General features: G+C 44.6%; 3 protein-coding genes across 3 annotated transcripts; 2 read left to right on the top strand and 1 right to left on the bottom strand.

Annotated features, from left to right (window-relative positions):
- The first annotated feature begins 27,451 nt into the window (after positions 1-27,451).
- LOC134466655 (uncharacterized) lies at positions 27,452-32,749 on the top strand. The gene is made up of 11 exons (XM_063220541.1): positions 27,452-27,611; positions 27,700-27,792; positions 28,494-28,839; positions 28,962-29,244; positions 29,802-30,035; positions 30,131-30,222; positions 30,428-30,532; positions 30,818-31,011; positions 31,396-31,560; positions 31,999-32,243; positions 32,572-32,749. The coding sequence occupies exons 1-11, from the start codon at positions 27,565-27,567 to the stop codon at positions 32,604-32,606; spliced, it is 1,839 nt and encodes a 612-aa protein (XP_063076611.1). The 5' UTR covers positions 27,452-27,564; the 3' UTR covers positions 32,607-32,749.
- Positions 32,750-32,863: 114 nt separating this feature from the next.
- Positions 32,864-35,238, bottom strand: LOC134466654 (P2X purinoceptor 7-like). Its single transcript, XM_063220540.1, has 3 exons — positions 35,101-35,238; positions 34,609-34,824; positions 32,864-33,462 (listed from the first exon to the last, which is right to left on the bottom strand). Exons 1-3 carry the CDS (start codon positions 35,146-35,148, stop codon positions 32,956-32,958), a joined length of 771 nt encoding a protein of 256 aa, XP_063076610.1. The 5' UTR covers positions 35,149-35,238; the 3' UTR covers positions 32,864-32,955.
- Positions 35,239-64,848: 29,610 nt separating this feature from the next.
- On the top strand, positions 64,849-127,128 carry vcpip1 (valosin containing protein (p97)/p47 complex interacting protein 1). The gene is made up of 25 exons (XM_063219826.1): positions 64,849-65,662; positions 73,562-73,756; positions 75,323-75,434; positions 76,861-76,961; positions 77,273-77,460; positions 79,579-79,789; positions 86,161-86,334; positions 87,528-87,649; positions 89,737-89,874; positions 91,756-91,877; positions 93,657-93,910; positions 99,377-99,574; positions 100,118-100,245; positions 101,010-101,161; positions 102,344-102,512; positions 105,365-105,488; positions 105,968-106,046; positions 108,360-108,483; positions 110,582-110,731; positions 111,772-111,952; positions 120,590-120,676; positions 120,902-121,044; positions 121,871-122,147; positions 125,804-125,966; positions 126,242-127,128. Exons 1-25 carry the CDS (start codon positions 65,191-65,193, stop codon positions 126,540-126,542), a joined length of 4,365 nt encoding a protein of 1,454 aa, XP_063075896.1. The 5' UTR covers positions 64,849-65,190; the 3' UTR covers positions 126,543-127,128.
- Positions 127,129-130,893: the final 3,765 nt, after the last annotated feature.

Here is a 130,893-nt window from a genome sequence, read left to right as displayed (position 1 = left end):
TGGAATTTTCTAATAGGAAAATTGCTCTGATATCAGCTTATGCCCCCAATAATTATGACAAAATATTTTACAATACACTCACACATCAAATGTTAGAACTGGAAGATTGCTACTTCATGGTAGGTGCAGATTTTAATGCTGTGTGGGACCCCTTGGTAGACAGGTCGGGTGCGAGGGCAACAGGGGACCAGGCGCAGGCCACAAATGCTTTGAGGTTTTGGGCCAATAATTTAGGGCTTATAGACATCTGGCGTGTAATAAACCCAACTCACAAAGACTTTTCTTTTTATTCTGGCAGGCATGAATCTTTTTCTAGAATTGATTTCCTCTTCGTGTCTCCCCATCTTTTCAACACTATAGAAAAATCAGAGCTACTTTGTATTGCACTTTCTGATCATAAAGGCGTTCTATCTTCTACTACCCTTGGGAATCTGTCCCAACGTGCTGTTAGATGGCGTTTCAACACTTCATTATTGAAAGATGAAACTTATATTTCTCAGTTTATTACTGAATTTGATATGTTTACAAGCTTCAATGTTGGGTCAGTAGGGGACCCCAGGATTTTGTGGGATGCATTAAAAGGCTTCATTAGGAGCAATGCTATTCTATACTGCTCTAGCAAACATAAAGCTAAGTCCCTTCATCTTAAAAATCTTGAGACTGAGCTCTCCAGGTTGGACTCCCTACTACAAACAAATTTCACAGATCAAACAGACCTAAAACGGTCTTTAGTCAAAAAGGAAATTAATAACATTCTAAAACAGAAGTCAGAATTTCTAATTCACAGGACAAGGCAACGCTATTATTTTCAAGGCGCTAGACCTAGTCATTTACTTGCCATGAGAATTAGGGCCAATGATCACTTTGCAGATATACCTATGATTAAATCTGAGGATGGCGTCATCAAGACTGACCCTGTCGAAGTCAATGCTACCTTTCAGAGTTTTTATACGAACTTATATGAATCTGACGTCACTCTAGACAAAGCCCAGTGTGTTTCATGGTTAGAAAACCTTAATTTGCCGCGGCTCACAGCAGAAGATTCGGCCGTCTTAGACAAACCAATCACGCTAGATGACCTGAAGGAGGCAGTACAGAGTATGCAGAAAGGAAAATCCCCGGGTTTGGACGGGATCCCCCCTGAGTTCTTGTTTTGGGAACAACTGGGGCCTTACCTACTTGACATGATTCTGTTCTCTCTTGATAAAGGGGAACTCTCAAGGGATGCTAACACTGCCTTGATCTCATTGCTCCTGAAAAAATATAAAGATCCTTCTGATTGCTCTAGTTATAGGCCGTTAAGCCTCTTGAACTGACCTTAAAATTTTTGCCAAGCTTTTAGCCCAACGCCTAGAGCCTTTCATGCCCAATTTAGTCGACCATGACCAAACTGGATTCATAAAAACAAGAATGGCTGCAGACAATGTTAGACGTCTTCTGCACATTATTGATGCGGCAGAGTCCTGCGATACACCAATGTCACTCCTATCTCTGGATGCCATGAAGGCGTTCGACAGATTGGAATGGCCCTTTCTATGGTCTGTGCTGGAGGTGATGGGCTTTGGCCAATCTTTCATTGGGATGATTAAAGTTATGTACTCTAATCCATCGGCACGAGTCTTAACCGGGCGTACATTTTCCTCTCTGTTTCCTGTCTCTAGATCCTCACGACAGGGTTGTCCCCTGAGCCCTGCACTGTTTGTTCTTTCATTAGAACCCCTTGCCCAAGCTGTTCGTCTGTCCCAGTTGGTATCTCCTATAACACTACACGACACACGTCATCATCTCTCTTTATTTGCAGATGATATCATGGTCTATCTAGAAAATCCATCTCAATCCATCCCCCATCTTCTGTCTATTTGTGAGAATTATGGCAAAATGTCAGGTTTTAAAATCAATTGGTCTAAATCTGCACTCCTTCACTTGAATGAGGCCGCCTGCAACTCCAACATTTCTTCTTGCATTCCGATTGTCAAGCAATTTAAATACCTTGGTGTTGAGATTTTCCCCTCCCTAAATAAAATTGTTAAAAACAATTACTTAGTAGCCCAAAATAATGCTTTGAAGGATATGGAAAAATGGGTGCTTCTCCCTATGTCTATCCAAGCCCGTGCCTCAATTGTAAAAATGAACATCCTGCCCAGGATCAATTTTGTCAGCTCCATGCTTCCTCTATCGCCTCCTACTGACTACTGGACTAAATTACATTCAGCCGTTTCTAAATTCATCTGGAAAGGCAAGCGGCCGAGACTTAAACTGGCCACCCTTCAGAGGAAAAAGGACAATGGTGGTTTGGCTGTTCCTGATTTTAAACTGTATTTTTGGTCTTTTGTTTTAAGACCTTTCCTTACTTGGCTTAATCCCGACATGCCTGCTTCTTGGCTTGCTTTAGAACGCGCCAAGACGAAACCATGGCCATTACAGGATGTTCTCTTTTCTAATATTACTAATAAGCAATGGCAACTAAGATTTGGGCCCATCATCTCTTACCTCATCAGGACCTGGCGGGTGGTAGAAAAGTTTTCTCGCATAAACTGTAACTGGCACTCACATTCCCCTGTATTCCACAATAAGTCGTTACTGATAGGTGGGAGTCCTGTAACAGCACCGCATTGGGAACAACGAGGGGTTCATTATTTAAAAGATATATTCAGTGACTCTGTCTTGTTACCATTCTCTGACTTACAAAATATATTCAATTTGCCACGTTCTACCTTTTTTTCTATTTACAATTAAGATCTGCGCTCAAAGCACAGGGTGTCCCCTGGCAAAGTTCCTTGCCTACTCATCTTATCCGTAAACTGTTTACTAGTCAGTCATCAACAAAAGGTATGGTATCTAGGCTTTACCACTTCTTGGCCATACCCAAACATATTGGCCTCCCTATAGAAAGGGTCTGGTTGCGGGACTGTCCTGATCTAAGCGAAGAATTTGATTGGGACGACGTTTGGTCCAGCATCTCAGAGGTGTCGCGTAATCCTGATCACCAACACATTCATTATAACTTCATCCATAGAACCTATCTGACCCCTGTAAGGATGCACCACATGAAAATAGTCAATAGCCCTTTATGCACGTTTTGCCCAACTCAATCACACGGCACCTTTCTCCACATGTTCTGGGACTGTGGCCCTGTCTCTCAGTTTTGGAATGATGTTGCATCTTGTCTGTCTCGTTTGTTCAATGTCAATGTGCCTGTTCACATGGGTGTTTTGATTTTGAATGACTTGTCGCCTCTCTGTGTTGCTGGAGTAACTCAGAGGGGAATCTATGCTGGACTAACCGCTGCCAAGAAGATGGTAGCTACACGGTGGAAGCCACCCCATGACCTCTCAATGCGCCATTGGAGCCTCACGTTTTTGGACGTTATATTCATGGAACTATCCACAGCTAGAGTCAATGCAGCTTCAGAAAAGACTTTGGACTTTTGGCGTAACCTAGCAGACTCTATCAAGGACTTGATGGGACACTAGAGCCTTTTTTGTTTTATTTTTTGTTTTGTTTAATTTTAGTTTAGTTTTTGTCTTGTGTTTTATCTTTATGTTTGTCTGTTTCCTGTCTTTGCAGTTGTTATGTGTCTGTGTCGTGTTTGTCGAGTCTTGTCTCCCCTGCCCCTCCCTCTTTTTCCTATTTTACGTGATTTGTAACTCTGTTATAACAAAAATCATAATAAAAATTTGATCCAAAAAAAAAAAAAAAAGACGTACACACATTGGTTTTAGCAGAACCTTATTGTTGGAGGCGATCTCTCTCTTTCTTGTGTTTGGGCTTCTGCTCTGCAGCAGTGTGGAGATCATTGTGCAGCCCCCTCTCGAACAGCTGGTCTCCAGACAGCTCTGTTCTTCACTGTAGTCTCCCAGGTCTTAAGGCAGTGTTTCTCAACAGGGGTGCCGCGGATATGTAGCTGACAATAAAATTGACCTAAATAAATGATGTAATATAATATGTATTTGTCTAAATTTATAAATGAACACTGTCTTAAGGGATATGTGGCACTTCCTCATGTTGACTTTGAAGTTGGCTATGTACATTTGTCCCCCCCCCCCTCTCTCTCTCTGTCTCTCACACACACACACACACACACACACACACACACACACACACACACACACACACACACACACACACACACACACACACACACACACACACACACACACACACACACACACACTCACGTTCAGCTCCTCATGACAGTCATATAACGACACATTGAGTTTAAACTGCAGCAAAATGAGAGATTTTGTGTTGAACGTTACAGGTGCCAGGAGCTGAAGTGAGTGTGAACAAATTTGGAGGTGTGTGTGTGTGTGTGTGTGTGTGTGTGTGTGTGTGTGTGTGTGTGTGTGTGTGTGTGTGTGTGTGTGTGTGTGTGTGTGTGTGTGTGTGTGTGTGTGTGTGTGTGTGCCATTGTAATGTCTTGTTGTGAGTCATTTCCTCACTGATAGGTGGTTCTACAGCAATTTCACCAAACATAAATAAAAGGCTTCTTGCTTTCCATCAATGTTGTCACAAATTTAACTATAAGCAAACATAGTCCTCAGTCAAAACAAAATAAAATATGAAACCAAATGTATTATAGTATTAAAATGCCTGCTAGCGTCTTCCACAGTTAAAACTTCCATGCCCATTCTTAATGAGTGTGTGAACTTCTAAACCACACGCTCTCTAATGAAGCATCAGTGCATCAATTACAGTTTTTTTTTCAATCCGCAGCCACATTTGCAAAACTCTTAATACAGTTAACACACCAAGAGCTTTCCATGGTCATACAGTTGACATATTACATGTTTTTTTCACACAATTAGCAGTCAATGAATGCATTGCACCGGGCTGCACTCAAGGCCACATCACATTCCAATACCACAATCTAGTAGCAATGCCATATTCCACCAGCAGGTGTCCTAAACCAAAAAGATACAAATGGCTCTCTCACACACACACACACACACACACACACACACACACACACACACACACACACACACACACACACACACACACACACACACACACACACACACACCCTGTCTCTCTCTGCCCCATCCCAGTGTTATCTGTGTATAATTGCTGTAATTGTTTATATAATTTGTTATAATGTGTTCAACAGCAGCCTGTCAGATGAGAGTGTGCAGCAGATCCTCACTGCCGTCTCCACATTACACACACACACACACACACACACACACACACACACACACACACACACACACACACACACACACACACACACACACACACACACACACACAGACACACAGCTTTGTCTTTTGTGGTGATATGTACACCTCTGTTTCAAACGTTCATGTCTCCTCTGTATCTCTGACTCACTGTGTCTCACACACACACACACACACACACACACACACAGGTTTGTCTTTTGTGGTCATATGTACACCTCTGTTTCAAACGTTCATGTCTCCTCTGTATCTCTGACTCACTGTGTCTCATTCACCTACACAAAGACAGAAACACACACACAGACACAGACACGCACACGCACACGCACACACACGCACACACACACACACACACACACACACACACACACTAGGCCGTACGGTTTGCATGTCACGGAACGGGGTAGTGGGCAACTGCACGGTGCCCACGGTTTAAAAAAAAAAAAAGCCACCAGCAGACGACGCAATTAAAATCCTACTACTTTTACAAGCATACAACACAAAGACTACGTAGGATATTGAGTGTGGAAAGACTGATTTGTATCAGCCAACTGAAATGCATAATGTAACATCATGCACTAGCTGACTAGGCTACAGTAGCCTGCGCAAGTGCAGGTCGGTCAGCAGCGTCTCCCTGTCCCCCTCTCTCTCCACGTTAACGCAAGCGACTGCCCCCAGCCTTTATTCTGACCAATTTAAATTAGCCTAAATGAACATGAATTTACAAAAAATGACAGATTAGCAGAACAAAGTAGACTATGACTTACGTTACAGTAGCCTAGTGTAGGCGATATCCACGTGACATTGAATGGGGATTCCAGACGGCAAAATGCGAGATAATTGAACATATCCACCAGATTCACTGCGCTGTCCTTAACTGGAATCAACTGTATTCCTGATATGTAGCCAGTTAAACTCTGATGGAATGAAGGGAACTTTGTGCTGTTGCCTAGTTAACATTGATTTTTAACACTATAACCAAAATACAATTTGACTGTTTTAACAGTCTCAGCTTCACAGGAGTTTTTTTAAACATTCTTGTGTATTGTATACACTTCTAAAAAAACGATCTTTTTAAATTATTTGTTATCTTAACTTTTACATTTTAACATAACTTAACCCTCTCACTTGTTCACTTAAAATTGAATTTGACTTCTGATTTTACTTCTATGCTTCTCACGGCCGGCAGTTTCATGATAGGAAGCAGCTGATTCATCCTAAGCGCAAAAGTCGCAGAAAGCGGTATCAAAATAAAAGTCCAATTCGTTCTCAATGTGTCATTAACCAAAATAGTCATACTGCACTGACCTAATGGTCCCATTGCCTACAGGAGTGTAGCTGATTTATTTTTACACGTCAAATGTGTTATAGTATGTAATATTTGCATATTTGTCAACTTAAAAAAAAACAGAACCGTACAAAACCGAAAACCGTGACCTTGAAACCGTGACATGGACCGAATCGTGTCTTTTGTGAACCGTACCACCCCTAACACACACACACACACACACACACTTCCCTTAGGTACTTAAGACCCTCTGCGGTGTCATAGCAACGTTGTTATGATGTAGTTGGGTTTTCAGCAAAGAGTGAATAGACCCGTCAATGGGCCCATCTGCAGTAAGAGGCTACTCATTCTTTAACTGGCATTGAATTCATTTGTTTGTGAGTTTTTATTGTGTCCTGTTATGATCATTCCTTTCTCTGTCCTTCAGGCTGTTCATTGCTAACTATGGAGATACATCCCCAGAGTCAGAAACGTCAGGCTTGGGACTAGCTGTTGATCTCCCAGAGATCACTGACATCCTACTGGAGGAAATCACCGACAGGTTTCATCAGCTGAGACCTCTGGCAGAAAAGTGAGAATCTTCAATCCTCTCTATTTCACTAAACTACACTGAAGCAGATTTTATACATAGGCAGTGTAAACTGCAGCAGTGTGTGTGTGTGTGTGTGTGTGTGTGTGTGTGTGTGTGTGTGTGTGTGTATGTGTGAATGGTTATTTTAGTGTGTTTGTGTTATTTGTAAAGTGTGTGTGTGTGTGTGTGTGTGTGTGCGTGTGTGTGTGTGTGTGTGTGTGTGTGTGTGTGTGTGTGTGTGTGTGTGTGTGTGTGTGTGTGTGTGTGTGTGTGTGTGTGTGTGTGTGTGTGTGTGTGTTTACACTACAGTATTCCAGAGTATGATGAGCATGTGGATGGTCTGATGGCGTACGTGTCCTCTCTGCCTGATCTGAAGAGAGTGTGGCTGTGGGCAGGCTGCCTGACTGAGGTGTGGGCCAGAAGGATCATCCAGTTCTCACAAAACTGCCCCAATTTAGATGGAGTACGGTAAGTACCATTAGCCCATGTCATGTAAATGTGTTATACTGTAAGTACCATAAAGCCATGTCATGTAAATGTGTAAATGTGTAAATGTGCTCCATAGTAACAGTATAGTCACGTGTTAGACAGCAGGCATCACAAGGTCATGTCATGTATTATACAATGAGCCCATGCAATATTCATGTCTTATACACCGTTAGCCCATGTCATGTAAATGTCTTATACACCGTTAGCCCATGTCATGTAAATGTCTTATACACAGTTAGCCCATGTCATGTAAATGTCTTATACACCATTAGCCCATGCAATAGTAATGTCTTATACACAGTTAGACCATGTCATGTAAATGTCTTATACACCATTAGCCCATGTCATGTAAATGTCTTATACACCATTAGCCCATGTCATGTAACATGACTCATGTAAATGTCTTAAGCTAGATTTATGCTTCGGACGCAGAGGCTATCTGGCTAGGCCTCTGCGTCCGTCCATCTTCTGTCTGTGCGAGTCCACGCACCCTCACAGAGGCTCTGCGCCCGTCCTCGAGTGCCTCGAAAAAATTCGAACTATCCGTCGGACGGACGCGGAGGACGCAGACAAAAAGGCGCTATGATTGGTCGTCTCGCAACTTCCTTGTTCTGTTCCTGTGGCAGCGCAATGCCAGTAGTTTGCGAGAGCAGAGCTGTATTCTGTTAAAAACTTTATCAATGCCTTGTGTGTAAATGTGTGTAAATACACAAAACTACAAGCTAAGTAACAAACAATGCATCAGTTGAACACTCGTGGCACAATGCCTGTGGTTTTACTACCTAGCTTCCTCCAACGAATGTTAACACACATCGGAAGAATCAACTGTCTTTACATGCTTGCATTTTCTGCTCGTGAAAACAGACTGCAATGTCAAATAATGATACCAGTGCATTGCCTTTGCAATTTGTGTGAAAATACCTAGCTAATCGGGTTAGAAAGCAACATTGCTTAATAATGACCGCAGTGCTTAGTTGCAATGTAGTAAAAGTAATCGCGCAATTTCAAATGTGGCTCGCGACGAGACCTCGGACCTCGCAGAACTTGCAGATGCATGAATACAATGTTGGTTCGTGGCTACTCCCACGCGACTTTTGACAAGCGCAGTTGCAGAAGTCTAATCTGTCCTTTATACACCATTAGCCCATGTCATGTAAATGTCTTATACACCATTAGTCCATGTCACTTAAATGTCTTATACACCATTAGACCATGTCATGTAAATGTGTTACACAGTAACAGTATAGTAAGTATTAGTACCATGGATGTTGTGATCATACACTTTCTTTGTGTTTGTTACAAAGACTGACAGAGAGAGAGGGATTGTGTGTGTGTGTGTGTGTGTGTGTGTGTGTGTGTGTGTGTGTGTGTGTGTGTGTGTGTGTGTGTGTGTGTGTGTGTGTGTGTGTGTGTGTGTGTGTGTGTGTGTGTGTTAGACACAGGGCATGTGATGCGTCAGTGCAGTAGTGTTGGAGTAGAACTAGTGCTTGCAGGTTAGTGCATGCTGGTTAGTGCAGGTTAGTGCATGTGGCATGTCGCTTCTGCTTGTTGCTCTCTGCTTTCAGCTACCGCCGTCGGCTAGCCACCTCCCTTGGGGGGAGGCGAAAAGAGGAGCCGAGTGCGTAAGTCTCCTCTGCCGGTACACAGCCTCCCCATTGCCAAGACCTATACACGCCTCCTCGTGGCCACGCACGGTAACTGGTACCCTGCGGTTCCAGGCAAAGTTGTATGGGATCTCGGAGTAGCAGGGGGCCCCAGAGACGCGGCATGCAGGCCCGCTCTAGTGTGGACATGCCCTGCTGCCCGTCAACCCCTGCCCCACCTATGGGTAAATAGCAAAGACCTCAACGGCGGACCAGGCGGAGGATGGCAACAGGGAGATGTACCACAACGGCTGGGAAGGCGGATGAAGGCTAGGGGAGTAAACCCTGAACAGAAATCTGCAGGTGGGGACAGGCAATAGGCAGAACCCAGCAGACCGGATTACTGGCAGTCCCCTGCAGCTCAAACCAGAGTGAAGGTCGTTGTGAGTTCCTCATGACACTGGAAGCTACTCTGTTTGAGTGAAGAATGGTGGTAGTGAGGACTGCGCACCCCTACCCTCACCCTAATCTCTTCCCTAGCGCAAGCTCCTTGTTCCATCCATTCCATTCCTGTCGACTCCACCCTTCAAGTCCCCCAACCAAAGCCCTGTGGCGATGTGGAATGGCGGCAGGCACAGGCCAAGAATGTGGCTGGAAGTGCCTAGTCAAACCATGCACACAGGCGGCAGTGGAGTGACGGTCGTTGTGTTGCGGGATGGGGCAGCGCATCACCTCGGCAGCTTTCACTGTGTCTGAGCAGCTCCACACTGCTCACCCCTGACGGGGAAGGACCTAGAAAAGGTGGTCTAAAAATTGTCTGTTCCTCAAATACTCTGGATGGCTAGCCGCAGTCATCAGAGCATCCCCTACTGCGGCCGAAAAACTAAAAAGAAGAATATTCATCTGAACATTGCCACCTGGAATGTTCGCACCCTATTGGACATGCCTGAACCATCCAACAGGCCTAAACGAAGGACAGCTCTTGTAGCCCTTGAGCTCGCAAGATATAACATCGATATTGCAGCCCTCAGTGAGACCAGACTACACAGCTAGGATTCCCTTACAGAAGTGGGTGCAGGCTACACCTTCTTCTGGAAAGGGCTTCCTGAAGGCACACGTCGTATCCACGGTGTGGGTTTTGCTGTGAAAACCAAGCTTCTGCAGCACATCCCAGAATCCCCTGTTGGCATCAGCGAGCGACTCATGACTTGGCGTATTCCTCTTGCCAAGAAACGCTTTGTCACCATTATCAGCGCCTATGCACCAACCTTGGATGCAGATATCGCAATCAAAGAAGACTTCTACAGGAGCCTTGATGCAGTAATCCAGAAAACCCCTGCTACAGACAAACTCCTCCTTATGGGTGACTTCAATGCTAGAGTAGGTACAGAACATCTAATCTGGGACAAGGTCATCGGACAGCATGGGGTAGGGAAAATGAACAGCAATGGACATCGGCTACTATCCCTCTGTGCAGAACACCAGCTGCTCATCACAAACACCATCTTCCAGATGAAGAAACATCTCAGAACCACCTGACAGCACCCCAGATCTAAGCACTGGCATCTCGTGGACTCCATCATTGTCCGCCAAAGGGTTAGAAAAGACGTGACCATTACCAGAGCCATGCGCGGGGCAGAGTGCTGAACTGACCACCGCATGGTCAGATCTAAACTACATCTTGAAATTCCTCATTGTCGCCCTAAGACGGCCCCAAAGAAAAGACTGAATGCTGCAGTTCTATCTAACCCAGACACCATTGTCAATCTCCGCCGTCACCTTGCCTGCAACCTTTCCCATATCCAGGAGGACACTGATGCCAATGGCTGGCCAGCTCTATCTGTAGCTATACAGTCTGCAGCATCAAAAGCCTTAGGCACCAAGGCCAAACAGCATCAAGACTGGTTTGACAACAACTCCTCCCTTATCCACACAGTTCTACAAGAAAAACAGCAGGCTCACAAAACTCTGCTTTCTAACCCACAATGCCCCACCTTGAAATCCAACTTCACTAAGGCCAGAGCCAAAGCACAACTGGCTCTGAGGAGCATGCAAGACACCTGGTGGTTAGAAAAAGCTAAAGAGATTCAACACCTTGCTGATTGCAATGACACTCATGGCTTCTACGATGCCATCAAAACCATATATGGTCCTAGGAAGCAGATTTTCACCCCTGTCCGAACTGCTGCTGGAGACAGTCTTCTCAAGGACCGCCAAGAGATCCTTGACCGCTGGGCCAATCACTTTGAAAGTCTACTAAACCACATCAACCCTGTAGACCTCAACATCCTCGACAAGGCACCAGTTATGCCTCAGATGCGACACCTAGACAGCCCTCCTGACTTCAGCGAAACATCCAAGGCCATCAGGAGCTTAAAAAACAACAAAAGCCCAGGACCTGATGGTATCCCACCAGAGGTGTTCAAACATGGAGGCTATCTTCTCATGCGCCGTTTACACCTTCTCATCACCCAAATCTGGATATCTGAGATAGTGCCCCAGGACTGGGAGGATGCTAACATCATTGTCCTCTACAAGCAGAAAGGTGACAGAGCAGACTGTGGAAACAGTCGTGGAATATCCCTCCTCTCCACAGCTGGTAAAGTCCTTGCAAAAATCATGCTGTCTCGACTGGCGAAGTACATCTCAGAATGCACTCTACCTGAAACGCAGTGCGGTTTTCGAAGGTCCAGATCAACAACTGATATGATCTTTGCTCTGCGGCAACTACAGGAAAAGAGCAGAGAGCAGCACAGAGACCTTTACATTGCATTTATTGATCTCAGCAAAGCATTTGACACCATACACCGTGACATGCTCTGGAAACAACTCCACAAACTCGGTGTACCACCCAAGTTCCTCTCCATCCTAAAGCAACTACATGATGGAATGCAAGCCAGAGTTGTCATGGGAGGATTGCAGTCTGAGCCCTTCACTGTCAATGTTGGGGTAAAGCAAGGCCTCCTCCTCTCAGCAGTCACAGACCTACTCCACCATGCCCTGCAGCACAAACATGGTGTGGACTTGGAATATCGCCTCTTCAACATCAGACGGCTTCAGGCTCACACAAAGACATCAACAGACCACATCCATGAACTCCAGTACGCAGATGACTGTGCTATCGTGGCACACACTCCTGAGTCTATGCAGCATGCCCTGGACACCATTTCAGCTCTTTACACATCCTTTGGTCTTCAGGTTAACACAAAGAAAACTGAGATCATGGCTCAACTCTGCACTGAATCTTCATCACCTGCTACGTTTCATATGAATGGAAATCCACTCAACATCGTTGACCAGTTCACTTACTTCGGCTCCACAGTTCCTGCTGACACCTGTCTTGACAGTGAAATACACAACCGCATAAATAAAGCCTCATCTGATAACAAAAATCTTAAAATCAGCACCAAAGTAGCAGTGTACAACGCAGTGTGTGTATCCACCCTACTGTATGGGGCAGAAACATGGACCCCATACAGACGCCACATAAAAAGCCTGGAGATGTTTCACATCAGATGTCTACAGAAAATACTCAGTCTGTCCTGGGAAGACCGGATCCCCCACACTGACATCCTGAGTACGACTGGCACCATCAGCATGGAGGCAGCTTTGGCCAACAGACATCTACGCTGGGTTGGCCACACCATCCGCATGCCTGGATACCGTCTCCCACATCAAGTCCTCTATGGGCAACTACCCGCATCAAAGCGGGCTCCTGGTGGCCAGAAGAGACGCTACAAGGACTACACAAAAGATCTCCTGAGGCATAGCAACATCAACCCTGGTCACCTTGAGGACCTAGCTGCCAACAGACCAGCCTGGAGAAAGACCTACAAGAAAGCAACTGAGCAAATAAACAACATCTTTATTGAAAGGAGGACTACAAGACGTACACAGCGACACCAGAAGGCAAAAGACAACTCCTCTCAAACATCAGGGCATGCCTGCTCCATCTGTGGAAGAGTGTGCGGATCCAAAATCGGTCTCCATAGCCACATGAGATGGCATCAACGCCAAACAACGTTGACCCTACCCCTCCCCCAACCCCCATCCTGATTGGAACAAGAGTCTTCATCGGACACGATGGACAGCTGAACGTGTGTGTGTGTGTGTGTGTGTGTGTGTGTGTGTGTGTGTGTGTGTGTGTGTGTGTGTGTGTGTGTGTGTGTGTGTGTGTGTGTGTGTGTGTGTGAGAGAGAGATATGTCTAGATTATAGTCAGATTTCATATCTGTCTTGGTTCTATGTTTTAGGTTTGATGCTGACATCCCAAATGCAAATTGGGCACCTGACCGTTGTTTGCTCCTGGAGGAGGGAATCCACTTACTGCAGGAGGCACAGCTGCCCCCAGGATGCACCATCACACTTAAAGGGTAATTCTACTGAGCTGTTCAATACTGAAGAATCCTTATCACTCTGAAATGTGTTGTCTGTGTGTTTCTACCACACGTGACTGGGGCACAGAAGCATCTTATTGGTCCCTGATATCGATCAAGTCAGTACTTATTACCAACTACAATATTGATTGAGTCATTTTTTTCTGGTATTGATCACTGATATTGATAAACTCAGTATTGAAGACCATGTCAGTATTGATGATCATGTCAGTATTGATGACCATGTCAGTATTGAGTAATCATGTCAGTATTGATGACCATGTCAGTATTGAGTAATCATGTCAGTATTGATGACCATGTCAGTATTGATGACCATGTCAGTATTGATGAGTAATCATGTCAGTATTGAGTAATCATGTCAGTATTGATGACCATGTCAGTATTGATGACCATGTCAGTATTGAGTAATCATGTCAGTATTGATGACCATGTCAGTATTGATGAGTAATCATGTCAGTATTGATGACCATGTCAGTATTGATGACCATGTCAGTATTGATGATGATGTCAGTATTGATGGGTCAGGATCAGGTTCAGTGTTGTTGACTGTAAAGGCCATTGGAAGCAAAGACATTACAGATGCATATGTGTTTATGTTTTTGTGTTTTCGTGTGTTCATGTTTTGTGTCTTACACAATTGTGTGTGCATGAGTGTGAGTGAGTGTGTGCGTGTGAGAGAAAGTGTGCGTATGCACATGCACATGCACATGCACATAGCCTACGTGTGAGGTCATCACATACGTGGGTGTGCACGCAATTGTGTACTCACAGGTTTACGACTCTCTGTGTGTGTGTGTGTGTGTGTGTGTGTGTGTGTGTGTGTGTGTGTGTCCATATCCATGTCCATGTTATGATGCTTCTGTTGATATTTCCCTGTAAGGTTGCGGTGCAGGAAGACTGAGGATCCGTGCAGGAGATTGAGGGACAGGAAGCTCAGCTGTAATGAAGAGGTGAAGATTGAGTTTAAGAAGAAATTCATTCTATCAGCGGTGGAAGAGAAGATGAAGGAGGAGGAGGAGAAGGAAGATGAGGAGGAGGAGGAAGAGACGAGTATTCCTTCAAAAAAGAGGAAATGTGTTATAGCATAGTTCAAAGTGTGTGCGTGCGTGCATGTGTCTGTGTTGAGTGTGCGTGTGTGCGTGCTTGCGTGTGCGTTTGTGTGTGTGGGGGCGGGGGGACAAAGCTGTCAGCATGTATAGTATAATTACACCATTTGATTCCTAATTGACTGCTGTGATCAGCTGTCAGCATGTAGGATATTATACCATTTTATTCCTAATTTACTGTTGTAATCAGCCGTCCTTATGCTGTCCTAGGGTATAAACATAATTAGTGTTTTGACGGGCTTGTGCGTGTCGGGTTTGTGGGCATTACAAAATGATGTATTGCTTTATCAATTTTATCCTTTCAAACATAACTTGAAAAAGAATGGTCGTCGCACACTCAGAACTTCATGCAGTTACATTCAATAAGACCAACGTTTCGGCTTACGCCTTACGGTCAGAATACCCTGATGAAGGCGTAAGCCGAAACGTTGGTCTTATGAAATGTAACTGCATGAAGTTCTGAGTGTGAGATGGCCATTCTTTTTCAAGTCGAGTCTAATTGTCTGCCGTGTGCACCTCAAACGGTGTGCGTTTACTGAAACCCGACGAAAATCCTTTCAAACATACCCATTGTTGTACACTGCATATCTATGGTTAAATAGTTTTGCTTGGTCTGGTATGAGGGTGTGTAAATGACATTTTAGTTTTCATTCTTTCTGGGCCAAAGATGCAATTTAAATTACTTTATGTTAAGAGCTGCTATGAGACATGAAACTTATCGGCAGGCCTATTTGGCAAGTATTTTTGTGCATATATTTGACAATCTGATTAAGAAAACGTCAGTGCCTCACTAGCGACAAACATGACCGCGCATCACTGGTGTGTACGTGTACACAAGCATAATCATTATTTGTTGGGGTTACGTGTATGTGTGTTGATCGTGTTATTGTTTTTATCATTTAGGCCATTCTTAATGTGTTGATGGCTTTGTCTGGAGGTGTGTATGTGTAAACAAACATAATTATGTTCTGTTGGGGTTAGATGTGTGTGTGTGTGTTGATTGTGTTATTTTTTTTGTTGGAATTAAATGTATGTGTGTTGTACTTGTGTGGATGGCAAAACTATGTATTGATTTGTCAAATTAAGGGATTAGACATTTTTACAGAATGATGTATTGTCAGTTCAGTCAATTAGACATTGTGTTAGTTGGATGTGTGGATGACACATTTATGTTTTGCTTTGCCAATTCAATAAGATTTTTATGCAAACATACTTAATGTTTTGGTGGGTCGAGTGAATGTCAAAAGGATGTATTGCTTCATTATTTCAATAAAACATTAATAAGACAAATAATACTTTTTGTTGGGGTTGTATGTGTTGGACCAAAATTGAAGTATGGCTTTTGTCACTCCAGCCAATATCACATTTATACAAACATGTGTGATGGTTGGTGGGTTTCTGTGTGCTGTGTAGTGATTGGTGGGTTTCTGTGTGCTGTGTAGTGATTGGTGGGTTTCTGTGTTGTGATTGGTGGGTTTCTGTGTGTAGTGATTGCTGGGTTTCTGTGTGCTGTGTAGTGATTGGTGGGTTTCTGTATGAGTGGTGTGTGAGTGTGTGTGGTGGGTTATAATGTGTGCTGTGTAGTGATTGGTGGGTTATAATGTGTGCTGTGTTGTGATTGGTGGGTTATTGTGTGTGATGGGTTTTGGGATGACATTATGATGTATGGCTTTTGCTTTTGCAATTCAGCAAATAAAATAAAGATAGTTATGCAAACAAGGTAGTTAATGGCTGATTGTGTTTTCACAGCTGTATATATCTATCTGTCTGTCTGTCTGTATGTCTGTTTGTCTCTCTGTATATCTAACAGGAACCATTCATCATTAAAGCGACAATGTTATTGGATGCTGACAGCACTAACAAGAGTTGTGCTATTTAACAAGAATCAACTCCAATACGCTTTGCATTGTTCAACTTGTGGCATTAATGCCGTGTCCAGACCAAGAGCGAACTACGCTGCCTGGTAGCGTGGGTAGTAGAAGAAGTTTTGCCTTGAATCGCTGTATTCGCTCCAGACGCAGCATTGACATGTTTGATTTAGCTAATCACATAACGGCTCTGGCTTGACAGCCTGGGACATTAATTGATATGAATTGGTTTTAGCCGAACCGCGTCATAGCGAATTTGCCTACGATTAACTTGAGTTTAATCGTTAAAATTCCCTCTGGTCGCTCAGGAAGCTTCGCCCCTGTCGAATTCGTAGCGCTTTGGTAGCGCTGGTCGCGTGCCCTCCGTAGAGAAATAATGACTTCCGTCGCTCCATTCGCCCAGTTCGCTCTCGGTCTGTACACGGCATAACTCTTTACGGCCTGAACTATGAAAGGGTTGACAGAAAACTTGTAATTTAACTCTTTATTGGTCCCTGAAACAAAATGTTTTTTTTTTTAAATCCCCTCCAAAATGGACACAGTTCTCATATTTATTCCATCAGGTACGAAGTATTAACAATTACGAACTATTAAAGCCATATTATGTAATATTTTTCGTTGTCCATAAACAAATGTGAGTCTTATCATTTACAAGTATCACATCATTACTTATTAATTACCTTCATCCCAAAAGTGAAGTGTTCCTATAGTCTTTATATTCAGCATGCGAATGTACATTGCCGTTCCTAACCCCAATGCAAGTTTCCATGTCGCTCCGCCATCTTTAAACTACAGGACTGTCGAAGGACATATCGTCAGCTTCGCGTTTTTCGTTTCCATATCCAACGAGAAAGTCGGAGGCCACAAGGTCCACACACACTCCAGTCCGCAGGTGGCGGTAATGCACCAAGGCTGGTTGCCATTATACCACAGGAAGAAGAATAATAATAAGCAGCAGCATCTGAGCATAGAGCGAGTTCGCAAAATATCGAGATGGAAGATCATACTTATAGTCGACCATATGATGAGCAGCTTCGCCCATCACCACGGAAGCGTAGAAGAGAGCAAGATAGGAGAAGAGGTCGGCGAATTTCGAAGACGAGGGTGAACATAGGAGCTGCTTTTCCGAAGTGGAGGGAGCTGATGGCCGAGAAAGGTTTTAAACTTGACGCTGAGGTTGCCAGCTTTCTTCTCGACAGGTAATTCAAAAAAGTTGTGTTGAACGTTTTTATGTTCTGAAAGTTGAATTTAGTATGTGTGTTACTATGATGCTGATTTTAGTGAGTATCTTAGCTAGAGTAGCATGCATTTCACATTGGTGACTGTTTGTTTGATAGCTCCCTGTTTACTGTCCATGGACAGATGCAGGCATACGACTCTGGTGCAGCCGTTCATACACCGCTGTTTACTACCTGTCCTGTACAAGGAACCGGAAAATACGCCAATAAAACTGATTTGAAGGTTGATCTGATATAACGTGGCTAATGCAGGTTTCAAATCAGACATATTCTGAATCTCAAACGGGGCATTTCTACATGTAGTGGGCGAGACCGTTACAGGAAGTAGTTCGACTACGCCACCCCCGGGGGTGGAGCCCCCGGAGGAAATGAATTAGGGGTAGTTACAGATACCCCGGACCAACACACAGTGTACCCGCACAATAGATTACCAGGCAAACACAGGTTCGTGCACAATGGAGGCAGAGACAGTGGTGACAATTAATAATTCAAATCTTTATTATTATTTTCAGTATAAAAATAGGTTGGTCACTCTTTGCAATAAATATAAAAAGTTACTCACAATTGATAAAGTGCAGGGGTGGGCGTGCTGCCACCACACCCGCGGATCTGTAAACACCTGCCCCAAAGTATGTTCGCTAGTTCACAATAAACAACACACCTGGTAGGCCCAAGGCCTTAGAACCCACACTCAGGTTGTCAGACTGTGCCACTAGGGGCTGGCACGGCTAACACAATAGGGCAAATGGCACACCTCAGGATTAACAAAAGAAAAAGTAAAGAAATAGTTCACAACAAACAGAAATAATTCACGGCAAACAGAAACCACAAGAAATCATAACAAACCATGCAAAATAAATCAAAATCCAATTAACACATGCAGTTAAATAAGAAATTAGATAATTGAATGAAATAATGAAAAAAAAGGAAATTAGGCACAGCAAACGAAAGAAAACGAAAATCAAAACATGAGGTAAACCAACCCCAGAGACTCAGCTCAGTGCAGTCCCCTAGGTATCCCCACACACACTCACGCGCACCAACGTACACACACGCACACACACTGTGGAATGGCTCACCACCAGCTCACACCGAGCCGAGCGCCCACACACACACACACACACAAACGTCCAATTTCCCGAGGCCGGAGCAGCAGCCGAGATACGGGTTCCCGGCTTCCAGAGGCACCACACAACCGGGGCTAAAAGTCGCCGCTCGTGCACCTAAACGCGTGGTGTGTCTGACCACGGCCACACGGATATAACCCGGAGATGAGGGTGCACCGATGCGCGATTCTCACAGTCGGAGTGCCAATACAGAGGTACACGGCCGAGGCGCCGGTAGCGACCACACGCGGCGTGCAGGAGACGGGAAATGCGCAAGGTAACCGTTGGTATTGTCCACCGAAGTCCTTGCCAGTGGAGAAGCAAGAGATCACTCTAGCCAAGTAAGAGACGCCAAGTTGGAATCACAACGAGGACAAGAAATGGTCCACATCTCCTAGATCTGAACTGGACACCGCACTCCTCTCGACGGCGAGGGGAGAAGCAACCACAGCATTCGCCGGTGGCGATGAAACGCGCAAAGGAGAACTTTGCAGGCTTACCGAATACTAGCCACTGGCAGTGTTTATGAAGAGACTTCCCATAAGCCTCTACGAGCGGCGTGGTGACGTGTGCCGCAGCGTCAGACCTCCCTTAAAGGAGCAGCGCTCCATTACAATCTACCCCCCACATGTTGAATCGTCGGCCCGACGATGCAGGTACGCTTTCCCCCCCCACTCCCAGATCCAAAATTCCATCAAGAGTTTGAAGTCGCCCCACCAGGCAGCCGATGGGGATTAGAGTGTTGTCCCGCGTTAGACCGGAAAGTCCGGCGTGGGGGCACCTCGCTGCTGCTAGTGCCACGACCGGGTGGCTGAACGGCCGAACTGCCGGGGGAAGCCTGCGAAGTCCGACGCTGCCCTTCGTTTCCTCCTGAGGTGCCACCCTGGGGTGCATGGGGCTCTGCTGGGACACCCAAGTCAGCATCGCCCACCTGCTCCCCAAGAAGGATATCTTCTTCGCTCGATAGCTCCCCTGAGTCGACAGGGGTAGGTTCGCCTGGCCGGCCCGACCCCGGGGGGGTGTCGGGGGCCAGGGGGCCCACCACTCCTTTCAGCATGCTACGGTGAACGTGCTTCAGCTTCGTTGGATCGTTGACGGGGGCGATCGTGTACACGGCTCCAGTCTCCGAAGGGGTACGCACCACCATGTGTACCTGGGAGTTCCACACATCTTGGATTTTATTTCGACCTCGCACGCCGAGGTTGCGTACATATACCCGTTGCCCTACTTCTAAAACAGCAGTCTTCACCCGTGCATCGTGTCTGTCCTTGCGATATTCCGCCGCTGCGGCCAAACGCTCCCGAGCCCCATCAAATGCCACTTGAAGCCGGGCCTGATGCTCCTGTATCCAGTCGCACACTCGACCATGGACCGGTGGCCGAACTCGGCCCAGGAGGAAGTCTACGGGTAGCTGTGGCTCTTGGCCGAACATAAGGAAGTGTGGCGATTCTCCTGTCGCTTGATGCGGGGTGGTATTATAACAGAAGGTTACGTGCGGCAGGCAAGTTGCCCAGTCGCGCTTCCGAGAGGCCGGTAGAGTACGCAGGAGGTTGTGTAGAGTGCGGTTAAAACGCTCACATTGGCCGTTCCCGGCCGGGTGGTACGGGGTGGTTCGGGACTTCTGGACCCCGTACAGCCCGCAAAGCTGCTGAATCAGGGTGCCCTCGAAACAGCGCCCCTGGTCGGAGTGGAGCCGACCAGGAATTCCGAACCGGTAGAACCATTCTACAAGCAAGACCTGGGCGACCGTCGAGGCCCGCTGATCCCGGGTGGGGACGGCGATGGAATACTTACTGAAGACGTCCGTGATGACTAAAACGTTCTCCACCCCCCCCGACGTGGGCTCCAAAAGCGTGAAATCCACAGCTACCACTTCGTTGGGCCGAGATGCCAGTAGGTGGCCCATATGCGCGGCGGCTAGAGGAGGCTCCCCTTTGGACTCTTGGCACCTAAGGCACTTTTCACACCATCGGCGCACCTCCGCAAACATGCGGGGCCAGTAACACCGTTGCCCAACCAACTCCAGTGTTCGATTAATCCCCTGGTGGCCATGGTGCTCGTGGAGCTGGTTTAGGACCTCTGATTGCAGGGCAGCCGGCAAAACCAGCTGGAGGCACTCATCACGGCCACTGGGGTGTAGCACTCTCCGGTAAAGGACTCCATCGTTCTCCACAAACCGTTTCCACTGCCGCAACAGGATCAAGGCCAAGGGTGACAGAGCTTCCCGTTCCTCACGAGTAGGCCGCCGACGCGCCTTCCAGAAGGCCAGAATCGGCTGGATAACAGGGTCTCCTTCTTGCAGAGCGCACAGGTCCGGCAAAGGGTAGGAGGGCAGCACCGAAACAACCAACTGAGAGGCGGTGATGCTACCCCCCGGGACAGCGGCCGGTTGCAGCTGACCACCGGGGTCGCTTGCTTGCAGAGTGCGCAGAACCGGCAAAGCGTGGGGGAACAACCCCGAGACACTGGACTGAGAGGCGGTGCCGCCATCCCCCTGAGCCGCTACCTGTTGCAGCAATCTAGGGACCGCTGTACCCGGAACCAGGTCACTCACGTCTTCTTGGTCTGGCTGATTCTGCCGCGACAGGCCGTCCGCATTACCGTTAGATTTACCCGAGCGGTACTTTAATTCAAAATCAAATGATGCAAGCTGTGCGGCCCACCGGTGTTCGACCGCCCCGAGTTTGGAAGTGGTGAGGTGACTCAGGGGGTTATTATCAGTGTACACGACACACTTCTGGCCCAAGAGATATTCGCGAAACTTCTCGGTGACGGCCCATTTTAGGGCGAGGAACTCGAGCTTCATAGAACTGTAATTGTTCATATTCCTCTCTGTAGGTCTTAACGTTCTACTGGCGTATGCCACCGGTCGGACTTTGCCGTCCACCTCCTGCGAGAGGACCGCGCCCAGTCCGCAATGGCTGGCGTCGACCTCAAGAATAAATGGGCGGCTAAAGTCCGCGTACGCCAGTACCGGCGCCGACACGAGCCTCCCCTTGAGTTCCTCAAAACTTCTTTCGCAATCCTCTGACCATGCATCAAGAAACTGCTGCCCCGAGGGCTGACGGGAACGGCTCCCGTTCAAGGTGGCCACCAATCGATGCAACGGCGCGGCCAGCTTTGCGAATCCTTCGACGAATCGTCGATAATAGCTGGCGAAGCCTAGGAAGGATCGGAGCTCCGACACATTGGCAGGTCGCCGCCATGTGGCCACTGCCTCCACCTTGCCAGGGTCGGTAGAGACCCCGTGCTGGGAGATCACATGTCCCAAGTACTGAACCTCCGGCTTAAAGAACGCGCACTTCCCTAATTTAGCCTTCAGCCCCTCCGACTGCAACCGGGTCAAGACCATCTCCAGGCGCTGTAGATGTTGCGCCACGGTGGACGAGAAGATCACGATGTCGTCAAGATACAGTAGAACGGAATGACACTGTTGGTCGCCGAACATACGTTGCATTAATCGTTGAAATGTACCCGGTGCATTGCACAGGCCAAAAGGCATTCTGTTCCATTCGAACAACCCGAAGGGGGTACAGAATGCCGTTTTGGCCCGATCACCTTCTGTCACGGGGACTTGGTTGTACCCACTGGCTAAGTCCATCGTAGAAAACCAGCGGGCACCTGCCAACATGTCCAATGTCTCCTCGATCCGAGGAAGCGGAAAGGCGTCCTTCCGAGTTCGGGCATTTAACAGGCGATAGTCGACACAGAGTCGCAAGCTCCCATCCTTCTTCCGGACTAGAACAATGGGAGACGCGAATGGACTACTGCTTTCTCTGATGACCTTCGCCTGGAGGAGCTGGTTGATATGGGTTTTTACGGCCTCGTAGTCGGAGGGGGCAATGCGCCGGTAACGCTGCCGGACCGGTGTCGGATCCAACAGCGGGATGTCGTGCGAGATTAGGGAAGTGCAACCCAAGTCGCCCTCATGGGCGGAGAAGACCGAAGAGTACCTCAGAAGCAGGGCCCGGACCTCAGCCTGTTCCTCGGCAGGCAGGGGTAACAAGTCCACTGCGCGGATTTGTGTCTCCAAAGGCGACGGGGCAGGCGCCTGAGGGTCAGTAATGGCGGCCACGGAACGGACTTCCACCACGTCCCGTGGCAAGCTGATGATCGACACAGCATTCACCTGTCCGAGTCTAGTACGAGGGTACAGCAGGACGTCCGTACAACCGACGTTAACTACAGGGATCTGCACCAAGCCACGGGTCACCTGCACCAAGGCAGGGGACACCAGCAACCCCCCGGGCAACCCCCGGTCCGTCGGCTCAAAGAGGGTTCCAAGCCCTGAATGTTGCTCAGGGCAGGTGGCAGGAATCAACTTCATGGTCCCCCCCGGAACCCGCCATGGCGCACGGCCCCGGACATTCACCACGCCGCTGGTCTCGGGGGTGGGCCGGATTTCAGCCTGATGACAGTGTTGCAGCGCTTTCAGCACCGGTCGAGGGGCAGTTGACACTGATGGGAGATCGAAAAGCGTGGGACCGTGCCGCCCAAAAAGTTCCTTATAACACTTGCCGATAACATTCATACCAAGAACCCCAGGGACCACGGAAGCCGTGCCCCCTGGGGGGTCGCGAACGACCAGAACACCGCAATCAGGCATACTCTTCCCGCAAAGCTCAATATTCAGCTCCAAGTAGCCCAAGTAAGGAATCTCTAGGCCGTTGGCCGCTCGGAGCTGCAGCCAGTGACATGAGCGTAAACGCTCCTGCCCCAAAGATTCGAAGTTGGCAGCGAAGAAACTTTCAGTGACGGTGGACACCATAGACCCAGTGTCAATGAGACAGGGGACCTGAACCCCGCCTATCCGGACGAGCAGATGTGGACAGTTAGAAAGTAACGCCTCGGCGGCATTGGGAGGGTGAAGGGCATTACGTGAGCCAAGAGAGGCCCCCCCCGGACTGTGACTCCTCAGTCCGGTGGGCGTCAGTTTCCCGAGGGCTGGTTCGGTTGGAGGGGCCCATTCTCCGAAAACCCGGAGCCTCTACGGGAGGGTGCTTGTGGGGGCCCCACCACTCGTTCTCCGTCACAATCCGCAGCAATATGGCCTGTCGCACGACAGCGCCAGCAGACAAGGGGTCCCTCCCGAGGAGACCGACCTCGCCTCCGTGGCTCCCCCTGTGTGGCCGCACCCCGAGAAAAATGCTGCAACTGAGCCTGTTGATTTTGCACCATTTCCATGAGCTTCGCCATGTCGGCCTGCAACTTCTCCATATCAGATCTGGTCGGCGCCCCACCACGGGGATCCATGCTTACGGCGCAAGAGGTACCAGGGACCCCAAGGGAGCGATCGAGTGAAGACAAGGAAAAGCTACGCGGCCGCTGCGGTTCGGCGGCGCCCTCCCGTTCCCAACGCATGGCTTCCTTACGCACCGCGATCAAAGTGGCTAACGGCGTGGTCCGAATGAAACTCTTCAAGTGACGACGCAAGGCGCCCTCGTTAACATGCTCCACAAACTGATCACGCAGAAGAACGTCAGCGTTAAGAATTCCCTCAGGCGCATTTCGTCTAACCTTATCAATAAGGGTCATTAATGCGATTGAAAACTCTAGCAGTGTCTCTCCCTCTTGCTGTTTTCTCGAAAAGAACGCCTCCTGCAAGGCCACGTATGACTGTGGGCAACCGTAAAGCTCCTGTAAAATTTCTAAGATTTTCTCTGGGTTTTCTTTTTCTTCTCTCGGCCTATAGCGGATCTCATCCCGTGCCTCGCCATCCAAGTGATCGTAAAGAAAATAGGCTCTCTCGGCAGCAGAAAAATGGCGCGCCCGCATACATGCCTCCGCCTCCTCCTCCCCCTCCTCGATACTTATGCCCCCATTTCCCCTAAACAATGGGCACTTCTTTTCCCTTGGGACAAAGACCAAACGTTCTGTAGCGGGCCCTGCCGGGGCGCTACCATTTACTGTGCTCGTACTTGTGGCCCGCTGGGCGAGGGAGGCCTTTAAGCGCTCATTCTCGGCTCTTACCTCAGCCAACTCATCCCTAACCTCTTGTGCGTCCCGCGACATGCTGCGGAAACCGATCAAGACAAATTTGGAAAATGCAAAAACTCACAGGGATGGCTGGTCCAAATCCCGAGAGAGGGGCGGTCTCCCAACCTCGGCTGCTGCTCCGCTTCTACAGGAAAAACACAAACTCACAGCGCTTATTCAGTGGTGCTCTCACTTTCAACCAACCACATACATACACTCATTCAACCATTGACCATATGACAAATTTCTATTACAAAGAGTGACAAAACAAAAAACCTAAAAAAATGAAACCAGTGTCTCTGCTCCTATGCCAATCCTGCCCGACTATAAGCCAAAATGTAGTGGGCGAGACCGTTACAGGAAGTAGTTCGACTACGCCAACCCCGGGGGTGGAGCCCCCGGAGGAAATGAATTAGGGGTAGTTACAGATACCCCGGACCAACACACAGTGTACCCGCACAATAGATTACCAGGCAAACACAGGTTCGTGCACAATGGAGGCAGAGACAGTGGTGACAATTAATAATTCAAATCTTTATTATTATTTTCAGTATAAAAATAGGTTGGTCACTCTTTGCAATAAATATAAAAAGTTACTCACAATTGATAAAGTGCAGGGGTGGGCGTGCTGCCACCACACCCGCGGATCTGTAAACACCTGCCCCAAAGTATGTTCGCTAGTTCACAATAAACAACACACCTGGTAGGCCCAAGGCCTTAGAACCCACACTCAGGTTGTCAGACTGTGCCACTAGGGGCTGGCACGGCTAACACAATAGGGCAAATGGCACACCTCAGGATTAACAAAAGAAAAAGTAAAGAAATAGTTCACAACAAACAGAAATAATTCACGGCAAACAGAAACCACAAGAAATCATAACAAACCATGCAAAATAAATCAAAATCCAATTAACACATGCAGTTAAATAAGAAATTAGATAATTGAATGAAATAATGAAAAAAAAGGAAATTAGGCACAGCAAACGAAAGAAAACGAAAATCAAAACATGAGGTAAACCAACCCCAGAGACTCAGCTCAGTGCAGTCCCCTAGGTATCCCCACACACACTCACACGCACCAACGTACACACACGCACACACACTGTGGAATGGCTCACCACCAGCTCACACCGAGCCGAGCGCCCACACACACACACACACACAAACGTCCAATTTCCCGAGGCCGGAGCAGCAGCCGAGATACGGGTTCCCGGCTTCCAGAGGCACCACACAACCGGGGCTAAAAGTCGCCGCTCGTGCACCTAAACGCGTGGTGTGTCTGACCACGGCCACACGGATACAACCCGGAGATGAGGGTGCACCGATGCGCGATTCTCACAGTCGGAGTGCCAATACAGAGGTACACGGCCGAGGCGCCGGTAGCGACCACACGCGGCGTGCAGGAGACGGGAAATGCGCAAGGTAACCGTTGGTATTGTCCACCGAAGTCCTTGCCAGTGGAGAAGCAAGAGATCACTCTAGCCAAGTAAGAGACGCCAAGTTGGAATCACAACGAGGACAAGAAATGGTCCACATCTCCTAGATCTGAACTGGACACCGCACTCCTCTCGACGGCGAGGGGAGAAGCAACCACAGCATTCGCCGGTGGCGATGAAACGCGCAAAGGAGAACTTTGCAGGCTTACCGAATACTAGCCACTGGCAGTGTTTATGAAGAGACTTCCCATAAGCCTCTACGAGCGGCGTGGTGACGTGTGCCGCAGCGTCAGACCTCCCTTAAAGGAGCAGCGCTCCATTACATACACTTCAGTGTTCATGTTTCTCCCACTGAAACGCAGTGCTCGAAGGGTAGCCTACAAGACCACCGTTTGAGACAGAAATAATGTTCTGCAAATGGAAAGGCTTTTGTTTATCGTTGCTTTTTTAATGCCCCTCTCAAATGAAAAGGGCCTAATGAAATGCATAATGAAAACAATGGCGAGTTTGCTCAAAAACGCACAGCAGTTACAGCTGGCATTTGGACTGTACATGTTGCGATGTTTGATGGGGGGAGGGGAAGCCTGCACGAATTTTCACCCCCTCTGAAGTAGCCCTACGTGTTTCTGAAATAGTATACTGATTGTTCTAAACGGTATTGGAGATATGTGCAGCATGTGACTACTTTTGATATTGATTAGTGATAAAATACTTCACATTTAGTTCCAATAGCTAGAGTACTTGAATCTTGGTTTTGTAGCTTTATCTAACAAAGTACATCTATTGCCTTAGTTATGAAAGCAGGCTTGACCCTTCTTCCACACCCATGAGGCCCATGAGACCCATGAGACCCATGATGCCCATGATGGAGAAACCCAGGGTACCAACATTGATGCCAGCCCCACCATTGTCGAGTATAGGTGAAACAGACAGGTAGGTCATGGACCTTATGCTTTTACCCATCCGTCTATTTTTGTAATGGTTAAATAATTCGTTTGGTCTATTTGACCTGGCACAGGGTGTGTGTGTGTGTGTGTGTGTGTGTGTGTGTGTGTGTGTGCGTGCGTGCGTGCGTGCGTGCGTGCGCGCCTGTCTGTCTGTCTGTTTGTCTGATTGTCTGTCTCTCACACTGTGTTTTTCCTCTCTCCTTCTTGTTTATTTTTAGTGATGATGAAGCTCTACACACCATCCTTCAAGGACGGGAACCAGAGAGACTGCATCAGAGGTAATTCATTAACAATTACAGTAACTACTGTGTAGATGGTTGCCGTTGTTTGGTGTAATTTCTTCCTCTTATTTACAAAGCTTGCAGGACATAAGCACTGAGATGGAGGACCTGGATGAAAATGTCTTCAACGACCCCATGAACAGTGTGTAAGTAATCAGGCTTCCGGAATGTGTTACTACTTGTGCATTTCCAAGTGATGTGCGAGTTATAATTTTCTGTCTGTATTTACCACAGCATTGACTGGTCAGACGAAGGCCTTGCCCATCATGGTGGGGAGCATGATGATGAGAGCTCGGATGATGAGTATCGGCCTCCAATTGCTTTACGGTGTGTTCGCATTTGCTATAACTAGGCTATAATGTTTCATTAGTAGTATACTGACTTGAAGCACAATTACTGCCAATTTCAATATGCACTTTTTATTCCTCATGCTGTCTTCGACTTTTAAGTCCCTCATGACATGTAGTTTTGTGTAGCTATTTCTGAGATCCCATTCAAGTAGGGCCAGGGCTTTTTGTGTTAAATTTTTTCTCAATACAGAAATATCATGCATAAAAGTTAGCATCATCAGCAGATGGCTTATCATACAACACTTACTTTGGGGTTGACATTCGGAGCATGAACACTCTTAAAAATGTGTGTAAACAAACCCATTACAATGATCAGGAGCTTGGAAAAGAGCGAACAAAGAAATGCTGCATCACAAGATACTGACAAGTCAAGGGTGATTAATATGCATGGTGGAATTGGCAGATATTATGGACCTTGATGGACCCACTACCTAAAACACTTATTTCTTTGCATATTTGTGTAGAACTAGCTGCAAAAATTGAGTAGATTCTGCTGACTAAAATTGAGTAGATTAATTTGAAACGACGTAAAGTTCCTTGACTGTTACTTTCTTTGCAATGGTCCTAGGCGGTGCTACATAATTTTAGAATTAGCCTCCCAAAGCATCAGTCTGTGCGCCATAGCTACTCCGGCATTGATTGTTCATGCACTCACACATTTTTTCTCTTTTTGTACAGAATGGGTGGGGCATTGAAGACACCACAGACCATTGAAGGTGTTCCTGTTGTTGGGATTGGTGAGACAGTGCATGACCTGCCCACTGTGGAAGACCAGGAAGAGCCTCTTCAACCAAGTCTCGAGATACAGGATTTGCCAGATTCTCAGAAAGTTATAGAAAAAGAAGACATTATTGGTGTCAAAGCTGCAATCATCTATGAGAACTGCTTGAGACAGCTTGTGACGTCGCTGATCCTTCCGGTGAAAAGATGTACGGGTGATCTCAGGACTGGCGTCCCGTGTAACAGTGCTGGCCCCTTTCATGTGAACATCATGTGTAAAGCCACCGCAATGATTGTAGAATGGGTAAGTGTTTTGATGGGCACATCCTATTTTCTTTATATTATTGTGATTAAGAACACTGCATATGTCAGTAAAGAATCTAAAGATATGTTAACCCTATTTCTCAATCTCTTCTGGATATTCAGGTATGTCCGGATGGTCACAGAGTATGGCGATGGACTTCACAGCCTGTTTTAAAATTTGGTATGCAGGCAGGGGACTTTCTCCTTTCAACAAACATTTTGCTTTCTGGAAGCAATTACGCCAAAGTTGCGCTGATGTTCAAGTTCATGAACATGGGAATGGTGAACCCAAACACCTTCTTCAATATCCAAGACACCTACTGTGTTGACGCAATAAGAGAATTCTGGGAAGAGAAGAGGTCTGAGGCCATCAACCGCCTTCAAGGAAAAGACATTGCAGTCTGTGGTATGTGTAGCATTTTACCTCATCATATTTAGGCTCGTTTTCATACAGCCTGATTTCACCATACTCTTGTATCATATGCACCAATAAATATCACTAATAAATTCGGCACAGGGGCAGATTCTAGGTCTTCACACAAATGGGCAAATTTGATCAGTAATATTTATGGCAGTCATGGGTGAGTGGTTATGGTGTCAGACTTGTAGCCCAAAGGTTACCGGTTCACCTCATGTCCCGCCAGGTTAGTGGGGGGAGTAATTAACCAGTGCTCTCCCCCATCCTCCTCCATGATTGAGGTACCCTGAGCATGGTACTGTCCCGCCACACTGCTCCCTTGGGGCGCCATTGAGGGCTGCCCCCTTGCACGAGTGAGGCATGAATGCAATTTCGTAGTGTGCAGTGTTCACTTGTGTGCTGTGGAGTGCTGTGTCACAATGACAATGGGAGTTGGAGTTTCCCAGTTAGCTTTAAAAAAAAAAAATACACACCATGTCTCTCACACAGGGTATGCCTGTTTAATTTCCCTTTTTTACACTACTTGTTTTGTTGTTTATTTATAGGGGACGGCAGGAATGACTCACCTGGCCATAGTGCGCAGTACTGCAGCTACACTACAATGGAGCTTGAATCGAGGGAAGTCATTTATGTGGCCACCATTGATAAGCGAGAGACATCGTGGAATTCGACAGTAATGGAGAGGGAGGCCTTTATCAAGACTGTAGACACACTCTCCAAAGAGATCAAGCTGGTGGAATTCTGCACAGATGCCCATGTGCAGATTGGAGCCTTGTTGAGTAAGTGGGCCTGCTACAGTAATTATACCTCAACTTTTTATCATTTTTATTTTTATTTTATTGTTTGAATAATGGTATTATTCTCCACATCACAGATCCAGACAAGGGCAAGTACAAGGACCTTGGCATCCACCACAGCCTCGACATGTGGCACGGCGCTAAGAATCTGGCCAAAAAAATCGCTGCGGTAAGATCTGCAAGAAACCTTGTTGTTGATAAGTTCACTGTAGCATGCAATTGACCATATAACATGAATTGTTATGCTCCTAGGGAAGAGACTCTGTTCATAAGAAAATATAATGTTGAATGTTTTGTATCGTTGTTCATAATGTCATTTTCATTAATGAATGATGGCATTCATTGTAGTGTGTGTCTTTGTGTTCATTTCCTAGGCATCAAAGGTGAAAGGACAGTCTATTTTGCTTAACTGGCTGAAGGACATCACCAACCACTTTTGGTGGTGTTGCAAGACCGCAGACACGTATGCGGAATTTCTTGTAAGTGAAGTTGACATTTCTGTGCAGCTACAATCCCACTTTAGGCTGTTCTCCATGACCAGTTTTCTGGTAGGCCTACAGCTTGACACAGCACAACTCAGCCATCACTTCCTGCTTTACAATAAAGCTGTGTTATTCCCAATCAAAATGCAATAAGTGGCGGCCAAGTCATGCTGTCTTGAGCTTTAGGCCTACAAGAAAACAGGCAGTGGAAAATAGCCTATTATATACTTGTCTAACACATTGTTCTACTGTATCTCGTGTATTTTGTGGTTTTCTTCACAGAACCTTTGGATTGGCATAACCCATCATGTGTGCAACGTACACTCGTGGAGAATGGGAGGCTGCCAACACGGGCCAATTGAAGATGAGCCTGACAGACAGTGGATTGAGAGAGACTCCGTTAGCCACAAAGCTCTGGTCGACATTGTGCTCAACAAACGTTTTCGAAAGGATGTCCACAAATATCTGCGCTTCAGGTACTTTTTCACATGGTTTTACTGTATATGTAATAAATACAAATTCAAACCACTAACATGTATGCTGAGGTGTCAAAAGTAAGTAAAGTTCATTACTAGCACATGATATTACATTTCGGTTGCACGATTGATCCCATTGCCCCTAATGTGGTAGACGGTGTTGTTACTGAAAAATACCACAAACACCTCAAGAACCCACCACAAACTTCATCCAAACAGTTAAGAGTTAGCTGTTGGTACAACACGTACACAGGTCTACTGGTTTCTCAGATTATTTACCGGTGTTGGATAGAAACAGTTTATTGTTTATTTATTTATTTTTTTACTAATGCTTTAACTTTTGACACCTTTTGGATATTTGTGCATCCTTTTCTACTTATTCAGATCAACATCGCACCTGGAGTCTTTTCAGAATCATATCCTCATGTACGCCAGCAAGCGCCACTCCTTCAGCCCACCAGTTTATGAAGCACGAGTTTTGCTTGCAGCTCTTGATTACAACCATCACCGTGACAGACCGACGCTCACAACATCAGAGGGCAAACAAATGTAAGTTCTTTATGAACAATTAAAATTTGCAAATGCCGCTTTGGACGGTTTTCTGTCAGATGTGCTTTTTACTGTGAAATGTGTGGATTTTGGTGTGACCTTTTTTTTTACATGTTTTTTTTTTATCTTGATAATGTATGCTGATGCAGTGGTCCCAACCAGCCTATAGTAACAGCTTCCAAATGTTCAGTTGGCAAATGGGCATGAATCAAATATAGTACCTCTATCTAAGTACCTGCATGTTGCCGTTGAACAAGCAAATATTCATACATTAGCCCTTTGTCATAATTTGAAACGTTAAATTGAAAACACAACACTGTGCGTCTACTGAAAAAATATCTTCTGGCAAAGATGAACCCTGACGCACCATTTTTTCAACAGTCTGCAATTTGTCTTAATATTCAATGTAGAATATTATTGTTGGCCTTTTTGCTTTAGTTTCAGACGCACATTTAATAAAAATGCCAGGAGGTACAGTCTGTATGCCGCGAAGGCCCAGAAGAGCTATGATTACATAGCAAACCTACAAGGGAGAGTTCTTGAGCGAAGACTCTGCAGCGGAGTGGGAATGCCAAGGACCAGGACACTTCGGCCAGACGACCCACGGAGACTTGGCGTTGTGCCCCCAGTCCCTCCACCAACAATGTCGGAGCTTGTGCGGACGCAAGTCAGCCGAGGTCTAAGTATGTGAGAGGCTTTTGCTTATATTGACATTCTCAATTTTGCACTCTTGTCACCTACCATAACAGTATGTGCACACATAATTGTTGACTATAACCAGAGATTCTTTATATAGAGATATGCCAATGTAATAGGTTGCTATGGGCACCTGACATGACCAGGTTCCGGTCTGCCTAAAGGCGCGTGTCATTATACTCATAGAATTGAATCGAACAGTCCTTATTCCCCCCCCTCCCCCTTGCAATAATAGAACCCGGAAACAATGGGCCCACGGAACCTCTCTCTCTACTATAACACTGCATATATCTAAATGGTGCTTTCTCTCCACAGGTTCGGCTTTCCAAGCCGCTGCTGATGATCAATGATGGATCTCATGACCACCTCCAGCCTGATGTCAAGTAGCAAACATGATCATTTTTGGATTTTTACTTGTATATATTTGTTTTTGCGTAATGGGTGTGAGAATCTTACTATTTTTGACTGTATGTATGTATATATTTTTGTATATAAACACAGAACAAACAAAGTGTTATCTTTGATTTTTTTATTATTACTATTTAAATTACTAAAACAAATGAAGATATTGCACTGAAGACATTCAAATGTGTACAAAAAATCCAACTATTTACAATAAAAATGAAAATAACGTACAAGGAAAAAAATCTAGTTACTTATCTATTTACTGTACAAGTACAAATGATGATACAAAATAAATTAAATCGTTAGTTGAAATCCGGCATATTGCCCATGAGGATCAGGGAACTTGTCCCTGATTTTGCATACGCAACAACTCGGAATAACCCTCCTGTTGCCCTGCCCCAAGGACCCGTGCTGCCAAAAAATGAAATGCCGGTAGGCAGCATACCTGAATTCCCGGTTATCATCCCCCGGCTCTCTTGTATTGCCCAGCCCTGTCACATCAGCCCGGTACTGCCTGTGTACCCTCAGGTAGGCCTCATCCAGGCAAAACTGCAAAAAGTGCCCAAGTCCACTTGAGCAATGCTGAGGGTCATGTCCACAGCACACCTTCTCCCTGTCAGTGGGCATGTCTCGACAATTACCACAGCTGCACCAAGGTACCCCTGGTGTTCCGGCAGGAGGTGGGTCACCATGCCTGTTTCGCCACTCCAGCAGGACGTCAAACACCAGGCCTGGTTGACGCTGGATGAGGCGAGAGGTGAAACTGCGGAAATCCTCCAGTGTCATCTCCAGCAGTTCTCCCTGCAGAAATTACAAGAATTCTATTTTGATGCATAGCCTAAGCATTGGTGTTGAAAAAATGAAATTGTGAAGTAGAACATGTATGGAGTCTGTAAACAAACATGGGTTATTTGGGGTAAGGAAGGAAATGCACTTTGTGGTAGTGCAACAACAGGTAGGATAGGCTGTATTAGTAGCATCATAGATGCATAGATCCTATTGGGACCTTGCTTAGTTATGCTATGTTTTCCTGTCAAGGTTGACACTTGGAATAGGTTAATTTCCCACAGGCCTATTAGCCTATAATAGCTATACATGAGCAACATTTTTCATACATATCCCCCATCATCAAGACTAGGTGAGCATGGGGGACAGTTGGTAGTTGTGATTTCCTACACTCTTGTGTTAGTTGTTCTAAAGCAAAGCATTTAGTAATGGGCGGAGGTGTCAACAGTAAAAGTAAAAGTACTTTTGTGGTGTAACTAACTTACAACACTGGCACATGGCATTACATAGCTGTTACACCATTTACTCCATTGTAACTAATGGGATAGATAGACTGTGTTATAACTTGACTGAAAAACATTGGAAACCTAAGGACCCTCCACAAATTTGATCCAACCAGTGCACATTTAGTTAGACTAGTACACAGGTATATTGTTTCCTCAGATAAGTTACTTTGGTGGGAGGGAAACTTTCCTTTTTTACTTGTGCTTTTGACACCTCTGGTAGTTACCTTCAGTGTCATGTTCATTCAGACTACACTACTGATGCAGTTTATGTTGAAAGCCTTGAACAAATAGACTGAAAAACAAATCGTAGGCCTAGGTGTTGTTATGAGAAACAAGACAGCTTGAGCATCACTGACGCTTGTCAATCTAAACTGTCTCTGCGCTTGTCATATTGACGACAGTTCTCACACGACTTATTTTCGTAAACCAATAACGGTACTTTCGAAGTACTTCTAAATGTCATTTGTTCCGCTTTCCCTAAACTCCCCTCTGTATCTTCATAACGGATATCGGGAGAGCCAAAAGCAAGAAGTACAGCCGTAAAATTTCAGACTAGCCTGCTTTCACAGAAAGAAGGTGGGGACCGGGGATTGAGCGGTCACTAATAATTTTGGCGTAGCCTACGATGATCAGATATCATTTTTGCTATACAAACCTCTGTGTCTTGGAGACGTTGTCTTTTCAATGCCTCCACTCTCTCTCTCTCGTCTTCTGCTGGGGCTCTGCGGCGACGTCCACGACTGGGCCCGGGACGACCACCATCCCCTTGCGGTGGCTGTCGCCTCCCTCGCCCTCGCCCTCTCCCTCTCTTCCCTCTCCTTCTTCTCCCCCTGCCTCTGCCGATGTCCTCAGAATTCGGTGTTGACAAGCTCTAAACACAAAGGGAAAGTTCCATCAATGGCTGCCAAACAGCGCTGTAAAATATTTCTGCATATTTCGTTTGGTTAGCTTGTAATAGTACACTAAATCAAGCCGTACGCTACATGCGGCAAATATCAACATGGCATAGCTTACAGCTAACTAATGTCCGGATTGCAACTAGAATACCAAAACGGTAAAATGTAACATTATTTGATGTATTACAATATGTAATACTTCGAACTGTAATACAAAATAACAGTAGGTCTACAGCAATTGACACACTTACCTGGTCAACGGAGATAACGCTGCTCGAGGTGTTTGTTGTTGAAGCCATATTTTCGATTCAGACCTGTCCTTACGACGTAGCTTGTACGCTTTCGGCTACCGTAGGGGCGCACCAAAGGATGGCGTTCACTGCTGGCAGTGCACCAACCCACCGATAGATGGGAGTATATGCCAGGTTCATATTTTACATAATATGGCTTTAACAATTTTATGAAATCCAACCACCAAAAGTAACCCTACTTAGCACTTGTTGTTCTGTGTGGTTCCTGTGCACTTTGTATCTGCTAGTCATTTTTGCTATGGTTATGTCCTCAATTGTAAGTCGCTTTGGTTAAAAAGCGTCATTGCCAAATGCAAAGTAATGTAATGCAATATAATGTAATTAAGCGGGCTTGCGGAGTAAGGCCCTTGCAGAGCAAGGCCCGATTCTAGTAATCTCTAAGTCCTGTTTATTTTATTAAGCAGGCTTGCGGAGCAAGGCCCTTGCAGAGCAAGGCCCGATTCTAGTAATCTCTAAGTCCTGTTTCTTTTATTATTAAGCGGGCTTGCGGAGCAAGGCCCTTGCAGAGCAAGGCCCGATTCTAGTAATCTCTAAGTCCTGTTTATTTATTATTATTAAGCGGGCTTGCGGAGCAAGGCCCTTGCAGAGCAAGGCCCGATTATAGTAATCTCTAAGTCCTGTTTCTTTATTAAGCGGGCTTGCGGAGCAAGGCCCGTTTATAGTAATCTCTAAGTCCTGTTTCTTTATTCATTATCGTTCTTGTGCAGGGCAGTAAAAATAAAAAATGGATCTCCTCCTAGACCTTTTGAGATAGAGACACCGTTCAAACACTAAAACGACCGGCTCGGCTTGGAGATCATGTATATTAATAGGCTTGTCCGTGTCTCTTGTCGTTTTCCCGTTTTTGGCGATTTTGTGCAAGTTTGGGCCCCCATTGAAAACAATGGTAGAACCATCATGAACCAAGGTTCCGCCACTCTTTCGGTCATAAAACATCAACACCTTCACCTAGAAGTTTAGTTGACGCGTTTTTAGCGAGCTCTATGGGATGTCTACTAATTGTCAAAGTTTCATCTCCCAACTCACATTACTTTTTAAATGGCAGGTGTTTTATTAACGACAGGTCTGGGTCTATGGAGATTTCCAGTCTTCCCAAAAGTGCCTTTTTCAAGAGATCAGCGCATGTCCCACAAGAGGTCCATTTGTGCCTGAACCGTTTAACCTATAAACTTCATTCAAAGACTGTTAGAGAGATCACATGCATGACTCCGATCTGTGCGAAGGACACGTGCCAACTCCTTTTAGTTTTTTTTACAACGACTGTGTAAAGACAAAACACTGGGTCTGATTCTGTCCCCTGCTTAGAGCACATTGAGATTATCATTCAGTCAATCAGAACAGGTGCTGCCAATACAGGGTTCCATTTCAACTGTCACTGTCTCTCAAGATTCTATTCTTAACGAGCAGGTGCGAGCAACCATTCTAGAAGTATATTGTTCAGCTCTTCAATGCAATGTGATATAGTCTTGCTGGACTGTGTATGACAGCCGGAATGTGTATGACAACCAGCTGCTTGGCGCAATGGGATTGCTGCTGGATTAGGGATATGGAGGTTGAGGGTTCGAACCCCACACGAAGCTATGTTGATTTTCAAAATTATATCATATGCAGTGTTCCTTAGCCAACTTCAAATATCATGTATTGTATGTCATTTAATATCAATGGCAAAGGGGCTGGATTACACATATGGAGGTTGTGAGTTCGAATCCCGCTCAAAGCCATGTTGATTTTCAAAATGATATCATATGCAGTGTTCCTTAGCCAACTTAAAATACCATGTATGTCATTTAGTATCAATGGCAAATGTGCTGGATTACAGATATGGAGGTTGAGAGTTCGAACCCCACCCGAAGCCATGTTGATTTTCAAAATTATATCATATGCAGTGTTCCTTAGCCAACTTCAAATATCATGTATTGTATGTCATTTAATATCAATGGCAAAGGGGCTGGATTACAGATATGGAGGTTGTGAGTTTGAATCCCGCTCGAAGCAATGTTGATTTTCAAAATTATATCATATGCAGTGTTCCTTAGCCAACTTAAAATACCATGTATGTCATTTAGTATCAATGGCAAATGTGCTGGATTACAGATATGGAGTATTGCGGCTACCAGATCCAATTGTGGTTCAGCGCCGCTGTAGGCTAAGCAGGGGGAATTCAGGTTGACTTACGCGCACTCAAAGATGGAATGTCCACACACTCAACTCCGTTTCTTGAGGTTTATTTTGCTCACCATATCAGCGACTCCAATAGTCTTAAGACCCCAATAGTCTTTCCAGCAAGGTAAAGCAATTATTCCACAATTCACAGTTTGAGTTGGTCATGCGATAGGCGAGAGTGCAGAGCGAAGTGCGAAGTGCGAAGTGCGGTACGAAAAGGATAGCCTTCCCCAAGCTCACCCCACGCCAAACTGAACTGAAGCGCAGGTGTCAGGTGGGCACTAATTAAAGGGCTTCCAATTGCGCACCACACGCCTAGCGCCACACCCATGTCGACGACAACCAATAAACAAAAACACAAATTAGAAGTGAACCAATAACCCATAAAGTGTACCATAACGAAAACAAAAAATAAATAAAGTAATTATGGCTCCTACATGGAGGTTGAGAGTTCGAATCCCACTTGAAGCGATGCTGATTTTCAAAATTATATCATATGCAGTGTTCCTTAGCCAGGTTAAAATACCATGTATGTCATTTATTATCAATGGCAAATGTGCTGAATTACAGATATGGAGGTTGAGAGTTCGAAGCCCACTTGAAGCCGTGTTGATTTTCAAAATTATATCATATGCAGTGTTCCTTGGCCAACTTAAAATGCCATGTATGTCATTTATGATCAATGGCAAATGTGCTGAATTACAGATATGGAGTTTGGGGGTTCGAACCCCAGTCGAAGCCATGTTGATTTTCAAAATTATATCATATGCAGTGTTCCTTAGCCAACTTCAAATATCATGTATTGTATGTCATTTAATATCAATGGCAAAGTGGCTGGATTACAGATATGGAGGTTGTGAGTTCGAATCCCGCTCGAAGCCATGTTGATTTTCAAAATTGTGCCGGGCTCTGGATTCCAGCACCTCATGTCGGCATAGGCGAAACGGAGGAAATCGCGAACAAAGATCTATTTTTAGATCCTGTCGATTTCCGTTTTTTTGCAGAATGTGCATGTTAATGTCCCAAAGAAGCATCTTAACACTTCAGAAAAGACCATTAGTTTGTTTAAAAGCATATATTTTGGTCTTACTTTTTAAAAAGTCTGCAGGGATTTGCTAGGGGCGTGTTTCGCTGCCTACCTGAGAAGCAGGTAAAAAAAAGAAAAGTGACAGAGGCGCAATTTCATTATTGGGCCACCAATCAGGTGTTGGCCTGGTATGCCAGCATGGCTACTTCAATTGACAATCACATGGCGGTTTCACCATGCTACAATGGACCAAGCGACACGGATCGCAGAGGAGTTGAATCACGGATCTGCTACGCCAGCTGTGTGGCAGGAATTCTTAGACGGCGATCTCACATCTGACGATGAACACAATGATGACAAAGACTGCATCACAGTCAGAATGTCCCTAGTCTACAGATGGGGGTAGCAGGCGACGATGAGGAGGAGGAATGCGTTGGCTTAGCAGCAGAGGAATTGAATAATAAGGTAGCCGAAGCCATAGCTGCAGTGACATTGGGGGATAAAGACAGTGAAATGGAGAAAATCCGAAACTTCGATTGTAAGTGCCACACTAGACGCAAAGATAATTCAGTGCTCGGGACACAATCCTGCAGCCAGAAGCTGCCTCCAGACCTCATGTACAAGATGCGCCTGGATTCTGTCTCTTCTGAGAGACAGTTATAGGACATGAGAGTTATTGGGCACCTTGAGGCAAACCGAGATGCCTACCTCAACTTAAAGAATCCCATCAAAGAGGAAGTGTCCGAGAACGTTGTACACCATTGGAGGCATCGAAGTGTGCAAGAATACATTCCTCTTTGGCGTGAGTATCTTATATGACAAACATTGACAATGTCGCCTATAGGTCAGGACATGATTAAGTACTGATTTGTCTTGTTGTTCTCGCATGAAAGGGAAATGAATTGGATAAAACACCTGCCAAAATGTAACGGTAGTCAAGTCGAAGGCTTGTTGACATTAGTTAGCATCAATCTAGTTATTAGCAGTAGGCAAAATGCTTCTCTTGTTGGCACAGTAAATTAACCCTGAGTGACATAACACTGTCCAAACATTAATTCCATTTTGTATGAAGTACACTATTAAGCTGAGAGGAGTGACAACAGATTGTTGACATGCAGTCGTTATCATTATTGGTACTTAAAACCTCCCAAGTATCATGCTGGGGACACACGTAGCCTAAGATGAAGGCTTGTTGACGTTAGCATCTAGTTCAATGGGTAGGGACTCTTCTACGTTTATGGTATAAACGGATTTTTAACTGTGTAGTTATTATATAATTCATCCGGTGGTCACAATATGTTTGTATGGAACCAACGTACTAAGCTTAAGAAAGGGACAAGATATTATTGACATCAATTCGTTATTATCACTATTGTTAGTGAAACCTCTCTAGTGATGTCTCCAATGGTCCAATGGAACTGTACTCTTTGTTGACATGCATTCACCTGGTGGTGGTGGGGGTAGTCATAACATTACAGCAAGATATTAAGGTCATCTACAATCCCTGGCAGCATTGTTGGCACCTACAGCTAATTTTGGTAGGCACCTTGAGTATAACAGCCAACCCATTTCCAAACCAAACAAGTATAGGCCTAATGCAACCTAGTCTGAACTAATCATCTGTAGGCCTAACTAGTCTTCCCAGGGTTGAATTGTTCTGAAAGGGAAATGGTGTACTCTATGTAGAAAAATAGCTGCCTTAATGTTAAAATACTCTTTCGCTTTTTATTTTCCAGAATTGGCAGTAAGACCCTGTGTGACATTGTGAAACATTACGATGAGTATGGGGCAATTCCTCGGTTCAAAAAGAGTAGACCACGGCAACAGTTACCAGCTCGATTGATCAGTTCGGAGGTCATCAATAACTTTGCCGAAAACAATGCCATGATGCTGCCGGGCCGACATCAAGGCCACAAAGACTGGCATGTGAAATTGTTGCCAACACGTGTTTCCAAGGCATCAGTGTGGCGTCTGTATGTGAAGGCTGCTAAGGAGCTTGGTATGTGTGAAACCTGATTTGGAATTCAGTGATTGAAGATGATGTGATATAAATTGTCAATAGCAATTAAAAATACTTCGAAATTAATCTTAAGCAATTTCTGCTTTTCAGATGAGTGCGCACTGTGTAAATCAAGTTTCCGGAAACTGTGGACACAGCTACTCCTGCACCTTAAAACACGTAGGCCCCGCACAGACCTGTGTTGGCAGTGCCAGAATAACAACGACCAGCTGCAAAGAATTGCAAACCTGCCTGAACACCACAAGTCTGAATCCGCCAAGAAACAGCTCGATCATCTTGTCCTTGTGCAGGTAACCTATACCCTGTCAGCTACTGATAATAACTGTAAGTCGCTTTGGACGCCTCCACTAAATGTAATGTACTGTAATCTAATGTGCAGAAGGAGAGGGATCTGTACAACAGCATGATCAGTGACTGCAGAATGACCTGCACTGACACCAAAGTCATGCTTGGACCCTCCCTGCCAGCAAGCAAGCAGATCAGGATGCACTACAGTTTTGATTTTGCACAGCAGGTATTACTTAATACAGACATTTATTTCAGTTTCCTTTGGCGTGATGTACTCTGTCGCAAATGCACTGTGCAACAAAGTGCATGTACCATACATCTTTATTATGAGACCGTTATGAATAAATGAATACCTACTTCACATCATCTAATTCCCTCTCTGTATCACCCTTTGTCTTTTTCAGTTACACTTTCCCTCAAATCCACTTCAGCCTGGGCCAATGTACTTTCTGACCCCAAGGAAATGTGGCCTGTTTGGTGTGTCTTGTGAAGGTCTGCGGAAGCAAGTGAATTTCTTAATCGACGAAGGCATGACATCAGGTAAGGGGAGCAATACAGTTATCGGCTACATGTTTTCCACTGCCTAATTGCCATGTTAATTTCATTATGGCAAAGGAGATGTTCCAATGCCTATGGTGTCTCAGTGGGTACGACAGAGCTGGTGACAGTTGCTCACGCACTCAGTCGCACTCAAAGACAAACCGCTCTGACTATCACATTCTGTCATACAATGTTCGCTTTCTTTCACTCGCATACAAGCACAAGCAAGCAAACCCTTACTTAACACTCTCTCTCGCGCTCTCTCTCTCTCTCTCTCTCTCTCTCTCTCTCTCTCTCTCTCTCTCTCTCTCTCTCTCTCTCTCTCTCTCAGGTAAGGGAAGCAATGAAGTCATCAGCTACATGCATGCACCACTTCTTCAGCAACTATGGAGTTGGTGAAACAGCTGTTGCTCTTCATTGTGACAACTGCAGTGGGCAGAATAAGAACAACTACATGCTTTGGTATGCTGCCTAGCATGTTGGACACCACCTCCACCACACAGTCGACATCCACTTTCTTATTGCGGGGCACACCAAATTCTCTCCTGACTCTGGATTTGGATTAATCAAGCAGGCCTACATGAAGACCAGAGTGGACTCATTAGCAGACATTGCAAAGGTATTTTCATCTCTTCTACAACATTCTCTGTTCCACCTTAGTTTTTTTTAGCTTCTTTCCTCAGTTGTTTGTGTCTTTCCTTAAGCCACTGCCTTTAACATCTCTTATGTACCCAACATATGTTATGCACCTAAATTGCTTTTAACATCCTTTTGAAACATCTTTAACAGTTTTCCTACATCTTTTACCGCGTGTTGGACATGGCTGTCAGTGTTGCAACTCTACACTGTGCCTAGATGTCTTTGTTTATTATCTAAAAATGCCTTGTTACCCTTCATGTTACTTCTCCTGTTACCTATTACAACTGTACACTGCGTCATACCCTAACATTTTCTCTTTGTTAGTCGCTTTGGTCAAAGGCGTCTGCTAAATGCTATGTAATGTAATGTAATTTCAGTGACTCATTCAACTTTTTTCTTCTCCATTTTTTTCTGTCCTTGTATATTTCAGGTCGTGGAAAACAGTTCTCCCGAGAGCCACTTTAATATCGCCCGGCTTGTTGGAAAAGCAGACGGCACAGTGTTGGTGAACACATTTGACTGGCAGCAACATCTGAGCCCCTACTTCCGTAGACTTCCACAAATCAAGAGTTATCAGTACTTCAGGTATATACAAACATTCAGATTTTGTAAATAAAGCATAATTCGATTAACATGACTGTTTTCCACACAATGGTACGCCACATTTAGCATGTCTCTTTATGTGCTCATTCTGCCACAGCTTTGATGCCGGGAGACCAGGTGTGGTGCTCGCAAATTACCCATCGTGATGCTGAACCTGTGAGCCATCAGCTACTTCGAGACCCCGCCCTTCTTTCGCCAATGGACAGTCTTCCTCTGATGGCTCCACCTGGACTTAACAATGACCACCAGAAATATCTTTATGAAAATCTGCACTGATGAGGCAAAAGACATCACATGCCCACTCCCAAGACTAAGAGAAAAGAAGAATCCTCACAAGAGGATGCGGAGGTGATGCAGAGATGCACTAAACCCTGGCACTTCACTGTCTTTATCCCCCAATGCCACTGTAGCTCTGGCATCTGCCATCTCGTGATTTAACTCTTCTGCTGCTAGGCCGATTGATTCCTCTTCTTTGGTGTCAACTGCTATACCTATCTGTAGGCTAGAGGTATTCTCTAGTGATACTGTTTTGGTCGACATATGTGTACTCATTATCAGAAGTGAGATTGCCGTCCAAGAATTCCTGACATACAGCTGGGATCCGCGATGAAACTCCTCTCTCAAACCCCAACTCCCATGGGGCACCTAAGTCTCCACCCCTTCCGGGGGGCTTGTGGGGCTGGCGACGGAATAACTTTTGACTGGGTTGTAATGGACTGATCAAAGCTATTTTCCGACCCACCTCGCATTTCCCCGTCGATCACACATATGCTGTGCCTCAGAATTAATAACAACCAATGGTGTGCTTGTTGACTTCACTTGGCAAGCGATTTTTCAGTTGTGTGTGTGCAAAAATATGTAATTATTTGGACTACACAACAGACGTCGCATGTCCGACGTGCAGCCACTTAAGCCACGGTGCAGCGGTAGGGTTGGCTGTGCCTCGGTTCACGTCAGATATGCGAGGCGCACGTGTAGTCTCCAACACAGTTTTGCACAAAAGCTAAAATAACGTTTCTTGCGTGCCGAAAATTAGTGGTCTTACGACGTTAATCCAAACCTTTCAAATTCACTGTCATCATATGTGAAATCTGGAGCACATGGCAAACGGGATGAGGATTTAGCTTGACTCGCTCCATTAACTCGCATTCAAAATTTTGCGAGCTCCAGCCCCATGGATCGGAAGTAGAAGGGCGTGACTTAGGTGCCCCATTGTCATTGTGAAACAGCACTCCACAGCATAAAAGTGAACACTGCACATTGCACACAACAAAATTGTCATTGCATTTTTTTAAATTAAAATGACTGTTTTGTGATGGATAAAAACTTGTTTCACCGCCTGTTCTTGTTTCAAAACAGTTTTTGATGTGAAAAAAAAAGAAGATTCCATCCTAACAAAATAAAAGCACTCATTTTCTAGTTCTGACCTGTCAATACCTGTCAATCTGACAGCTGGGACAGTGGGAGGGCTTAGCACAATGTCATGTTAGGTAGGAAAGCTTAGCATGATGTCATGAAGGTGGGGGGACTTAGCAAGGGGGGGGCTTTTACGCAGGTGTGAGACGAACAGAAACTTTCAGAGCTGAATGCTCTGTTTTTTACCTTCAGGACTGAGCACATTCAAATGGCCACAACTTCTTTAACTATTACCAGATTCCCATGTGTGAAGTATTATTCTAAAGCTTAGAATCTCTACTCTCTACTCCCTATGTATAACTAACTCAATATGCCCCAGGCCCTACATGTGGGTGGTTTTTCCACGGCCGGACACAATTATATAATATGCAGTGTTCCTTAGCCAACTTCATATACAATATATGTCATTTAGTATCAATGGCAAATGTGCTGAATTACAGATATGGAGGTTGAGAGTTAGAACCCCACCCGAAGCCATGTTGATTTTCAAAATTATATCATATGCAGTGTTCCTTGGCCAACTTAAAATGCCATGTATGTCAGTTAATATCAATGGCAAAGGGTGTGATGCATTGAGACGTGATTGGGGTTTGGGTAATTGGGAAGTCTAATTAAGGAACAGCTGGATCTGAATACGGACTGTACACCTGCTGACCTTGCCGACCAGCCCAGTGAGAAGCAGGCTTGTAAGAAATTCAGAATTTCTGAATTTAATTCAATTCAGGAGGTGGAATTGAATTTGAATTGAATTGACTCCACCCCTACAGGATGTTGAATTGAACTGAATTTGAATGACAAGAAATGGAATTCAAAATGGAATTGAAATTCACTGCAATTCAGGAAGTGGATGAACACACAACGTTGTGTTTTCAAAACAATAAAATACAACAATAACAGTGTAATTAAGTACAATAGTGTTAACACAAATATTGCTAATAAATTTAACTACAAATGTATTCAGCATTCAAAATGATATAACAATGACAAGTAAATGTTATAAACCACACAGCCCCCCATTGTGATTTTCAGTAGTTGCATGTTCAGTAGTTGTTGTTGTAATGTTATGCAGGGCCTACAGATGACTTTCACACTTATTTTTTATGTACCAAAATGTATGTAAATATTACCACCTAAGGTAGGGTCTACAGCAACTAGAAAACTAACTCAAAATGGAAGTTTAAAAAAGCTGAAAGTCAAATAATGGCATATCTAAATCCTAAAGCACTGCTAGGAAGCAGCCCAACGGGTAACCTAAGGGGGCTATAATTCACTCTTCCCACCTTGCAGTGCCGGGAATAGAGACATGCTGATAAATATACAGCACCATCTAGTGTTTCTATTTTGTCATTACTTTGAGATTTTTTTTAATTTAATCTACACCACTACCCCGCGATGTGCAAAGACACAACTTAATGCATTTACAAATACAATTCAAAATACCCAGCTCTAAAATGTTACAAATATGTTACAAAATACATAACAGTGACTGCATCAATTATCAAAATACTGTATTTTGCATTCTCAAATGCACAAAATACAATAGAAACTGTGACCATCACTAGGTATGTCAGTGCTGACATTCATACAAAGAATCTGGTTATTTGGTGTAGCGGTTAGAGTCCCAGTTTTGCATGCCAAAAGATCCAGGTTCGAGTCACGGCAGGGAAACTCAATTTCCCTTCGCTGCACAAACAATGGCTTGTATGGCATGACCAAAAACAACAATTCAATTCACTTACATAATAAAAGGTAGGCCTACTTTAAACCACACAAACTCCTGTGTAACCATCATTTCCAGTCATTGAACAAACAATAATGTTCAGTTCTTGTAATTATAAAGAAGGCTATATAAACAATGGGCTACTTGACACAACTAACATTTAAAAAAATGGCACTGATACGTCAAGGTCTGTATGCGAGTTCAATAAACAAGAAAGTATCTTGTAAATGATGTCCATGTATCTCGCAAAGCGTCACTAATGCACCATTTGTGGTCTTAGAGTGCCATCTTGTGGGTGATGCATGTTGCAGCATTAGTAACCCTACTAACAATTTTTAGTTCTACGAAGGTTCCTGGAACACAAGCCCTTGGTTCCAGTTTAGTTCTGGGTACGTCCCCAGAGAGTCATGTTTGGTTATTTTTCCGTTCTCACTTGGTTGGCAGGAAAGTTTAATTTTCGTTCCTAGAATGTTATATGTGTAGTTCCCATTCCGTTCCCTTATTGTTCTCTCACCGTCACTTTATTCCTGTTCATGTCATGTTTGTTCCCTTGCCGTTCCCATATGGTTTCCTTAACCTTGTTGGTTGCAGATTTGGTTCCTTAAGGGCTCTGCATACTTCACGTGCGCACTTTGGCGCGTTTGGCGCGAGAACCATTAATGACGTCATCACTTGCGCCAGACTATTCATACTTCAAAAGCGCCCTTACACAGGCTTTTGCTCGCATTGTCGGAAGTGCCCTCTGCTGTTCATGAGAGAAACGGCAGTATCTTTCGCAACTCGCAGCGTGAGTTCTACGGATGTATAAAATAGAAAGCCAAACACGGCTGCTGTAGGGCTACTGAACGTCTGACTTGTGACTTACCACATTGAAACATATATTTTTTGTTGTAGCCTACATTGCCAGATCATTCCAAGACCATGTGAGAGCATTGTTCTGGCGGCAGAATTTATAAATAGATCGCAGAACACAACGTGCTTCTGAACAAAGTAAACAATTGTTTCACTGAACAACATTTAAGAGAGAAGATAAAATAACCCTCTAGGACATTTTATTATCCTCAAAATGATGCAGGATCCATTCTGTAGTAGCCTACAGTAGTTGTAGCCTCTCTTCGCAACTCCTGCTTTGTCTGCCTACCTGCATGGTCGCTGGTGGCGCACGACAAGTTACAAAAAATGTGGGGTGCACGACGTCGCGCCACGGCGTGTGACGTCATTTTGGGTCATGTGAGTGAGGTCGCGAGTGAGGTCGCGAGTGAAGTATGAAGGAGGCTAGCGCCAGTCACGCCAAGTTTGAATCCCCCTTTAGACATGCTCCTGATGTTCCCCCAACCTTGTTTATTATTGTGAATGTGTTTTGGTCCTGCCCCACTATCTCTCACCATAGTTGAGGTACCCTGATCATGGTACTTAAGCACCTCCCATCCTCCACCATGACTGAAACACCCTGCGCCTGGCATCAGTTTGGCACACTGCTCTCTTAAAATAATGTTTAAAGTTGCTGAAAACATGTATGATGTCTATATTTTATATATCAGTCTATGCCGTACTGTACCACAATGTGAGAGAAATATCAGCTGAGCATGTATGAACACAATCTAGTGGGGATTAATACCAAATGTTTTCCTTAATGAAGTTTAAAGATAACCATACCATCTACATCAAGTGCACAATGGAGCAAGCAATGTAACATGTGCTGTTACTGACTAGCTCACAAAGCAAGGCACAAGATGTAGCTAACAAATGCCAAAAGCCAAAAGCGCTGTTAGCTTGCAAAGCAGGTAAACAAGCGCTATGCTGTGCCATGCTGACCAGCCAGCAGGCAGGCAGGCAAATAACTAAAGCACTCTGACAGTCCAGGTTTATATACAGGCTCAAGAGTACCATGTGACCAGATTGATTAGGAGTTTTTCAGGTGCAAGCAATTGAATCATGATATACCAGCCCTAAGTAATTAGGTTTGGCCAGGCACTGATGGACAGATTGGTTGTGAGGGGCCTGCTTGTTACCGGCAAAGGTGTAACAAGTTCTCAAGTTATTTCTTTCACTCACCACATCTTTTGTGTGCACAGCCAAACCTTAGATCAACCCAACCAAGTTGAGTTAAATGAATGAAATGGAATAAAAAAATATTGTTACTATTATGTAGATGTACATGATTTAATCGGGTGGACAGTCATCATTGCTTATGCTCTGAACAACACAGTATAAACAAAGTTGGGGGAACATCAGGAGCACGTCTAGGGAACCAGACGTGACCAGACCTATAATGTAACCATCAAGGTTATGGGAACCATATGGGAACGATGAGGGAACAAACATGAAAAGCAATTAAGGAGCGGTGAGAGAACGGCGAGGGAATGGAATGGGAACCACACATATATCGTTCTAGAACTTAAATTAAACTTTCCTGGCAACCCAGTGAGAACCGAAACAGAACCAAAATGACGTATCCGAAATGTATCCAGAACCGAACCGGAACCAATGGCTGCTTGGTTTTTACTGTAACCAAAGGGAACGTTTCTAAGCGGTAGATTTTGGTTTGGTAATAACCCCAACCTTTAGAGAACCAAAAGTCAAACGTTCTCTTTACGTTCTCTGTTACTAGGGAATGATCTCGGTTGCACCTTTGGTGCTTAGAATGGCAATTTCAATTATCGGTGATATTTTATCAAGAGTCCCGTTTTTCGATCCAACAACATTTATTCAATAATTCTGAATTTGAGGCTGTTAATTAGTTAATAACTCGTAGTCAGGTAGTAATCTGTCAATGTCACCTGGGAATTGAACTAACAATCTGGTTTGCCAGATTGAGTCCTTCACCTTTCCCAGACAAGCAACACACAGTAAAAAATATTCCCGTGATGTCACAGGGAATTACTGGCTACTAATTGCATTCATTTCACAGTAGTTTACTGTGGCCATCCTCACAGTTTACTGTGATCTTCTCACAGTAGTTTACTGTGGCCACACCACAGTAAGTTACTGTCACCCTACCCACACTACCATGATCCCGCCCCTCCATTCATCACCACAAAAGAGGTAGCTACCATGTTATTGTGGCACCTCCCATTCCCCACCATGACTGAGACAACTGTGGCATGGAACCAGTCCATCACACTGCTCTACTGAATTGATAGACCGAACTATCCATAACCACAGAGAAACTCAAGCATCTGCAATATGTGCAATATTATCATCATTTGATAATTATAGTCTCCTGGATGATAGTACTTTAACCAGTGTGCATAGAATACTCTGGTTGAGCATAATTAGACAAACCTGAAATTTCTTGATCAAGTAAGCAACACTCCAAAAAGGATACCTGCTACCATAATCCTCACTACCAACTAAATAGCTAGCCAGCCAACAAACCAGTCCACCGGCCAACCAAAAGAGTCAGTTGTCAGCTAGCCAGCCAAAGAGCCGGCTAACCAACTAACACTCATTTAGTCAGCCAACTAACCAACAAACAAGTCAGCTGTATGGCTAGCCAGCTAACAAACCAGCCATCCAGTCAACCAAAAGAGTCAGTTAGCCAGCCAACCAGCTGGCCAACAAACAGTCAGTTGGTCGGTCAGTTAGCTCACTAACCAACAAGCCGGACAGAGAGCCAGCGAACCAGTCATTTAGGCAAGCAACTCAAGCATTGTGACAGTCTGAGTTTATATAGAGGTGAAAGTTAACCATGTGACCAGAGTAATCAGGCATGTGGCAGCTGCAGGTAGTAATTCAATGAACTTGTAACAGTCCTATGTACTCAAGTGAGGTCAGGTACTAATTGACAGATTGATTGGGCACTACCATTGTTCCTGGTTGATGGTAGGCAATGTCAATCATTTGACTTTCAATTGTGCAATGGCACTTCACAAGATAGCCTTTTTTTGTTTACTAGGTGGCAATATTCTGATTTAAAATTGGATGCTGGAGTTTTGGCGTGCACATCCAAGACAAAGGCATTAGCAGGTGCCAACTTAAGAAAGTGTTTGTGTAGCACATTGGTTGCAACTTAATTTATTGGAAGCAGAACCAGCAACATTTCCAATCATAGACCTTCTTCTAATTAGGCCTGGCAATTAGTAATTACAATCAATCATGACCAGGAGCAACCCAAAGTGACATATGCAACATTGGTTACTGTCCCTAGGGTAATGTCGGGTTAGGAGGGATTAGAACCTGCAACTCTCTGATCTTAAGTCCACCTCCCTAACCATTAGGCCAAGGCAGCCACATAGTGCACCCAATCATGGCCTAGAGCCAGTAAACACCTGTTATAACAGCACAGTAGTTAACTGTGATATGACGAAAAGTCTCTCTGGATTTCACAGTAACAAATTATGGCAGAATATCACAGTATGTTACTGTGAAATGAATGGGGAGGCATGTCAGTTGGGTTGAAGGTTGACGCCTTTACAGTAGTTACCTGTGATACGACGAATTCACAGTATGTTACTGTGAAATGAATGCAATTAGTAGCCAGTAACTCCCTGTGAGTTCACAATAAGATATTGTTACACACTTGAAGTGGGCGAAAGTTCAATGGGAAGGCATGTCAGTTGGGTTGAGGGCTGACGCCTTTACTCAAAGTGATACACAAATATACAATGTTGGTTGCTGCCCCTAGGGCAATGTAGGGTTTGGAGAGATTTGAACTTGCATCTCACTGAACTTAAGTCCACCTCCCTAACCATTAGGCCAAGGCTGCCACATAGCACAACCTGGGCCTTCAGAGATTTCATCGACATTTACAGCTAACTATTTAGTCATCAACTTCTGGTTTGCTACATGTCTTCCCATGCTTGGTCATCTCCTTTTTTCTCACTTCCTCATGGCAATATGTACAACCTGAGGGGGAGGGGCTTAGGACATATGGGCTTCAGATCGTGTCCCATCATGCAATGCACTTATGGAGAGCCATTTATCTGGATGGAATATCTTAAGTGTGCTTCAAAATATTACTCCTTGTTATATTCTGTGTTTATTGTAGGGGTTGTACTATTTAAAGTGGTACACAAGAAAAATGACCATATTCCCACTGTCATGAAGATGGTCATGTATATCTCCCAATATATATAAGCTCATTCTTCTGAAAATGTCAATGAAAGGTGTGATTGTAATGAAGAGCCTAACCTGTCTATGACTGAAGTTGTGCCCCAATGCACTAATAATTCAATAGATACTCCGCCCACACAGTAGTTTACTGTGATGTTTCCTAGTTTATCACTTTGGCATGCTGGTTATCCTTGAAGATCACAGTAAAATACTGTGATGTGCAAGTTAAGTGAGAAATGGCAAGTGATACAATGATTTCAGAGTAATTTGCTGTGTGCCGTGTGAACATCACAGTAGCATAGTGTACTAGAACATCAGAGTAATTAACTGTGAGATTTCACAGTAAATTACTCTGAAATCACAGTAATTTTTTACTGTGCACTTGTACATTCCAATATAGCTACTAGCTCCACTTAGGCCTACATACTATTTGATCCATCTAGTGTTCCTACTATGTAATTGCATAGTTCAGGAGAAAGTAGGCTATTGTATTTTCTTTTATTTTGAAAATTCAAAATACAGGGGGCAAAGTAGCCTACTTTGATACAAACATGAAATGCAAAATAGAGATATGAAATAAAAAATGCAAAATACTACTTTCTATTTCGAAATGTATTTTAATTAGAAGTATTCGAGATACTGACCATCCCTGCCACCACCTAGTGTCCGTATTATGTCATTGCTTTGAATTTCTTAGAATTTAAATTCTGTGAAATTCAGTTTCCTGCAATTCCAATTCGAATTGCAATTCCATTTCCTGTTTGGAATTTCAATTCAATTCATTTTGAAATTCAAGAATTGAATTGGAATTTTGGGGTCATTCTCAATTCAATTCGGAATTTCGTACAAGCCTGGTGAGAAGCTGGACATGCCAGCAGATGATGGTCCCCTGTACATGAACAGCGAGGTGACCGCTGCCTCTCCAGACTTGCGTCGCTCGGGCAGAGAACGGAAGCCACCTGAGCGTTATGTTCCTTAACCAGCAGTTACTTTGGCAAGAATGGATTCCACATTTGACTGCTTTTGTATAGCAAAAATACTGGATAAGAGAAAGATAACGCAAACCACGCCCACTCAATGCAAAAGCGTGGGCTCAAGTTGGGTCTCCTAAGGGGGCGTTGTCCCCTCCTTCTTCTATTTTTGAGGTGTTTGCTCAAGACGTGCGCTACCGCCATCTACAGCGCTAAGGGGGCTTGATTTATTTTCAACCTCAGGACTACGAAGGTCTCCTAACCGAAGGTCTCCTAAGGGGGCGTTCACCCGACAAAGTGGATACCGGAAAAGAAACAAAATGATGCTTCTTCTTAGATCCACTTTCTTTGTGTATAGAGTGCTACTAGTTTAAAAAAAGAAAAAAAGATGCAAAAAGAAAAAAGAAAAAAAAAGACATTTGGGTTTTGGGGGTGTTGGGTACACTGATGTATTAAAGTTCATTACTGCTGTGGTAACAAAGTTCTTTTATTTTAAAAGGGGGGTGATGTGATGTATTAAAACGTGATTGGGGTTTGGATAATTTGGAAGTCTATTTAAGGAACACCTGCCACCTGTATGTCTCTTCCTGTTTAAACCGAAGTAAAGACACAACTCACAGCAAAAGGGCTGACCGTCTCTGTGTGCGTTATTCTGTGTGAAAATACACCACAAAGGGGCTGGATTACAGATATGGAGGTTGTGAGTTCGAATCCCGCTCGAAGCCATGCTGATTTTCAAAATTATATCATATGCAGTGTTCCTTAGCCAACTTAAAATACCATGTATGTCATTTAGTATATCCCCAAAACGCAGAGCTACAACACTTTCAAGATGGCTGAATCCAAGATGGCTGAATTGTTTGGCCCATAACTTTTGACTGGGTGGATGGATTTTTTCCAAGATTTTTTCCAAGATTTTAGCTTTGTTTTCTCAATAGTACTTTGTTTCATCTCTGCCCCAAAAGGCAAGCCCGCTTCCAGCACTTTCTGTGAGAATGCAATATAATGTAATATTGACATTGCTATTGGAATCTGACTGAACAAACAACTATTGTCCACCAGGTGGTGCTATTTGACAAGAATAAACTCAAATACGCTTCACGTTGTCCAAGTTCAAGTGGCATGCTGTGGTTACAGTATTTCTCAATTGGTTTTGTACATTTCTCACAACAGAATAATCATTCTCAAAACTTCTTGTTCAATTGTGACTTCCTGCTGTTATCTGTGCACATGGTAAAATACGTTTCTCATAGTTTTCAGCATTTAGCAAATGCTTTCATCACCATGCAGATGGTTGTGTACAATTCTCAGCTTTTTCGTACATTATCAATTGCTTTTGTCATATCACTCAAAAAGCATTGTCACTGAATGCACAAAACTCTCTTAAACCCCAAAACATTTAGGCCCTATATCATAGTTTAAGTCTTGACATGCAAAATGACTTACCAAGCTGTCATAATGTGATAAGCACTGTATAATTTCCATTGGATTTTTATCTATAAATGTGATCTGAATTGGTAAATTGCTCACAGGTAAATATTGACTCTCTCTAATCAAAGGCAATAGAAGGGATAGAGAAAACAGGTATGCAATACAACAATAGGCACTGTACTGCATTATATTACTCTATGCCTCATGTGCCCTTTATAATTACGCTCCACGCAAAATTACAATATTTCCCTAAAATTTCACAAGAAAGTAAGTGCATTTTATACACTATCAGTGTATTGTTTCAAATTTATTTTGCTTTACAGTTCTAGATTTCTTTTCACATGGGCTTGCAAGACAAGTAAAAAGGGATGGTAGAGGGCGCATTTTGACACCTCGACCAGAGTTTGCTATTTTTACTATTTTGCAATGAGAAAACCTGTCAATAAATAGTCATAGTCTAAATGTATATCTAGGACAATCTTATCTGATCAATGTAATATAAAGTCGAATTTACAACATTTTCCATCCAATCTAAACAACATTTTGCTTCAGAAAAGATCCTCAAGAGTGTACTATTCAATTGACAACATGAGAAATTGATTTGAATAGCTTGTCCATACACGGACCACACTATGACACAATGACTAACCATTCTGCTGGCGCTGATACGTTCATTGACACAAAAACTTGGGTTTTGAGCAAGAGACTTGGTTTTTCAGGTCATCCATGGTGTTTTGCCATTTGTTAAAGCTGTTTTGAGAATGAATATTATGTTTCGCAAATTGCGAGAGAGATTCGAGAAATGTACAAAACCAATTGAGAAATACACAGCACTGTATATACAGTATATGGGAAATTCACCTTGGGTTGTGAAACAGCAACACCAACAAGAATAATGCTTAAACTGTAAAAAGTTACAGTTCTCCTCTTTTTATTTAAATAATAGCGAGTTGGAAATTGTAAATAAAGCATAAAGGTCATATACTTACAGTTTGTAGAAATGACTTATGTGATGATGACATCCAGTGTCAGTGTTGTAAGCTATACGCTCAAGCGAATGTGCTGGCATATTTGTTCCAAAGACGTAACAACACTTTACAACACGTAAAAATTACAAAAAGTGTTAAAAATTAAAAAATTAAAGTAGTTTCAGTTCACAGTGTTGTTACTTTTCATGACCACCAGATGGCAGCAGAAAGTCCAGATACGGCCAAATTGCTGCACAGGCCTCGATTACAGTATGGAAACACACATGAGGCCTCGATTACAGTATGGAAACACACATGAGGCCTCGATTACAGTATGGATGAAAAAGTACATGAGATCATCAGGTGTGCCCCTGACCCTCCTGTTCACCTGTTCTCTATTTAGTCCTGGACCAGCCCTGTAGACCCGTTCGCAATTTGGAGTTGAGGGCGTTTCTCACTGGAATTGAGTTAGTGGGTTCCTAGACATTAAAAATCACGGAGGTGCTCTTCAAAATAATGGCTGCTGACATTGAAACCCTTAGGACCTCAGCACACCGGCTCCGACAGCACTGCTGAGCTAGCCAGGCCGTGCCCTCCTAGTGACGCAACAGCTTCAGCGTTGCTACCAGTCAGGGGGTGCATCCCAATATGTGACCTTGCCTCCTCCACTTGCCTCCTCCACTTGCTTCTCGTCATGATGACATCACTGACAACAGCATTATATTTCAATATCTTGCAAAAGCTCAATTGTAAAGTCTTTTTCTCATTTGCAATTGGGATGGTGAATGAAAAACAGTCCCTCAAAAGTTGTTGTGGCGAGGCTGACAGCTGGGAAACTTTATAGTTTTCTCCACGGAGGAGGGGCCAGGAGGCGGGACGAGGAGACAAGCACAAGTGGAGGAGGCAAGGACACATATTGGGATGCACCCAGGGCCTCGTTTCTGAAAGGGCCTTACTACTTATTATATGATGTGACGTCATCGGTCGAATGCTCCATTCATTTCAACGGGGCTCCCCAACGTTCGCACGTCTGTTATTTTTCGATAACGGACGGGTTGGTCTATAACAGACCGCTGTCAATGGCAACAAGACTTTTCACTGCTAAAGCGACTTTTCAACAAGACTCTAATCAGCTGCTGTGATAGACAACACCTGTTGTCCTGGCTACCTAGCTGTTGCCTAGCGGTGTTCCACAACGGCACTGCTTTGTTTTGCGCAGCAACAATCTTTTAGTTTTGACATTAAAAACTATAATAGACTTAACTCATTGGCTGCCAGCCATTTTCATAAAAGAGTACCTCGGAGTGCCAGAGATTTTTCAGCATTTTGGGCGTTTTTTGGAGGCTCACAGAAAATTGAGTTCTGTGTCTATGTCAACACCATACCCATCAAAACACAGATTAGACGCTCATAGGAAAAAAACGGTGTCTCTCTACCCCTTTCCGTTCTTTCATAATTATCTGTTGAAATTAAGTGGAATTCGCCAAAATGCTGCTTTCTAGCCAAAAAGCTGAGAAAACGCCATTTGAAGTAGAACTATAACTGCAAACGTTTTTGCCCATAATGGCATCGTCCTAACAACTCCAAACCTATCAGATGCTATTACAGAGTCTTCTGTCATCTGTAGCCTGAACAAAAGATCGTTTGTATGACCTTTTCAACCTAATATACTGAAATATAACGGGGGTGGACTCGAAAACAAGGGTGTTTTGGTTTAGTTGCTGGCGCGCAGAATGGATCATGACAGCAGGTGCCCCTTACTCCGGGAACTCCCTCCCTCTCCCTCTGATTGTGCTCTCTCTCTCCCCTCGTTGGAGAACGAATCACAGCTGGTTTATTTCCTCCATAGTACCGTGTTGTGTCTTGTGGGGGAGGGAGGCAGGTAGGCAGGCAGCTCCGCTTAGCGTAGCTTACTGCAGCTTCTTTGGCAGAGCGGACAATTTGCAGATTGATGATTACTGTCATCATGGTTCTGCTATAGTGATCTTGTCATATATTGTTCAATGAATTTTCTTTTGATAAAGTACTGATCACATATCCAACATTTCACAAGCCGATTGGAGTGGTGAAGGCTAGCTGGTCTGAGGCTAAGTGCAATGCTTTCTCATGTGAGCTGAAAGCATCTGACCAGACACAAAGGCTACTCTGTTCCAAGAATCTGCAACCCCCCCTGTCTTTTTTGATGATACAGTAAGCTGATCATACTATACAGATCCATAAAAAATAACTGTAGAATGAGTAAAAATAGTTGACTTACCAAGGCTCCTTTATTTAGGCTTAGTTGTAAGTTGTTAGCGATTTCGTGCTAGCTAGCTAGCGTAGCAAACTTTATAGCCAAACATTCCCAACTGAGGTGACACATCACCGTGCATTCTCCTGTTAGATGATATTTTGTAAGCATCATCCTGAGGTTGTGTAGGCTGATCACATTATCCAAAATGAAAGGTTGCCACACAGATCATGTCATGGTGTATTTTGGGCAAGCTAGGTACAATGCCTTCTAGCTAGATAGCAACAGGGGGTTGGTTGTATTTTGGTCATGAGAGGAAGGTTTTTTTTTGTCAGGCTCTGACACTAAAAATCAGTAGCCTACCTGTGTTAAAATCAGAGGGCAAGAAGGTAGACTACTGTCACAGGTGCTTCACTTTCAAAAATGATTTTGCTATGCTACTTTTGAGATTATATTATAATAGTAAAAACGGGGTGTTTTTGTCTTGACATGTCCTCTTGTTCTGAACTAAAGCCCTGCCTTGACTGTTCCGAAGGACACTTCTGCCACCTAGAGGAACAGTTAGAAAATGCCTAGAGGCTTGAAATATATCTATACAGAAGATAGGTCAGACCGTCCTCGAGGCCTGGCTGTAAAAAAAGGCAATTATCGGCGAACGACGTCGAAGGCAGGGGGCGTCACTATTCGAAAAGACGTCATAGCGACGTCGAAGGCAGCCAATGAGTTAACATTGAATAGGCCTAAAGAAATGTCCAAGCCATGTGTGAATAATTTAAGTATATCCATATAATAAGTGGGTTATTATCCGCTCCGCGTCGGGGTCTAAAGATTCTCTCTGTCGTGCTGCTATTCCACGGTAGCGACCTTCTCGCCGAACATTAACCCTTACTTAACGCTACGTGCTACTTAAGTTCACACGTAACACCATCGTAGAGCTCACGGAGCGTTTCCCAAAGCCAACTTAGCAAAGAACCATCGCAGGTTGACACGTAACTCTAAGAGAAATCCACAGGGATCTGGAGTAGTCTTAACGCGCTAAGATTGATCGTAACGGCATGGCACAGTGGAGACACCCACAGGATATGAAGGGAAAAGAAGAAACTTGCGCATAAGATTGATGTTTTAAGTCGCGAGTGGCATGGCACAGTGGAGACACCCACAGGAAAAGAGGAAACTTGCGCTTCAAGTTGATGTTTTAAGACGGGAGTGTAAATATCATGGCACCACAGTTGACACTGTAACGAAAATAAGAATAAGAACATTAATTGTGTAAGTGTATAAAATAAAAGCAATGTGTTTGGAAAATATTTTACAGGCAGTAAAATAGTTCAGCTGTGTTTGATAAATCAGGGCATTATTAAACTGTGATCAATCATAATTTGTGTGGGTGCTTCGTGAACAAGAACAAGGCATCCACACCAGAGTGGTGATGTCGGAAGGCCACTACCGAAACATTTAAAAAAAGGAAAAACGGTCAGCGAGTCGTTGCGCCCTCTTTCATTTTCAAGTACCCTAAGAAAGGGAAGGCGACGCAGAAAAGACACGATAGTTGTAGGCTAAGGGTAAACTATGACATTAAAAAGGCAGCGATGGGGATTCGTGAAGATTTTTTGTTTTAATAACAGCAGACTGCCGTTCAAAATGTTCCTCACAGTTAAAGCCTTGAGGGCGCGGTACTTTGCGCGCCGCTCCCCAAATGTGCATTCCAATTTGGAACTACTAGGCTTGTCTTCTTAAATATTATAGCGATTTGGGTAGCCAGAGAGAACACAGTGTTGACAGTAGAGTCACGTTTAATGGAAACTGTTGTTGGCCACAGCCACGCCACATAAAATAACGGAACAAGTACACAGCTTAACACATTGAATACCGGCGGTGCTCACGGAATTATGCCGTAGAATACCAGCGTTCTAAGCCCTTTTTTGACGTTTTTTGTAGACTCACAGCTTATTATGTGATAGGGCCACTGAAATATGTTATGACTCGTTCGAAAGTGGAGACGCTGCCCTCTTAGTAGGTGAAAACTGTGTGTCTCTACGAGCTTTTATTGCCGAGTAAACCCACGCTAAACCGAAGTGGGTATCCATGGAATTCAGCTACAATCGGAGATATTGAGGTTTTTGTGAAGGGTGCGCTTCTTCAGAATGTGACGAGTTTGAAAGGGGATGAGTTGGTTTTAATCACAATTTGGTGCAAGGTTAGCTCTGACACACATCTTCCTGCACGTCAAGACACGCCTCCTGCTCTAAACCACTACGACACCGGCAATCAATGCCCTTCGAAATCCACGTTTCTCACACAGACTGAACACAAGCTCTTTGCACACATGCAGAAGGTCGGACATTTGCTAAAATAGTTCCCGATGACTCCCGAAATAATAGCCCAACATTGACAACAAATCCCAATGATATGATGCTTAGATGTAGCCCATCCGATCCATATGTACCATCTATGCTAGCTTCTGGCTTTTCACATACAGGAAGACAGTTCAACATAGGGGTGAATAATCAAATAAACTTATCTGGTTGGCGATCAAACTTCTAAATCGGAGCGCATTACTCCAATTACAATTCGGGTGCCATTTTGATCCAAGGAGCTGGTAAAGGTCTAGGTAGCAAGCCCAGAAAGTTCAAGATACTCCTGGCACGATATACGGTCTCTGTGTTTACCTATTGCGTGAAGTCAGACACAATACACGCTGCCGATCGTGGGCTACTAGGGAAACAACAACATAGCACGATTCACGAATACGGCAGCACACCTCCTGCTCTGTCACACTACGACACCAGCAATCGATGCCCTTTGAAATCCCCGTTTTTCACGTGGACTGAACACAAACTCTTTGCACACATGCAGAGGGTGAGACATTTGCTAAAATAGCTCCCGATGACTCCCGAAATAATAGCCCAACATTGACAACAAATCCAAATGATATGATGCTTAGATGTAGCCTAGCCCATCCGATCCGAATCATATGCGGTGGCAGATGGACACTCCCAACTGAGATCGCTCCCGGACGTGTAGTCCCAGGTGTTTCTATCACTCCCGGACGTGTAGTCCCACCCGGATCGATAGTCTGGCTAGTGGGAGCGAGCCGACAGGGGAGCGTCCTGCGTTGGGAGCGACAATCAGGGAATCATGATATGTAGCCATGCTAGCTTCTGGCTTCTCACATACAGGAAGACACAGAAACTTATCTTTTTGGCGATCAAACGTCCAAATCGGAGCGCATTACTGCAATCACATATCGGGTGCCATTTGGATCCAAGGATCTGGTAAAGGTCTAGCAAGTCCAGAAAGTTCAAGATACTCCAGGCACTATACAATGGTGTTTACCTATTGCGTGAAGTCAGAGACAACACATGCTACAGTGACCGTACTAGGGAAATCAATGCAGGCAGCGCGATAGGCGACATGGGTTGGCATCCAGACATCTTGGTAAGTTAAATTAAAATATCCAAATCATAACACTCAAACATCATAACAATCAAACAACTTTGGACTGCAAATGTTGTCATTTATGTCCATCACAGAGCTACCAAAATCACATATATTGTCCATTGAAGGGTGTAGATTCAAAATATGATATTTAAATGCAAAAACGTATTTTTGCGTTTTGGTATACAACGCATGGGCGTGAAAGACGCATTATTACGTCGTCGGTACTCAATGTGTTAACACAACTGTAGCACAGCTGGTTCGGTCTCGCAGTAAACACAGAACTTCCCGCTCCCCTTATTGGAACTCCAACAGTGCCTCGCACACACAAAACCCTAGAACAGAATCAATAGAATATGACATACAGAACACAGGTAACCCCAGACTCGTTACAATATTAAGCACGGTAGCCAACTGCACGCGCTTTGTCTGGTTTAACGGCGTAGCTCATGGTTTTGCATGATTTCATTGTGTGTGTGCATTTTATTTCATTTGCCAACAATAACTCCTGTCGACTGCTACAAATGTAGTCCCACCCTTATAGAAAATAACTTTTGATACTGACACACGTCTTACATTTTGTAAATGGTTTAGTAGCATGACGGCACAGTTCACTCCGAGGACACTTCAGCACCACATATGTGGACAGCGATCCTTATGAGCGACGCTACGAATGATCTTAGAGGCTGTGCACGCGCGTTCATGTACGAGTGTCTTTGGGAAACAGTCGTAGGAAATCTAAGAACATTCGTAGTGTGGCCTGCGTTATCTCTTTACCGTAATATTTTTAAGATTTTTAGATGTTTTTAAGATGTTTAGTGACTACGCCACTCTCATTTGTTAGGGTGAGAGAACCCAACCATCAAACACTTGATTTGACTTTCCCCGCAACAGGTTAGTGAATAACAAGAGATACAACTGTCATACAATTCAGAGTTCTTTTTATTTTCTTTCTTTTCGTAATGAATCTCTTCTTTCTTATCGTAATGAGTCTCTGTATATCAAAATATGCCTCACGGGCTCCGTCAAATATAAAAATCAGAATATGAACGTTTACAGTATTTATAGGCACGTCATCTCAAGATCCAAAATTGTGCAAATGTGCTAGTTATGCAAAAGTGCTAATTGCACGAGGGGTAGACCAAATAACAAAAATTGCACGGCAAACAAAGTTAGTAAATCAAATTATACAAAAGAAAACAAACTGCCAAAAGGGCAAAATTGGTAATGGCCACCACACACACACACAAGCCTGTTAGACACACGTCTTTGGTCTCCCCCTACAGCAAGTATAGGTTCCAAAAGGAGTCTGGGATTTAAGATACGTCTCCCAGTAATACTTCAGTGTTCATACCCTAATCATATACACAAACTCCGTCTTGGCGGTTACTAAGTAGAAACTTACACGAGCCCCTTCGTCTCGGATGTTAGAGTGAAACTTACACAAGCCCCTTCGTCTCGGACGTCAAAGTGAAAAGGTTGCACAGGATGAATCACTCACACAATAGGACAAAACAAAACAAAAGGTTGGGAAAAGAACAGTGATGCCCCCCTTCTCTAGTGACACTGCATCAGTGTAGTCGAAGGCACCATCTCCTCCTCTGGTTCTCTCGAAGCGGCACGCAAGCAGTCAACCCCAAAGGACACAGTGGAGACACGCCACCACGACACTTGAGTTTGCCCAGCTCGACACACCATCCCAGAACAGCAGCCGACCCCACGCCAGCCGCCTTTCCTGTACGGTGGCTCAACCACAAACGGAGGGACAGAGAGAGCGGTGTGCCCACGCTACACTCGACAGCATCAAAAACACAGCGTCTTTGCTAGCTAGCTACCACCGCAATGATTTATGCTACACACCTGAAGGAAAGGGGAGTGTCGTTACCCCGTCAGAATAAAGGTTCAGGATAACCACCGGTTACAGTAGGATCACTGGTTAACGACACACGTAAGGCTAAGAACCATCGTTATCGGGAAACGAGGCCCAGGTCAAGAGTCAATTCAAGTACTTTCTGAGTTCCCGCAAATATGGGAAATCCTCCCACTTTGTTGGGAAGCAAACAATCATTAGCAAACCAAGGGAGGCCATTTGGGAAATTGTTAAGCTCTTAGTCAGACCAAGTCTAGAAGAGATTTGAAAGCCGATGATAATCAGGCTACCGCTTCCGACACAATTCCGACCCCCGCACACACAAAAAATCTGGAAATTCAAAAAGGCGGAACAATGGAAAAGATCCTCCTTTTCATGTATGAAAAGTGCAATTTTTCCAGTCATAATGAATACTTAGAATTTGATGGTGGTGGTAAGTATTCATGAAAAATGTAACATTAGTGAATGGGCAGCATGAATTCTGGAAATAAACAACTAAATATCTCACACAGTGTTGTGCAGTTCATGTACGCAGCCAGGGGTGGATTCATGCACGGGCCTACCGGGCCAAGGCTCAGGGGGCCAGGGGGGCCCCAAGGGGACAGGCCAACTTGGCCTCGCGGCCACAACCCACACTGGCCTTCAAAATCACCTTCGCAACAATAATCCTTCCAAGGTGCTACATGTGCCAGCCAATACAGAGTACAATGAACTGCTATAGTCCTATAGGCCAAGTCAGGTCTGATGGTGGGGGGCCCAAGGGGGCCAAATAAGTGTCAGAGGCCCCAAGGGCCCATGCCGACTCGGCCCCATGGCCACAACCCAAACCGGACTTCAAAAACCACCTTTGCAATAATCATCTTTCCAATTATTTGAGTTCATGAGTTGCTACCATTGATTGCGGTTGCTACTAAAATGACTGTGTTGTGTGTAGGCCTACCTACTGTTTAGGTGGATTCGGCTACTCCTGTTCGGACAGAGTTCCCCTGAACTCTGAAGACTGTTTTTATCAGCAGGACAATGCTCCAAGCCACACGGTCTGGTCCAGTAGTTCAGTGGTTCAAGAATTGGTTCAAGAAGTGGTTCAAGTTCGAGGTCAAGAATTGTATCTCAGCGGCCTGCTCTCCTCCAGCTGGCATCTCTTTTATTGAGGTGGCACTCATGCGAAATCGAACCCGCATTTGATTCATGCCAACCACCTCAAAATGGCCCGTAGCCTACGTGAAGAGGAACATGAAAAAAGAAACCCAAATAATGATAATAATAATAACAATAATAATAATACGAAGAAGAAATATTAGGGGAAAAAAACAATACGGTCCTATGCACCTTCGGTGCTCGGGCTCTAATTAAATAACATTTTTAAAATCAATACAATAAACACATTACTCACAAGGACAGTCTCCTGCCCTACACTAGACAAAGGCTTGGAAACTCTGAAATGTTCAAACCTAAATTGTAGTGATTGTAAACATTAGAGATGTACAGGATCCAAGATCCGGTTCCGGATCCGGCAGGATAATAGGGTTTTTCAGGCGATCCGGATCCGGCAGGATCTTAAGCAGTGGATCCGGTATCCGGCAGTTACCTAAAAATCAGGATCTGGGGCATCTCTACTTTTTACGTATTCTAGGCTTTTCAGTCAGTCTCTCACAACCCCAATCGAGTGAAAGCCCTTTGGAAGCGGCCGTTTAAGGCAGTGTGGCAGTAAGGCAATGAGTCTTAAAAATAGTTTGCGTCAACGTAATAAAAAGGGTCTTCGTGTGCGAGTTGGCTATGTGTTTCAACCCTTTCCTAGGATCCGGTATCCTGTTCCGGATCCGGCAGGATCTAAAGCACTGGATCCGGTATCCGGCAGGATCCTAAAAATCAGGATCCAGTGCATCTCTAGTAAACATACAGTATACAGAATATTACACAGAACAGTAAGAGATGTAAATGTATTATTTTTAAATATGTGTTCCCGTTCCAGAACATAAAAAATAATAAAGTGTCTGGTTTCTTTTCTCAGAGGTCAAGACTGAGCACTGTCACCTTGAACATTTTCTTCTTTTTTCTCGGTAGGTAGAATGGGCAAAAATTCCTGCAACGCCTAGGCCTATTCACAAAAACTTCTACAAGGAGTAGTAAAGTTTGAAAGCATTTTAGACAGGTCATCAGCTGGGAAAATTAGGCCTTTCGTCCTACCGCACTTTTCTCTGTGGATTACTGACCAGAAGGACTATTGGAAGAAATTAAAACATGGGGCCACGTCAATTTTTGCTCAGAATTTAATATGGCCGCCATTTTCCAAAATGACTTGTTTTAATGCATTATTACATTGTACTATAAGGTGATATTCATGAAGGATTAATTACTTTCAGCACTATTCTGTCCTATTTCCTTACATACATGTTTAGAAAGGTTGACTGAACTAAAACAAATGAAAATTAAGTTGTCCACCTTGCAATATCCAAAGGAAAGTGCTGAAAATAATGATTGAAATGCACATAGAGAGTCTGTGGCTGGGAAAATTAGGCCTATTGTCCTGTCAGGGTTTTCACCGTGGTTTACAGACCAGAAGGCCTATTGAAAAAGATTCACCAGCTGGTAGCCATCTCAAATGTGCTCCAAAATTCAAAATGTTCTGTAAACCACTGTGAAAACCCTGACAGGACAATAGGCCTAATTTTCCCAGCCATAGACTCTCTATTTGCGTTTCAATGGTAAGAATTAGTTTTAACAGATACATTAGATACATCTAATGATAAATAAAGTAAAAAATAAAACATATAATTTGTTAATTACATTTTAAAACTGATTTAAAGTTTGCCACCAGGAAGCCGATTAAAAACTCATTTTAAGGGTTTCTACTCTGCATTTTACTCCTCTATAGGAACCACTGTTCTATGAAAATTGTTGTATTTTATTTTAGGTCATATTAATTTGCAAGTTATGTGTCTTTTTTTCTTATTTTGGTCACAAATATTTGTAATATTAGATGGGGGGGGCAGTACTAATTCTGTAATGTCCCTGTTGGAGCGCTCATGTATAACTGCGCAAGTAAGTTGCAGCATTGACATTGGAAAACACAACAGCCCTAGTCTTCCGGTATGCTACGGTGACGTCGCAACCATGCGTCAGGAACTTCAGCTTGTTGCCATGGCTCGTGTAATCGCGGGTTGGAGTTCTTCTTGCGCACAAAGCGAGTGTTTTGGCACCGCTAAGAAACTACAACAACCAAGCGACGAACACAGCGGGTGCGCGGTCACGTTGTAGTGAGTGACGTCATCGCGTCACGTCTTTTCAGGAAAAAAACAAACCACCGCTTCCGTGTTGTGTAGGTGCTGTCTCGACTGCAGCTGCAAAACAACAGAAAGACAGAAGACGTTTGAGAAGCTACGCGAGTAGAACCTTTGTGGCAACTAGCTGCACTGTTAACAGAATGCTAACACGTTTTACTGATCCTTAAACTGGGGGAGAGAGACGCAGAAACTCACAAACAGGAGAAACAAGGAGACAAACAAACAACGCGCTAGCTGTCTGGTTGACAGGTAACGCTGCGATTTCAGCGGCCAAGACACACAAGAGAACTGTTTAAAAACAGCAATGATTGTAATGCCTCAGTGAGTTTTCAAAACACACGCAAACACACTCGCTTTACACAACGCAATGTCGGGCCCGCCCGGAGAACGCAAGAAGGATCCCACCACTAAACGCTTGGTGTTGCTGTGCGGTTCATGCCCTGAGCCCGCATGCCAGGCGCGTCTGTTCTTCCCCGCGGGCGTCAACGCGGGCGTCGAGTGCACCGAGTGCGGCCAGCGGAACGACGCGAGCGCGCTTCTGCGCGTCGAAGAGGTGACGTCCAGCGCGGACGCCGTGGACTCGCATGCGGTGCTGCTGCACAACTTGCTGCGACACGCGTTGCTGGGCGTCACCGCGTCTGCGTCACCCGGCGCGTCTGCTGCTGCTGCGTCTACGGCCGCGGGCGTCAAGAAGGGCGTCGGCGTAGGCAACGCGGAGCAGTGCGTCAAAGTCGGAGGGCTGTCGAATTATCACTGCAAACTGCTGGCGCCCATCCTGACGCGCTATGGAATGGACAAGAGGACAGGGAGGGCCAAACTACTCAGCGAGATGAACAGAGGTGAGAAGTCAAGTCAAGTCAGCTTTTATTGTCACTTTCTTCATAGGCACAAGTCATTCAAGGAAAATGAAATTACGTTTTCTCTCTTTACCATGCCAGGACGTAGACACACAAGACTGACATTTTACAGACTGACATAAAGTGCAGGACAGGACAGGTAACAGTGATAGACTGGTAACAATAAGTGGTCAATGATAAATACAGTACAAATGAACATTTAACATTCAACATTTAACATTGAACATGTAAACAGAAGATAGGATAAAGATAAAATAATGTAGACATTACAATAACAGTGACAGTAGCAAGTAGACAGTAGACATTGTGTGCAGCATGTTGTATTGCCTTATGTTCCAGGACTGATGTAGTGCAGCCAGGTAAGGTGCAGTCCCATGGTACAGTACCGTGTGTGTGTGTGTATGTGTGTTTGTGTGTGTGTGTGTGTTATTGTGAGGTAGTGCAGGTCCAATCCACTAGTGGAAAGATGAATAATGAGAATAATAAAGAGAATAATGGAGTGATGGAAGCGAGAGAGAGAAGGCTCATTAAGGCCTTTATCTCTGCTGCCTGTGAACATGACACTTAACAAAGTTCTTCCAAGCTTGAATGTTTGATACAGTGCTACTGTACATGGGGTTAAAAGGGCGTTCCAGTCATCAAGTGCCCACATGGTTAATTTGAGGCCTGAAGTATAGGGTACCATAAGGTCATTTTGTCCAAAAGCTGTTTTTGAGTCCCTCCTATTCCATCATCAAAAGTCCGAGTGCCCTAATTTTTTTTGAATACACTGTACAGTTCCCAAATATGATGGAATATCAATTATAACTCCCAAAGCATACATAGTTTTCAAGATCTGAAACCCCAAAATGGCAAGACACTTTATCACGGTTTTCACAAATTAAATTTTTAAGGCTTAATATAGTCAAAAATAATCAAGGCATGCAATTTGTAAGTACATCATCTGGTAGACAGGGTCATATTGAGGGGCCATGGTGATTTTTAGGCCTGTATCTTCCTTGAAACTAAAACCAGAGGTGTCAAAATCTGCTTGTGAATTGTGTATCCAATTCACAGACTTGAAAGTTGGGCATGACACCCCAACTTTGGAGGACTTTATCTCCGCAACCGTTAGACGTTTAGGGTGCTAATACTTGGTATTCTTTCAATTGACATCAAAAGGCACCTGTATGTGAGATAAATCGCAGAGGGTCATGTGGGGAAGGCGTGTGAATTGACATGGAACGCCCCTTTAAGTGAACTCAGATCTGTGACTCAGCATTTTCTGTGCATATGTGAACGCTTCAAACTGTACCCAGACCCCTTGGAAGTGAACCATACTGAGACCTTCATTGACATGGTCTTGGTACGGTTCTCTTATGAGTTCTGACAAGTTACACTGTTGACTAGGCATAATCACTTAAACTAGGGACTCTGTGTGAGATTTTTAGTTGTTTATTTCCAGATTTCATGCAGCCCATTCACTAATGTTACCTTTTTCATGAATACTTACCACCACCATCAAATTCTAAGTATTCATTATGACTGGAAAAATTGCACTTTTCATACATGAAAAGGGGGATCTTCTCCGTGGTCCGCCACTTTGAATTTCCAAAAAATTGGCGATAACCAACCCAGTTTCAATGAGCAGCATAGTTGCAGTACCTTTTTTGACCTTTTCCTGCACAGTGTCCCTTTAAGGAGGGCGCTAGAGGAGCAGGAAACAGGACTGACGCATCGTAAAAGCCTAATGGGACCAGGAAGAGTAGACGGTTCTTTTTGTGATACACACACTCACAACAAAAACAGAGCTGACTCCTTTTGCCGTCGGTTCACTTTTTGGTTCACTTAAAGAGAGAACTGAGTTCGGTTTGTGAACTTTAAGAGGACTAGGTGTGAAAAATGCCCTTAAACGAGAGAGCGAGAGAGAGACAGCGAGACCGACCAGTGACCACAACTGTCTTGGGGTAATTTATATTTATTTGGTGTGGAGAGAGAGAGAGAGAGAGAGAGAGAGAGAGAGAGAGAGAGAGAGAGAGAGAGAGAGAGAGAGAGAGAGAGAGAGAGAGAGAGAGAGAGAGAGAGAGAGAGAGAGAGAGAGTAATTTCATTATGCCTTGCACATTGGCAATGTTTCATCTCCTTCAAAGTTGGGTGCCACGCCCACTTTTCAATCCTGTGAATGGGGCACTTAGGTCACGCCCTTGAAGTAGCTCTCAAAATGGAGCAAGCTAAATCGCCAGTCATCCTGTTTGGCATGTGCTCTGGATTTCACATATGTCCCTAAAGTCGAATATGGCAGAGTTTCCCCGATGTTTTGAGGTTGCTTTGCTGCCTCTGGCACTGGACTGCTTGACCGTGTGCATGGAATTATGAAGTCTGAAGACTATCAACAAATTTTGCAGCATAATGTAGGAGTCCACCCCTGAATCCCATAGAAAACCTATGGAGAGATCTCAAAACGGCAATGTGGAGAACGCACCCTTCAAATCACCTCAGGGATGGGCGAAAATTCCATTGGAGCATTGTAGGAAACTCATTGATAGTTATCAGAAGTGGTTGTTAGCAGTTATTTTGTCTAAAGGTTGTGCTACCAAGTATAAGGCTGAGGGTGTCAATACTTCTGTCCGGCCCATTTTTGAGTTTTGTGTAAAATGGTCATTCATTTGACTTTTTTTCATTCTTTTTTTGTGTTTTTTCATTGCAAGACAAACAAATGAAGATATTAATAACAAAGCATTTGTGATTGCAATCATTTTCTGGAAGAAATTGAGTATTATCTGACAGAACTGAAGGGGTGCCAATACTTTAGGCCAGCACTGCTTTGGGAGTTGTAATTAATCTTCCATCATATTTTGGGAACTGTACAGTGTATTCCAAAGGTTTTAGGGGCGCTCTTTAAATGAGAAAACTTTAAATGACAGAATAGTAGGAGAGACTCAAAAACAGCTTTGGGACTAAATGACTCTACGGTACCCCTTTCTCTAGGCCTCAAATTAACCATGTGGGCACTTGATGACTGGAACGCCCTCTTAACCCTTTGCACAAATTTTGTTTTTCAGAGTTCTTCATATTAATCGAGGTCTCAAAATATAAGTATTCGTCCATAGCTTATCACAGTGTCCATTTCTTCTGCTGCCATCTGCTGGTCAAAAAAAGTATGTCGTTGTTACTTATTTGTTGTCTTGTCCACAGAGACGGGTAGGGCTGGTCTGGCCATCTGGAAAAAATAAATCTACATTTCTAAAATAGGGGCCCACGAGGGTGAGGGGCCCACCGGTGGGTCAGTTCTTCACCACTAATTATTAGGGGCCCCTTTAAGTCAAAAGTGCCTGGGCCTTATTTCTCCCCCAGTCCAGCTCTGGAGACGGGTGGCACCTAGCGTACTCGTAGCTGATTAGCTAGCTAGTTACGGGTGGCACCTAGCCAAATTCTGACAGTCAACGGGATGACTAGATGGATCGGACGGTGCGTTCTACTCTGCTTTTCACAACAGCGCACGTGCAAAGACAGTTGCTGTCTAAAATCCCTCACGTCCCTACAGCGTGGAGAAACAATACAATGAAAACAAAGCAATGAAATGAGCGCAATGAGTTTCTTCTTGTTTTTTTGTCGCACAAGTTGTCTGTTCGTGCAAAACTTTGTGCTGGTACAGGTTGTGATTAGGTTAATCGCATGATTCGCTGTTCCGAGGCTGTTTTATGCGTTGCATGAACTGACGGTTTCTGAGGAAAAGAGTGGGCGCACAAGCGCTACAGAGCTCGAGGGTGACAGCTTGTATTTTCAAGGAACTTCAATTCTTGGTGGCATCTGGCATACAATCTTCTGGCAGGTAGCTTGATAAGCTTGATGACCCTCTGTCTCTGGCTCAATTCGAAACGGGAGACAGTGACTCTCCTCCTACATAAACAGGTCACTGATCAGTTAGATGAAGTTAGCTGATGAGGCAGCCGTTACGAACGGCACTAACGAGTGCGCTGCCTTGCGCATTTGATGTTACGGCGATTCTATGGCGGGAGTTACGTTCATCATGTTAGCGCTTATGCTATTTGAACGGTGAATGATCGTCAGACGGCGGAATCGTAAAATAGGCTATTTAGTAGGGGTGGGCATAGATTAATTTTTTTAATCTAGATTAATCTCACTGTAATTATCTAGATTAATCTATATCAAAATGGCTCATTCAGAATAGGCACGCTAGCAAAATAATGCCGAAAAAAACCTTGGGGTTTCTTAAGACAGATGGCGCATTAGACCAGAGCTCATCTTTTTTTTCCAAAATGCATCTCATCTTCAAAAAATGGTTATGTTGATACTTGGTGATGAAAAAAATCACTGCAATATGTGTAAAGTGTGTCCAATATATTAGGAAGCATTTACAGTTATAAGATGCTGAAATTTCAAAATTCAGCGCTATACATTGTAGAGGCAAATACAGATAAATCTATCAAACATTTAGGCTATTTAAACAAAATTACCTCAACAATTCAACATTTCTAATGGAGAGAGAGCGAGAGAGAGAGAGAGAGAGAGAGAGAGAGAGAGAGAGAGAGAGAGAGAGAGAGAGAGAATCTGCCACTGACTGTTAAAAAGAGCAGCGGCTCCTTTAAGAGAGGGAGGAGCTCTGCGCGCAGTAGGCACAGCAGCCCTCAGCAGAGCCAGGCTACTGGATATCTAGAACCTACAGCACTGGCACACAGCGATTTGGCCTAAACCTGACAATTGTTTTCAGAGTCAGAACGCCAGAGGAGTTACAACTCGAAATGAATTTAGTTTGCAAAAAAAAATCAAGCGCGACAACCGCGAGGATTATTACCGTTTGACATGAGAATATCTCACTGACTCGCAAATTGTAGCACAAACATTTAAGAGTAGATATTGACAGTTTCAGTTTGACAATCTTCAAAATGCATATCACACGGAATGTTTTGCAATTATGGCACAGGCAAGATTTCTGGAAGTTGTTTAGGCTATAGGCCTATGTGTTCCATGCAATGCGTGAGGAAATGTAGGCTATGTCGGGCTGGTAGCCTACTCACACACAATAATGTCTCTCTATGCTTCACCTCAAACTAGAGGTGCTCCGATCACCATTTTTTGGGTCCGATCACCGATACCGATCACCAAAAATCTTTATCTGCCGATTACCGATCATTGCCGATCACAAAAATGATTTCCTATTTTTTTAATAGCCTATTAATTATCCTTATTGAATACCATTTCTGCCCATAAACCAATCAATCTTAATTTGCACATGTCTATTATTAGGCTATTATTATTATTATTATTATTATTATTATTATTATTATTATTATTATTATTATTATTATTATTATTATCTTTCAGACTAGTGTTGGTAATACAGTCTACAGTATTAATCAATGTATAAGTTATTGCATAGAATAACTAAACTATTTAAGATTGAATTGAAACTGAAACATTACATCAAATAGTCTTCCACATACGAGAAAAAAAACAACCTGTCGCTTTAAATGAGCAGCCTCGTGAGGAGAGCCCCTCCCCTCTCTGTCACCTTCAACAGTTGCAGTGCTCCACTACCGTTCTGAATCTCTCTCAAGTTTTAACCACATCTGTCGCCGTTTGGTGTTTCAGCGACTATCAAACTAATCGACTGACTGCCAATTACAACTTTGAAAACAATAATTGACATGTTTGTGCTGACAACGTTAAGTTGTCGCGTGCTGACCAAGGCAACTACACAGGTTATAACGTAACATGGCTCACTGGCGAGTACTCAATCGCAAATTACATTGTCAGGTAAACGGCGCATGGATCGGAAAATCAGATCATTGTTGATGCAGATATGGTTATGAATGGTGGAAATGAAGGGGGGAATGGCGAAAAGTTATAGACAAGCAAAGATGCCTTCTTTTGGTGCAGTTGCAGCTGTGCAGAGCCAGCGCCTACATGCAGCGCCAGGTGTAAAGGCAAATGGTTGCGTGAGGAATTTAATATCTCTCGATCGGTTTTTTGATCGGCATGTTTTTCCGATCACCGATCAGGCTATTTTTGGCCATTATCGGCCGGTCATGATCGGCAGCCGAGCAATCGGAGCACCTTTATTAAACGTCTCTTTAGTCTATCACTTATGAAAAAGCCCTCAAACAACACCTACCACGGCAGAGGGATTAATGTTTTCAGCATGCAAACACTTCATGTTTGGTAGGTCTGCTGAAGCAACAGGTGGAGAGGAGAAGCGACTGGAGCGCAGTCTGAACACGTCTGTCAATTAAACGCTATGGTGACGTGCATACCCAAATGCCAAACCTATATTTTGAGAATAGATTAACGTGCGATATTTTCTTTATCGCGCGACAAGAGTCTCACATTATCGCAGCACGTTAACGCCGATAACGGCCCACCACTACTATTTAGATACTACAATGTTGATTTATCCATTCGATTTTCAATATCTACATAAGTGTCAGAATAAAGAGTATGATAAGGTAGTAGCTTGGGTAGTAGCCATGTTTGTTTTTGGACCTCAAATATCCCCGTTACGCCCACAAATGCAGTCAACTGCCGAGGGAGGAAATAAAGCAATTTTTCGTTTCGATCCACACTTCATGACTCGATGTCCAGTTAGCTCACTGGAAGGACAGCTGCCTTCCCTGTTTCGAATTGAGCCTCTCTCTCTTTAAGAGGGGGTGTGGCTCGTCGGACAGGGCCGTGGGTAGGCCTATAATTAGGCTACTGGACCGACGGTGGTTTTTGATAATGTAAAAAATCCGGGATATTTCTGGGAAGAAATGTCAAATCGGGGAGTAATCGGGAAATGAGTCTAAATTAGGGAGTTTCCCATTAAATTAGGGATGGCTGTATGCACCTAGCACAATTGAATTCCACCGAATTGGGAGTCGTTGGTTGAGTGTATTGCGTGATCGTATCGTATCTTGTTTTTCTTTTCCACAGAGACGGGTAGCACCACCTAGCATAATTGAATTCTGCCGAATTGGGAGTCGTTGGTTGAGTGTATTGCGTGATCGTATCGTATCTTGTTTTTCTTTTCCACAGAGACGGGTAGCACCACCTAGCATAATTGAATTCTGCCGAATTGGGAGTCGTTGGTTGAGTGTATTGCGTGATCGTATCGTATCTTGTTTTTCTTGTCCACAGAGACGGGTAGCACCACCTAGCATAATTGAATTCTGCCGAATTGGGAGTCGTTGGTTGAGCTACATATTGCTACATCTAGGGCTCTACACCAGTGTTTCTCAAACTTTTTCAGGCCGAGGACCATTTTGTCCCCCGTAAAAATGTTCAGGGACCACCTTTCAACTGAATTGGCAGCTGAGGGGTGCTTATTTAACACTAATGTTGATGCAGATCGCTCACTTTTTATTCACATTACAAGCCTGCCTTATTGTGGTGAAAATAATAATACTTCAGCTATGTTTAGCTTTGTAATTATGTTACTAATTCAGCCAACTGCTAGCTCGTCTTGGAAAAGTAGAATACTCTCGCGGACCACCTGAGCACGGTCGCGGACCACCAGTGGTCCCCGGACCACACTTTGAGAATCACTGCTCTAAATTAACCTTTTTCATCTCCAGCCAAATGGCTAGTACTTTGTAGATGTTAATCTTACCAGCCAAACGCACACTCACTAATGGGTTAAAGTTGTTATTTTCTAAATAGGTATTTCACCAGCATTTGGTTCATTCATGTAAGCCGTTGTCTTGCTTTAAGACAAGTTAAAAGAGGGAGCATGTCGCTAAACTGGTGAAAGTGCTACATGCTACAGTGATCCACTGACTTTCACTAGCTTAGCTACATACTAGAAATTTCACCAGCATGTGGCTGGTTGGCTGGTGTTAAATTAGAGTGCTGGCTACATCCTTGGCGTGATCGTATCGTATCTTGTTTTTTTTCCTGTCCACAGAGACAGGTGGCGCCGGTGACACGTTTGACTGTGCGCTGCTGGCTGACCGGGCCTTCCTCATCTCCACGGAGCACCTGTCCACCCCCGGCTACGGCCTGGACCGCTCGGGGAGCCTGGCGTACCTGCGAGACACCCTGGAGGAGATCCGCGCCGCCAACCACGGCAAGGACCGCCTCGTGCCCCTCTTCGTCCAAGGCAAGTCTGTTTGTAGTCTTTTCTTCCGTTGAAACATTACACTACATTACATTACACTGCATTACATTACATTACATCACATTACACTACATCACATTACATTACACTACATTATACTGCACTTAGCTGAAGTTTTCATTTATTCAAAGCGGCTTACAACTATTATTTTTCAGGGTGTTGGTTACAGTCCCTGGAGCAATGTGGGGTTAGGTACCTTGCTCAAGGGCACTTCAGCCATGGATGGAGATGTAGGGAGAGGTCAGGGGGAATTAGAACCTGCAACCCCTAGATTGACAGACCAACTCTCTAACCACATCGTTGTGATGTCATATGTGTTTTGCGTTCCTGTACCTTGTGATTTACAAATTAAGCACTGGTTACAGTCCCTGGAGCAATGTGGGGTTAAGTGCCTTGCTCAAGGGCACTTCAGCCATGGATGGAGTTGTAGGGAGAGGTCAGGGTCAGGTCAGGTCATGGAAACCCATTATTGTGTAGGACACGTCTATTTGAACCGCACAAAATGGCCTCCTCAGGTAGCCTAAATGGCGTGTTATCTTTTCTCCCATTGAGATCTATTATAAGGCGTAGAGATGCACGATGTATCGGCCAGATGTATCGGTATCGGACGATATTTGACATTTCTCAACACATCGGACTTCGGTCCGATGGGTTAGACCGGGCCGATGTTAACGCTGATGTTTTTTTTATATGTTACGGTTCTAAAAGATTGGACTTGACGATGACCTTCATTGTTTGTCTTCTAGTTTGTCTCTATTTTTTATCTAATTTTATCGCAGGAATTTAAAAGGTGTTTTTGGAAATAAGAGGACATTGAAAAATTCAGTTTGTTTGCATCATTGTCAGTCTGTATTAAATGTTATCTCTTTTTAAAAAAAACGAAAAAAAAACATCGGTATCAGGTAATATCGGTTATCGGTCAAAACCGCAATATCGATATCGGATATCGGTATCGGCCAAATGTTTTCACGTCGTGCATCACTAATAAGGCGTACTGTAGCTATTGAACTGCAAAAATAGCTTAGTGCAGGGTTATCCAACCCTTTCTGGGTTTGAGGGCTACCGAGGTCTACCGAGGGCTACTTCTTGTATTTTCTTATATTTAAATGATGGAAATCATGAACTGTGACTAAAATATTGTACCCGTCATTATTTCTTAACAATCTTGATGCTCCTGGAGGCCGTTGGTGATGCAGAGAAATCCTGGAAATTGAAATAACATTTTTTGTATATCACTGGAAATGAACAGGGTGATCTGATATGCCTACTGATCTGCAGCTGCACTGTCATTGATCCAATCATCTCTCAAGAAAATGTTGCTCATGTGCAGTTGAGAAATAGCAAGATGGTTGGCAAGTGGAGGCACAGACAGACTTTGGTATCATTGTGCTTTATGAAGCGTATTGATTGCGAAGTTGGACGATTGATTGATTGATTGATTGATTGATTGATTGATTGATTGATTGATTGATTGATTGATTATTTGTCATTGATATGTTTTATGAAGACTTTTTGATTGGTTGATGGATTTGATTGATTTGATTGCAGGGGATGGCCACTGCTTAGTGCACGCCATCTCGCGCGCCCTGGTCGGCCGAGAACTCTTCTGGCACGCGCTCCGAGAAAACCTCAAGCGCCACTTTGTAGAGTTCCTGCCAAGGTATGTACATACATTATTTACACTTTATAGATATATAATACTATATAAATATATTACCACAATTCTGCGGACCAAGGTACGTACATAGATTATATACACTATACACATACTCAAGTGTGTGTGTGTGTGTGTGTGTGTGTGTGTGTGTGTGTGTGTGTGTGTGTGTGTGTGTGTGTGCGCGTGTGCGTGCGTGCGCGAGCAAGCAAGCGGGAAAGAGAGACAGAGCGAGAGTGTTCGTTTTTAAGATGGTGTTAGTTATCTCACATTTGTGGATCAACTTGAATGGTGAATTGTTACGAGACAAAATTTTCTGTGCTTGTTGTTTGACCCTGCTAATATGATATGTGTATGAATCTCAATAAAAACAATTTAGATATATATACATTTTATACACATTCTGCGAGAACCTCAAGCCCCTTAGAAGTGGTCTCAATACGATTCACTTATGAGTCCTGACAAGTTAAGTTACCATTGTTCGTTTCGATATCGTTACACCCCTACTTATGAGTCCTGACAAGTTACCATTGTGACGAGAGGTAATCACTTGAGGATTGCTCTCGAGCAGTGGGTCTAAACATGGGGTGGGTGACTAAAATTCTGCTTGCAAACATTATAATTAGCCCAAATCAAAACCAAATTAAATCATGTTTTGGTCACAATTTAAAGTCATAAAGGCTCAATGTCTAATGTCTCAATGTTTTAGTGTGTATAAACGTGTAGAAGGTTAGGTTGCGGATGCGCTGCTTGTCTTCGACAAAGTTTAGGGGGTACTTCAAGAAAAAAGGTTAAGAACCACTGCTCTAGAGCAGCGTTTCCCAACCTTTTTATGTCTTGCGTACCCCCTAAGCTTCTTAGTTGTGGCGCAAGTACCCCCTAATTCATTTTCTATATTGCTTTATCTGTCCTGATGTGACTGTTCCATACATTTGTTATAATAAAAGCATTTTTCCAAGTACCCCCAGCAGTGTGCTCGCGTACACCTAGTGGTACACGTACCCCTGGTTGAGACCCAAAGTTTAGGGGGTACTTCAAGAAAAAAAAAGGTTGAGAACCACTGCTCTAGAGGACCGGTGTGGTCGAAAAGAGGACTGACACATCATTAAAGAAGTCCAGAAAGAGTTGTGGTATCCTTTTGTAAACCAGTCAGAATGTGAACAAGACCAGAACAGAGTCATTTTGCTGTCGGTTCACGTTTTGGTCCACATGAAGGTGCACTTTGTAGGATGGTGGCCAGCTGTGCTGCTCACTGGAACTGTGCTGTCTACTTTTCATGAATATGTATTAAATAATGAACTAATATGTACGAGGGGAAATTGCTTGAATTTCCAGAAGTAGACATTTCAGCTGCAAAACTTACTGTATTTTAGTTATACCAGTCATAATGAATACTTGCAGTTTGATGTTAATTTGGTGTCTATGTACTTAGGTACCGAGCGCTGTTTAGCGACTTCATAGCGGCTAACGAGTGGGAGGACATCATCAACGAATGTGACCCAGAGTTCACACCACCGGAAGGTGTACCGCTAGGTAAGCTAGCTAGCTGTCTGTCTGTCTGTCTGTCTGTCTGTCTGTCTGTCTATCTATCTATCTATCTATCTATCTATCTATCTATCTATCTATCTCTCTCTCTCTCTCTCTCTCTCTCTCTCCATCCATCCATCCATCCATCCATCCATCCATCCATCCATCCATCCATCCATCTATCTATCTATCTATCTATCTATCTATCTATCTATCTATCTATCTATCTATCTATCTAATGTTTGTCATCTATATCTCTCCATCTTGTAGGTCTGCGTAACGTGCATGTGTTGGCTAACGTGTTGTCATCTATATAGGTCTGCGTAACGTGCATGTGTTCGGGTTGGCTAACGTGTTGCGTCGCCCCATCCTGCTGCTGGACTCCCTGAGTGGCATGAGGAGCTCCGGGGACTACAGCGCCACCTTCCTGCCAGGCCTGGTAGCGCCCGAGAACTGCAGATCACGCGGCGCCACCGACAAGTCCCGGAGCGGAGGTGGAGGAGGAGTAAGTCTTTCTGTTTGTCTGTCTGTCTGTCTTTCTAGTTGTAGTGTAAGGTGTTTGCAGCTGCCTTTCTCACAATTTTGTCACTGGTCCTGCTTACAGGGTTAAGGTGAAAAGGTAAGTGTGCCTCCTCAATACTCAGCCAAGTTGGCCATATGGCGAACCCGAAAAAAAAAAATCTTGGGGAGGGGACAACAGACCCCGTGGAAGTTTTAAAGGGGATGGTGGGGTGTAGGGTCAAGGTGGAGTTCGCATATTACAAATTTGTGAATGATGTAGATTCTTTTTTTTTGAGGAATTTGGGGATTGGGAGGACTGTATGAGGTGAATGAGGAGGAGAGGTTGGTGTTGAGGCTGTAAGGAGAGAACTGGTTTGGTTTTGTTTTTGGTTTTGTTTTTTCTTTGCTTTACTTAAAAAATTATGATGTTCTGACGGCTTTGTAAAAATTTGAATCTTTGGTCCAATAAAGGACTTTTTAAACCTTTCTAGTTGTAGTCTTCTCTCCTATTGAAAGCCATCACAAGACATGGCTATTGAACTGCAAAAATGGTAGCGCCCGAGAACTGCTGCTGCTCTGCTTTTGTTTGTTTTTTAACAGACACCCCCTTGACCTCATCATTAGCCTCCCAACACCCCCTTGACCTCATCATAAGCCTCCCAACACCCCCTTGACCACATCATAAGCCTCCCAACGCCCCCGTATCATAAGCCTCCCAACGCCCCCTTGACCTCATCATAGGCCTCATGGCTGCCAACGCCCCCTTGACCTCATCATAAGCCTCCCAACACCCCCTTGACCTCATCATAAGCCTCCCAACGCCCCCTTGACCTCATCATAAGCCTCCCAACGCCCCCTTGACCTCATCATAAGCCTCCCAACGCCCCCCTGACCTCATCATAAGCCTCCCAACGCCCCCTTGACCTCATCATAAGCCTCCCAACACCCCCTTGACCTCATCATAAGCCTCCCAACACCCCCTTGACCTCATCATAAGCCTCCCAACGCCCCCTTGACCTCATCATAAGCCTGATAACGGCCCCTTGAACTACAAATGGCCTAAAATGGCCGCTCACCAACAGTCCCTTCAGTTGGCGATTTGTTATCTTTTCTCCCATTTAAACCAATTGTATCTAGAGATTCCAGTGTCTAGAGCAGGGGCAATTACAGTATCTAGAGGATTCTAAACGATTATTTTTCTCTCGATTAATCTATCATCTATTTTTTTCGAATAGTCGATTAGTCAAACCATTAATTTTTCAAGTACTCTAGCACTTTAATCTTCAAGGAAATTGGGGAAAAAAAGAAAGAAACCGTTAGAATTAGGTCCCTGAGCTCGCAATGATCTTTAAATCGTGATGGTAGCTTATTTACTCTGAGATACAATGTCCAATTCATACGTGCTGGGCAATTTTAGGTTTCAATAAACTAATGAAGCATTAGTAAAGTAAGTAAAAACGCATTTAATTAAATGAAACGATTAGTCGACTATGAAAATTCTTATCGACTAATTTTTATGGTCAATTAGTCACAATTAGTTGATTAATCATCCCAGCCCTAGAGGATTCGTAATCGTGTTTTATGGGAATCGGTCTGTAGGGGTTGTAGTTTAGCTCTCTCCCATTGACTTCTATACAAACGGGTGAAGACTCCGCCCACTTTTGCAACTTCCCATTCACTTATCATGGTACTATTCTAAAATCAATTTAAAATTCTGTAGCAAACTTCACAACAGAAACATGCTTGATTTGGTATAAACCACAGTCACTGAAGAGATTCCCGTTGTTTCAGAAATATATTTCTTTGTAATTTACGTGGAAATTGAGTAAATGTCACTCATTCATCTCTATTTATTTCGAGCGATTCCCGGCGATTTTCACCATAGCCGTCATTTTTTTTCGGAGCAACCGATTCCCGGAAGTTAACATGGTTATGAATACTCTAGATACTGGAATCTCTATGGTTGAACTGCATACATGTCTTATTTATCTATTCCATCTGTTTCAGGGCCCAGGGGTGTTGAACATACTGCATAAATGTCTTCTCTATTCTATTCCATCTGTTTCAGGGGGTGTTGAACATACTGCATAAATGTCTTCTCTATTCTATTCATCTGTTTCAGGGCCCAGGGCTGTTGAACAAGCCCATCTGCCTGGCCTGGAGTAGCTCGGCCCACAACCACTACCTGCCATTGGTCGGTGTGAAAGAGGAGGGGCCGGACCAGGCCCCGCCCCCACGTCTCCCCGCCCACCTGATCCCCAAGGCCTGGGGTGTTCCGCAGGAGCTCATTGGCCAATACCTGGACCTGGACCTGGCAGGAGGCGGGGCCAAAGGTGCGTACATGATATTCATGAAGTCGTGAGCCTATTGGGCCATTTTCACTGCTGGCATGTAGTGAGGTTCCTTGTGTAATGTTGTTCAATTTTTAATTACTGTGTAACAACTTTTCCACAAAAATATTTAACTCAGACTGTTTTCAACTCAACAAGATATAAGCAAATTAGCCTAGTCGTTTCACTGTAAAAGCACACTATTTTCAAGACACAAAATTACCAAAGTAATCTATTAAACTAGACTGCCTGTGCAGTCGCCTTCGACTGCTTAAGGTATATCCCCGAAACGCAACGCTTCCAGTCCCCCATCATTCCTACCACTCCCGTCCAGCTTTTCATAAACGTATATGATAAATACAAAATATTAAAGAAATATATTTAATATCTATACATAGATCAATGACGTGCATAGGCTTAAAACCAAATGACTATTGTGAAAATGAAGCAAAAAATGGGGCAAATGGTTCACTTTTACAGTGAATATACCACATTAGGTACAGTGTAATAACCATTGTAACAATATTTAATACCATGTAATACCAGTGTAACACCATGTACCAATTTTGTACTACATCATGTATTTTTGTGTAAGTGGTATTATATGGTATTGCATATTGTTACACTGGTATTACACTAGTATTACATGGTATTAAATATTGTTACACTGTACCTAATATGGTAGATTCACTGAAATGGTGAACTGTTAAAATAAGGTAGTACCGGGCAAATCAATCCAACTAGTCAGAGGTTAAGGGCCAAATAAAAATTCCGCCATTTTGAAACTGTTGACCTCCAAACTCAAATCAGTTCATGAACCTACCCTAGAGCATTAACACACCAAATCTGGGACAAATCCATCCGACTGGTCAGAAGTTATGAGCCAAACAAAAATTCGGCCATCTTGAATTCAGCCATCTTGAAAGTGTTGGCCTCCAAACTCGAATAAGTTCATGAACCTACCCTAGAGCATTAACACACCAAATCTGGGAGAAATCCATCCGACTGGTCAGAAGTTATGAGCCAAACAAAAATTCGGCCATCTTGAATTCAGCCATCTTGAAAGTGTTGGCCTCCAAACTCGAATAAGTTCATGAACCTACCCTAGAGCATTAACACACCAAATCTGGGAGAAATCCATCCGACTGGTCAGAAGTTATGGGCCAGACAAAAATTCGGCCATCTTCAATTCAGCCATCTTGAAAGTGTCAAAAATCGAATAACTTCATGAACCTGCCCTAGAGCATTAACACACCGAATCTGGGAGAAATCCATCCGACTGGTCAGAAGTTATGGGCCAGACAAAAATTCGGCCATCTTGAATTCAGCCATCTTGAAAGTGTTGACCTCCAAACTCGAATCAGTTCATGAACCTGCCCTAGAGCATTCACCCCAAAAAATCTGGGACAAATCCAAACATCCGTTCAAAAGTTATCGCGTTAACACGAAAGACCTTACGCGGGGGCGGATGCGGTGGACGCGGCGGCGGCGCACGCAAAACCATTACATCCCCGATGCTCCGCGTTTCTGGGATATAATTACTTCGCCAATCGTTACATTTACCAACACCCCTTTACTGCGCATTCCTGAAAAAGTTGCTTCATAAACAGATGAGACTGCGTTGTGCCACGCTGTCCTAGAGGGGCTTTCAGCCGACATCAAGGGCAGGGTTCCCACGGGTCATGGAATTTCTGGAATATCATGGAATTTCATAAAAGTTTTTCCAGTCATGGAAAGTCATGGAGTTTTACCATTTTTCATGAACAGTCATGGAATATCATGGAATTTTCTTACCAGTTGTGTAGAAGCAAAAACTTTTTTGTTTGGTGTATAATATTGTTTCTCACTGGTTATACTACAACGCTTCTAGAGACGGTTTGGTTTCGCGCTGTTATGTGCAACATTCTAGAATGCAATGTGCCCGGCATTGGCTCTAGGGGTGAAGATAATGTTCAGTTTTCACACTTAAAAACATTTTAACATCATTTCTGGAAATTCTGTTTTTTGGGTCTGGTAAGTCATGGCATTTTAAATCTGGATTAAAGTGGGAACCCTGAAAGGGTTCTGAGGTGCACTTGCAGACTTCGACCGAAAGACGGGGGGAAAGCGCTGTTGACTGTTGACTAGATGAAGATGAGAAAGAGTCTATTTTCTTTTATTTTTATGTAACGTCTGAAGAAGGGTGTTCACAGCTCTACCAGAGAATCGTATATGAGGGGGAGGGAGAGGAGGAGGAGGAGGAGGAGGGGGCTGTGTGATTGGGGGAAAGCGCTGTTGACTGTTGACTACATTGCTGGGGTGCATTTCTCAAAAGAGACTTCGATAGTTGCCAATGGGAAAATGCATTGAAAAAAACAAAGTAGCTAATGTCGTAAGCAACTTTGGTTTTGAGAAATGCACCCCAGATGAAGACGAGAAAGAGTCCGATTTTTTTTTGCTCCTATTTTCTTTTATTTTTGTGTTACGTCTGAAGAAGGGTGTTCACAGCTAGGGCTGGGTATCGCAGCCATGTTCGTGTATCGATTCGATTACGATTCTTAGGGCTTTGAATCTATTAATCATGGTTCAATTCGATTCGATTCATTCCGAATCGATTCAATCCGTTCCCTTCTTGGTGCCAGGATTTCCCCCAAAAGATGCTGTTGCCTATTTTTATATACAAATGTGAAAGAGCGTGGCTTGACAGTGTTAACAGATTNCTAAATTGGGTCATTTCACGTGAAATCAGACACTTTGGGACCCGACCGATCCGGATTTCAATCATACTTGGTGTGCCTTTCTAGTAGCAAGGTAGCACCCCAGAACTGCATTGGTTTGAATCTGACACTAATATTAAGGGAGAAACAGACTAGGAAAGGTTCACATGTGAGGGTAGGACACTATACATTCAGCCTTGAATATGGGTCATTTCACGTGAAATCAGACACTTTGGGACCCGACCGACCCGGATTTCGATCATACTTGGTGTGCCTTTTCAGTAGCAAGGTAGCACCCCAGAACTGCATTGGTTTGAATCTGACACTAATATTAAGGGAGAAACAGACTAGAAAAGGTTCACATGTGAGGGTAGGACACTATACATTCAGCCTTGAATATATCAGTCAGTGTTAGTCACAAAAAGATGCCTGTGGTGTTGTTTGAAAGCTCTTTTCTGGCTCTACATATTACACAATCACCTTGGAATACAACTACTCTCAGAATATGAATTATGATAAATTGAAAAATTAAAAATTGAATATCTAAAAAACTCATATTTTAAAATGGCCAGTTCCTTGTCCAAAGGTAGCCGGCAATGTCATGAGCAGCACCTAAAATGCTGGTGTTCGGTTTGTTATTCATTTCAGAGAGAATTTGACTCACAAATATGGCGTCATGCAGACCACTTACTAATAATATGGTAATACCATAGTAGCATCACATGACAAAACAAAAACAAAACAAAAATGGTCAGTGTCCATGGTCCCAGGTTTCAGAAAGGTTTCAGATGTCCATTTATACACACCAAATGATGATATGTGAATGTTTGAACATTCCTTCTCTGTGTACCTGTGCCATCTTCCCTTTACCGTACTTTAAAGAGATAATCAATGGCTACACTCTCATTTTGTACTCTACTAGTGCATTTGAAGCAACAGCTGTGTCTTTTGTAGATAATGTATAAGTACGTCCCGTTGCAGTTACAGGTTCCACTACCAGAAGCACATCCTGATGATCCATGACAAGTCTATCTGGTCTGAAGGGAAAAGTGAAGGATGGAGATGGCCCATGCCATGAGGATGCAGGAAGTTCAGTTTCACCTCTCCAGTGCTCGGCATACATTCCTCAGCACATGCTAGCCACCAGTTGCCATCATATACAGCTACAACATACCCTTTGATGCTTGAAAATGTAACACATTCCTTTACTGAGCTCACTCTTTCAACTCTGCCTTCTCTGAATGCTCAAAATGGCCTAACTTCCACTGTGTCCATTGACAATGGGCAGAAGCTGTGTAGTTTTTGAGTACCTGGAATAGTTCTTGCAGATTCAAAGCTTTTCAACAGGTTCTCAGCTTCATGATGGTACATATCTGTTGTGGCAAACTGGCAATGGATGTTCTTGACATTATCCTTGACAAATTCAAACAGTTGGTATGGCGTTACAATTTAATTGTCAATAGGACGTTGCAGACTTCCTGCACAATATAAGAACCTTAAAAACACAACAAATTTGTGCCACCACGAGGCAGATTTTCACATACCTGCAGAGTGGTACTTTTTTGCCACATCACATGGCAAAGGTAACGCCATGTGTAACGCCATACCAACTGTTTGAATTTGTCAAGGATAATGTCAAGAACATCCATTGCCAGTTTGCCACAACAGAGATGTACCATCATGAAGCTGAGAACCTGTTGAAAAGGTTTGAATCTGCAAGAACTATTCCAGGTACTCAAAGACTACACAGCTTCTGCCCATTGTCAATGGACACAGTGGAAGTTAGGCCATTTTGAGCATTCAGAGAAGGCAGAGTTGAAAGAGTGAGCTCAGTAAAGGAATGTGTTACATTTTCAAGCATCAAAGGGTATGTTGTAGCTGTATATGATGGCAACTGGTGGCTAGCATGTGCTGAGGAATGTATGCCAAGCACTGGAGAGGTGAAACTGAACTTCCTGCATCCTCATGGGCCATCTCCATCCTTCACTTTTCCCTTCAGACCAGATAGACTTGTCATGGATCATCAGGATGTGCTTCTGGTAGTGGAACCTGTAACTGCAACGGGACGTACTTATACATTATCTACAAAAGACACAGCTGCTGCTTCAAATGCACTGGTAGAGTACAAAATGAGAGTGTAGCCATTGATTATCTCTTTAAAGTACGGTAAAGGGAAGATGGCACAGGTACACAGAGAAGGAATGTTCAAACATTCACATATCATCATTTGGTGTGTATAAAAAGTCACAAAAAGATGCCTGTGGTATTGTTTGAAAGCTCTTTTCTGGCTCTACATATTACACAATCAGCTTGGAATACAACAACTCTCAGAATATGAATTATGATAAATTGAAAAATTAAAAATTGAATATCTAAAAAACCTATATTTTAAAATGGCCAGTTCCTTGTCCAAACGTAGCCGGCAATGTCATTAGCAACACCTCAAATGCTGGTGTTCGGTTCTTTATTCATTTCAGAGAGAATTTGACTCACAAATATGGCATCATACAGACCACTTACTAATAATATGGTAATACCATAGTAGCATCACATGACAAAACAAAAACAAAACAAAAATGGTCAGTTTCCATGGTCCCAGGTTTCAGAAACTAAGGCAGATGTCCATTTATACACACCAAATGATGATATGTGAATGTTTGAACATTCCTTCTCTGTGTACCTGTGTCATCTTCCCTTTACCGTACTTTAAAGAGATAATCAATGGCTACACTCTCATTTTGTACTCTACCAGTGCATTTGAAGCAGCAGCTGTGTCTTTTGTAGATAATGTATAAGTACGTCCCGTTGCAAATAGGTTCCACTACCAGAAGCACATCCCGATGATCCATGACAAGTCTATCTGGTCTGAAGGGAAAAGTGAAGGATGGAGATGGTCCATGAGGATGCAGGAAGTTCAGTTTCACCTCTCCAGTGCTCAGCATACATTCCTCAACACATGCTAGCCACCAGTTGCCATCATATACAGCTACAACATACCCTTTGATGCTTGAAAATGTAACACATTCCTTTACTGAGCTCACTCTTTCAACTCCTTCTCTGAATGCGGAAAATGAACAATAAGAACAAATTCATAGTTTTTTTAGATATTCAATTTTTAATTTTTCAATTTATCATAATTCATATTCTGAGAGTTGTTGTATTCCAAGCTGATTGTGTAATATGTAGAGCCAGAAAAGAGCTTTCAAATAACACCACAGGCATCTTTTTGTGACCAACACTGACTGATATATTCAAGGCTGAATGTATAGTGTCCTACCCTCACATGTGAACCTTTCCTAGTCTGTTTCTCCCTTAATATTAGTGTCAGATTCAAACCAATGCAGTTCTAGGGTGCTACCTTGCTACTAAAAAGGCACACCAAGTATGATTGAAATCCGGGTCGGTCGGGTCCCAAAGTGTCTGATTTCACGTGAAATGACCCATTTGTAATAAGTAGGCCTAGGCCTAATTGACAAATACCTACTGGGTATTTTCCATAGACCTAAATTAAACAAAAAGAACAAAAAGAAAAAGAACCAAAAAATCAATTTTGTGCCCTGTGAATCGATTATGTGAATTTCAATTCGATTCGATCGATTATCGATTAACTCGATTATTTTACCCAGCCATTTTCACAGCTCTTCTTACAATGCTTGTTGTCTTCCTGTGTCCATCAAGGGGGCGGGAGAGGAGAAGGAGGAGGAGGAGGGGGCTGTGTGATTGGTGGAGAGAGGTCGTTGGGCGACGCCTACCTGAGGCGATTGGCCACAGCCATGGACGAGGTGTTTGAGGAGAAGCACGGCATCCCAGCATCCCTAGTGGCCGACGTGCATCACTACATCTTCCTACGAGGTATCAGTATTCTTATTGTTATTGTTATTATTGTTATTATTATTATTGTTATTATTATTATTGTTATCATAGATAGATAGAGCACAGCATCCCCTAGTGGCACATGTCCACATCTTCCTACGAGGTGAGTAGATGGATAGATAAAGATTTACGTGGATAGAGAGATAGATAGATGGATGGATGGATGGATGGATGGATGGATGGATAGATGTGGAGAAGTTGTAGGATTGTCCTCGAAAAAAGACAAGATTCTTTGGTATCTACGATTTGGCGACTCTTTGAACTGGCACGCGATGAGGACATCTTGTCTAGGATGGTCCTGGGGGTAACGTTCCACCGATTGTCGGGTGCAGCCGGGGCTCAGTGGCCTAGTGCAGTGTTTCTCAACAGGGGTGCCGGGGCGGAAACGTGTCTGATAAATAAATGATGTAATGTAAATTACGCACAATAAAGTAAATATAGGTCGCCCCAGTCAGCTGCAACTTCGAACGTAGGTCGTGTGGCGTCTCCAAATGTGCTACTTTTCTAAGCTTGTCTTGTAACGGATGCGATGCCATGTTACGGCTTGTTGGTTTGGGGTGCCTTGAAATTTTTCATTAATTGAAAGGGTGCCTCGCCTAAAAAAAGGTTGAGAAACACTGGGTTAGAAGCACTGGGTTGGCAACCCAAGGGTTCCCGATTCAACGCCCGACCGGACCACGGCTGAAGTGCCCTTGAGCAAGGCACCTAACCCCCACACTGCTCCCCGGGCGCCTCTCAGCAGGCAGCCCACTGCTACGGACTAGTGTGTGTACTTCAATGTGATTCACTAGTCCAAATGGGATAAAGTGCAGAGAAAGAATTTCCCCTAGGGGATCAAAATTGGCTCCAATTGGCTAATTGGTAAGGAGGATTTTCAGTGGAGAATCTGGCCAATAGTCATAGCAGTTTGAGCCCGTCTTTAATGGTAGCGGGCCAGGAGTATGTTTTGGTGCCAGGATGCAAAATGCGTTCCTTGATTTTTCATTCTTCTTTTTTTTTTTGAGGAGATGCAGGAAGCATGTGACAAATAAAAATTTTGAGTCTTGAATCTGCAACTTTGTGTAAAACCACTCAGAGTGTTTGTGTCAATGTAATCAGTGTAGGATACTATATTTCATACGTAATCAGCTTTGTTTATCAGCTTTCCCGTTTTTGTCTCGCCCGTCCAACAGGCCCTAATGGAGGCGGGACCGGAGCAGCTCGACGGAGCGGATCGAGCGCTGTGGTTGGTGGAGTCTTGACCCCGCCCCCAACGCCCCTCACTCCAACCCCACCCAACCCGACTCTGGACGAGGTGTGGAGAGAATTCGTTTTTTAATTATTTTTTTTGTAGAGTCTTGAAAGGTACACTGTGTAAGATTTGTTGTTTATTTCCAGAATTCATGCTATACTTTTCATGAATACTTACCACCACCATCAAATTCTAAGTATTCATTATGACTGGGCAAATTGCACTTTTCATACATGAAAATGGGGATCTGTAAGTACACCATTATTATTCTATTATTAGGGCGACATTGCTCCACGAATCCGGATCGTGCAGCCTTGCGCGGTGCGCATGTGCAGATAGGATAGTGCGGAAAAATAATGGTGTACTTACAGGATCTTCTCAATGGTCCGCCTTTTTGAATTACCAGACATAGATATTTATATCCCCGAAACGCAGAGCGTCGGGGATGTAATGGTTTTGCGTGCGCCGCCTCCGCGTCCGCCGCCGCCGCCGCCGCCGCGTAAGGTATTTCGTGTTAACGCGATAACTTTTGAACGGATGTTTGGATTTGTCCCAGATTTGGTGTGTGAATGCTCTAGGGCAGGTTCATGAACTGATTCGAATTTGGAGGTCAACAATTTCAAGATGGCCGAATTCAAGATGGCCGAATTTTTGTTTGGCCCATTACTTCTGACCGGGTGGATGGATTTGTCCCAGATTTGGTGTGTGAATGCTCTAGGGTGGGTTCATGAACTGATTAGAGTTTGGAGGTTAACACTTTCAAGATGGCCGAATTCAAGATGGCCGAATTTTTGTTTGGTCCATAACTTCTGACCGGGTGGATGGATTTGTCCCAGATTTGGTGTGTGAATGTTCTAGGGTAGGTTCATGAACTGATTCGGGTTTGGAGGTCAACAATTTCAAGATGGCCGAATTCAAGAAGGCCGAATTTTTGTTTGGCCCATTACTTCTGACCGGGTGGATGGATTTGTCCCAGATTTGGTGTTTGAATGCTCTAGGGTGGGTTCATGAACTGATTACAGTTTGGAGGTTAACACTTTCAAGATGGCCGAATTCAAGATGGCCGAATTTTTGTTTGGCCCATTACTTCTGACCGGGTGGATGGATTTGTCCCAGATTTGGTGTGTGAATGCTCTAGGGTGGGTTCATGAACTGATTACAGTTTGGAGGTTAACATTTTCAAGATGGCCGAATTCAAGATGGCCGAATTTTTGTTTGGCCCATTACTTCTGACCGGGTGGATGGATTTGTCCCAGATTTGGTGTGTGAATGCTGCAGGGTAGGTTCATGAACTGATTCGAGTTTGGAGGTCAACACTTTCAAAATGGTGGAATTTTTATTTGGCCCATAACTTCTGACTGGGTGGATTGATTTGCCCGGTAACTCCTTAATTTAATGGTTCACCATTTCAGTGAATCTACCATATCAGGTAGGCCTACAGTGTAATAACCAGTGTAACAATATTTAATACCATGTAATACTAGTGTAATACCAGTGTAAAAATAGGCAATACTAGGTACAGTGTAATAACCAGTGTAACAATATGTAATACCATGTAATACTAGTGTAATACCAGTGTACAAATATGCAATACCATGTAATACCACTTACACACAAATAGCCTACATGATATAAGTACAAAATTGGTACATGGTGTTACACTGGTATTACATGGTATTAAATATTGTTACACTGGTTATTACACTGTACCTAATGTGGTATATCCACTGTAATAGTGAACCATTAAAACAGTGTTACCATTTGCCCCATTTTTTCCTTCATTTTCACAATAGTCATTTGGTTTTAAGCCTATGCACGTCATTGATCTATGTATAGATATTAAATATATTTATTTTATATTTTGTATTTATCATAAACGTTCATGAAAAGGTGGACGGGAGTGGTAGGAATGATTGGGGACTGGAAGAGTCGCGTTTCGGGGATATACCTTAAGCAGTCGAAGGCGACTGCACAGGCAGTCTATTTTTTTGCTGCAAAAATGACTGTACTTGGGCCTAAAAAAACATAAACAAATTCTGCACAGTGTACATTGTACAGTGTATTACAGTGTACAGTGTATTACATTTTTTTAATGTATTTCTTGTTATAATTTGCATCCCTAATTCTGCCATTTTGTTTTGAAACTGCAGGTGACGTCGTCGTCACGGCGATGGCTTGAGGAGGGCCGGCTGTACCGGTGTCTGAACTGCGCCGGGGTGGCCAAACTGGGCGTGGCCAAACTGGGCGTGTCCTCCAAGCTCCACGGGGGACCCAGCACTGACATGGAGGTCAGCAGAGAGAGACTACCCGAAGAGGCCATTTTTGTAGTTCAAAAGCCACATCTTATAATGGGTTTCAATGGGAGAAAAGACCACACACTAGGCTGCTTCAAGTACACCATTTGTGTAGTTCAGTAGCCATGTTTTACATGGGTAATGGAGAGTCACAAAGAGAACAGTCTTCACCTGCTTCCTGAGAGCTGAAAGAGATGTGCCTTTTGGGCATTTTTCTGGAGATCAGAAACAATATTTGCATTGCTCTGGGCCTGACTAGAAGCAATGGCGAAGGCGGCGCGTCACTAGGAGGGCGTGGCCTGGCTAATGTGTCTAGTCGTGCTTCCTCTGGGAGACCGTTCATCAGTAGAGTAGAGTAGAGTAGAGTAGAGTAGAGTAGAGTAGAGTAGAGTAGAGTAGAGTAGAGTAGAGTAGAGTAGAATAGAGTAGAGTAGAATATCGTTTATTCCTCTGGGAGACCGTTCCTCAGTAGTGGCAATGGTGGTCCCAGAGGCAGCGAGACTACAGTAGGCACATCTCTTGTAGCCTTCAAGAAGCAAGTCATCATTGTGTCCTGGAGACACATATACGCTGCATTCAGGTTCTTGAGATTTGAGCTGTTTTATTAAAAATGTGGGTAAGTTAGAGCTGAATGAACACATTCTAAGGCAAAACGAAGGGCCTAGCTTTTAAATGTAACTCATTTCACTGTAGTATGTTCTTCGGAGGCTGAGATATTTAGGACTTAATAGGCAGAGGGCCCCCTTTATCAAAAAGGACTTAGGACAAAATGGGTTAAGACCAAAAATGGGTTAAGACTCTTTTTCGTGACTATCTACTGCACTAGTGCTTGAGCTGCCCCAGTCCCGGGCCAGACTCTATGGCAGTGATTCTCAAAGTGTGGTCCGGGGACCACTGGTGGTCCGTGAGGGGATTTCTACTTTTCCAAAACAAGCTAGAAGTAGGCTACATTTGTAACAATATTGCAATTTTAAACTAGCTGGAGTCATATTTTCACCACAATAAGACAAGCTTGTAATGTGAATAAAAATTAAGTGATCTGCATTAAAATCAGCAGAGTCAAATTAGCAACGGTCAGCTCTCAATTCAGTTGACAGGTGGTCCTTGAACATTGAGTGGTCCTCGGTCTGAAAAAGTTTGAGAAACACTACTCTATGACATGCGTGTATGTGTGTGTACTCTACCTAAGCCTGTGCCAATGTAGGGTGAATTAACCCATTGACGCCTAAGGCACCTGCAAAAAAGGGTGCTGAATGCCTGAGCCCTTTTTAAGAAAAGTTGCCCTCAGCCTATAAAAACCTAAGTATCCCAGCTTCTGAAGCACATACAAATATGCACTAAGTTGCATTTAAAAGCTATGACCCTCATCTTTCATTAGAATTTGTTCATTTATCTCAAATAGACAGAGATTTTTAATAAAGTTGTCTCAAATCTCATGAGCCTGAATGTTGCGTAATGCAGCTCCAGGCGCCAGGGCCAATGTTGCGCAACGCAACATCAGGCATCAATGGGTTAAGGTAAATTGGGCCACTTTTCCCCATTAACTAATATGCAAAAAAGTGGCCTAATTTACCTGAACTGACCCGACTTTAAAAAAGCTAACCCTACTTAGCATCTGCACTTGTTCTGTATATTTCCTGTGCACTTCATATCTGCTTCTGATGTTGCTTTGGTTCAAAAGCATCAACCATGTAATGCAATTCAATGTAATGTAATGTAATGTTTAAATGGAAGAAATGACTACCCATTATGCTGCCGGAAGAGGTCATTTTCGTAGTCACGTCTTATAATGGTGTGCGGTATACTTGCTTACTGCTTTTTCCAGGACTGAAAGAAGTCATTTACATTTTTTTTGTATCTCATGACGTTTCCCAGGAGAGCAACAACGCTAATCTGAAGCCGGACGGTCCTTCGAGCCCGCGGCACCAGCAGAGGCAACCCGCCACCGGACTCTCCTCATCATCCTCTCTGTCGGCCATGACGACCTCACCATCAAAGTAAGCAAACAAAACCAAACAAAAAAACAAAAACTGGCCTGTGGATCCTCTGCATCATGGGTGGGGAACCTATGACTGCGTTACAATATGCGACCTTGCCTCCTCCACTTGCGCTTGTTTCCTCGTCCCGCCTCCTGGCCCCTCCTCCGTGGAGAAAACGATAAAGTTTCCCAGCTGTCAGCCTAGCCACAGCAACTTTTGAGGGACTGTTTTTCATTCACCATATCAATTGCAAATGAGAAAAAAGACTCTACAATTGAGATTTTGCAAGATATTGAAATATAATGCTGTTGTCAGTGATGTCATCATGACATATTACTTCCTGGTACGAGGAGAGAAGCAAGTGGAGGAGGCAAGGTCGCATATTGTAACGCACTCTATGTCTTGAGGGCCGTTTACATAAGAGGTGGGGAACCTATGTCTCGAGGGCCACAGGGGTGGGGAACCTTTGTCTCGAGGGCCGCAGGGGTGGGGAACCTATGTCTCGAGGGCCGCAGGGGTGGGGAACCTATGGCTATGTCTCGAGGGCCGCAGGGGTGGGGAACCTATGTCTCGAGGGCCGCAGGGGTGGGGAACCTTTGTCTCGAGGGCCGCAGGGGTGGGGAACCTATGTCTCGAGGGCCGCAGGGGTGGGGAACCTGTGTCTCGAGGGCCGCAGGGGTGGGGAACCTATATCTCGAGGGCATGGAGAAGATCTCCCTTTTCATGTATGAAAAATGCAATTACCCCAATCATAATGAATACTTAGAGTTTGATGGTGGTGGCAAGTATTCATGAAAAAGGTAACATTTGTTAATGGGTAGCATGAATTCTGGAAATAAACTACAAAAATATTACATGGTGCACCTTGTTTTTGCGTTACCTTGTTTTTAATATGTCCATGTAAGACTTAAGAATTAATAAAGACATTTAAATTTGGAGTGCCTTAGTCAGATCATTTATTCTCATTTCTGAAACTGGATGTACAACACCTTGGACTAAAGAGCACTCGAACCCAAGAAGTCAACAAACAATCTGGATAAGAGCACGCCATACTCCACAAATTCAGATCATTATTATCTGGGTCATTCCACGCCAAATCAACAAGAGCCCGCGCACTTAGGTCTCAAAAAATTCTGAAAATATTACCAAGTGTACCCATGGTACTTAAGAGAAGCACTGTAAATGTATTTGAATGTAAGATGTATACTCTCCGTGTTACAGCCAATTTTACTGGGGGAGGGGGGTGCCCATTTTGTTCACACTCTTTTTTTTGTCAAAGTTCACAAGCCCGTAGCTCAAGAACTAAACCATGTAGGAAGCTCAAATTTGGCATGCTGGAATAGAGTGTTGCAAAACTGTCAGTTTTGGTCTGTATGATCCTGCATAGTCATGGCATTATCTCAAAGATGATACAAATTGTAGTGGAGTTTTTGGCTGTGCTCTGTTTAGGCCTTCAGAAGACATATTTGTGCCCAACATAGCCTCATGATTTTTTCCCCTTGTAGATACAAGTAGAAACACTCCCATAAAAATCTATAAATAGAAAGGAAACCCCATCAGTGTTTGACCAGAAGACCTCACAAGTCTGACAAATCATTTTGGGTGTCATTTTCAGAGCACCAGAACACCTTGTGGGATTGTCCACAGATTTTTATTTTATATTTTTCTTCATTCTCCATGAAGTCTTCTTTTTAAAAATGCCAATGAGACTTGTCTTATGTGATGTTTTCTTTTGTAATTTCCAACCTGAACAACAAACAATCTGGATAAGATCATTATTATCTGTTATTGACACAGGTCAACGTCAAAGCCGAATCTATCAGACTGCCGAAGCGCGAGCTACGACTCCGACGCCAAGATGGACTACGGCGCTCGCCGAATGTGGGCCGAAAGCCAGCCAAGCCCGGCCCAGACCAGCAAAGACATGGAGTCCACTATCAGAACCAGCGGTAGTCGGGACTTCGACCAAATATCAACCGAATCTCAACCCACCTTAACGCCGCCTTTTTCAACAGAGTCTTCTATGCTGAAGTCATCGACGAGCGGAAGTGGTAAGACTACACACTAGGCTAACTGAGGAGGCCATTTTTGTAGTTCAGTATTTGTGTCTTATAATGGGTTTCAATTTGAGAAAAGACTACACACTAGGCTACCTGCGCAGGCCATTTTTGCGATATCCCGATATGCACTGTATTACCACAAGTATTCGCTAACCTGTTTTCGCCTCGCTGCTGGGATGGAAGGGAGAGCTCTCCTTGACTCACAGATGAACTTAAAGCGATGAACTTTCCATCTCTCCTGGAGTTCAATAAATAGTTTTTACCTCTCTGACGTTAATCCAGGAACTCCCTGTGTCTGACGGCGCAGCTTGTTGGCATAAACACTTTTGCCTTAAGACATGCACTTGACATGTTTCGACGGTGTTACTTCCGTCTTCATCAGAGGGTCGGATGAAGACGGAAGTAACACCGTCAGAACATGTCAGGTAAAAGATAAAAACTTTTACATGTCTTAAGGCAAAAGAAAACCCTAATAGTCCATGGGCCGGAGCAGAAGTTGGTATCACCTGGGGTGGCAAAGTCTATCAATGTTTTTTGTAATCTTCCATGCCTGAGGAACATTATTTGGTATGATAGCCCTCTGGAAGTGGTAGCTTTCTTATATTTTTACTCACTTTTATAATGACACCCAGTGCATTTCGCAATACATGCCTATATATGGATGTAGGCGTATGCAAGTGTCTGTGATGATGGGATATATTTTTATTGATGTTACATCACATGTAGACACCTTAGGGATTTTAAAAATATACAGTTTTGATGGATAATGTACTTTCCTATGAATTATATAGGTCAAAATATATCCGTCATACACTTTTTCAGCAATATGATGCAAGGTTAGATTGATGCAGAAGCCTGTAGGAGGGTGGGTCAAATCCTAATACTTGCTATATCATATCTGTAGAGTGTGGGCTTTCAGAAAATATATGGGTTTGCTAGTTTAATACAAATTATACACCTATTTAGGCCAAAAACCCGTAACTGTCTAATGGATTTCAAGGGAAATCAATGCATTTCAATGTAATCCCAAACATATTACATAACTAAGGTATAGAGGAATGTAGGAAGTTAGGAGATGTCACAATGCACATTATATCACATCTGGAGTGTGTAGACTAGATAGAAATTACAGTTATTTTATACCCACACCTCATGGCCGTCCATTAAAAATCAATGCATTTCAAAGTACAATGTACTTTACAGAACTTAAGTACATATAGAGGAAGTTTGGAGACCCCAGGGGGAAAGGTTGGATTACAACTTTTGCTATATCATATCTGGAGAGTGTGTGCGGTTTGATCGCCTAATATAAGGTATGCTGCTATTTTAGGCCTAGAACTCATAATTGTCCAATGGATTTGAATGAAAACCAATGCATCGGTTACAGAAATGTGTTGTAGAGGAATGTAGGAAATTGGGAGTTGTCCCAATGCATATTATATCACATCTAGAGTATGTAAACCTTTAGAAAGTATATGGACTAGATCAATGATTCTCGAACTTTAGGCCTGGGCCCACTGGTTGGCCCTTACTGTATTCCAAGTGGGACTTGAAATAATTTTCTAAAAATCAAAATCATATTTGTTTGTAGTGTATGTTTTGTTTTATTAATTCAGTCAGTGATGAGCCCTGAAGAAGTATGAACATTTCAAGGGGACGCCGAGTTGGAATAGGTTGGGCACCCCTGGATTAGAGAGTTTGATACACATTACAGAGTTATTTAGACCCAAATCTCATAGCCGTCCATTGAAAATCAAAGCATTTCCAGGCAATGCAAAGTGCATTATAGAACTAAGGTATAGCTCAATGTAAGTTGACAGATCTCTCAATGCACATTATATGGCTACTATAGACCTTTGGGAAATAAATGGGCTTGATATGCAGTACAGTTATTTTAGACTCAAAACTCATCTAGCCATTGAAAATCAAATCAAACTATGCTATATACAGAATGAAGGTAGGTCTAAAGTGTAACAGAGAAAACTGGAAGATGCAATTGCAATTGCACACACATCAGTTTCAAGAATAGTACATGGAGATCCTGCATAACAGTATTTTCATTTTGTCTGGAACTGAACTAGACCATTACTTTTTCTGAAAATGTGTCTTTTTTAAACATACCGTACAATCTGACTTGCTGCTGTAGAGTCAAAGACAGATAAGACTAGGTACATCATGATACAGACAGAAATGGCATCAGGTGAGTCCTGTTTAATTTCATATGTGTTGTGACTGAGATGTTGGAGAATGAGTAAGTACATGATGAACAATAACTATACTACAGACTTGTGAGAACACCAACCAGCGGGAATATAACATAATATAATAAGGAATCCACAGGGATTTGATGATTCATCAAGGAAGAAAAGATATTCAAGGGAAACTAGTGTCTTGCATTGATTGTTGCCTCTGAGTCTAATAGAGTGAAGCACACAAAGTGAATTGAAATCATTGACTGCATGTGAAGTGTGTAGTCTGAAGTGGGGCGTAGAGCAGGTAAAGGAAAAGGATACAAATGAACATCTGCCAGTTCAACACAATTTCCTCACTTACTATTTTGGAAATTAATCTCATTTTCAGTGTTATTTCACAAAGGATGGCCAATCATGCACATTGATACTGTTCAAAGGGCGGCATGTCTGGGTAACACACAGCATGACCTGACACTAAATCCAAACAGCAAAGCTGGAAAAAAGAACCTCCATGTAATCTTCCTGGATCTTGCTGATGTCTTTGGCGCCATGCCCCATGAGCTCAGTGATGTGCCCCCCATTTAAGAAAGTCCTCATTTGAACAGTAACTGGAAAGAGGACTTTCAGCTTACATCGAGATGTGGCTTTAACTTTCAAGATGCCCATTACCAATCTCACAACTTGCAGTGCAACAAGGCACGACTACAGATGACACTAAATTCAGACATACTGTATCGTGAGTCCCGAGATCAGTAGTGAGGGAAAAGGCATCACTTAGTGCAAGTGGGGACCTGCAATGGGAATGAGGCAGCATCAGCTCCCAAGAAGGTATTGGTGTATCCTTCAGTTTCCTATTCATACAGCCATTTCCTTTGGAGATTGCCTCTACATGCCCTCAGACAACTAGCTTATTATTTAGTACATTGTACCATGGAAAGGTACATCGCAGCTGGGAAATTGAAGTCTGCATTGAAGAGGTTAGATGCAGAAGGTTTGTGGCAATATACATCGCCAAAACGTCTGAGGGATGTGGGAAGCAAGGGTCTCACAGCCACCAAAAGCAGTTATGATCACCCTGTCACTTCCCGGTAAGGGTTTACAGTATGAAGTTCAAAGACACCCTCAAAAGCTAGAGGAACTGAGCCAGAGGCCTTTAGTGTCATGTGTTCTAAAATCAACTCACTACTCAGAAATTGAAACTGTTCATGAAACTTACCCCTATCATTCTCCAATTTGTTGTGCGAGCAACCAGCAATCTCCAATGATGCTGATTGGATGGAGAAAAAGCCACAGGACCCAACAAATGGCAAACAGCTCCTAAATTCAACTTCATCATTTATCATTCACCATGTTTTCTATACAACTATAGCACAAACACTGAATCTCTTCATGACTGGGTTTTTGGTTAGTGTCATTAAATTCTCATTTCTGTGAGTGAGCTGACAATTGCAATATTCTTCCTTTGCAAATGTCATTCTGAGAGTTACGTATCCTCTTGATCTCTTGCCTTGTCCTAATTAATCTTGTTTTCAAACACCTGAGTGTCCACCTCCAGTAGACTCAAGTTGAGCCATTTTTGCAACCAAGCCACTATGGTCTCTATCAAGATCTAATATGCCTGGTCAGTCACTGAATAGTACTTTCTGAAAATAACATCCACATGCCCATCAACTAATCACTTCATGGGTGACCCAATACTACCAGTGCTTATGGGTTTGAGGTTCAACAAAACAAAATTGCCAAAAGAAAATCTAATTTCAACGAAGTAAGCGTGATCAAATTTGTATCCATAGCACTCTGGCCCATTTTATGACATCTTAACATGCATCTCCAGCACTTGCCTACCATCTCTTTAATTTATTAGAAATATAGGCTAAATGTGTCCTGGCCCACTGACTGAAAAAAGATTATTTAACATAATGGATGTAGGCTTTCTAAAGATCCACTGGATGTGACATTTGTGTTGTGATATCTCCCAACTTCCTACATTCTTCTACCTTAGTTCTACAATGTAATTGCAGAACTTGCATTTGCAATGCATTTCAATGGTCAGCATCTAAAGTACCTGAATTATGTGCATTTAGCAATCTAATCCATATATTTTCCAAAGGTTCATAATGTGCATTGAAACATCTCCCAACTTCCTCTATCCCTACATAACCTCTGTAAAGTCCTAAAGATTTCATACTTTTAATGTATTGATTTGTAATGGACGGCCATGAGTTGTGGGTCTAAAATAAGTGGGTTATTTGTAGTAAGCTATCCAATCCATATATTTTCTTAAGTCTATACACTGTAGATGTGATACAATGTGCATTGAGGCATCTCACAACTTCCTACATTCCACTATACCTTAGTTATGTAATGTGCTTTGCATTACATTGAAATGCATTGATTTCCATTGAAATCCATTGGACAGTTATAGGTTTTGGGCCTAAATAGGTGTATCATTTATACTAAACTAGCAAACCCATATATTTGCTGAATGGCCACACCCTACAGATATGATATAGCAATCATTGGGATTGGACCCACCCTCCTACAGGCCTCTGCATCAATCTAACCTTGCATTATATTGCTGAAAAAGTGTACGACGGATACATTTTGACTTATAGAATTCATAGGAAAGTACATTATCCATCAAAACTGTATATTTTCAAAATCCCTAAGGTGTCTACATGTGATGTAACATCAATAAAAACATACACCATCATCACAGACACTTGCATACGCCTACATCCATATACAGGCATGTATTGCGAAATGCACTGGGTGTCATTATAAAAGTGAGTAAAAATATAAGAAAGCTACCACTTCCAGAGGGCTATCATACCAAATAATGTCCCTCAGGCATGGAGGATTACAAAAAACATTGATAGACTTTGCCACCCCAGGTGATACCAATATGTGAAAATTTGGCCTCTGGCTCACCCCCTATAAGTGTTTAAGTTAAACAGTTAGACATAATGAACCTAATGATACATAAGCTATTAGCATGTTTCATCACAACTGCTGAATCCGGACACTTAGCCAAATGCCCGATAGCACCAGAGTTAAACGTTGTGTTGGAATCCCGGCCATGTCTTCTGAACTTGAAAAGTTGTTGCGTGTGAACAACGCTAGTCTATAGGTCCTTATCTTTCGTTTATTAAACCCCAACACCACCAATTGACTTGCATTGGCTGTTTTCCCCCACAAAAGGGCGTAACGCACGTGGAAAACGTCATGCCGTTCATGTATGCGTGTTTTCCCCTTTCCCCACTAGGTGGCGCCAGCAGCTTCCTGAGCCAGATGTCAGCCGAGTCTCAGCCGGCGTTCCTGGCCTCCTGCCCCGCCTGCCACTCCGGAGCCCTTCGTCCAATCACAGCGCCCGGCGGCGAGGTGGCCTATCGGGACGGAGATCGCACGGCCACGGCCAGCTCCGGGGGGAGGTGTGGCTGCGGCTTCAAGCACTTCTGGGCAGGTGAAGTAGGCCTGAGGAGGCCATTTTTGTAGTTCAATAGGCACCTCTTATAATGGACTTCAGTGGGAGAAAAGACTACACACTAGGCAACCTGAGGAGGCCATTGTTCAATAGGCACGTCTTATAATGGGTTTCAATGGAATAAAAGACTACATACAAGTACACTGTAATTATGGTGCATTCTTTTGAAACTCTGTTGTCGGAAACCCTGACCCCCGCATCAGGAAAGTGCTCAGGGTTCCCAAACACAAACTCGGAGCACTTTGGTGTTCACTAAACACAAGTGTTTTCAGACATTTGTATTGTCTCCAGCTGTTGCAATAGAAGGCATTTACAACGGATGTCGGGTGAACATATTCGGATCTAGCGATAGCCGAGTTTCAAAAGAATGAGCCATTAAAGCTCCATTAAAATTAACTCTGCCTATAAGATCTCTGACACTAGGCTACCTGAAGAAGACATTTTTGTAGTTCAATAGCAGTGTTTTATAATGGGCTCCATTGGGAAAAAAGACTACAAATGGCCCCTTCTTCCTCCATGCAGGTAAGGAGTACGACAACTTGCCGGAGCTGCTGCCAGTCAACCTGGAGTGGGCGGGGCGAACGGTGCGCGAGACGGTCTGCTGGTTCCAGCACGAGTCCGACCCGAGTCTCAACAGCAACGCCTACGAGGTCAGTTCTGGCTTGGAGGCCATTTTTGTAGTTCAATAGCTGTGTCTTGTTATGGGTTTCAGTGGGAGAATAGACTGCACACTGGGCTAACTGAAGAGGTCATTTTTGTAGTTCAATTGCTGTGTCTAATGGTGCATTCCAGTCCCAAACCATCCTAGTAGGAGATCGCACTTATCCAACCTCCTACTACGAAAAACGCTCTGGAACGCCAGTCGAAGTGGGAGCTCCAACTAGCGAAGTCGGGGTGACTCGCACTACTCCCACCATAACAAATCGAAGTCGGATGAGAATGGCAGCCCCCATGGAGCCGTTATTCTAAAAATGTCAAGAAATAGGGAAACTCCATTTCTCTTTTGTGCAGCTGTTCCAAACACAGCCATTTTTACTCAACATAATCTTCGTGTTATTACATGATATTGTGTCAACATAAATGTAACATATGACATAACTATCATGGCTCTTTTGGCTCGTATCAAAACACTTCGCTAAAGTCAGCTCAACCGTAGCGGTTGCCATGGATGTAGAACTTCCATTTTAACTGTCAGGAACGGCAGCTGAAATGTCCAGGTAGGATAAGTGCGATCTCCTACTAGGATTATTTGGGACTGGAATGGGCCATTATAATGGGTTTCAGTGGGAGTGTCCTGTTGATCACATGGCCGCTATAGTATGTATAGCAGCCGTAGCTGTAGTCTTTTAGCCATGTACTAACAATGTGCTTCAGTGGACATTAAAACTACAAATGATTGGCTGTTATGTAACAGGTGGCCGGCCGCTTGGTGGACACGCATTTCCCCGGCGAGTTCGGATCTGAGTTGCTCGTCCAGAAGGTCGTGTCCTCCATCTTGCAGCAGACGGCCGTCGCAGACGTATCCCATGGTCCTTTGCTGTCCTCGTTCTGCAACTCCGCACAAAGGTATCCATCCGTCTACCACAAGAGGCCAATTTTGTAGTTCAATGGTTTCAGTGTGAGAAAAGACTAGGTCCTAGACCAACCTGATGAAGTCCTTTTTGTAGTTCAATAGTCGCATTTTATAATGGGTTTCAATAGGAGAAAAGACTACACACTAGGCTACCTGAAGAGGCCAGTTTTACAGTTCAATACTTCACTTCTCATAATGACTTTGAATTGGGGAAAGTACTACACACTAGACTACCAAAGAGGCCATTTCCGTCGTTAAATGGACACTGTGCAGGAAATGGTCAAAAATTGAAACTGAGCCGCCTATTGCCAAATTTGATCTTTACATGAAAGTTTACTAAGTAATAAACAAATATTTTCCAGTATGGTCCAAGTACAGTCATTTTTGCAGCTAAAAATGGCTATTTTTGGAAATTCAAAATGGCGGACCATAGAGAAGATCCCCCTTTTCATGTATGAAAAGTGCAATTTTTCCAGTCATAATGAATACTTAAAATTTGATGCTGGTGGTAAGTATTCATGAAAAAGGTAACATTAGTGAATGGGCAGTATGAATTCTGGAAATAAACAACTAGTACTACTACTTAGTAAACTTTCATGTAAAGATCAAATTTGGCAATAGGCAGCCCAGTTTCAATGAGCAGCATAGTTGCAGTACCTTTTTTGACCATTTCCTGCACAGTGTCCCTATTGGCAGCTCTCCTAAAGGGGCCTTCATATGGCACCACATCCAGAATCCAGGAAATACAGTCTCTGAGTGCGTTACAATATGCAACCTTGCCTCCTCCACTTGTGCTTGTCTCCTCGTACCAGGAAGTAATATGTCATGATGACATCACTGACAACAGCATTATATTTCAATATCTTGCAAAAGCTCAATTGTAGAGTCTTTTTCTCATTTGCAATTGGGATGGTGAATGAAAAACAGTCCCTTCAAAAGTTGTTGTGGCGAGGCTGACAGCTGGGAAACTTTGTTTTCTCCACGGAGGAGGGGCCAGGAGGCGGGACGAGGAGACAAGCACAAGTGGAGGAGGCAAGGTCGCGTATTGGATCACACGCCTGAATCATCTTACTCTGCTAAGAAAATCTTTGCCGGGAAGCGCAGTTCGCTCTTGGTCTGGACAAGGCATTACTCTGCTAAGTAAATCTTTGCTTGTATCCGTCCGTCCTTGGCAGTGGAGGACCAGGAAGTGCTGGCGGGGAGAGGGGAGGGGCCAACACATCTCCCAACCAATCACAACAGCAGCAGCAGCAGCAAGACCCGCCCTCCAAGATCATCCTGATTGGCCCGAAGAGTCGAACGCTGCACAAGGAGGAGTTGACCATGAGCAAAGCAGAGATGCAGGTCAGTAGTCAGAGACTCCCTCTCTCCTCTCTCCCCTTCTCTCCTCTCCTCTCCTCTCATCTCTTCTCCTCTCCTCTCCTCTCCTCTCTCCTTTCTCTCCTCTCCTCTCCTGACCTCTCCTCTCATCTCCTCTCCTCTCCACTCCTCTTCTCTCCTCTCCATTCCTCTCCTCTCCTACCCTCTCTCTCCTCTCCTCTCCTCTCTCTCCTCTCCGCTCCTCCCTCTCTCTTCCTCTCCTCTCCTCTCCTCCCTCTCTCTCCTCCTCTCCTCTCTCTCTTCCTCTCCGCTCCTCCCTCTCTCTTCCTCTCCTCTCCTCTGCTCTCCTCTGCTCTGATCCTGTCCTGTCCTCACCTCACCTCTCCTCTCCTCTCCTCCTCTCCTCTCCTCCCCTCTCTCTCATCCTCTCCGCTCCTCCCTCTCTCTTCCTCTCCTCTCCTCTCCTCTGCTCTGCTCTGCTCTCCTCTCTCCTCTCCTCTCTCCTCTCATCCTCTCCTCTCCTCCCTCTCTCTCCTCCTCTCCTCCCTCTCTCCTCCTCTCCCTCCCTTCTCCTCTCCTCTCTCTCTTCCTCTCCGCTCCTCCCTCTCTCTTCCTCTCCTCTCCTCTCCTCCCTCTCTCTCCTCCTCTCCTCCCTCTCTCCTCCTCTCCCTCCCTTCTCCTCTCCTCTCCTCTCCTCTCCTCCCTCTCTCCTCCTCTCCTCTCCTCCCTGTCTGTGACTTTGTTGCTGTCGACCAACATTGACGAAGGACGTGAGCGAGAACTTGTTGTCACGATGTGGGTGTTATTAAATACAGCACATTTAAAGTCGGCCACAAATATGAACGAGACGATGAGCTTGCACCAGTTTGCTCTACTAACACACCACGTGTGAGGAGTGGGGGGACAGGCAGTGAGGAGGAGCTGAAGTGGGGACCTGCGCAAACTTGTGTAGGGGTGTGAGACAAGACTCATATACACACGCAAGTGAGTTATTGACCAACCAGTTCATGGTCGCGTGACCTTGGAGGCGGTCTGCAGACTAGCGTTGAAGGGGATAAATAACTGCAGAGGTTGCAAGATCTGACTGCAGTCGCATTCATCCCGCGATAGTTTGACACCATGTGACATGTCACATTTGATGCAACATCACCGAAATTTTGAAGTTTGACAGAAAATCTAACCGTCATGCAACTTTTTGAGCCAGAATGCATTGCTATCTAAATGCGCATGTAGCCGTTGCGGTATCGCGAATAAGCTTAATGTCTTTAGTTCAATAGCAATGTTTTATAATGGGTTTCAATGGGAGAAAAGACTACACACTAGGCTACATGAAGAGGCCATTTTGTAGTCCAAAAGCCACGTCTTAAATGGGTTTCAATGGGAGAAAAGACTACACACTAGGCTAACTGCACTAGGAGACAGGCTTGTACGAAATTCCAAATGGAAAGAATTTCAATTCAAGGTAATGCCATAATACGAACACTAGGTGGTGGTGTTATATGTACTTTCAATGGGTGGTGTAGATTAAATTCAAAGAAATTCAAGGTAATGGCACCACCTAGTGTTCGTATTATGGCATTATTTTGAATTGAAATTCTTTCCATTCGGAATTTCGTACAAGCCTGCTAGGAGAGGAGCTGACCATGAGCAAAGCGATGATGCAGGTCAGTAGCTAGAGACCATTGTTGTAGTTTAATAATTGTGTTAGAATAATGGGTTTCAATGGGAGAAAAGACTACAAGACCTGAAGAGACGCAATTTTTGTAGACTACACAACTAGGTTAACTGTCAATAGTCGTGTTAGAATACTGTGTCATGGAAATTCAATACAGATTTTTTTCCACCGTCGGTTTTCTGATAGGCCTACAGCTCGACACAGTGCGCCTTGGCCGCCACTTTTTTGCTCTTCGATTGAGCTGTGTTGTGCCCAATCAAAAATCAAAGAGTGGCAGCCAAGTCACGCCGTATTGAGCCGAAGGCCTGCCAGAAAAGTGGAAAAAAGTCCTTAGAGGGTTTTACATCCAAACTCTCCAAAATGGTAATAGCTATAAATATATTGATATATGAAATGCAGCTGTAAATATATTTATATATGAAATGCAGCTGTAAATATATTGATATATGAAATGCAGCTGTAAATATATTGATATATGAAATGCAGGTAATAGCTGTAAATATATTGATATATGAAATGCAGCTGTAAATATATTGATATATGAAATGCAGGTTAGACAGAGTAAATATATTGATATATGAAATGCAGCTGTAAATATATTTATATATGAAATGCAGCTGTAAATATATTGATATATGAAATGCAGGTTGAGTAAATATATTGATATTTCTGTTCCACCACTTGGGTACCACAACGGAGAACAATCTTGACTGGGAGTACCTAGAGCTCTGCCATCCAGTCACTCTAGGTACTCCCAGTCAAGATTGTTCTCCGTTGTGGTACCCAAGTGGTGGAACAGTCTCCCAGAGGCAGCAAGACTAAGCACCTCTCTTGCAGCCTTCAAGAAACAACTAAAGACATTCCCCTTTCGAGAGAATCTACTAGACTAATGATTGAACTGGCCTTGCCCCAGGGCAGAATCCTGACATGATGTTTAGTTTAGTTTAGTTTGTGAGTGTGTGTTTGTGTGTGTGTGTTCTCGTTATTTCCTCTTTATTAAAAAAAAAAAAAAAAACAAAAAAAAAAAAAAAAAACTAACCCCTCTTTGTAATTGCACTTGTTGTTCTGTATATCTCCTGTGCACTTTGTATTTGCTTGTGATGTTGGCTTGATTATGTCCTCTTCTGAAAGTCGCTTTGGTTATAAAGCGTCTGCCAAATGCAAGGTAATAGGTGTAAATATATTGATATATGAACTGCAGGTTAGGCAGAGCATTCGGGAGCACGCCCCACACGCCCAGAGGCAAGCCCACCAATCGCCACCCAGGGGAGGAGCCAAAACAGGAAGTGGTGCCAAGGGAGCTCCACCCACCACGCCCATAAAAGGTATTTAGCTTCTGAATAGATCAATGTGTCTTCCTGTCTGTCTGTTTTTCTATCTGTCTGTCTATCTATCTATCTACGCATATGCTGTATCTGTCTAGTATTTTATCTATCTAGCACGCTATCTGTCTGTATATCAATCTATCTAGTCTGTCTGTCTGTCTGTCTGTCTGTCTGTCTGTCTATTGATCTACCTTATGTGTCTGTCTGTCTGTCTGTCTGTCTGTCTGTCTGTCTGTCTGTCTGTCTGTATGTCTATCTATCTATCTATCTATCTATCTATCTATCTATCTATCTATCTATCTATCTGTCTATTGATCTACCTTATGTGTCTGTGTGTCTGTCTGTCTATCTGTCTATTGATCTACCTTATGTGTCTGTCTGTCTGTCTGTCTGTCTGTCTGTCTGTCTGTCTGTCTGTCTGTCTATTGATCTACCTTATGTGTCTGTCTGTCTGTCTGTCTGTTGTTCTCTCTGTCTAGAAGCCACGCCCACCAGAGCTCCTCCCGCCCCCAGTGCTGAGAAGAAGAGCCGTGTCACCACGACAACCACCGCTTCCAGGTTTGATACTTATCCAATATGGATTGTGTCACGGAGGCCATTTTTGTAGTCCACTTGCCACGTCTTACAATGGCTTTCAATGGGAGAAATGACTACACACTAGGCTACTGTGGGACAATAAAGACTCGAATCTAATTTCATGTAATTTAATCTACAAACATCCAGGTTTGACACAACTGCTAGTCTCTTGGGAGACTAGCAGTTGTATTTGAACAAAATTACCTCATCAATTCAGCATTTCTAATGGAGAGAAGGAGAGAGAGAGAGAGAGAGAGAGAGAGAGAGAGAGAGAGAGAGAGAAAGAGAGAATCTGCCACTATCTGTTAAAAAGAGCGGCAGCTCCTTTAAGAAAGGGAGGAGCTCTGCGTGCAGTAGGCACAGCAGCCCACAGCAGAGCCAGGTTACTGGCTATACAGAACCTACAGCACTGGCACACGGCTATTTGGCCTAAACCTGCCAGTTTTTCTCAGAGTTAGAATGCCAGAGGAGTTACAACTCGAAATGAATTCAGTTTGCAAAAAAAAAAAAATCAAGCGCGACAACCGCGAGGATTATTACCGTTTGACATGAGAATATCTCACTGAGTCGCAAATGTGCGCGATTGCAACACAAACATTCACCGAGAGTAGATATTGACAGTTTCAGTTTGACAATCTTCAAAACGCATAGGCCTATCACACGGAATGTTTTACAATTATGGCACAGGCAAGATTTCTGGAAGTTGTTTAGGCTATTCCATGCAATGCGTGAGGAAATGAGTTCCATGCAATGCGTGAGGAAATGTAGGCTATGTCGGGCTGGTAGCCTACTCACACACAATAATGTCTCTCTCTGCTTCACCTCAAACAATAACGTCTCTTAAGTCTACCACTTATGAAAAAGCACTCAAACAACAACTACCACGGTAGAGGGATTAATGTTTTCAGCATGCAAATATAGTAGGTCTGCTGAAGCAGCAGGTGGAGAGGAGAAACGACTGGACGCAGTCTGAAAGCGTCTGTCATTTAAACGCTATGGGAACGTGCATACCCAAACTCCAAACCTATATTTTGAGAATAGATTAACGTGCGATATTTTCTTTATCGCGCGACAAGAGTCTCACATTATCGCAGCACGTTAACGCCGATAACGGCCCACCACTAATATATATATATAAATATATATGTATATATAAATATATGTATAAGATTCATATTTACTGTAGGATGTATTTGTATGTTTCCACTTAAACTTCCTTAAAACTTCCAACTCACACTTGGCACAGCAACACACGTTTTTTCATGACCTTCAGATGAAGCGACGTTCAGAGACTTGGCCTATTCCAGTCCATTATGCGTCGTCAGTGATTGGTCACAATTGCTGTTCACAGCTATGTGTATTTTATGTCATTGGGGTCTGTATAAAAACAAGACAATCTGCACACTTTCGGTCCGAAAGCTTGCAAGTCAAGTAAAGCTTCTTTGCACAAAAATAGACCTGAAGTGTGCGGATTGTCTTCTTTTTATACAGAAATTTCTACTGAATCCTGCACCTTCTAAACAGATGAGCGGTGGCCTATCACAACTTAAGATATCATTGGGGTCTGAAAAATATATGAATAATCAGAGGCGATTAAAAAAAACAAAAAGAAATCTGATGAGTGCAAAGTCAAGCCCTCAGTGTAGAGCATTAGACTACAAGGTGTTCAGTGCACTTCAAGGATATTTATTTGACATCGAGACACTTGTATGCACAGTAGCCTTCCAGATCTCAAATGTTTGAATAGCCCATATCCTGGGTGTAATTGGTCTTTGAGAATTGTGTGGGCCTAGATAACACTCTCTTTGTATAGATGACTTTCACGGCTGGTCCTTCTATATACAGAGATTTGTCCAATACTCATGAACGGCCATCCGGATACTTTGCTCGTAAATGTGCGTTACGCCCCTTTATGGGTGAAAACAAACCGAATGTCTCATCAACTTACATGCTACATTGGCTTGTCTAAATGAACACAGTCCATGCTTCAGCCACGGCTGTTTGGCTCTATTATTTCAACAGCCGGCAACACAACACGTTTTAGGCATGTTTCGCGTGAACAACGCTAGTCTGCAGGTCCGTATCTTTAGTTTATTAAACCCCAACATCACCAATTGCCTTGCATGGGTTGTTTTCCCCCACAAATGGGCGTAACGCACAAGGAAAACGTCACGCCGTTCATGAGTATTCCAACTCATTACGCATATTCAGTGCTTGGCCCTTCATTCCCTTTTCGCAACTGCAGCTGTGTTTTATCCATATCATATCATGTTGTCTTCTTGTACTCCTTTACAGTCAAGCCACACCCACCTCTGCCCAGACCACACCCACCAAGGCCCCGATTGGCCAGAAGAAGATCCGCGTCACCACCAGCGACGGTCGCCAGGCGACGCTCACCCTCCCTGAACGGACCAATCAGGTGGGAGTATTTCTAGAGTAAAATAGAAGCACGTTAGGGGGCATGGAAATACACAACAAACTTCAAGAGGAGAAAAATCCGAAAAACAGAAGAGATTGTTATTGGTGACTGGACCGCATAAATCTCCCCCCCGCCATGCCCCCCTTCCATCCCTCCTCCAACAATCAGTAACAACTATTGCAATGAGAGACTTTTTATATCTGAATGTTTCATGCTACTAGAGTCCTAAATTTCCTTTGGGATTAATAAATGTTACTCTACTCTACTCTACTAAATCCGCTCCACAAGCCGAGTCCCATTACTAATTCATCATTATCACCATGTCCACAAGCAGAACGTAACGTATCATTTTCCTTGTAGGCCTATGACCTGTGCACATGAAGAAACTGACAATAAAAACTGACTTTACTTGACTTGACAGGCGCGTTTCAGCCCTAAAGTGCCTAGTACAGTGAACAAGGGAAAGAGAGTGAAAGGTCACAGCAGAGAATCGTATATGAGAGAGAGATAAATCAGGCGGGTTCTTTTCCGGTATCCATTTTACGTCGTGTAAACGCCCCTTTAGGAGACCTTCGATTAGGAGACCTTCGGAGTCCTGAGGTTGAGAATAAATGGAGTCCCCTTAGCGCTGTAGATGGCGGTAGCGCGCGTCTTGTGCAAACACCACGAAAAGAGAAGGAGACGGGGACAATGCCCCCTTAGGAGACCGAATTTTGTGCACACTCCTTTGAATTGGATGGGCGGGTTTTAACATATCTTTCTGTCTTATAGCGCGTTCAGGCCGACTGGAGCCCGTTCCCGCTCCTAATATAGCGCATTCAGGCCGCCTGAGAACCGTGCTGGAGCCCGTTCCAGCACCTAATCGCGAACCGACCGTCGTGTTCACGCCACAGATATTTGCGTTCGCGAACCGGAAAATTGGTTCGCAATGCGAACCGCAAAATACTAGGTTTTTCTCTGTGAACCGTGACGACAGCATGGCCGTCAGCAGGTTCATCCGTGTAACAAAGTCACGTGCAGAAAAAGTTCAGAGCCCAGTATGAACACGGGCGGTTTGCAGACAAGTACTTTGGTGCCGAACGTAACTGGTGCGGGCACCGACACCGTCTCCATTCAGGGGAATGTCTACCGGTTCTCTAACTCAGCGTTTCTCAAACTTTTTGAGACCGATGACCACTTTGTCCCCCTAAAAGTGTTGAGGGACCACCTGTCAACTGAATTGACAGCTGATGGATGCTAATTTTGATGCAGATCACTGACTTTTTATTCACATACAAGCCTGTCTTATTGATGAATATAAGTCTTAAGCTATGTTTAGCTTTGTAATTATGCTACAAATAGGCTACTGCTAGCTTGTCTTGGAAATGTAGAATTCCCCTCGCGGACCACCTGAGCTCTGTCACGGACCACCAGTGGTCCCCGGACCACACTTTGAGGATCACTGCTCTAAGGGGAACCTCTTCCAAGAACTTAGAAGAGGCCATATTTGTAGTTCAATGGCCATGTCTCATAATGGGTTTCAATGGGGAAAAAGACTACATTTAGGTTTATCAGGCTACTCTTAGACAATTTTTGGTCACAGGTTACAGCTGCAGGATTTCCCTCAGCACGTTATTGCTATGGCGACCACCTTGACAAGAAACACTCCCCTGAAAAGATAAAGATTTTAGGTTGTGAATGTAATTTCTAAAGTTGCTTAACCAAAAAATACAGCTCTGGCAAAAATTTAGAGACCACTTCGAGATTGTCAGTTTTTCTGAGTTAAGCAACTTTAGAAATTACATTCTCATTCTCTCAATTAAATCTCTCATTTTTTGCCAGAGCTGTATATACCTTTAGCGCCCTGCCACTTTGACTAGCAAAACTACAGCAGGAAACACTGATATGGGCTGGATCCTAATCAGGTGTTTAGTTTTAGTGGATTAGGGTTGCCAGATCTGATCGATTGTTTCTTGTGTAAACTAAATTTGTGCTTATTTCTAACTAATAACTGATTTCTTACACTGATGTTTCTATTTGAACTCCTTTTGTACTAATTTTATACTAAAAACTGATTTCTATTTGAACTCATGTTGTACTTATTTTACACTAATAACAGGCGCAGCTGAAGGCAGCGGTGGCTGAGCACTTTGGGGTGGAGCCAGAGCGCCAGCGAATCAGAGTGGGCTTCCCCCCTAAGCTCCTCCCACAGGAGGCGGGGCCAGACGCACCGGTGCCTCTGCAGCACGGCGAGCGAGTCAGCGTGGAGGTAATGGCGGCCATGTTTGTAGTTTATTCTCTCTAAGAACCCAATGGGGCACCTAAGTCACGCCCTCTACTTCCTGGTTCATGGGGCACGTTTTTCGACACCAATCCAAACCTTGGACCTCCACCTATGCACCACATATCCACCACGACTCGCCTCGTTCACTTCCACTAAATGTTTTGCCATTTGTTGCCCCATGAACCAGGAAGTAGAGGGCGTGACTTAGGTGGCCCATTTCCTTGTCCATAAAGGAATGCTGTTGGAGGTCAATGGAAGTTGACCAAAGGGAAAACCGTGAGAATTTTTCACAAAGTTTGCCAACTGCACTGATTTCCCCCAAAGAGGGGGCTATCGAGCAAAATCATCTCGGAATCTCTTAACGTTGTATCAAAATGCTTTTGAGCGAATTGGCCTGTCTTGTCCTTAAAGGGACACTGTGTGAGATTTTTAGTTGTTTATTTCCAGAATTTATGCTCCCCTATCACTAATGTTACCTTTTTCATGAATACTTACCACCAGCATCCAATTCTAAGTATTCATTATGACTGGAAAAATGTCACTTTTCATACATGAAAAGGGGGATCTTCTCCATGGTCCGCCATTTTGAATTTCCAAAAATAGCCATTTTTAGCTGCAAAAATGACTATACTTGGACCATGATCAAAAAATTAGAATAAATTCTCTGACTAAGGCACTCCAAATTAAAATGTGTTTATTAATATGACAGGTCCTACATGGACATATTAAAAACAAGGACCACGCGTAGCGGCATGAGTGCATTCTCATTCTTGAACATGGATGTACTATACCTTGGACTAAACCCAAGAAGCCAACAAACTATCTGGATAAGAGCATGCCATATTCTACAAACTACTTGGACCATACTAGAAAATATTGTTTATTACTTAGTAAACTTTCATGTAAAGATCAAATTTGGCAATAGGCAGCCCAGTTTCAATGAGCAGCATAGTTGCAGTACCTTTTTTGACCATTTCCTGCACAGTGTTCCTTTAAAGTCTGTCTGTCTGTCTGTCTGACTGCAGGTCCTACCAGCCGAAGAAGAGATGAATGGAGGAGGAGGAGAGGACGAGGGGATGAGGAGAGGAGGGAGAAGAGAGGGAGAGAGAGATGGAGACGGAGGAGGAGAAGAAGAAGAAGGTTTCAGCCTCCAGGACAACATTGACCTGGAAATGTCCTCGCTGTGCCTACTGGCCACACTTATGGGTGAGGCCATTTTTGTAGTTCAATAGCCGTGGCATGTAGTGGCTTTGAATGGGAGAAAAGACTACAAATGAGTTGTTGTCATGGCACGAGCAAGGTTGCTGGGGTACTTGTCTGAGTACAGCATTTCTCTACATTCTCTCTCCCCCTCCCTTCGATGTGAGGGTTCTCTAAAAGGACCATTTTCTACTGCAGTGATTTTCAACCTATGGGCCAGGGCCCACTGGTGGGCCCTGAAGGTATACCAAGTAGGACTTGAAATAATATTCTAAAAATTATAATCACATTTTGGTGTGTGTTGCTGCTGATTTATGTGAGTTGTATTCGTAATCGGGTCAGAGGTGGGCCCCAAACATTTGTGACAATTTCGAGTGGGCCCCACGTTGGAAAAGGTTGGGAACCCTTGCTCTACTGTAATCTTCACCTTCTAATGCGTGTATGAATGAATGAATGAAACTTTATTGTCATTGTACAGGTACAACGAAATTGGTAAAGTGCAGATGCTCACGGTGCTTAAAAATCAACAAAGAACCTATATATATATACTGTATAAAAATAATTAAGATTTTAAAAAGTCAGCTGTGCAAAATTAAGTGTGTAGATTGCTTTTGGATAAAAACTGTCTTTTAGCCTGTTTGTTTTTGTACCCAGAGCCCTGTAACGCCTGCCTGATGGCAGCAGCTCAAACAGTTTATGTCCAGTATGGTAGGGGTCTCTGTGTCAGGTACGAGGCAGGACAACCAGATGCGAGTCACGAACACCAAGTGTTCCTTTATTGAAGGGAAAAGGGGAGGGGAGAAGAGTTCTGTGTTCAGAGTTCAGGGTTCGGGGTGTGTCAGAGGTTACCGGGGTTCCAGGGGTTCCAGGGGTTCCAGGGGGGTCCAGGGAGATCCAGGGGTCACCAGGGTTACAGGGGTTACCGGGGTTCCAGGGGGATCCAGGGAGTTCCAGGGGTCACCAGGGTTACAGGGGTTACAGTGAGACCAATTGAGTTTCAGGGGTCACCAGGGTTACAGGGGTTCCAGGGGTTCCAGATTCTGAGTGTGTGTTCCCCCAGGAGTAGAGCACGATCTGGAGGGCTGGAGGATCCGTGGAGTCCTGGGGGGGGAACACACACAACAGAGCAGGTCAAGGGAGGCAGCAGTACAGTTCAGGGAATATCCAAAATCGTAATCGTATGAGAGAAGGCTGGTCAGATTTACCGGGAGTAAGACGTAGTTGGAGAATCGCTGGATGAAGGCAGGTCAAGATCCGGGGCAGGAGAGAATTCGTTGTCAGGTCAGGCAAGGTTCAGTAGCAGAGATCAGTCTTCAAAGTAGTCGGCCAGCAGGAACAGTGTTGCTTCACAGACGAACTGACACTGAGTGTGTGGAGACCTGGGTTTAAATACTCACACAAAAGGCAGCAGGTGACAAGGAACAGGTGGCAGAGTTAATGAGCACTGATCAATTGAGCTTCCTGATTGGCTAGAGGGTGATAGAGAGTTAGAGTGTGATTGAGAGTTGGAGTGTGAGAAGGCGTGACAGCTGGCAGTATGTGGTGGAAAGTTACCCAATTAGTGGCGCATGGAGCAGACTCGTGACAGAACCCCCCCCCCAAGGGACGGCCCCAGAAGTCCCAAGAACAGAGACATCAAACAGGGTGGGCGGAGGGGGAACCGGAGGCGGGTCAGAATTCCTCAGACCCGTCAGTGTCCATGGCGTCATCGCCATCAGCAGAGGAGTCGTCATCCGACAAAACAGGAACAGGTACAGGGCCAGAGCCGGGGGCAGGCACAGAATCAGGTTCAGAGTCAGAGTCAGGGACAGGCGGAGGTACAGGAGTAGGCTGGACAGACCTGGGCAGAGCACCGATCGGTCGGCCCCTCCGGATGGAGGGCTGGTCAGGATGAAGACGGTGGAAGTCAGAGATGAGGGTGGGGTCTACAATCCTCCCAGCCGGAACCCACATCCGCTCCTCAGGACCATAGCCCTCCCAATCTACCAGGTATTGGAGACCCCTGCCTCGACGTCGGGATTTGAGCAGGCGATGCACGGTGTAGACTGGGCCCCCCTCAACAAGGCGAGGAGGAGGCGGCGGTGCAGCATTCGGAACCAGAGGACTGTCATGGACCGGCTTAAGTTTGGAGACATGGAATGTTGGGTGAACCTTCATAGACCTGGGCAGTCGGAGCCGGACAGCAGATGGGTTGATCACCTTCAGAATGGGAAACGGGCCAATGTAACGGGGCGCCAGCTTACGTGATTCCACACGAAGTGGCAGGTCCCGAGACGAGAGCCACACCTTTTGGCCCACTTGGTATTGGGGAGCCGGGATTCTTCGTCGGTTGGCCCCAATGGTGTAACTGGCAACAGACTTGAGAAGGGTAGTGCGTGCTCGGGACCAGATTCTGCGACAACGTCGAGCACAGGCAAGCGCAGATGGACAGGAGGCGTTTTTCTCTTGACTTTCGAACAGGGGCGGCTGATAGCCGAAGACACAGTGGAAGGGTGACAGACCAGTGGCGGAGCTCGGGAGGGAATTGTGGGCATATTCCACCCACAGCAGGTGTTGAGCCCACATCCGAGGGCTGTGCGAAACCATGCAGCGAAGGGATTTTTCCAGCTCTTGGTTGAGCCGCTCAGATTGCCCGTTAGACTGGGGGTGAAATCCCGATGTGAGACTCGCTGATGCCCCCAGCAGTCGGCAGAACTCCTTCCAGAAGGAAGACGCAAACTGTGGACCCCTGTCAGATACCACATCTTTTGGTAGTCCGTGAATCCGGAAGACCTTATCCAGAACTACCAATGCAGTTTCCTTGGCAGAGGGCAGTTTCGGAAGTGGGACAAAGTGGGCCATTTTGCTAAATCTGTCCACGACTGTGAGAATGACAGTGTTTCCGTCAGATGAAGGGAGTCCGGTGACAAAATCCAGTGATATATGTGACCAGGGTCGCTTGGGCACTGGCAGGGGTTGCAGTAAACCAGCTGGGGGACGGTTGGTGGTCTTGTTCCTAATACAGGTGTGGCAGGCCCTCACAAAGTCTTGAACATCTCTCATCAGTGATGGCCACCAGAATCGCTGGGAGAGCAGACGAATGGTGCGTGAGACACCAGGATGGCAAGCAAGATGGGAGCTATGACCCCACTGGATCACCTGAGACCTCAGATTTCCTGGAACAAATAGGCAGTCCGTGGGACAAGTGCTGGGGCCAGGCTGATCTCGGGCAGCTGCTTTAACCTGCTCCTCAATGCCCCAGGTCAGAGCAGCAACTACACAGGAGTTTGGGAGAATGGGCTTGGGGTCCTCTACTGGTGCTTCGGCCTTCTGGAACATACGGGAGAGTGCATCAGGCTTGACGTTGCGTGATCCAGGCCGGTAAGAGAGGATGAAATTGAACCGTGTGAAAAAGAGGGACCACCGGGACTGACGTGAGTTCAGCCTCCTGGCTGTTCGGATATATTCCAGGTTCTTGTGATCCGTCCAGACAAGAAATGGAACAGTTGAGCCCTCAAGCCAGTGACGCCATTCCTCCAGAGCAAGTTTCACAGCCAGCAGCTCACGGTTCCCAATGTCATAATTTTGTTCCGCTGGGGACAGCCTGCGAGAAAAGAAGGCACATGGATGTAGCTTTCCATCTGATGCTGCACGCTGGGAAAGTATTGCCCCGATCCCCACATCAGATGCATCCACTTCCACCACAAACTGTCGGTCAGGGTCAGGCATTTGGAGGATGGGGGCAGAAGTGAAGCGTGTCTTTAGTGTCTCGAATGCCTTGTCGGCTGCTGGATTCCACCTGAACTGCACCTTAGTGCTGGTGAGAGCAGTTAGGGGAGATGCGACTGCACTGTAATTTCGGACGAATCTCCTGTAAAAGTTGGCAAAACCTAAAAATTGTTGCAACTTTTTCCGATTCTCTGGTACAGGCCAGGATGCGACTGCAGTCACCTTTTCAGGGTCCATCTGAATGCTCCCCTCTGCCACAATGTATCCTAGGAATGACATGGATCTGGCATGGAACTCACATTTCTCCGCCTTGACAAAAAGTGAGTTTTCAAGGAGACGGTGCAGGACTTGGTGGACGTGACCGATGTGTTCTGACATGGTTTTAGAAATAATCAAGATGTCATCTAAATAAACAAATACAAAAACATTGAGCATGTCTCGCAGGATGTCATTCACCAGGGTTTGGAAGACTGCGGGGGCGTTAGTGAGGCCGAAAGGCATGACCAGGTACTCATAGTGTCCGGTTGGTGTATTGAATGCCGTCTTCCACTCATCGCCGTCCCTCATGCGCACCAGATGATAAGCGTTCCTAAGGTCCAGCTTAGTGAACACTGTGGCACCCTGGAGGAGCTTAAAGGCAGAAGACATGAGTGGCAGGGGGTAACGGTTTTTGACTGTTATGTCATTCAATCCACGGTAATCTATGCATGGGCGGAGTGAGCCGTCCTTCTTGCCAACAAAGAAGAATCCAGCTCCAGCAGGTGAGGATGATGGGCGGATTATCCCGGCAGCTAGGGAGTCAGTAATGTAGTCATCCATTGCCTTTCTCTCTGGTGCTGACAAGGAGTATAGACGGCCCTTAGGTGGTGCGGTGCTGGGCAGAAGGTCAATGGCGCAGTCATATGGCCGGTGAGGAGGCAGAGAGGTGGCTTTGGACTTATTGAAAACTTCTCGGAGACTGTGATAGCAAGCAGGAACATTGGGAATGTCAGGGACAGGGCTGGCAGGCTTGGGGTTGGTGGGCAAGACGGCATCCTTCAAGCAAGTCTGGTGGCATCTCCTTCCCCATTCTCGTATCACTCCAGTCTCCCAGTCGAGTTGGGGGTTGTGTTGGCGCAGCCAAGGATAGCCCAGAATGAGAGGTTGACCTGGTGAATGTAGAAGGTAGAACTGGATGGACTCTCGGTGATTTCCAGACAGAAGCATGGTTACAGGGGCTGAAACGTGGGTCACCATGCCGAGTGGGTGTCCGTCCAGGGCACGTGCGGGAACAGGTGGGGATAAGTTGTGGCGTCCCACGCCCAGTTGCCGGGCAAGTTCTGTATCCATGATGTTGGCCTCTGCTCCGGAATCGACGAGGGCGGACAATGTATGGGTAGTGTTGGTTAGCAGGAGGCGGAGCTGGAGCATGGGCTTACGAATGGGGGGAGGCTGGAGACGTGTTGAGCTCACCCGGATCTCCCCTACACCTGATGAGCTCTGGCTTTTGCTGGGCAGGAAGCAACTCTGTGGTTCTCACCTCCACAGTATAGGCACAGGTTGGAAGTGAAGCGCCGCTGACGCTCTTCAGGAGTGAGGGTGGCTCGGCCTATCTCCATGGGCTCGGGCTGGCTAGACTGAGGAGTGACTGTGGAAGGCAGGAAGGCAGAAGGAGTGCTGCGACCACGGGTGGCTGACTGGTTCTGGCGTCCTCTCTCTCGCCTTCGGGTCTGAATCCGGCGGTCAATGCGGGCTGCGAGGTCAATGGCGGCATCCAGGGTGCTGGGAAGATCGTGGGAGACAAGCTCATCCTTGATGTAATCCGCCAGGCTCTGATAGAAGGCATCCACCACAGCTGCCATGTTCCAAGGGCTGCGGTTCACCTGGGTTCTGAAGTCGATTGAGTAGTCTGCCACGGTTCGGTTGCCTTGACGCATGGTCAGGAGCTCACGGGATGCTTCAGAACTCGAAGAGCCCAGGTCAAACACCTTAGTCATCTCAGCAGCAAACGCTTCGAAAGTGGCACAGGCTGGGGTTTTCCTCTCAAACTCAGCTGCTCCCCAGAGCCGAGCTCGACCGGTCAGGTGGGTGATTACATATCCAACTCTCGCTCCCTCTGTTGCAAAGGTCCGGGGTTGCAGTGAGAATTGGACCCTACAGCTTGTCAGGAATGCTCGCACCTGTTTTGGGTCGCCATCAAATCTTTCAGGGTTCCCGATCTTGGGTTCTGGAGCATTTGGAGAAGGTGATGTTTCAACTGGAGCTGGAGCATCGGATGGTGCAGCATTGGGTTCTGGTTGGGGCGGAGAAGACGGGGTTGTCAGGCTCGTGAGTTTCTCTATCACCTGGGTCAGCTGCTGTTGTTGTTGCTGGAGTTGCTGTTGGTGCTGGTGGCCTAGCTGGATCAAGGACGCGATGTCGCCTGTCAATCGGGTGACTTCTCCCTCAGCACGTTCAAGACGGTCCATGGCATTGGGTTCGTGCGCTGGTTGCATGATGGTCAGTTCGTACTGTCAGGTACGAGGCAGGACAACCAGATGCGAGTCACGAACACCAAGTGTTCCTTTATTGAAGGGAAAAGGGGAGGGGAGAAGAGTTCTGTGTTCAGAGTTCAGGGTTCGGGGTGTGTCAGAGGTTACCGGGGTTCCAGGGGTTCCAGGGGGGTCCAGGGAGATCCAGGGGTCACCAGGGTTACAGGGGTTACCGGGGTTCCAGGGGGATCCAGGGAGTTCCAGGGGTCACCAGGGTTACAGGGGTTACAGTGAGACCAATTGAGTTTCAGGGGTCACCAGGGTTACAGGGGTTCCAGGGGTTCCAGATTCTGAGTGTGTGTTCCCCCAGGAGTAGAGCACGATCTGGAGGGCTGGAGGATCCGTGGAGTCCTGGGGGGGGAACACACACAACAGAGCAGGTCAAGGGAGGCAGCAGTACAGTTCAGGGAATATCCAAAATCGTAATCGTATGAGAGAAGGCTGGTCAGATTTACCGGGAGTAAGACGTAGTTGGAGAATCGCTGGATGAAGGCAGGTCAAGATCCGGGGCAGGAGAGAATTCGTTGTCAGGTCAGGCAAGGTTCAGTAGCAGAGATCAGTCTTCAAAGTAGTCGGCCAGCAGGAACAGTGTTGCTTCACAGACGAACTGACACTGAGTGTGTGGAGACCTGGGTTTAAATACTCACACAAAAGGCAGCAGGTGACAAGGAACAGGTGGCAGAGTTAATGAGCACTGATCAATTGAGCTTCCTGATTGGCTAGAGGGTGATAGAGAGTTAGAGTGTGATTGAGAGTTGGAGTGTGAGAAGGCGTGACAGCTGGCAGTATGTGGTGGAAAGTTACCCAATTAGTGGCGCATGGAGCAGACTCGTGACACTCTGATGATTTGCTTGGCTTTCTTTAGACAGCGACAGGAGAACAACTCCTCTAAAGAGGGCAGGGGACAGCTGGTGATCTTCTGAGCTGTGCTGACCACTCTCTGAAGAGCTCTTCTGTCCGCTGCTGTGCAGCTGGAATACCACACACATAAACAGTATGTTAGGATGCTCTCTATGGAGCTCCGGTAGAAGGCCACCAGTAGACTTTGGGGTAGATGGTTAGCCCGTAAGACCCTAAGGAAGTACAGTCTCTGTTGTGCCTTCTTGATGGTGGCAGTGGTGTTGGTGTTCCAAGTAAGGTCGTCCCTCAGATGCACGCCCAGGAAGCGGAAATCAGAGACCCTCTCCACACAGGCCCCATCGATGACCAGCGGTTGAATGTTAGCCTTTGTCCTCCTGTAGTCCACTATCAACTCCTTTGTTTTTGAGATGTTTAGGAACAGGTTGTTCTCCTTGCACCAGACCGATAGACGCTGCACCTCTTCCCTGTATGCAGTTTCGTCTCCCTTGGAGATGAGACCTACGATGGTGGTGTCATCAGCAAACTTGATGATACTATTGCTGGAGTGAGAGGGGGTGCAGTCGTAAGTGTATAGGGTGTACAGGAGTGGGCTTAGCACACAACCTTGGGGGGAGCCTGTGCTGGTGTTTATGACTGAGGACAGGTGGGAGCCAGCTCTTACCCTCTGGGAGCGGCCTGTCAGAAAGTCCAGTATCCACCGACAGATGGAGTGTGACAGCCCCAGGTCCAATAACTTGGTCACCAGTCTGTTGGGGAGGATAGTGTTGAATGCCGAGCTAAAATCCACAAAGAGCAGCCTGGCATAGCTCCCCTGCTGCTCTAGATGGGACAGAGCAGCATGAAGGGCTGTTATGATGGCGTCATCTGTGGACCTGCCGGCCCGGTAGGCAAACTGATGAGGGTCAAACCCAGGTGGGAGACAGGAGGTGATGTGAGCCCGAACCAGTTTTTCAAAACACTTCATAATGATGGGAGTGAGTGCCACTGGTCGGTAGTCATTCAGTCCACTGATGGTGTTCTTTTTGGGGAGCGGGATGATGGTGGAGGACTTCAGGCAGGGGGGGACAGCAGCCTGGCTCAGGGACTGGTTGAAGATGGTAGTGAAGACCCCAGCCAGCTGGGCCGCGCAGTCTCTCAGGACCCGTCCAGAGACACCATCCGGGCCCGCTGCTTTCCGTGGATCCACTGCCCGTAGCACCCGCCTCACCTGCTGTTCCTCCAGCACGAGAGAGTGACTGCTGTATCCTGGTGGGTTATGGATGGCAGTGTCAGGTGGCTGTACCTCAAAGCGGGCAAAAAAGATGTTAAGTTCCTCTGCCAATGAGGTGTCCACGGAATCTGTTGACTTGGTACTGGGTCTGTGGTTCGTGATGTGCTGAATGCCCTGCCACACCCTGCCCTGTGTAATGTGTGTGTGTGTGTGTGTGTGTAATGCGTGTAATGTGTGTGTGTGTGTGTGTGTAATGCGTGTAATGCGTGTAATGTGTGTGTGTGTGTGTGTGTGTGTGTGCAATGCATGTAATGTGTGTGTGCGCGCGCGCGCGCGTGTGTGTGTTGTGCCCAGGTGAGGACGTGTGGTCGTACGCCAAGAAGCTGCCTCACCTCTTCCAGCCGGGCGGAGTCTTCTACAACATCGTCAGGAAGGACATGGGTAAGCCGCCATTTTTGTAGTTCATTGCCACGTCTTTTATGGGCTTCAGTGGGGTAAAAGACTACATATGGCTCAACTCAAGACTGTATTAATCAACATATTGTTGTGTGTGTGTGTGTGTTGCAGGTCTGTTGGACGGTAAACACTGTTCGCTGCCGCAGCTTATTGACTATGTTGTGTGTGTGTGTGTGTGTGTGTGTGTGTGTGTGTGTGTGTGTGTTGCAGGTCTGTTGGACGGTAAACACTGTTCGCTGCCGCAGCTTCCCGGCCGCGTGTTCGTCTACAGCGCGCGGGACGACCGACTGGAGTTGTGCGCCGACACGGCCGGCCACTTTCCCATCAGCCCCTGCGTGGACGAGCTGGCCAAGGTGAGGCGAGAGGTGGCCATCTTTTTTTGTAGATCAGTAGTTGCGTTTTACAATAGCTTTCCATGGGAGAAAAGACTACACACTAGGCTAACTGAAGAGGCAATTTTTGTAGCTTAATAGCCATGTTTTAGAATGGGCTTAAATGGGAGGAAAGACCACACACTAAGATAACTTTAGCGGCCATTTTTGTAGTTCAATAGACTACACACTGGGCAAACTGCTGAGGCCATTTCAATAGCCTTGTTTTATATTGGCGTTCAATAAATAAGGTCGTTCACGATGGCGTTTTTTCTGCCAGGCAGCAAGTTCGCTAGGCAGCGAGCATGCCCACTGTTTCTGTCTGAAGCACCCCGGTTAGAATTTCTGTCCGCGACGCAGCATATGGGGACGGCCTCTGCGCGGCAGTCATGTCACATGGCGATAAATCATCGCGGGAAGGAACAAAGTTTTTGCTATGCAGCGAAGCCGTTAGGTGAGGGCAAGTGCTGGGCAGAAGACCTCCTCCATGCCGTCGGTAATCTACCCAGATTGGCATTCATATATCTGACGCGAATTGCAGGTGTAGTACACATGCTTGTGAGGCAGCTCACTCGCTGCTCCAAGTAGGAAGCAGCGTTTTTTTTATGTCTTGGGAAATCACGTCAGAAAAAACTGTCCAACTTGTTTGTCAAGCATTCAACCCCATCTTTTTAAGACCAAGCAGATCTTGTTTTGATCAAACATTTTCCTGCGTGGTTGCGTCCGAGCCTATTGATTAATTGATTTGTTTGCAGTGTGTCCATTGGGTAACTCGGTAACTTCTCATCTCTTTTTCTTAACCAATCAGGGCCGCGGTAGCCGAGAGGGAAGCCCCTCCCACCACCACACCCCCACTCGATTGGGCAGTGGCAGCCTGGGGGGCGGGGTCAAGAAGAAGAGGCCGGCTAACCCTGGAGGAGGAGGAGGAGAGGAGGCGGGGCCAGGAGTCTTCCAGGGGAAAGGCCATTGGCTGGGGTCAGGGAAGGGGGCGTCGCCCAGTGCCAAGGCCACGGCCCCTCCACCAATCACGCGTCAGCACAGCAGCGGGGTCGACCTGAGTGGCAGTGCCAAGGCCACACCCCCTAGTGAGTCACACTATTTTAGTCGTTTAATTTATATTTCATTTGTATTTCATTTAGTGCTGTCAATCAATGTAAGTATTTAATTTGCGATCGATCTCATAAATGCAACAGTTAACTCACGATTAACCGCATTTTAGTTGCATGATTACGTGAAATATTGCGTAAATATGTGAAGCCTCCTGCAGACCAAGACGACCCGGCTACGGGCCGCAGTCTTTTTGCTTTTTGAACCAAATCGACTTCAACCGTCATGGACACTCCCCAGGGACAGCGCAGTTGGGATTTCGGTAACACTTTATAATAATGGATGCAAAAAAGCATTATAAATACTTAATAAATAATTAACTATTGATGAACAAAGCATTAACAAATTTTTGTGAATGACTAGGAAATGTTAACAAATGTTTGTAAATGACTAGGAAATGTTATGTTAATATCTTATATTTATCAAACATTTACAAATTGCTTGTAAATGAATAAAATACTCTGTTATAAGGTATGCAAAATTTTATATATATTATTTGTAGATATTTTATAAAGCATTAATAAAACTTAGTTAATGATAAAAACATTTGTTAATGTTTCGTTCATCATTAGTAAATTATCTACTAAGTCTTTACTAAGCAGACATTATTATAAAGTGTTGCCAGGATTTCTATAAAAACCTCCGTGTGAGAGCTTACTGTACGCCGGCCCTTTTGAAGGAGCCACAGTTTTTAACGAGCTCGCAACGCAACAAAGTGTCCTCCTCTCTACTTTACATGAGTAGCCGTGTAGATAGACTGTAACTTCTCTAAATGCCCATATAAGGTACATGTACAGTCCCAGGAAAAAGTTTGTACACCCTTTGAAATTTCTTACATTTTTGTCAAAATTGATCATAAAACATGGTCGGATCTTCCCGGAAATCTCAAGAAGGAACAATCAGAGTCTGCTTTAATTAATTCCACCCAAACATTTACATGTTATCATATTTTTATTGGTCATAAGGCCATAATATTCACAGGAGAGCAGGGCATAAATAAGTACACCCTTGCATTAAGTAGGTTTTAACCCTCAGTTAGTTGCAATATCATCAACCAGACTTGTCCTGTAGTTGCAGATCAGATTAAAAAAAACAATCTGTTTGTATCTTGTCTCCCTCTTCTTTAGAGAACTGCCTCTCATCAGCAAGGTTTCTGGGATGTCTGGAGTGCATAGCTTTCTTGACTTCATGCCATTGAATCTCAATTGTTTGTAATCAGGGCTTTGACTGGGCTATTTCAGAATGTGTATTTCATTATTATGAAGCCATTCTAAAGTCGATTTGCTTCTAAAGTATGGGTTGTTGTCACACTTCCGGACCCATACTCTTGTGTGCTTCAACTGTGTGACAGACTTCCTCACGTTTTTTCTGTAAAATATCACAATAAACTTGAGTTCATTGAGGATGGGTGCTGAAATGTGACAACAACCCATACTTTAGAAGCAAATCGACTTCAGAATGGCTTCATAATAGAAATACACATTCTGGAATAGCCCAGTCAAAGCCCTGACAAAAAACAATTGAGATTATATGGCATGAAGTCAAGAAAGCTATGCACTCCAGACATCCCACAAACCTTGCTGACGAGAGGCAGTTTTCTAAAGAAGAGGGAGACCAGATACATCCAGATTGTTTTCTTAATCTGATCTGCAACTACAGGAAACATCTGGTTGAGGTTATAGCGACTAACTTAGGGTTAAAACCTATTGAATGCAAAGGTGTACTTACTTATGCCTTGCTGTCCTGTGAATGTTTACATCTTATGGCCAATGAAAATATGAAAACTTGTAAATGTTTGGGTTGAATTAATTAAAGCAGACTCTGGTTGTTCCTTCTTGCGATTTCCGGGAAGATCAGACCATGTTTTATGACCAAATTTGACAGAAAGGTAAGAAATTTCAAAGGGTGTACAAACTTTTTCCTGGGACTGTATATAGGCCATGCAAAGTCCCTCCCCCATTCATCATTTCTCCAGCAAGAGGACGTTGTATCTGCCTCTCGCTCACAAAAGACCAAAGAACTAACTGAAGGTTTTTCGTTAACTCCTCTCACTGCGACCTTGTTCACTAAATAGGAAAATAATGATGCTGCTCTTTGTATTTTTCACAATAGTAGCCTAGACTTCTTGGTAGGCTATATATGCGTTATTACTACTAATAGACTTGTTAGTAGGCTTAGGCTATGTGTTATACTACTAATAGACTTGTTAGTAGGCTTAGGCTATGTGTTATACTACTAATAGAGTTGTTAGGCTATGCGTTATACTGTACAACCAGTGTTTCCCACAGAGTTTTTGGAAACTATGGGGGCAGCGGGCAATGGGGGGGGGGGGGGGGGTGTTCACGCGGCGTAAAAAAAAAAAAAAGAAATAGAAGAATTTATTTTTTAGGAGCACTGTGAAATTGTTAACGCACAGACAAAAATGGTCTAGGAGAGTAGGCTATACCTTTTCCCCAACACACATAGGCGTACACATTCTAGAGGGGTGCTGGTCACAGGGCCAGTTTTTCAAAATTACTCCCATAAAAGGGTAAAAGGGCTGAACAACATATTACACATTTATGTCTATACACATTCGTTACACATTCATTTCTATATGCAGCCCGATGTCTCCTATGCTGTGTCAATGAAGGCCTGTTGCCTAACTCATTATCATACAACTGTAAAACAAAGCCTGGGGAGTGTTAGTAAACTCATCCCAACTGTCCCTTCTCTCAAGGTTTTTTATTGCTCCCAAACCCGAGTTAACCACAACAACTTGGCTAGGCTTTTGATCCCTCTGTCTTTCAAGCACTCATGGTTTTCTCTACAGGATGTATTTACTCCAAGAGGAAAATGCGAAGGAAATCGTTTTTCAAATCGTTTAATAGAAAATGGAAATCGTTAAAAACATTTTTTTTTTTTTTTTTTTTACATTTTTGAAACTATGGCGGCCAAATTTAAACTATGGCGGTGCGCCATAGTTTACTTAATGTATGGGAAACACTGACAACTATTACTTCGGGTTGCTCAAAACGTGGTTTGTTGTCTACAGAGGATCTTATCAATCAAACAAAGTATTTGAGAACTGTTCTGAAGTATGAAAAGTTATATCAATTCGTAGTAGTAGTAAGTAGTACTTAAGTTAGCTTCTACAGGGCACAAAAGGCCAATTTCGCCTCGATAGGACAAGCTACAGTTGTCGATAAACCAGTGTGAAGTTCCTTCAACACACTGTTTGTAATCAAATATGGGCCGTAACTTTTATTTTGCTTTTCTCTGGCAAGGTGGGGAGTCGAACCGGCCACCATTGGGCTACAAATCTGACGCCCTAACCACTTACCCATGACTTACACTGTGTATCCACTTGTCCCTAACCGCTTACCCATGACTGACACTGTGTCCCCTTGTCTTGTGTGTGCGTCTGGACACCTGGCAGGTCGGGAGTCTAGGAGTCGAACCGGCCACCATTGGGCTACGAGTTTGACGCCCTAACGAACCACTTACCCATGACTTACAGTGTGTCCATCTATTGTGCTTTTCTCTGGCAAGGTCGGGAGTCGAACCGGCCACCATTGGGCTACGAGTCTTGACGCCCTAACCAATTAGCTATGACTTACACTGTGTATCCACTTGTCTTGTGTGTGTGTGGCAGGTCTGGGCTCTCTGGGTGACTTGTCTGCCACCACCTCCCACATCCACCGGCGATCAGAGTTGGTGCGTCTGGCTCCGGGCGTCGTGACGGCCACCTCCTCCTCTTCCTCCTCTTCCTCCTCCACCTCCTCCACCGTACCCCCTTCCTCCTCCTCCTTTGACAGGTAATTTTTTTTTATTCATAGAGGCAGTTTTTGTAGTTCAATAGCCACTATGTATAATGAGTTTCAGTGGGAGAAAAGACTACGCTACGCTACGCTAACTGAAGACGCCATTTTTGTTGTTGAATAGCCACGTCTTATGTGTTTCAATGGGAGAAAAGACTACACACTAGGCTAACTGAGGGGGCCATTTTGTAGTTCAATAGCCACGTGTTATCATGGGTTTCAATGGGAGAAAAGACTACAGTGGTTTCTTCTTCTCTGTTTTTTCCAAACAGGTCGACGGGAGTCGGGTTCGATGGCAGCGCCGGTGGTCGGAGCGGCTACGTAGACCTGGATCCCATCGCCGTGGCAACCCAACGTCAGCGGCTCCAAGAAATGGTGTCTGCGATCCAGGCGTCCATGGACAAGCACAGTGCAACTGCGCAGGCCATGCGCACCACCAACACCACACACAGTGCTGCTACTACTACTGCTGCAACGACGACGACGACGACGACAAACCTACGCTCACCGTCTGATGACGATGAGGAAGAGGACGAGGACGAGGAGATCGACGAGCCCATGGACGAGTCGTAACACGATCGAAATTGATCAATGGATCAATCATTGCATGGACGAATCGCAACATTTGGGGAGGGGGGGGGTGTCGAAAACGCGCTGCAAGCTAGCCAGGCTACATATGTGAAATCGTAATACGGTTGGCCGACAGGCCCATTAGCATATCTCATCATTATACATCCGGGCCGACGATTGGCCGACAGCGGTCATTAACATTTAAAATCGCTTGGTTGACTGTGCTCACAAACATATTAGGTATGTACATACAGTATGTCAGTAATGCGATCAATTTTGGGGGGCTTTCAAAAACACAATTCACGCTACATTTTGTCGACGGAGGAATCACAACTACAAAAACGGCCTCCTCAGGCAGCCTAATGTGTAGCCTTTTCTCCCATTTAAACCCATTATAATATGTGGCTAGTAAACTACAAAAATGCCCCCCTCAGTTAGCCGAGTGTGTTATGTAGTCATTTCTCCCATTGAAACCTGTTGAAGTCGTGGCTTTTAAAACTACAAAATTGGCTGATTGGCCATTCGTTGGCCCCGATGTGTAATGATTGGCCAATGGTAATGTATAAATGCTTGATTTAAAATATGTTAATGAGCCTGTTGACCAGTTGATGATGAGTGTGTGGAATATGCTAATGGGCATCTTGGCCAATAAAAGGAAGGTTATGTTTTTAGCTCCACCTACCTTTCTTCAATCCATCACAAACACAAACAAGCTTAATTAGCATTGAGGAATGAGATGCCCCCTTGGTATTATATCAGGAGTAGGTCTCACATCACCAACTAAAGTGCATACATACACGATTATACTTTTCATCTTTGAGAAAAAATATTGTCCTGTAAAACCTGTAAAATGATTGTATGTATAAACGTTAAGTTTATTGGGCCAATCCACAAACTGACAAACTGAGTTTGATGTCCAATATCCACGCCTTATAATGGGTCAGAATGGGAGAAAAGACTACACACTTGGCAACCTAAAGAGGCCGGTTTTGTAGTTCAGTAGCCATGTCTTATCATGGGTTTGAATGGGAGAAAAGACTTCAGTGCTTGTATCATATGTTAAAAGCCTCTCTAATGAGGGTGAGATGATGACTTGAGTTGACGTTTAAAAAACTGCTTAAGGTCTTTAAATTCATGTCTGTACACAGTAACGATTGTATCATAGGAGGACACTATTGGTGTGAATGTGTGTGCAGGGGACGGTGTGTGTGTGTGTGTGCGTGTGTGTGTGTGTGTGTGCCTGCGTGCGTGTGTTGTCTTTGGATGCTTTTCTGCTATCTTGATTTTCTTCCCTGCTGCTCGCATGCCTCGACAAACCAATTAAACAGATAAATAAAACAGATAAACCAATAAAGGAACACCAATAGAAACCCTCCTAGTGTGTTTTGTGTGTGTGTGTGTGTGTGTGTGTGTGTGTGTGTGTGTGTGTGTGTGTGTGTGTGTGTGTGTGTGTGTGTGTGTGTGTGTGTGTGTGTGTGTGTGTGTGTGTGTGTGTGTGTACAGTGTTTAAATTATCTTTTGTGAATGTCCGGACATTTGTGTTGCAGGTAAAGTGGTGTTGACGCTTTCATGTCATACCTTTTAGGATGGAAACGTATGCGCACACACACACACACACACACACACACACACACACACACACACACACACACACACAATGGTTGCACAGTTTGAATCCCAATTTGACCTAGAGTGCATAGCCAAGTTGAAATAGCTATTTTCCCCAAACCTACCAACCCAAAAGGCAAGCCCATCTTTTCCATTTTGTTGCTAGGAAGCAGGGGTTCGCATCTCGAAAGCGTCTTTGCTAACGACGGTAGCAACGTCCTTCGTAAGAGCGACTCAACTCTCTCTCGACAGCGACGCTCACCACTAGATCCAAGGGAATGGTAAGACGGACTTAAGACTGTTAGCAACGACAAGAATCGAGAAACGGACCCCTGACTAGTGTTCTGGGCAGGTCGGGAGTCGAACCGGCAACCTTTGGGATACAAGTCTGACGCCCTAACCGCTTACCCATGACTGCCCAGAAAACTAGAGTTCATCCTGCGTCAACCAGTGCCCTCCCCCATCCTCCTCCATGACTGAGGTACTCTGAGCATGGTACTCTACTGTCCCCCATCCTCCTCCATGACTGAGGTACTCTGAGCATGGTACTCTACTGTCCCCCATCCTCCTCCATGACTGAGGTACCCTGAGCATGGTACTCTACTGTGCCCCATCCTCATCCATGACTGAGGTACCCTGAGCATGGTACTCTACTGTCCCCCATCCTCCTCCATGACTGAGGTACCCTGAGCATGGTACTCTACTGCCCCCCATCCTCCTCCATGGTACTCTACTGTCCCCCATCCTCCTCCATGACTGAGGTACTCTGAGCATGGCACTCTACTGTCCCCCACCCTCCTCCATGGTACTCTACTGTCCCTCATCCTCCTCCATGACTGAGGTACCCTGAGCATGGTACTCTACTGTCCCCCATCCTCCTCCATGACTGAGGTACCCTGAGCATGGCACTCTACTGTCCCCCATCCTCCTCCATGACTGAGGTACCCTGAGCATGGCACTCTACTGTCCCCCATCCTCCTCCATGACTGAGGTACCCTGAGCATGGTACTCTACTGTCCCCCATCCTCCTCCATGACTGAGGTACCCTGAGCATGGTACTCTACTGTCCCCCATCCTCCTCCATGGTACTCTACTGTCCCCCATCATCCTCCATGGTACTCCACTGTCCCCCATCCTCCTCCATGACTGAGGTACCCTGAGCATGGTACTCTACTGTCCCCCATCCTCCTCCATGGTACTCTACTGTCCCCCATCCTCCTCCATGACTGAGGTACCCTGAGCATGGTACTCTACTGTCCCCATCCTCCTCCATGACTGAGGTACCCTGAGCATGGTACCGTCCCGCCGCACTGCTCCCAAGGGGCGCCACTGAGGACTGCCCCCTTGCACAGGTTAGGCATAAATGCAATTTTGTTGTGTGCAGTGTGCAGTTTTCACTTGTGTGCTGTGGAGTGCTGTGTCACAATGACAATGGGAGTTGGAGTTCCCCAATGGGCTTTCACTTTCACTTTTTTAAATAAATATTCATCGATTTTTTCGGCTTTACAACTGAGCATTTGCAAAATATTGAAATATATTGCTGTTGTCAGTGATGTCATCATGACATAGTACTTCCTGGTACGAGGAAACAAGCACAAATGGAGGAGGCAAGGTCGCATATTGGAACGCACTGTGTGCTCCTTAATATTCATGACCATCCTTGGTGGGCACCTCAGAAGTTCTTAGAGAGCTACCTGGCACCTGTAGACACCTGAGAAGAGAGCTACCTGGCACCTGAGAAGAGAGCTACCTGGCACCTGTGGACACCTCAGAAGTTCTTAGAGAGCTACCTGTAGACACCTGAGAAGAGAGCTACCTGTAGACACCTGAGAAGAGAGCTACCTGGCACCTGTGGACACCTCAGAAGAGAGCTACCTGGCACCTGTAGACACCTCAGAAGAGAGCTACCTGGCACCTGTGGACACCTGTAGACACCTGAGAAGAGAGCTACCTGGCACCTACCTGTAGACACCTCAGAAGAGAGCTACCTGGCACCTGTAGACACCTCAGAAGAGAGCTACCTGTAGACACCTGAGAAGAGAGCTACCTGTAGACACCTGAGAAGAGAGCTACCTGGCAGCTCACCTCTAGACACCTGAGAAGAGAGCTACCTGGCACCTGAGAAGAGAGCTACCTGGCACCTGTGGACACCCGTGGACACCTCAGAAGAGAGCTACCTGGCACCTGAGAAGAGAGCTACCTGTAGACACCTGAGAAGAGAGCTACCTGGCACCTCACCTGTAGACACCTGAGAAGAGAGCTACCTGGCACCTGTAGACACCTGAGAAGAGAGCTACCTGGCACCTCACCTGTAGACACCTGTGAAGAGAGCTACCTGGCACCTCACCTGTAGACACCTGAGAAGAGAGCTACCTGGCACCTGTAGACACCTGAGAAGAGAGCTACCTGGCGCCTGTAGACACCTGAGAAGAGAGCTACCTGGCACCTGAGAAGAGAGCTACCTGGCACCTGTGGACACCTGTGGACACCTGAGAAGAGAGCTACCTGGCACCTGAGAAGAGAGCTACCTGGCACCTGTGGACACCCGTGGACACCTCAGAAGAGAGCTACCTGTGGACACCTCAGAAGAGAGCTACCTGGCACTTGTAGACACCTGAGAAGAGAGCTACCTGGCACCTGTAGACACCTGAGAAGAGAGCTACCTGGCACTTGTGGACACCTGTGAAGAGAGCTACCTGTAGACACCTCAGAAGAGAGCTACCTGTAGACACCTCAGAAGAGAGCT

This window comes from Engraulis encrasicolus, chromosome 16 (genome assembly GCF_034702125.1).
Source record: "Engraulis encrasicolus isolate BLACKSEA-1 chromosome 16, IST_EnEncr_1.0, whole genome shotgun sequence".
Taxonomy (NCBI): Eukaryota; Metazoa; Chordata; class Actinopteri; order Clupeiformes; family Engraulidae; genus Engraulis; species Engraulis encrasicolus.
This window is presented reverse-complemented; position numbering and strand designations above follow the sequence as displayed.

What these genes read in the sequence shown, in the direction of transcription:
- LOC134466654 (XM_063220540.1), bottom strand. Translation starts at nt 35,148, where the DNA reads ATGGCTTCAACAACAAACACCTCGAGCAGCGTTATCTCCGTTGACCAG. An exon ending in GCGTTATCTCCGTTGACCAG is followed by an intron (nt 34,825 to 35,100) that starts GTAAGTGTGTCA and finishes CTTTGTGTTTAG; the next exon opens with AGCTTGTCAACACCGAATTC. An exon ending in AACGTCTCCAAGACACAGAG is followed by an intron (nt 33,463 to 34,608) that starts GTTTGTATAGCA and finishes TAATTTCTGCAG; the next exon opens with GGAGAACTGCTGGAGATGAC.
- vcpip1 (XM_063219826.1), top strand. Translation starts at nt 65,191, where the DNA reads ATGTCGGGCCCGCCCGGAGAACGCAAGAAGGATCCCACCACTAAACGC. An exon ending in ACCGGAAGGTGTACCGCTAG is followed by an intron (nt 76,962 to 77,272) that starts GTAAGCTAGCTA and finishes TCATCTATATAG; the next exon opens with GTCTGCGTAACGTGCATGTG. An exon ending in GGCAGGAGGCGGGGCCAAAG is followed by an intron (nt 79,790 to 86,160) that starts GTGCGTACATGA and finishes GTGTCCATCAAG; the next exon opens with GGGGCGGGAGAGGAGAAGGA.
- LOC134466655 (XM_063220541.1), top strand. Translation starts at nt 27,565, where the DNA reads ATGGAGGACCTGGATGAAAATGTCTTCAACGACCCCATGAACAGTGT. An exon ending in AACGACCCCATGAACAGTGT is followed by an intron (nt 27,612 to 27,699) that starts GTAAGTAATCAG and finishes TATTTACCACAG; the next exon opens with CATTGACTGGTCAGACGAAG. An exon ending in GCAAGTCAGCCGAGGTCTAA is followed by an intron (nt 32,244 to 32,571) that starts GTATGTGAGAGG and finishes TTCTCTCCACAG; the next exon opens with GTTCGGCTTTCCAAGCCGCT.